The 141,619-nt window shown below is 49.8% G+C and overlaps 3 protein-coding genes across 4 annotated transcripts; 2 read left to right on the top strand and 1 right to left on the bottom strand.

The window, feature by feature from the left end:
* Nucleotides 1-9,960: 9,960 nt before the first annotated feature.
* pde9aa (phosphodiesterase 9aa) lies at nt 9,961-76,552 on the top strand. Its single transcript, XM_060833892.1, has 19 exons — nt 9,961-10,032; nt 11,830-11,900; nt 13,805-13,882; nt 14,431-14,474; nt 16,736-16,790; nt 16,891-16,961; nt 20,169-20,253; nt 21,747-21,801; nt 26,828-26,902; nt 28,628-28,714; nt 29,107-29,211; nt 29,732-29,814; nt 33,416-33,572; nt 36,742-36,855; nt 47,583-47,687; nt 47,874-48,002; nt 48,729-48,824; nt 75,713-75,786; nt 76,482-76,552. Exons 1-18 carry the CDS (start codon nt 9,961-9,963, stop codon nt 75,761-75,763), a joined length of 1,533 nt encoding a protein of 510 aa, XP_060689875.1. The 3' UTR covers nt 75,764-75,786; nt 76,482-76,552.
* Nucleotides 76,553-86,562: 10,010 nt separating this feature from the next.
* On the bottom strand, nt 86,563-107,597 carry wdr4 (WD repeat domain 4). 2 transcript variants are annotated; one of them, XM_060833893.1, is made up of 11 exons: nt 107,514-107,597; nt 107,157-107,195; nt 105,441-105,581; nt 104,934-105,090; nt 102,546-102,658; nt 99,477-99,537; nt 97,759-97,848; nt 92,707-92,774; nt 89,015-89,189; nt 88,621-88,690; nt 86,563-86,850 (listed from the first exon to the last, which is right to left on the bottom strand). In XM_060833893.1, the coding sequence occupies exons 1-11, from the start codon at nt 107,594-107,596 to the stop codon at nt 86,675-86,677; spliced, it is 1,173 nt and encodes a 390-aa protein (XP_060689876.1). In that variant the 5' UTR covers nt 107,597; the 3' UTR covers nt 86,563-86,674. The 2 variants fall into 2 exon arrangements, with proteins under 2 accessions (XP_060689876.1, XP_060689877.1); XM_060833894.1 differs by having other exon boundaries at nt 86,714-86,831.
* Nucleotides 107,598-107,775: 178 nt separating this feature from the next.
* ndufv3 (NADH:ubiquinone oxidoreductase subunit V3) lies at nt 107,776-120,011 on the top strand. The gene is made up of 4 exons (XM_060833895.1): nt 107,776-107,897; nt 110,234-110,315; nt 115,328-116,083; nt 119,740-120,011. The coding sequence occupies exons 1-4, from the start codon at nt 107,856-107,858 to the stop codon at nt 119,910-119,912; spliced, it is 1,053 nt and encodes a 350-aa protein (XP_060689878.1). The 5' UTR covers nt 107,776-107,855; the 3' UTR covers nt 119,913-120,011.
* The last annotated feature ends 21,608 nt before the right edge of the window (nt 120,012-141,619 follow it).

Here is a 141,619-nt window from a genome sequence, read left to right on the forward strand (position 1 = left end):
TGTAGGTGGCAAAAATGTCGGCAGATGATGTGATGCACATGAGGTTGGTGGGGTGGAAGGCGAGGACCCAAAGGGGTTCTGTCCTTGTTGTGGTTGGAGGGGTGGGATTTGAAGGCAGAGGTGCGGGATGTGGATGAGATGTGTTGGAGGGCATCATTAACCACGTGGGAAGGGGCATTGCGGCCTTTGAAGGAGACGGTTATCTGGTATGTTCTGTGGTGGAACTGGTCCTCCTGGGAGCAGATACAGGTATTGTGAATAAGGGATAGCATTTTTACAGGAGGTAGGGTGGGATGAGGTATAATCCAGGTAGCTGTGGGAGTTGGTGGGTTTGAAGAAAATGTCAGTGTTGAGTTGGTCACCATTGATGGAGATGGAGAGGTCCAGGAAGGGGAGGGAGGTGTCTGAGGTGAACTTAAGGTCAGGGTGGAATGTGTTGGTGAAGTTGATGAGCCTTTCAACTTCCGAGTGGGAGCACGAGGTGGCGCTGATGCAGTCATCAATGTAGTGGAGGAAGAGGTGGGGAGTGGTGCCGGTGTAACTACGGAAGATCAACTGTTCTACGTAGCCAACAAAGTGACAGGAATAGCTGGGGCCCATACGAGTGCCCATGGCTACCCTTTGGTCTGGAGGAAGTGGGAGGATTCGAAGGAGAAATTGTTAAGGGTGAGGACCAGTTCGGCCAAACGAATGAGAGTGTCGGTAGAAGGGTACTGTTGGGGGCGTCGGGAGAGGAAGAAATGGAGGGCTTGGAGGCCCTGGTCATGGCAGATGGAGGTATGGAGGGATTGGATGTTCATGTTGAAGATGAGGCTTTGGGGGCTGGGGAAATGGAGGTCTTGATGGAGGTGGAGGGTGTGGGTGGTGTCCTGAACATATGTGGGGAGTTACTGGACTAGGGGATGGGGTAAGTGGAGATGAATTCAGTGGGGCAGGAACAGGCTGAGAATCGACCCTATTCCCCTCCCCACACCTCCTGGAGCAGGTGTTTTGATTCCCCTTTCTCTGTTAGCTGTCAGTCAGCTCCATATCCGAGACTTCACTCCATTAGCCATGACCTATAATAAGTTGACATCTGCTTGTTAGAGGCTAAATAAAGGCTGTTGATCAGATGCCTGTGACATTAAAGTGTTGTCAGTGTTGTTATGATGTTTCAAGTACAGCTTACACAATCTGTTCGAAGTGGAACATTCCCTCGTGTCTGGTTCTAACCAGCTCGTGGTTAAATTTCACCTGCTGTTTCCAAATGCTAGTAGGATACAAAATCACGGTGGCTCAGTGGTTAGCACTGCTGCCTCAGAATGCTTGGGACCCAGGGTTCAATTCCTGCCCTGGGTGACTGTCTGTGGGGAGTTTCCACATTCTCTCTGAGTTTGTGTGGGTTTCCTCCCACAGTCCAAAGATGTGCAGGTTAGGGTGAATTAGCCACGGGATGCTTTTCAGATTTTGGGCTAAATGGCCTTTTTCTGCATTGTAGGGATTTAATGATTCTATGAGCCATTCACCCCACCCTATGACTAAATATGATCATCTATGCATCTGTTTCATCTCTGCTGCTGAAGTGATTATAGGTTGTGATTCAGGATTTTGATATTTGAAGATGTTTAATACAGATTTGTTTTAACGCGGCGTGCTTCATGGCCAGTGGAACACTTCTTGAAAAGTCGTCGCTGTTTTCCACTTTGTGAACAATCAGCAATGGAGTAAGATACAACTTAAAAAACAAATGCAACAGAACTTGCTGGAGAACCTCCGCAGGTCTGGCAGCATCTGCGGGGAGAGAAACAAGAGTTAACATAGAACATAGAACATAGAAAAATACAGCGCAGTACAGGCCCTTCGGCCCTCAATGTTGTACCGACCAAAGCCTACCTAACCTACACTAGCCCAATATCCTCCATATGCTTATCCAATGCCCGCTTGAATGACCATAAAGAGGGAGAGTCCACCACTGCTACTGGCAGGGCATTCCATGAACTCACAACCCGTTGAGTAAAGAATCTACCCCTAACATCTGTCCTATACCTACCACCCCTTAATTTAAAGCTGTGTCCCCTAGTAACAGCTGACTCCATACGCAGAAAAAGGTTCTCACTGTCAACCCTATCTAAACCCCTAATCATCTTGTACACCTCTATCAAATCTCCCCTAAACCTTCTTTCCTCCAATGAGAACAGCCCCAAGTGCCTCAGCCTTTCCTCATACGATCTTCCTACCATGCCAGGCAACGTCCTGGTAAACCTCCTCTGCACCCGTTCCAGTGCCTCCACATTCTTCCTATAGTATGGCGACCAAAACTGCACACAATACTCCAGATGAGGCCGCACCAGAGTCTTATACAACTGCAACATGACCTCAGGACTCCGGAACTCAATTCCTCTACCAATAAAGCCCAGTACACCATATGCCTTCTTCACAGCACTATTTACCTGGGTGGCAACTTTCAGAGATCTGTGTACATGGACACCAAGATCCCTCTGCTCATCCACACTACCAAGTAGCCTACCATTAGCCCAGTAATCCATCTTCTTGTTACTCCTACCAAAGTGAATGACTTCACACTTAGCTACATTGAACTCCATTTGCCACCTTTCTGCCCAGCTCTGCAGCTTATGTATATCTCGCTGTAACCTACCACATCCTTCCTCACTGTCAACAACTCCACCAACTTTCATATCATCCGCAAACTTGCTCACCCAGCCTTCAAGCCCCTCCTCCAGGTCATTTATAAAAATGACAAACAGCAATGGTCCCAAAACAGATCCTTGTGGAACACCGCTAGTAACTGCACTCCAAGATGAACCTTTACCATCAACTACTACCCTCTGTCTCCTTCCAGCCAGCCAATTCCTAATCCAAACCTCTAATGCACCCTCAATGCCATACCTCCGTAATTTGTGCAGTAGCCTACCGTGGGGTACCTTATCGAACGCCTTGCTAAAATCCATATACACCACATCTACTGCTTTACCCTCGTCCACTTCCTTGGTCACCTTCTCAAAGAACTCAATAAGGTTTGTGAGGCACAACCTGCCCTTCACAAAACCATGCTGACTATCCTTGATCACATTATTCCTATCCAGATGTTCATAAATCCTACCCCTTACAATTCTCTCTAAGGCAAACGTTTCAAATCCGATATGACTGCTCTTCAGAACAATGGAGAAATGTTTCTCGTGCTGATACCTGAGGGGTCTGGGGTGGTGCAGTGGCTCAGGGGTTAGCACTGCTACCTCACAGTGTCAGGGACCCAAGTTTGATTCCTGCCTTAGGTGACTGTCTGTGTGGGCTTCCTCTCAAAGTTCAAAGATGTGCAGGTCAGGTGAATTGGCCGTGCTAACTTGCCCGTAGTGTTCAGGGATGTGTAGGTTAGGTGCATTAGTCAGGGGTAAATGTAGGTTTGGGTGGGTTACTCTTTGGAGGGTTGGTGTGGACTTGTTGGGCCACACTGGAGGGATTCTATGAACTAAATATTGATTGCCTCCAATAACTCCCCTGTACTACTTCAGTATAAACTCAGGATCTTTTCCAATCACCTGTGAGACTGGGTCGGGCATGGGTTTAATGTCTGAAAGATGGCACTTCCACAAGGAGTGATTTTAGGGAATTATTCTATGGATCAAGATTATTCTCCTCCTTTGAGCAGAGAAGGATAAGGGGAGATTTTCTGGAGGTGTTTAAAAGCACACAGATGATGCACAGAATAAACACGTGGAATCTGTTTCCAGCAGCTGCCTGTCCAGTTACCAGAGGGGACCGATTTCAGGATAAGCATCTCCTTTGGGAAAGGGACCACAACTGAACACAGTCCTCCCGTTGTGATCTACCAGTCAGTCTCTTGTCAAATGTGTCATTTGAAGTCTTCATTACCAAGGCATTGAGCTATAACATACTATTTGTTTTCCTATTTACTTGTTGTACCTGCAATGGGAAATTTCTGGACCACAGACCAGGACGCCTCCACATTACCGAATCACATTGTTTCAAAGAATGCTCTATTTTCCTATTTGTTTTCTGAGTGGAAATCTTTATACTCCCCCGATGCCCAGCACACACACACACACACACACACACACACACAAACATTAGTACCTTGAAAATGCTGATTCTGATTCTAATAAAGGGCTTGATTAAAAATGAAGCTGCACTCTCTACCTACAATTCCTGAGAATGGAGACAAAAGGTATCTTCCCTCGTGTGAGAAAAGAGCTGATTGGATGAAGTGGCCAAGACCAGTACAATCCTTAATGTTACAAAATGTTTTGACAGCTGCAGCTAAAGCAGTCTACGTCAGTTTATCCAAAAGGCAATCTGCAGTGTCGGATACTCGATGCCCAACAACTAAAATTTAGGGCCAAAACAATAAAACTTAATCAGACACTTAATCAGACATGGAAAATGTCAAGCTGTGGCAGAAATGCAGCAGGACTGGCAGCGTTTGAGCGTTTGCCTAGAGCTCTGATGAAGGGTTACTGAACCCAAAAGATTAACTCTGCTTTCTCACCAAAGATGTTGCCAGACCTGCCGAATTTCTCCTGCAAATTCTGGTTCTGTTTCAGATGTTCTTTGTTATATTTTAATGTTTTGACCTTGACCACTTTCTGCGATAGGGAATTCCACAGACTCACCACTCACTGGGTAAAGAAGTTTCTCCTAATCTCAGTCCAAAATGGTTTACCCTGTATCCTGAGACTGTGACCCCGGTTCTGGACTTCCTAACCATCGGAAATATGCTTCCTGCAACTACCCTGTCTCGTCCTGTTAGAATTTTATAGGTTTTTATGGGATCCCCCCACCCACCCTTTTTAACTCCAGTGAATACAATTCTAATCAACACAATCTCTTTTCAATTAGATTCTTTATAGTGTGGAAACAGGCCCTTCGGCCCAACCAGTCCACACCGACCCTCCGAAGAGTAACCCACCCAGACCCATCTCCCTCTAACTAATGCGCCTAACACTATGGGTAATTTAGCATGGCCAATTCACCTAACCTGCACATCTTTGAACTGTGGGAGGAAACCGGTGCACTTGGAGGGAACCCACACAGACACGGGGAGAATGTGCAAACTCCACATGGACAGTTGCCTGAGGTGGGGATTGAACCTGGGACCCTGGTGCTGTGAGGCAGCAGTGCTAACTGCTGAGCCACCATGCCACCCTAAGACACCAGCCCCACTATCTCAAGAATCAATCTGATAACTCTTCGCAGCACTTCCTCTATGACAACAGCATCTTCCTCAAAGAAGGAGACAAAAATTAAGCACAATATTCCAAGTGTGACCTCACCAAGGCCCTGTATAATTTCAGCAAGATATTCCTGAACTCAAAACCTTTCACTAAGAAGACCAACATATCACTTGCCTTATGCTTCAAATCAAGGAAATAAAGCAATAAAGATCATTAGAGATAGTGGAGCACATCAGTTACTGATGCTGGCTGATGAAACTATTTGTCTTCCAGAGTGGCTAATAAAAGAGAAATGATTGAGTAAAGGTTTACATGGATGTTACACACTCGTCCTGTTATACAGAGTGACTTCCTAAATGGAGACATTGGAGCAGTGAAACAAATTCTTATGGAAGGAATTGCTTTTATCTGAGGGAATGACCAAGCAGGTTCAGGAATATTAGCCTCCCTGAGGGCAATGGCACAATCAGTGGAGGTAAAAGAAACAACTGTTACAGGAGGATTATTTCCTGACTATGTTGTGACTAGATCTTAGGCCCCTAGAATTAGGCAGGGGTAAGAGGAATCTATGAAAGTAGAGATGATCTGGAAAACTCAATAATCAGATACAATTTCTAAGAATTTAAATAAAATGAAAGAAGGTCAGGAGAGTAAGGCTGAGATGTTTAGCTCATCATCTTTAATAGAAATGCAAGAATTGGATCCTGCAGTTAAAGAGTTATATCAAACAACCAACTCAGAGACTGAGTCAGAAATGATGCCTGAATATTTGTACTTGAAAAACAAGGTACTCGTGAAGTCGGGACGATTTTAAATAGCTATCAATAAGGGCAGTGGACCATCAGGTGGTAGATTCACCTGAGTATCATCATGACATGTTATGGGTCTCACAAAACCAAGGTATTAGAAAATCATAAGCAAAACCTCAAACATCAATTAAATGTGCTTTCAATCCAACACTAGCTTCCAGAGAACCATTCAGCAGGATTTTTATACATTGAGTAGAACCCCTACTGAAACCCAGAAATAGGAATTAGTGAGATTAGTGATCATGGATGTTTCATAAAGATTTCCTGAAGCAGTGCCTTTAGGAAGCATTATTGCAAAAATGGTCCAGTTTATAGCCTGTCCCTAGTTGCCCCTTGAGACGGTGGGGATGAGCTGCCTTCTTGAACCACTGCTGTCCGCCTGCTGTAGGTAGACCCACAAGGCCCTGAGAAAGAGAATTCCATGATTCTAACCCAGGGACAGGAACGGCAATATATTTCCAAGTCAGGATGGTGAGTGGCTCAGAGGGGAACTTGCAGAGGGTGGTGCTCCCATGTATCTGCTGCCCTTGTCCTTCTAGATGGAAGTGGTTGTTGGTTTGGAAGGTGCTGCCTGAGGAGCTTTGGTGAATTTCTACAGTGCATCTTGTGAATAGTACACACTGCTGCTACTGAGTGTCTTTAGATTAGATTACTTATAGTGTGGAGACAGGCCCTTTGGCCCAACAAGTCCACACCGACACGCCGAAGCGCAACCCACCCATACCCCTACACCTAACATTACGGGCAATTTAGCATGGCCAATTCACCTAACCTGCACTTCACTGTGGGAGGAAACCAGAGCACCCGGAGGAAACCCACGCAGACACGGGGAGAATGTGCAAACTCCACACAGTCAGTTGCCTGAGTTGGGAATTGAACCCGGGTCTCTGCGCTGTGAGGCAGCAGTGCTAACCACTGTGCCACTGTGCCACCATCAGTGATGGAGGGAGTGGATGTTTGTGGACAAAGTCTGTTTTATCCTGAATGGTATTAAACTTCTCAAGTGTTGTTGGAGCTGATCCCATCCAGGCAAGTGGGGAGTATTCCATCACCCTCCTGACTTGTGCCTTGTAGATGGTGGAAGGGTTTTGGTGAATCAGGAGGGGAGTTACTCACTGCAGTATTCCTGGCCTCTGATCTGTTCATATACGTGTTGCATTAATGTGGTGAGTCAAGTTGAGTTTCTGGTCAGTTGTGACCCCCCCTTTAGGATATGGGGGAATGCACTGATAGTAACACTGCTGAATGTCGAGAGGTGCTGCTTGTCTCTTATTGGAGATGGTCATCTTCTTGTGGGACATGTCTCATCTAACTCGGCCTCACCTGATGCCGGTAACCGGGTGTTGAGTTACCAGAAGCGGTGTAAACGTGTAGGAGTTCATGCCAAGCTAAAAACAAACCCTAGCCGGCCAGCTCTACCTTCCGTTCTGCTCTCCAGTGTCTGCTCCCTGGACGATAAACTGCACTGCATCCAATTGCAGCAGGAGTCTCGGCTTGTGTTCAGAGACTGTTGAGTCCTTGTTTTCATGGAAACATGGATTAGCAACAGAGTTTCAGACACCGCTATCCCGGTGGACAGGCTCACCTTGTTTGGCACTGACAGAAATGCAGCTCTGTGCGGTGGGGCTCGATGTGTCTACATCAACACAGAATAGTGCAAAGACTCTGTGCTAACCTCCAGTTACTGCTCATCACTGGTGGCGTTTATGACTGTTAGATGCAGACCTTTCTATTTGTCACGGCAATTCACCGCTTTCCTTGTAGTCGGTGTGTATACTCCTCCCAGTGCCAGTGCTAAGGAGGCACTCTGTGAACTGTTGGGGCCATTAGCACACTGCAGAATGCACACCCCGATGGACTGTTTATTGTTGCTGGAGATTTCAACTTGCGCTCTCTAAATTCCATCAGTATGCAGACTTTGCGACGAGAGTGGGGCAAACACTGGATCTTGTTGACACAGACATCCCCAACACATACAGGACAGAGGCCCGGCCCCACCTCGGCTCCTCAGACCACATCTGTTGTTCTAATCCCAGCATACAGACCGCTCGTCAGGTGTGTCAGACCGGTTCAGAAGTAGGTGAAAACCTGGCTGGCAGGAGCCATTTCTGCTCTTTAAGCGCACTGACTGCCATGGGTTCATGGAGCCGGCAACTGATGGTGATTCTATCAACTTAAGCGAGTATACGGCGTTGATGATTTGCTATATTAGCAAGTGTGTTGCTGACATCACTATGCCCAAGACCATCATTTCTCACCCCAACCAGAAGCCATGGATTACCACAAAGGTGTGTGCGCTGCTGAGGACCCGTGATTCCACCTTCAGAGCAGATGATAAGGCAGCCCTAACAACAGCGAGTGCCAACCTGACCTAGGCCATCAAAGAGGCAAAGTGTGCACACGCACAGAGAATGCACAGCCACTTTCAGGACAGCAGCAATACACCGAGCATGTGGAAGGGCATCCAGGACTTTCTGACTGGGAGACCACAATTAGTCTGGATTGGGAACTGACTCCAACACCATCATACTGAGCATGCCCCCTCCCCAGGGCTGTGTGCTCAGTCCACTGCTGTTCACCATGCTGACACATAACTGTGCAACAATGCACAGGTTGAACCACATCATCAAGTTCGCTGATAATACGACTGTGGTGTGTCTCATCACTCTGCAGTCCTCACTTTCTCCTGGTTAACATTTTGAGTCTAGTATGACATTGTTAGAATGTGAGGAGAGAGTCATTTGCCTTTGCAGAATTGTAAATTTTTAGTTTAACACTACCTCAAATTTTTTCGAATTAACCAACATTACAGCTTCATGCCTTGAAATGTTTCTTTAGAATGTATCTGTTTTGTGTTTTCTGAAAGATTCTCTTCAATATCTGTCACCGTGTCTCTGTTGACGACTCTTTTAACTGAATTTACCTCTTCACTTCTTTCATGTCCTTAGAATTCCCCTGAATCTGTGGGTCATTGTTTACTGAGGTTGACAATGAGGAGATGTGTTTATAGAAATTACACAGAATCCTTACAATGATGATAGAACCCCTAAAGTATGGAAACAGGCCATTTGGCCCAACAAGTCCATACCCACCCTCCAAAGAGTATCTCCCCCAGACCCATTCCCCTACCCCATTAGTCTACATTTACCCCTGACTAATGCACCTAACCTACACATCCTTGAACACTCTGGGTAATTTAGCATGACCAATTCATCTAGCCTGCACATGTTTAGAATATGGGAGTAAACTAGAGCACCCGGTGGAAACCCACACAGACACGGGGAGAATGTGCAAACTCCACACAGACAGTCGCCCAAGGCTGGAATCAAACCTGGGTCCCTGGCACTGTGAGGCAGCAGTGCTAACCCCTGAGCCACCGTGCCACCCTAAATTTTACTGCTGAAACACTGATCAATTTTTCAAGATGACTCCCCTGTTCATCTCCATCTGTCCAACAGCCTCCATTTAAAGTGCCTCTTGAGATGTAGTCATCAGAGCATTTAATTCTGGAGGCTTCCAATTCTCTAGTATGTTGCTATGGAGATTCTGAGGTACTTAGACACTGGAAAAGAGCAGAATATTGTGTAAAACAAATGGATTGTCAAGGGAGCACGCTCAGTGTTGCAGGCTCTGTTTGTGTCTGTGCCTCTGTGTCTGTTTCTGTCTCTGTGTCTCTGTGTGCCTCTGTGTGTGTCTGTGCCTCTGTGTCTGTTTGTGTCTGTGTGTGTGTGTGTGTGTGTGTGTCTGTGCCTGTGTGTGTGTGTGTGTGTGTTTCTGTGCCTCTGTGTCTGTTTGTGTCTGTGTGTCTGTGTGTGTGTGTGGTGGGGGGGGGGCTCGTTCTCACCCTCTGGACTGTTGTTAAACAGTGAGAGAGCAGGTTGAGTGCTGGGCTGCAGATCATCTCGGTTTGGAATCCCCATCACACCGTGAGCTGTGTCCCTTACAGGCTCAGCAGGAGAGGAATGGGATCAGCATCATCCACACACCGCTCCAAAGCGATTTTCCTGGATATTGGTGACAACCGCACACAGAAGGTACTGTCACTCACTGACCAGACACAGCCCTTTCCACACGGCTTTCCAGACTGCAACATTCCCATCTGGAAATCCCATTCAGTTCATCCAAATACAACAAAGGCGAGGGTTGGAAAAGCTAGTATTACAGATTCCAGGAAAAAAACGGAGCTTCCTGTTCAGCTCAAAATGACCCTGAGTCACCACCTCCCAAACCAGGAGGTTCTGACTTCACTTTGTGATCAACAGATCCAGAAACTCAGGGACTCAATACACCCTGCGTTAGGGGGAGAGAGAGAGAGAGAGAGAGGGGATAACAGCCAGGGTTCCTGTTCCTGATCCCTGTCAAGGGATGCTTGGTTGGAATTTATGGGCATGTTGCCTCTGGATGATGCGGTGTTTTCTGGGCCAGGCTGGGCCAGGCCAGGCTGGGCTGGGCTGGGCTGGGTTGGTCTGGGTTGGTCTGGGCTAGGCTGGGCTGGGCTGGGTTGAGCTAGACTAGTCTGGGCCGGTCTGAGCTAGGCTGGTTTGGGCTGAGCTGGGCTGAACTAGGCCGAGCTTGGCCAGGCTGGGCTGAGCTGGACTGGTCTGAGCTGGGCTGGGTTGGTCTGGTCTGGGCTGGGTTGGGCTGGGCTGAGCTAAGCCTGGCTGGACTGGGCTGGGCTGGGTTGGTCTGGACTGGGCTGGGCTGAGCTAAGCCAGGCTGAGCTGGGCTGGGCTGAGCTGGGCTGGGTTGAACTAGACTAGTCTGGGCCGGGCTGGGCTAGGCTGGTCTGGGCTGAGCTGGGCTGAGCTAGGCTGAGCTAGGCCAGACTGGGCTGGGCTGGGCTGGGCTAGGCTGGGCCGAGCTGGGCTGGGCTGGGCTAGGCTATGCTGGGCTGAGCTGGGCTAGGCTGGGCTGAGTTGGGCTGGGCTGGACCGAGCTGGGCTGGGCCGGGCTGGGCTGGACTGGGCCAGGCTGGGCTAGGCTGGGCCAGGCTGGGCTAGGATGGGCCAGGCTGGGCTAGGCTGGGCTGGGCTGGGCTGGGCTGAGCTGGGCTGGGCCAGGCTGGGCTAGGCTGGGCTGGGCGAGGCTAGGCTGGGCTGGGCTGTTCTGAGCTAGACTGGGCTGGGCCAGGCTGGGCTGGACTGGACTGGACTGGGCTGGGCTGGGCTAGGCTGGGCTGGGCTAGGCTGGGCTGGTCTGGACTGGTCTGGGCTGAGCTGGGCTGGGCTGGGTTGGGCTGGGCTGGGCTGGTCTGGGCTGAGCTGGGCTGGGCTGGGTTGGGCTGGGCTGGGCTGGGCTGGGCTGGGCTGGGCTAGGCTGGGCTGGTCTGGACTGGTCTGGGCTGGTCTGGGCTGGGCTGGGCTGGGCTGGGCTGGGCTGGGCTGGGCTGGGTTGGGCTGGGCTGGGCTGGGCTAGGCTGGGCTGGTCTGGGCTGGCCTGGACTGGTCTGGGCTGAGCTGGGCTGGGCCGGGCTGGGCTGAGTTGTTAATTATCTTGGTGACAGTGACATGAAGCAGGCAGTCTGAGCTGGGAGCTGGTCTTGTCTCGCTCTGAGAGATATGGGATCTCACAGCTCCTGCTCTTATCTGTCACAATTTGTCCAAACTGAGCTGTGTTCCTTTTCATTGGGACCACAGCCTGAGCCTGTGGCTCCCCCCTCTGTGTTTGTGGTTACTGATTCCGCCCCCCACCCCCACCCCATGCTCTCTCTCCCCTGTGTCCCCTCCTCCTGTTCCACTTGGTGCAGTAAAGGTAACGCTGAGGATTTCGGGTTGTGTAACCGTGGTGATCAGCTGAGCAGCTTTTACTGTCTCTGCTTCTCTTTGACACAGGTCATTTTCAGTAAATATTGCAGCCCCAGTGACATCCGGGAGTTACTGTGCAGCACCACAGGACTGGCTCGGTAAGAACCACACTCCCCAGGGTCCGACTCTCACAGGAGAGAGCACACTGACATAGAGAGTAAAAAACATTTCAAATTCACTTTCCATATTGGCACGGGGTTAGAAACAGAGTAAAGCTCCCTCTACACTGTCCCCATCAAACACTCCCAGGACAGTGACAGCACGGGGTTAGATACAGAGTAAGGCTCCCTCTACACTGTCCCCCCATCAAACACTCCCAGGACAGGGACAGCACGGGGTTAGATACAGAGTAAAGCTCTCTCTACACTGTCCCCATCAAACACTCCCAGGACAGAGACAGCACGGGGTTAGATACTGAGTAAAGCTCCCTCTACACTGACCCCATCAAACCTTCCCAGGGTTAGGGACAGCACAGGATTAGATACAGAGTAAAGCTCCCTCTACACTGTCCCCATCAAACACTCCCAGGGACAGGGACAGCACGGGGTTAGATACAGAGTAAAGCTCCTTCTACACTGTCCCCATCAAACCTTCCCAGGGATAGGGACAGCACAAGATTAGATACTGAGTAAAGCTCTCTCTACACTGTCCCCATCAAACACTCCCAGGGATAGGGACAGCACGGGGTTAGATACAGAGTAAAGCTCCCTCTACACTGTCCCCATCAAACACTCCCAGGGACAGGGACAGCACGGGGTTAAATACAGGGTAAAGCTCCCTCTACACTGTCCCCATCAAACACTCCCAGGGACAGGGACAGCACAGGGTTCGATACAGAGTAAAGCTCCCTCTACACTGTCCCCATCAAACACTCCCAGGGACAGGGACAGCACGGGGTTAGATACAGAGTAACACTCCCTCTACACTGTCCCAATCACACACTCCCAGGGACAGGGACAGCATGGGGTTAGATACAGAGTAAAGCTCCCTCTACACTGTCCCCATCAAACACTCCCAGGACAGGGACAGCACGGGGTTAGATACAGAGTAACGCTCCCTCTACACTGTCCCCATCAAACACTCCCAGGGATAGGGACAGCACAGGATTAGATACAGAGTAAAGCTCCCTTTACACTGTCCCCATCAAACACTCCCAGGGACAGGGACAGCACAGGATTAGATACAGAGTAAAGCTCCCTCTACACTGTCCCCAACAAACACTCCCAGGGACAGGGACAGCACAGGGTTAGATACAGAGTAAAGCTCCCTCTACACTGTCCCCATCAAACACTCCCAGGGACAGGGACAGCACGGGGTTAGATACAGAGTAAAGCTCCCTCTACACTGTCCCCCATCAAACACTCCCAGGGACAGGGACAGCACAGGATTAGATACAGAGTAAAGCTCCCTCTACACTGTCCCCATCAAACACTCCCAGGATACAGGGTAAAAGTCTCTCCACGCTGTCAATGAGATCATGGCTGATCTGATAATCTTTAACTCCATTCTCCTGCCTTTTCCCCATAGTCCTTGATTCCTTTCCTGATTACAGATCTGTCTGTCTCAGCCGACTGCAGTAAAGAATGCTGCAGGTACACTCCCCTCAGGCAGAAGAAATTCCTCCCCATCTCTGTCTTCAGAACATAACAGAAGCAGAGCAAAGTGCACAGGATGTTGTAAGAGACAGATCTGCAAATACTGACAGTGTTGCTCTGGGGCTATGTCATATTCCAGTGAAAACTAGACTCTAATGCCATCACAAACTGCTGATGAGTGTTTAAAGATTCTGTAGGTTAGTCGGTGAGGAATGCTTTTATATTGATTGAGTTTGTGGTTTCTGTGGGGGATGGATGTGGGGACAAAGTTAAGGTAATATGTGTAAACTGAAGTTTTAGACTGATGACCAACTTCTTGAGAGTTCCATCAGCTTGTGTTCCAGTTTCTGTCCAATCCCCACTCGTTGCTGAAGCTCAGGGTTCTGAGTCTTATGACTGTATTTCAGGAGCTCTGCGATTTCTCTGCTGGATTCCGACAACGCGATCATCTCCATTGATCCAACGATGCCGACAAATACAGCCAGGCAAGTGTATCCACCTGAGCCCAGGCTCCTGAACGTTCGTAATTCGTCATCACTCTGTAAATCATCTCACTCTGAGATTCTTTACCAATCTGCCTTGGTTCAGGAAGGTCAGTCTAACAGCCTCAACGCATCGAGCAGGATTTGCCCTCAATCTGTCCACAGATACTGAGCTTTTCCAGCAATTTCTGTTTTTGTGTCTGATTTTACAGCATCCACAGTTCTTTCAGCCTAACAGGCTGAGTGTCTGTTTGTAAATCCTCCCAACGGCAGATTGTAAAAACAGGACAGATCCTTGCTCCAGCAGGGGGGTGAGGTGGGGAGGGGGGTGGTGAGGGGGGCGGCGTGAGGGGGGTGAGTGGGGGGATGGGGGGGCAAGAACATGGGAGCATCTACAGCACATGACCATAGCTAGACTCCCTGAGTGATCTGGAACACACCAACACTAACCTACTCTCTGCTCAAGACAACTTCTTGGGAATGTTCCTTGTGACGTGTGAACATGTCTCAATGGTGTCCCATTCTGAACCAGCTCTGTCTCTGTGTTTCAGTTCTCCGTACAGAGTTGTTGCTCTGACTGGGGCTCAGTTATCAGGTAAGATGATGATCACCTTTGTACCAGCAATCCTCTCTGTACAACAGGCCCTTAAACAGGGAAGTTACTTCCTGATTGTCGCTGTGTATTCTGAATTGAGTGAGTATTTGTTACTCTGAGTGAGTGTGTGTTACTCTGAGTGAGTGTGTGTTACTCTAGCTGAGTATTTGTTACGCTGAGTGAGTGTGTGTTACTCTAGCTGTATTTGTTACTCTGAGTGAGTGTGTGTTACTCTAGCTGAGTATTTGTTACTCTGAGTGAGTGTGTGTTACTCTAGCTGAGTATTTGTTAGTCTGGGTGAGTGTGTGTTACTCTAGCTGAGTATTTGTTAGTCTGGGTGAGTGTGTGTTACTCCAGTTGAGTGTTTGTTACTCTGAGTGTGTGTGCACAATTATCGAATCTCAGAATTGTTACTTTGCTCTAGGAGGATATTTGGCCCATCATGTCCACACTGGCTATCGAATGAGTATTTTCCTGCTTTCTCCCCACGTCCCTGAATATTGACTCAATTTAAAATGTCATCCAATACCCTCATGAATACCTCAATTGAACCTGCCTCCACTGTATTTCCATTCCCTAACTGCTCACTGTGTGAGAAAGGTATTTTTCTCATTATCACCTTTGCTTCTTATGCATATCACTGTAAACCTATTCCCTCTTGTTCCTGTTCCTTTACAAACAGGAGCAGCTTCTCCCTATCTTCCCTATCCAGCCCGTTTATGATCTTGGAAACCTCAATCTGGTCTGCTCTCAACCTTCTTCTCTCCACCAAGAAAGTTACAAATCACACGACACCAGGTTATAGTCCAGCAGGTTTATTTGAAAGTGCTACCTTAACAGTCCCATGTTGTTCAATCTATCTTCATCATTGAAGTTTCTCATCCCTTGAACCATCTTGTGAATCACTTCTGCACTCTCTCCAATCCATTCACACCTTTGCTGTAATGTGGCATCCACAGCATACACAACACTCAGCTGAGGCTGAACAAGGCTCTTGTACAATTACAACATCACCTCCCTGCTCTTATACTGTACGACCCTGTGATAAAGCAGAGGTCACTGTGTGCTTTGTTAACTGCTTTCCCCTGTCCTCCCACCTTCAATGATCTCTGCACATGTACGGCCCGCTCCCCCTGCTCCTGCAGCCCCTTTAGAATTGTATCTTCTGTTTTATATTGTCTTTCAATGTCCTTCCTTCTGAGGTACATCACCTCATGTTTCTCTACATTAAAATTCATCTGCCACCTACCCACCTACTCCACCAACCTGTTGTTGTCCTTTTGAGTTCCACACTCAGTTCATAATTCTTACAATTTTTGTGTTATGTACAGACTTTGAGATCTTCCCTTGCACTCCAAGATCCAGATCACTAATATATATCAGGAAAATCAAGGGTCCCAAAAGTGACTCTAAGGAAACTTGGTGGGCGGCACGGTGGCACAGTGGTTAGTACTGCTGCCTCACACCGCCTGGAGACCTGGGTTCAATTCCCGACTCAGGCGACTGACTGTGTGGAGTTTGCACGTTCTCCCCATGTCTGCGTGGGTTTCCTCCGGGTGCTCCGGTTTCCTCCCACAGTCCAAAGATGTGTGAGTCAGGTGAATTGGCCATGCTAAATTGCCCATAGTGTTAGGTAAGGGGTAAATGTAGGGGTATGGGTGGGTTGCGCTTCGGCGGGTCGGTGTGGACTTGTTGGGCCGAAGGGCCTGTTTCCACACTGTAAGTAATCTAATCTAATCCACTACAAATCTTCCAGAAAAATATCCATTGAATCTGACTGTCTGTTCCCTATCACTCGGTCAATGTTGGATCCATGTTGCTACTGTCCCATTACACCATGGCGTATAACTCTCCTCAGTTTTCTCCTGTTACACAGCACTGTATCAAAAGCTTTCTGGAAACCTGGGTACACCACATCCACAGTGTCACCCTCATTGACCTTTTCTGTTACCTCTTCAAAAAGTGCTAACATTAATTAACTTTGAAGGAACTCTGAATGAGTATGTGCTCCTCTTTCACATTGGAAGAGTACCTTCAGGAAATAGTAATCACTGTATTTTGGGGTCACTCTGTCTAGGGGTCACTGTATTTGAGGGCTGTAGTTTTGAGGGAGGGGTAACCATGGAGATGGTTTTAGGTGGGGGTTGGGGGGGGAGGTTTGGGGTGTGGTTTGGGGAGAGTGGGGATGGTGAACATAAGTCAGTCTGGGTTGGTCACTGTCATAGCTATAGACATTCTCCATTTACAACTTCCTGTTGCAGAGAAAGACGAAGTTTTCCAGAACGTTCTAGCTCAAGTTGCAGAGCAGTTTTCCAGGTACAGTGTTTTCCAGTTTTCCAGGTAAATTTCCTGTCTGTGACAGTGTTCATCATCAGGAACAAGAGCCCGTCACAGAATCAATGCCTCTCTCTTTCAGGGCCTTCAAAATCAACGAACTAAAATCCGAAGTTACAAACCGTCTCAGCATTCTGGAGAAACGTGTGGAATGTACGTATTGGGCAGGGAGGCGGGGGAGGGGGAGAGGGAGAGGGAGGGAGAGGGGGAAATGAGAGAGGAAGGGGGCAAGAGAGAGAGGTAGAGCGAGAAAGGGAGAGGGAAGAAGAGAGAGAAAAAGAGGAGGAGGAGAGTGAGAGAGGGAGAGAAAGGATGAAAGTAAAAGAAGAGGAGAGAGAGAGAAAGAGAGAGAGGGAGAGTAAGAGAGAGGGAAGAGAGAGAGTGAAAAAGAGAAGCGGGTAGAGAGAGAGAAAGGAGGAGGAAGGATAACAGGGAGAGTGACAGAGAGTGGGTGCAGAGGGGGGAGAGATAGAGAAAGGAGAGAGAAAGGGCAGAGAGGGAGAGAGTAAGAGCCAAGAGAAGTGGGAGAGTGAGAGAGAGGGAATAGAAAATAAGAGAAAGAATGTGTAAGGGAGTACAGAATTAAAGAAAGAGAGGGGGGAGGGGGAGGAGAGAGGGGGAGAGAGGAGGGAGAGAGGGGGGAGAGGGGGGAGAGAGGGAGGAGAGAGGGGGAGAGGGAGGAGGGGGAGAGAGGGAGGAGAGAGGGGGGGGGGGGGGAGTAGAGAGTGGGAAACAGAAATGCTTGGTAGTAGAGAGAATGAGTGGAAAGAGACACCATGAGAGAGAGAAAGAGTGAGGGAGGAGAGGGTGAGAACGGGAGTAAAGAGCAAGAGAGAGAGTGTGCGAGAGAGCAAATGAGGGAGACAGATCGAGTGAGTAGGGAGAGAATGCAGGGGGAGCAGAGGCAGACGGCCCGGGATTCAGTCTACAGTCGGTGCTGCAGCCATCATTGCTCTTGGCAACCAGCATCCAAGCAGACCTGGGGAATTGTGGATTCAAATCCCCTGCAACAGGTTAGTCAAATTTACACTCAATTACTAACACCTGGAAAGAAAATCTAATCCAAGAGTGACCAGGAATCCATTGCTTATTGTCAGGGTCACTAATGTCCTTTAGGGAAGGAAACTGCCCTCCTTACCTGGTCTGGTGTACATGTGACTCCACACCCAAGGCAATGTGGTTAGACCATAAGACCATAAGACATAGGAGTGGAAGTAAGGCCATTCGGCCCATCGAGTCCACTCCGCCATTCAATCATGGCTGATGGGCATTTCAACTCCACTTACCAGTGTTCTCCCTGTAGCCCTTAATTCCTCGAGACAACAAGAATCTATCAATCTCGGCCTTGAAGACATTTAGCGTCCCGGCCTCCACTGCACTCTGCGGCAATGAATTCCTGTCACCTTGGGGAGCAGTCGCTATGAGGATGATTAAACAAAACCAGAAACTGCTGGAAAAGCTCTGCAGGACTGACAGTGTCTGTGGAGAGAAACTATTGTTAATGTTCCAGGTCGAGTGAACCTTCCTCAGAATCTGCTGAGCTTCTCAGTGCCTTCTGTATTTGTTTCTGATTTACAGCACCTGCAGTCCTTTCCGTTTTTATGAGAGTAATGACACTTGTTGTGAATGAGCCGCTCACATTCTGAATTTCTATATTTCCTATTCTGATCCTCTGAGTCAGGATTTTAAACAGTTGCTCCCTTGCATTAGCAGAAGTTTGTAATTGAAGTCACAGAGCTCCCAGAGGATCCTTATTCCATGACCATTCCTCATGGGAGCATCCTGCAGGAGGGAGTCCTGCTCCAAGGGACTCACATTGGCCTTCCCACACTCCCAGCCAGCTCAGAACGAAGCATTTAACCGGAACACCACATCCCTGCAAACTTTCTGCTCACTGCAAATCTGTTCCCTATCTCTGCAACCCCCTCCTGGCCCTATAACCCCTCCCTATCTCTGTAGTCCCCTCCAGCCCCTACACCCCCTTCCTATCTCAGTAACCCCCTACACCCCCTCCCTATCTCAGTAACCCCTACACCCGCTTCTATCTCAGTAACCCCCTACACCCCCTCCCTATCTCAGTAACCCCCTACACCCCCTCCCTATCTCAGTAACCCCCTACACCCCTCCCTATCTCAGTAATCCTCTACACCCCTCCCTATCTCAGTAACCCCCTACACCCCTCCCTATCTCAGTAACCCCCTACACCACCTACCTATCTCAGTTACCCCCTACACCCCCTCCCTATCTCAGTAACCCTTACACCCCCTCCCTATCTCAGTAACCCCCTACACCCCCTCCCTATCTCAGTAACCCCCTACACCCCTCCCTATCTCAGTAATCCTCTACACCCCTCCCTATCTCAGTAACCCCCTACACCCCTCCCTATCTCAGTAACCCCCTACACCACCTACCTATCTCAGTTACCCCCTAGACCCCCTCCCTATCTCAGTAACCCCCTACACTTCCTCCCTATCTCAGTAACCCCTACACCCCCTCCCTATCTCAGTAACCCCCTACACTTCCTCCCTATCTCAGTATCCCCAACACCACCTCCCTATCTCTGCAACCCCCTACAGCCCCTACACCTACTCCCTATCTCTGTAACCCCCTACAGCCACTATACCCCTCTCCCTATCTCAGTAACCCACTACACTTCCTCTCTATCTCAGTATCCCCTACACCCCCTCCCTATCTCTGTAAACCCTCCAGCCCCTACACCCCCTCCCTATCTCTGTAATCCCCCCCAGCCCCTACACCCCCTCCCTATCTCTGTAACCCCTTATAGCTCCTACAACCCCTCCCTATCTCTGTAACCCCCTCCAGCTCGTACAGCCCCTCCCTTTCTCTGTAGCCCCTGCTATACCCCCTCCCTATCTCTGTAACCCCCTCCAGCCCTAACCCCCCTCCCTATCTCTGTAACCCCCTCCAGCCCTACCCCATCCCTGTCTCTGCAACCCCCTACAGCCCCTCCCAATCTCTGTAACCCCCTGCAGCCCCTACCCCCCCTCCCTTTCTCTGTCAGGTTGCGATGTGAACAGAGTGGTGAGGCGACTGACTGTGTGGAGTTTGCACGTTCTCCCTGTGTCTGCGTGGGTTTCCTCCGGGTGCTCCGGTTTCCTCCCACAGTCCAAAGATGTGCGGGTCAGGTGAATTGGCCATGCTAAATTGCCCGTAGTGTTAGGTAAGGGGTAAATGTAGGGGTATGGGTGGGTTGCGCTTCGGCGGGTCGGTGTGGACTTGTTGGGCCGAAGGGCCTGTTTCCACACTGTAAGTAATCTAATCTAGTGTGTGGATTGGAACATCGGCAGTTGGAGAGAGAGGTTTAATATGCGGTGTGTGTGTGTGTGTGTGTTTTGGCAGTGGAGGGGCTGAAGGTGGTCGAAATCGAGAAGTGTCGGAATGACATCCAAAAGCTGCGCGATATAATCGAGGAACGGAGCAGCAGGTGGGAGTAGGCCAGAGGCTGCCTCACTCAGAGTGTGGGAGCCTGACTAACCCCAGAAATCATAACCCTGCTACCTACCCCCTCCCCGATAAACCTCCGAGTGCACCTGCCCCCTCCCCCTCCCCCACACCCTGACCCCCCTCACTGAGTAAACCTGCCCCCCCACACCCCACACCCTAACCCCCCTCACTGATTGAACCTGCCTCCTCCTCCACATCCTGACCCCCCCATCACTGAATGAACTTGGATCTGTGGTGGGGCGGTGGTTGGTGTGTGAATGTGGGAGGGGGTGTGGGGTTGATGAGGTGTGTGTGGGGGTGGGGCAGTGATGGCGGGGCTTGGGTGGGGAAGGCATGGGTGTGTGGGGAGGGGGGGTTGATGGGGCTGTGGTGGGGGTACAGGGGTGTGTGGGGGTGGGGGTTGATGGGGCTGTGGTGGGGGTACAGGGGTGTGTGGGGGTGGGGGTTGATGGGGCTGTGGTGGGGGTGCAGGGGCGTGTGGGGGTGGGGAGGTGATGGTGCTGGGTGGGGTATCGGGGTATGTGGGGTTGGGTTGGTAATGGAGGGGCTGGGGTGGGGGGTGGCAGGGGTGTGTGGGGGTGGGGTGGTGATGGAGAGGCTGGGGTGGGGTCAGGGGTGTGTGGGGGTGGGCGGTGATGGAGGGGATGGGGTGGGGGCAGGGGTGTGTGGGGGCGGTGATGGAGTGGCTGGGGTGGGGTCAGGGGTGTGTGGGGGTGGGGCAGTGATGGAGAGGTTGGGGTTGGGGTGCAGGGGTGTGTGGGGGTGGGGCAGTGATGGAGGGGCTGGGGTGGGGGCAGGGGTGTGTGGGGGTGGGGTGGTGTTGGAGGGGGTGGGGGGCAGGGGTGTGTGGGGGCGGTGATGGAGAGGCTGGGGTGGTGGCGCAGGGGTGTGTGGGGGTGGGCGGTGATGGAGGGGCTGGGATGTGTGGGGTGCTGGGGTGTGTGGGGGTGGGGTGGTGTTGGAGGGGCTGGTGTGGGGGTGCAGGGGTGTGTGGATGTGGGGGTGGTGACGGAGGGGCTGGTGTGGGGGTGCAGGGGTGTGTGGGGGTGGGGCAGTGATGGAGGGGATGGGGTGGGGGCAGGGGTGTGTGGGGGTGGGGTGGTGTTGGAGGGGGTGGGGGGCAGGGGTGTGTGGGGGCGGTGATGGAGAGGCTGGGGTGGTGGCACAGGGGTGTGTGGGGGTGGGCGGTGATGGAGGGGCTGGGGTGTGTGGGGTGCAGGGGTGTGTGGGGGTGGGGTGGTGATGGAGGGGCTGGGGTGGGGGCAGGGTTGTGTGGGGGTGGGGGCGGTGATGGAGGGGCTGGTGTGGGGGTGCAGGGGTGTGTGGGGGTGGGGTGGTGTTGGAGGGGCTGGTGTGGGGGTGTGTGGATGTGGGGGTGATGATGGAGGGGCTGGATTGGGTTGGGTGGGGGCAGGAATCTGTCCTCCTGTAGCCGTGCTCTGAGCGACTCCCCCCCGTTCTGTTGGTTTGTAGTTTCCTCGATGAGAAGATGCTGATTCCTCACCGGGACGTCCCATCACACCCCAAGGTAATGGCATTACTCACTCCCCTCCTGGTTAGCGCACAGTAACCAGGTAACTAGCTGTGTTCACTGTAACTAGTTGTGTTTGTTCACTATAACCTGCTCTCTGGGAAGGCGATGGATAGTCATATTATCACAAGATCACGAAATTCCTGAGTCCCAGTTAAATTCCTGAGGATCTGGGTTTGATTCCTGCCGTGGCAGATGGTGGAATTTGAATTCAATAAACATCTGGAATTAAGAGTCGAACGATAACCATGAAACCAATGCTGACTGTTTGACAAACCCCTCGGGTTCATTAATGTCCCTGGGGGAAGGAAACTGCCATCTTTCCCCGGTCCGGCCTACACGTAACTCCAGACCCACAGCCCTGGGCAATAAATGCTGACCCAGCCAGTGACACCCACATGTTGTGAATGAAGTTTTTTTTATAGATATTTTTATTGAAAATTTAACATATTTTTACAAGTTTATAAATAAAAAACATCGTATAAACATTGATATACAATTAAATCTTAAATAAATAATAACCAAAATTTATCAAACAAAAAAAAATACCGAGAGAAAAAAAACTCAACTAACTACTAATCTAACCTACAACTAACCAGAGTGTATAATTAAGTCTCTTACATTATTCAAAGAAGAGAAAAAAAAACGATGGATAGCACAGAAATTGGGTAGTGAGATACATGCTCGGAATGTATTAACATCAAATCGTAACAAAACCCGTATTCGTGCGGGATTCCTCTCCCAAGGGCCCCCAGACCAGCCAGGGTCGCCATCTCAATTAAATAAAAGCCCTTGTTAGGATAGCCGAACTATCTGTATTTAAGTAATTCAAAAAGGGCTGCCATATTTTAGGAATAATGTGGTCTTTCAGTGCACCATGTTTGTAAGGACGTTCAGGGGAATACATTCCATAATTAATCTGTGACAATTCGAAAGTCCAGGGGGGCCCTCAGCCACCCAGTTCACCAAAATATTTTTCCTTGCACAGGAACAGAGAATAGAAAATAATCTCTTCTCGTGCATATCCAGGGAGGGAAAGTTCGAAAAGCCCAAAAGGAGAGATACAGGGTCCACTCTAATTTCCGTTCCTAAAATTTCTGTCAGAGCACTTGCTACTTTAGTCCAATATCTACGGATCTTATGACAGGTCCATAAGCAATGTACAAGAGTGCTCCTGCCTTAAATTTTGCCAATCGGTCCGGTGCTATATGGGCCCTATGAAATATCTTCAGCTGGATAGCCTGAGTTCTGTTGCAGATGATGATTCTTCTGGCATTTTCCCAAATGTCATTCCACGTTTCTATAGAGATTTCCAGTCTCAAATCCTGATCCCATGTTTAAGCAGATTGTCCATATCTCCCGACACTTCATCATGTAGTAAATGATAAATAGTACTGACTACATTCTCTGTCTGATTTATAAAGACTATCTAACAACGTAGTCTTCTTCTGTTTGTAATATCAAATTTGGAAATATCGAATGAGGTCTCCATTAGGTATTTCGAATATCTGACGCAGTTGTTCAAAAGACATCAGGACCCCATCTTTAAACAGATCCCCCAGACATGAGATACCCCTGGATCTCCAGAGTTTAAAAGTGGTATCTGTAAGCCCCGGTTGAAATCCCCATGCTCCCACTATTGGAGCATAGGGGGATGTTTTATGTGAGTTACCCTCATTTTGCCGCATTATATTCCAAGCTTTAATTGTGTTTAGTATTATAGGGTTTTTACAGTGATCCGTAATGATTTTCCTCTTGTCTGAAAATAAAAGGTTAATGAGTGGGCATTTTACTTGAGAGACCTCGATGTCCAGCCAGATTGATTGTGGATCAGACAAGACCCAATCAGCTATGTAACTTAATAGGGAACTTAACTGATATTTCCTGAAATCTGGGAAATCTAATCCTCCCCTTGCCTGTGGAAGCTGTAGCTTCTTCAGCCTAATGAGGGCCATCTATGATTCCAGATAAAGGAACCTAACCAGCCATATAATTTACGTATAGCCACGCTCGGCAGCATCACTGGGAGCATTCTCATAGGGTATAAGAGACGGGGCAGGACATTCATTTTAATTAGTGCTATTCTACCTAGCCAGGAAATTGGAAGGTCTCCCCATCGCTGGAGGTCCTGCCTTATCCTTTCCAGTAAATGCACAAAGTTAGCCTTGTATAACTGACCAAATACTGGGGTGATAAAAATGCCTAAATATAAGAAACCCTCCAGGGACCACCGAAAGGGAAAGTGGGATCCGTCCAATAAGTGGGATATACTAGCAAGGCCACCCATTGGCCTGGCCTTCGATTTTGAGAAATTAATTTTATAGCCTGAGAATGCACTAAATGTATTAATAACTTGGATTAAGCGAGGCACGGACATCAAAGGATTACTGAGGAATAGGAGAACATCATCTGCATACAGGGTAATTTTATGTTTACCTGTACCAATCCTCGGGGCCGTTATATTAGGATCAGTCCGTATAGCTTCTGCTAGTGGCTCAATTATTAGCGTAAATAACATCCCTGACGGCAACCCCTACCCACACTGAAGCTATCCGAGCCTAATCCATTGGTAATCACAACTGCCTTGGGATTACTAATATAATGTTGAGACCCATTTAGTAAACACCTTTCCAATGCCAAACCTTTCCAATGTGTAAAACAAATATGACCATTCAACCCTATCGAATGCCTTTTCTGCATCTAATGAAACTACTCCTCCTGGTATGGTTCCCTGATGGCAGGCTTGAATCATATTCAAAACCCTTCTAATATTATTGGATGATCTATGGCCGTTAATAAACCCCATCTGATCCTCCTTTATGATATGTGGCAGTACCCTTTCTAGTCTCAATGCTAACGTGTTTGAGAGTCCGGACCTGACCCACGGCCGATTCTGCTATGGTCTTGGAGGTCACGGCCTTTAGCTCCGCCCCTCCGACTCAGCGCTCAATTTCCTCGATGTCTCGTCCGTGCTTTTGTAGCGCGGCCGAGAGTGAGTCCCATCGGCTCCAGGACTCTTCGATGAAGGCATCGATCTTCACATTGAGTTTGGAGATGATTTCCACGAGGCGCACCACCGTAGGTAAGTCCCCCCTGGGCGGCTGTGGACGTCTCTGCTGCAGCAGGGAGGGTGAGGGAAGGGATCCTGCCTCCTGAGAACGGCAGGCTCCCTTCCCTTTAGTCATTTTTACTGGAGATTAAATTGTTTAAATGCTGTACTAAGCAACTAATTACATTAAGTAAAAACTGTTTTGAATGACTTGGTGAGTGTGGTGAGGGTGGGTGACCCACTTTGCCCAAGTCTTGGGAGGAGCACGACAGACTCAGATTGGTCGGGTCACCGCCATCTTGGATCCTGTGAATGAATGCTTTTAAAAACAATAACTAGCATAATTTGCTGTCAGTAACCAGCTGAGTTCCTCACTGTAACAAGGTAACGAGCACAGTTTTCTCTCAGCATTTCTATGTGCTCTTTGTAACGTGGTAACTAACACTGTTTGATTACAATTACCAGATAACAAACTGAGTTTGCTCACAGTAAAGAGGTAACTAGCTCCAGGGATTGTCAGTGCAGGGAGTGAGGGGGGAGAGTGGGATTAGACTGGGTGGGATATTAAAGGGAATGGGGAGTGAGGGGGGAGAGTGGGATTAGACTGGGTGGGATATTAAAGGGAGTGGGGAGTGAGGGGGGAGAGTGGGATTAGACTGGGTGGGATATTAAAGGGAATGGGGAGTGAGGGGGGAGAGTGGGATTAGACTGGGTGGGATATTAAAGGGAATGGGGAGTGAGGGGGGAGAGTGGGATTAGACTGGGTGGGATATTAAAGGGAGCGGGGAGTGAGGGGGGAGAGTGGGATTAGACTGGGTGGGATATTAAAGGGAGCGGGGAGTGAGGGGGAGAGTGGGATTAGACTGGGTGGGATATTAAAGGGAGCGGGGAGTGAGGGGGAGAGTGGGATTAGACTGGGTGGGATATTAAAGGGAGTGGGGAGTGAGGGGGAGAGTGGGATTAGACTGGGTGGGATATTAAAGGGAGCGGGGAGTGAGGGGGGAGAGTGGGATTAGACTGGGTGGGATATTAAAGGGAGTGGGGAGTGAGGGGGAGAGTGGGATTAGACTGGGTGGGATATTAAAGGGAGTGAGGAGTGAGGGGGAGAGTGGGATTAGACTGGGTGGGATATTACCGGAAGCAGGGAGTGAGGGGGAGAGTGGGATTAGACTGGGTGGGATATTAAAGGGAGCGGGGAGTGAGGGGGGAGAGTGGGATTAGACTGGGTGGGATATTAAAGGGAGTGGGGAGTGAGGGGGAGAGTGGGATTAGACTGGGTGGGATATTACCGGAAGCAGGGAGTGAGGGGGGAGAGTGGGATTAGACTGGGTGGGATATTAAAGGGAGTGGGGAGTGAGGGGGAGAGTGGGATTAGACTGGGTGGGATATTATAAGGAATGGGGAGTGAGGGGGGAGAGTGGGATTAGACTGGGTGGGATATTAAAGGGAGCGGGGAGTGAGGGGGGAGAGTGGGATCAGACTGGGTGGGATATTAAAGGGAGCGGGGAGTGAGGGGGGAGAGTGGGATTAGACTGGGTGGGGTATTAAAGGGAGCGGGGAGTGAGGGGGGAGAGTGGGATTAGACTGGGTGGGATATTAAAAGGAACGCGAATGAGGGGGGAGAGTGGGATTAGACTGGGTGGGATATTAAAGGGAGCGGGGAGTGAGGGGGGAGAGTGGGATTAGACTGGGTGGGATATTAAAGGGAGCGGGGAGTGAGGGGGGAGAGTGGGATTAGACTGGGTGGGATATTAAAGGGAGCGGGGAGTGAGGGGGAGAGTGGGATTAGACTGGGTGGGATATTAAAGGGAGCGGGGAGTGAGGGGGGAGAGTGGGATTAGACTGGGTGGGATATTACAGGGAGTGGGTGAAGTGAGGTATTTCACTTCTGGTGTTGTTCACGGTGGTTGTGATGTATAAGGGGCTGCTACTGTGATTGGGAGTTGAGTGAAGATGGTGCTGTTTGATTTTCAGTATACACTTTCTGAGGAGACCATTACATCTCTGAAACAACCAACATTCGATGTCTGGCTTTGGGAAGCCAATGAGGTCAGTGTGGCCCTTTACATCCTAAACCCTCCACCTCCAAATGTCCATTCTCACCCACCCCTCTGTGCCTCCCTTCAGCCCCACCTCCCTCCGTCCTGCCCCGTTATACTCTGTCCTGCTGACTGCCCCGTCTCCTCACCAGCCCCCCCCTGCAATCCCTCTCCAAACCCCCACTTGAGGTTTAACATGTGGCAATTCTGCTGGATGGCAGCGAGGAGGCACTCACAGCTCTTGCTCCAGCCCTGGTTTAAGGGGTAGAGGGGGTAGATGGAGTGGGGAGTTGGGTCGGAGGGAGGTGGGTGGGTAGAGTGGGTGGGATGCAAGTTTGTGAATATCTGGCCAACCCAGTCCTGCTCGTGATGTCATTCCCCATTCTGATTCTCCACCTGACCCTGGTGCCAATTCTAACCTTGATCCTAGTCCCAGTCCCTGCCCTGACCCTGTTCCTATTTCTGATCCTGATTTTGAACCTGATCCTACTCCTGGTCCTGGATATCAGAGTCAGGCTCAGTAGGTCACTCTGCCCGGTGAGCTCACTCTGCCATTCTGTAAGGTCAAAACTGATCTGAGTGTAACCACAAATTGACATTCCTGTCTATCCCTGATAACCTTTCACCCCTTTGCTTTGACAAGAAGCTACCCACCTCGGCCTTGGAAATATTCCGGACTTTGCTTCCTTCACCTTTTGCAGGAAGAGAGCTCCAAGGACACTCGATCCTCAGAGAAAGACCACATCCCTCATCTCTGTTTGAAATGGGTGACTCCTTTATTTTTAAACAGTGACCTCTCCTTCCAGATTCTTCCACAAGAGGAAACATTTTCTCAACAGCCTCTTGGTCACGTCCCCTCAGAACTCCAGGATCTGATCCAATTCATTCACCTCTGACTGTTCAATCCTCCCGGGTACCAGCTGATCCAGCCTGGTATTCCCTCAGGAGACCATTTATCAATTCCAGGGAGTCTCTGAACTGCCTTTCAACATTTACAAATGGCTTCCATTTCTGTTTAATTTCAATTTCAAATATCCTCCCTTCCCATCACCCAATTCCCTACCAGCCCCTCACCTCTCTTCCATTCCTCTCATCAACCAACCAGGTTGTATCCACCCCCACCCAGATATGAAGCATTACTGGGTTATAGTTCCTGGGTTTTTCTTTGCATCCCTTCTGGAATAAGGGCACACTATTCACTCCCTCCAGTCTTCCAGGACCTCACCCGTGGCTAATGATGATGCAAAAATAACTGCTAGGGCCCACATAACTTCTTCTCTAACCTCTCGCAGTGTTCTTGGATCTATCCGGTCAGAGCCTGGAAATTTATCAATCTTCATACATTCTAATACATCCAACATCTCCTCTGCTGTGGTATGGACTGTCCCCAAGATATCACCACCAATCTCCCCAAATTCCAAGGGGTAAACACAGAGGAGAACACACACACACACACACACACACACACACACACACACACACACACACACACACACACACACACACACACACACACACACATTCAACGTACCACACACACACTCTAACACACACACTTGCACTCTGAAACACACACTCTCTCTCTCTCACTCCCTTCCTCACACACACACTCACTGTCGCACTCACACACACATACACTCTCTCTCTCACTCCCTTCCTCACACACACCCCTCCATTCTGTCTCTGAGTGTCTCTGCAACAAAATGAACCCGATGATGTTCTCTTTGCTCTGCAGATGCTCAGTTGTTTGGAACACATGTACCACAGCCTGGGCTTGGTCAAAGATTTCAACATCAACCCTGTCACTCTGAAGAGGTGGCTGGTAAGAATGGATTGAGGGTCAGTCCTGACAGAGGGCCACACGGTCGGACGGTCAGTTTCTGGTCAATGGTAACCAGCAGGAGGTTGAAGCCTGGGGATTCAGTGATGGTTAACGCCACAGAATGGGAAGGGGCAATGGTTCGATTCTCTGTTCTCTCTCTCTGCCATCAGAACGTTAGCTGGAGGCTGTGAATTAGACCAGTGATATTACCCAACACTGCAACACTTCCCAATAAATACAGCGGGGTGGGGGTACAGAGGGGTCAATGTCAGGTAAAGGGAGGTATAGTGGAGGGGTGGGGGTGGGGGGGAGGATACAGGGGGGTGTTTGGGGGAGGGTACATGGGTCTGCGATGTGTCTCTGACTGGGTTGTAACTTTTTTTTCCCTAAAGCTCCATGTGGAGGGGAATTACCGAAACAATCCGTTCCACAACTTCCGGCACTGTTTCTGTGTCACTCAGATGATGTACAGTGTCATCTCCATCTGTAACCTGCAGGTTGGGAATTATACCCCCATCCAGGTGGGGGAGGGGGAGAGGGGGAGTCCTGTGGGGATGTGGGGGTGGGGTAAGGGGGGTCCTGTGGAGATGTGGGGGGAGGGGGGCAGGGGGGTCCTTAGGAGATGTGGGGGGAGGGGAAAGGAGGGTCCTATAGGGATGTGGGAGGTAAGGGAAGAGGGGTTCTGTGGGGTGTGGGGGGAAGGGGGGGTCCTGTGGGGATGTGGGAGGTGGGGGAAGGGGGTTCTGTGGGGATGTGAGGTTGGGAAGGGGGGTCCAGTGGGGTGTGGGGGGGAAGGGGGGCTCCTGTGGGGATGTAGAGTGGGGAAGGGTGGGTTCTGTGGGGAAGTGGGGACAAGGGGGTGGCGGTGCCTCGCAGGGTGGCAGTGCTGTGTTCCTTGGGGGCAGGGGTAGTGTCCCCAGGGGCGTTGGTGGGGAGTGTTGGGAAGGGGACGTAATCCCAGGGGGGTGAGGGGGTGGGGTGGGGGTCAGTCACTGAGCGACTCTGTCTCTGTTTCAGGAGAAGTTCTCACAGCTCGACATCCTGACCCTGATCAGTGCCGCTGTCTGTCATGACCTCGACCACCCGGGGTACAACAACAGGTGAGGCAGCCTGACCCCCAACACCCCGACACACACCCGCAACACCCTCCAACACCCTGACACACACCCCAACACCAGCAACACCCTCCAACACCCTGACACACACACCCCAACACCAGCAACACCCTCCAACACCCCGACACACACCCGCAACACCCTCCAACACCCTGACACACACACCCCAACACCAGCAACACCCTCCAACACCCTGACACACACACCCCAACACCAGCAACACCCTCCAACACCCTGACACACACACCCCAACACCAGCAACACCCTCCAACACCCTGACACACACACCCCAACACCCGCAACACCCTCCAACACCCCGACACACACCCGCAACACCCCCCGACACACACCCCCCAACACCCTGACACACACACCCCAACACCAGCAACACCCTCCAACACCCCGACACACACCCGCAACACCCTCCAACACCCTGACACACACCCCAACACCAGCAACACCCTCCAACACCCTGACACACACACCCCAACACCAGCAACACCCTCCAACACCCTGACACACACACCCCAACACCAGCAACACCCTCCAACACCCTGACACACACACCCCAACACCCGCAACACCCTCCAACACCCCGACACACACCCGCAACACCCCCCGACACACACCCCCCAACACCCTGACACACACACCCCAACACCAGCAACACCCTCCAACACCCTGACACACACACCCCAACACCAGCAACACCCTCCAACACCCTGACACACACACCCCAACACCCTCCAACACCCTGACACACACTCCAACACCCTCCAACACCCTGACACAAACACCCCAACACCCTGACACACACCCCAACACCCTGACACACACACACCCCAACACCCTCCAACACCCTGACACACACACCCCAACACCCTGATACACACCCCAACACCCTCCAACACCTCCCAACACCCTGACACACACCCCAACACCCTCCAACACCCTGACACACACACCCCAACACCCTGACACACACCCCAACACCCTCCAACACCCTGACAGACACCCCAACACCCTGACACACACCCCAAAACCAACAACACCCACCAACACCCTAAAACACTCCCCAACACTCCAACACGCCTACACACACCCCAACACCCGCAACACCCTCCAACACCCTGACACAGAGCCCAACACCCGCAACACCCTCCAACACCCTGACACACACCCCAACACCCTGACACACCCAACACCTAGACACACACCCCAACACCAGCAACACCCTCCAACACCCTGACACATCCCCCAAAACTCGCAACGCCCCCCAACACCCTGACACACACCCCAACACCCGCAACACCCTCCAACACCCTGACACACACCCCAACAACCTGACACACACCCCAAGACCCGCAAAACACACCCGAACACCCGCAACACACACCCCAACATCCACAACACCCACAACACCCTGACTCACACCCCAACACCCGCAACACAGACCCCAACACCCGCAACACACACCCCATCACCCCAACACCCGCAACACCCTGACACACACCCCAACACCCACAACACCCCGACACACCCCAATACCTGCAACACCCCCCAAAACCCCGACACACACCACAACACCCTGACACACACCCGCAACACCCTCCAACACCCCGACACACACCCGCAACACCATCCAATACCCTGACACACACCCCAACACCCTGACACACACTCCAACACCCGCAACACCCTCCAACATCCTGACACACACCCGCAACACCCTCCAACACCCCGACACACACCCGCAACACCATCCAATACCCTGACACACACCCCAACAGCCTGACACACACACCCCAACACCCCGACACACACCCCAACACCCGCAACACCCTCCAACACCCTGACACACACCCCAACACCCCGACACACACCCCAACACCTGCAACACCCTCCAAAACCCTGACACACACCCCAACACCCTGACACAGAGCCCAACACCCAGATACACATTCCAACACCCCAACACACACCCCAACACCCCGACTCATTCCCCAACACCCGCAACACCCCCCAACAACCTGACCCACTCCCCAATACCCCAATCCCTGACATCCCAACACCCCCCAATTCCCTCAACTCCCTGACCCACCTACAACACCCCAATCCCCAACACCCCAATCCCTGATACCTCAACACCCGCAACTCCCTGACCCACCCACAACACCCCAGTCCCTGACACCCCAACACCCACCGACACCCTGACCCCCCAACACCCCCAATCCCTAACCACTCCAGCACCCTGACCCACTCCCCACCACCCCCATCCCTAACTCTCCCAACACCCTGATCCACCCCCAACACCCCCAATCCCTGATCAAACCCACAATCTCTGACCCCCCCCACCACTCTCCCACACATCCCACCTGATCCCCCAATATCCTGCATCCCCGGAAACTCAGTGGACGATGGTCAGTGAGTGGACAATGGTCAGTGAGTGGATGGACAGTGAGTGGACGTTGGTCAGTGAGTGGACAATGGAGAGTGAGTGGACAATAGAGTGAGTGAACACAAGAGTCAGTGAGTGGACGATAGTGAGTGGATGAAGGACTGTGAGTGGACGATGGAGAGTGAATGGACATTGGTCAGTGAGTGGATGATGGTCAGTGAGTGAACGATGGTCAGTGAGTGGATGATGGTCAATGATTGGACAATGGACAGTGCGTGGACGATGGACAGTGAGTGGACGATGGACAGTGAGTGGTCATTGGTCAGTGAGTGGACGATGGTCAGTGAGTGGACGATGGACAGTGAGTGGACGATGATCAGTGAGTGGTCATTGGTCAGTGAGTGGACGATAGTCAGTGAGTGGACGATGGACAGTGAGTGGACGATGATCAGTGAGTGGACGATGGTCAGTGAGTGGACGATGGTCAGTGAGTGGACGATGGACAGTGAGTGAATGATGTTGGTTATCTCTCTCCAGTTTCTGGTAAGGGGTCAGACCCAACACAAAACATACCTCTGTTTCTTACAGCCTTTCTGCAGCACATTCTGAGTTTATTCTGGGTCTGTTGTTGATGGCATTTAGAAGTATGAGGGGGTATCTGATTGAAACATACAGAATACTGCGAGGCCTGGATAGACATGGAAAAGATGTTCCCATCAGGAGGAGAGACTAGGACCCGAGGGCACAGCCTCAGGGTGAGGGGACCATCCTTTGGAATGGAGATGAGCAGGATTTTCTTCAGCCAGAGGGTGGGGTGTCTATGGAACATTGCCACAGGGGATTGTGGAGGCCAGGTCATAGTTTCTTGATTAGTAACAGGATCAAAGGTTACGGTGGGAAGGCAGGAGTCAGGTTCAGAAAAAGATCAGTGATTGATTGGCAGAACAGGCTAATTCTGTTCCTATATCTTATGGTAATATTATTGATGGATGTTTGATTAAGGAGGATGTTGAGGAGGTTTTGGAATAGAGGAAGGATACAAACCTGTCATGACCTGATGGATTGTGGAACAGGTTGGAGAGGAAGGATGGCCTGTCAGTGATGAGCTGAAGTGGTTAGTAATGAGGGGCTGGGTACTCAGTCACTGGGATCAGCGATACTGCCTGACCTGTTTCTGTTTGTATCCAGTTACCAGATAAACGCTCGCACTGAACTCGCGGTCCGTTACAATGACATCTCACCCCTTGAGAACCATCACTGTGCTGTAGCATTCCAAATCTCCTCCCAGCCCGAGTGTAACATTTTCAGCAACATGGACCCTGAGATCTTCAAGCAGGTCCGTCAGGTGAGCAACGAGGGTGAACACAGACAGGCTCCTACTCCTGTGCAGTCAGCTGTACAATGACAGGAGACCATTCAGCCCCTAGTTGCTAGCTCACCATTGCACTGATCACATCCTTTATTAACAAAGCCACCTCATCATCGTTGCCTTCTGTCCTGTCTGTTCCAAATGTCGAATATCTTTAAAATTACACTCCCGGCTGTGGTCATTTTGTGAACGTGTCTTTGGAATGGTCAGATTGTACTTTGTTTCTATTTGTTTCTCTCAATTTATCTGTCATGTTTGGAACACTATGAATATCTGGATGAACAGACTATTTTCCCTGCTATTTTTCCAATGGCAAATGTACCCTTATGTTTGTACACTCGTTCCCTATCACATGCTGCTCAGCACTACCTCTGGGGTAGTGTTTTTGAGGTCTGTAATCCCTGATCTTAATTCCTGCAGCTGATTTTCTTATGGTCCAAGGAGTAATACAGAGATTATCATCATTTTCCCTCAACAGAACCTCCATCTTACTCTTGTACATCACTGGTACCATTGCAGTCCACACATCCCCTCCCAGATTTCTGTGTAGTCCCTGGCATGAAGAGGCACAGCCCCTTTCGGATTCTCCCCCTCAGCTGTAAACAGGAGGTGCCTGCCTCACTAACTCCCGTGTCCCGTGTCCCATACCTCACACTGAATAAACCTCCACACCACTTTGCTGGGGTCAGTTTGTGAACTCTCTCTGCAGCTTCTGCTCTTGACAGGATAGGTTGTAAAAACCTTGAATCTTTCGGGCAATTGGGGAGGCTAGAGGTCCTGCATTGCTGTAGCAGCCTCTTACATCAAAGGCCCCTGGCCTATGGAGAGCCAATCTGAAAAGGAAGGACATGTGCCTTTCTCCCATTTCGATGTTTTACAGTGTGCAAAGGTTATACTCTGTAACAGTAACTCCTGATCTAAAGCTCCTCAATTAATCACTTTATTAAGATTAATATCTTATTTTTTTACAATGAGAGTGATGGTGTTTTTATGGGATGGGAGTGCGGGGTGGTGATGGTATTGACAGGACTGGTGTTTCCACTGGGCTGTCTCCAGAAAGGAATGGGCTCAGGGACAGACAGGAAGAAGACGACATTTCAGGGATGTGTCTACTATTTCTGATGGTCAGCGGTCTCTCTGTGTCCGTATATGACTCTCTCTCTGCTTATCTCTGTGTGTATGTGTCTGCCTGTCTGTATTTGTCTGTCTGTATGTGTGCATGCCTGTGTGTATGCCTGTGTGTGCACGTTTTTACCTGTCTGTGTCTGTGTGCACATCTGTACCTGTGCGTGTCTGTCTGGCTGTGTGTGCCTGTGCGTGTCCATGTGCCTGTGTGTGTCTGTCTGTCTGTGTGCCTGTGTGAGTCTGCATGTCTGTCTGTGTGCCTGTGTGTGTGTCTGAGTGCCTATGTGTGTGTCTCTGTCTTGTGCCTGTGTGTGTGTCTCTGTCTTGTGCCTATGTGTATGCCTGTCTATCTGTGTGCCTGTCTGTCTTTGTGCCTGTGTGTGTCTCTCTGTCTGTCTGTGAACCTGTCTGTTTGTGTACCTGTGTGGGTGTCTCTGTCTGTCTGTGTGCCTGTGTGTGTGTGTCTGTCTGTCTGTGTGCCTGTCTGTCTGTGTGCCTCTGTGTGTGTCTGTCTGTCTGTGTGCCTGGGTGTGTGTCTCTGTCTGTGTGCCTGTCTGTGTGTGTGTGTGCATGTGTGTCTGTCTACATGCCTGTATGTATGTGTGTCTGTATGCCCCTGTCTGTGTGTCTGTCTGTGTGTCTGTCTATGTGCCTGTGTGTATGTGTGTCTCTGTGTGCCCCTGTGTGTGTGCCTGTGTGTGTCTGTCTATGTGTCTGTCTGTGTGCCTGTGTGTGTGTCTGCCTGTGTCAATGTGTGTCTGTGTGTCTGTCTATGTGCCTGTGTGTATGTGTGTCTCTGTGTGCCCCTGTGTGTGTGCCTGTGTGTGTCTGTCTATGTGTCTGTCTGTGTGACTGTGTGTGTGTGTCTGTCTGTGTGCCTGTGTGTGTGTGTCTACCTGTGCCAATGTGTGTGTGTGCCTGTGTGTGTCTGTCTATGTGTCTGTCTGTGTGCCTGTGTGTGTGTCTGTCTGACTGTGTGTGTGTCTACCTGTGTCAATGTGTGTGTGTGTGCGCCTGTGTGTGTGTCTGTCTGTGTGCTTGTGTGTGTGTGTCTGCCTGTGTGTGTGTGTGTGCATGTGTGTCTGTCTACATGCCTGTATGTATGTGTGTCTGTATGCCCCTGTCTGTGTGTCTGTCTGTGTGTCTGTCTATGTGCCTGTGTGTATGTGTGTCTCTGTGTGCCCCTGTGTGTGTGCCTGTGTGTGTCTGTCTATGTGTCTGTCTGTGTGCCTGTGTGTGTGTCTGCCTGTGTCAATGTGTGTGTGTGCGCCTGTCTGTGTACCTGTGTGTGTGTCTGTCTGTGTGCCTGTGTGTGTCTACCTGTGTCAATGTGTGTGTGTGCCTGTCTGTGTACCTGTGTGTGTGTCTGTCTGTGTGCCTGTGTGTGTGTGTCTACCTGTGTCAATGTGTGTGTGTGTCTGTCTGTGTGCTTGTGTGTGTGCCTGTGTGTGTCTGTCTATGTGTCTGTCTGTGTGACTGTGTGTGTGTGTCTGTCTGTGTGCCTGTGTGTGTGTGTCTACCTGTGTCAATGTGTGTGTGTGCCTGTGTGTGTCTGTCTATGTGTCTGTCTGTGTGCCTGTGTGTGTGTCTGTCTGTGTGACTGTGTGTGTGTGTCTACCTGTGTCAATGTGTGTGTGTGTGTGTGTGTGTGTGCCTGTGTGTCTGTCTGTCTGTGTGCTTGTGTGTGTGTGTCTGCCTGTGTGTGTGTGTGCCTGTGTGTGTGTCTGTCTGTGTGACTGTGTGTGTGTCTACCTGTGTCAATGTGTGTGTGTGTGTGTCTGTCTGTCTGTGTGCTTGTGTGTGTGTGTCTGCCTGTGTGTGTGTGTGTCTGCCTGTGTCAATGTGTGTGTGTGTCTGTCTGACTGTGTGCCTGTGTGTGTGCGTGTGTGCGCCTGTGTGTGTGTGTCTGTCTGTCTGTGTGCCTCTGTGTGTGTGTGTGTGTGTGTGTGTGTGTGTGTGTCTGTCTCTCTGTGTGTCTGTGTGTGTGTATGTGTGTGTGTGCGCCTGACGCTGGTTCCAGGGCATCATCAATCTGATTCTAGCGACTGACATGGCCCGTCACGGCGAGATCCTTGACAACTTCAAGCAGAAAATCGAAAACTTTGACTTCTCGAATGAGGAAGATGTGACATGTGTAAGTAACAAACTGAACCAATGGTGTAACAGAAAGCAGGTCTAAGATTCTGGGCTGTATTTAAACTTGAATTAAAGGTTTAAGCCGATGACAATGAGAGGTGGAGTTCAGGTACTCTGAGTAAACCCCCAGCGTTGTGACATTGGTCTGTTTTGGGACAGAAGTTCCTCTTCAATCTTGGCTCATTGTTCCTGTGTATTGAAGCCACACAAGCCCCAGACCAGGTTCACTCTCACCAGCCTCTGAGTAGATTCTGATTGGTTTATTACAAAGTTATGGTCAGTTTCGGATTGGCTGAATGATATATGCCTGATTGCTGATTGGTTTGTTTAAGAATAAGTGGCCGGTCAGTGATGCTGCCTGAGGCCATTCACCTGACTCCAAGATGGTTTGTCATTGCTCTGGTGTCAGGGTCACAGATACGTTACAGGACACGGGACAGGGTGGGGGTGAGGGACGTGGGGTGAGATTGTGGTTATCATGTCTCAGTGGCAGGTACAAAGAGGGATAAGATCCATCAAATAGAGTCAGGACTGAAACTGAAAACAGGATCTCAAGATAGCTCCCGAACCATGAGCTGGGGAGAATCCAAACAGGAAGGCTGAGTCAGTGACGATGGATAAACTATGCAGGAGGGAGAGCGTTAGGTTTCGGGGGCAGCTGGAGTTCTGACCCAGTTGAGAAAGTGCCTGATTCTCATGCTGCACCACTCCCAGACTCAACACAAAACTTAATGGTTTTATTGAATCAAAAAGTCCCCAATTTAACTGTCTGATTACATCAAGCAACAGAAAACACTGACATGTTTCCTGGACTTGACAAGAACTACTGTTTATTAAAATGAATAAGTTGTAGCCACAATGTCTACATGTCGACTTGAAAACAGTGACATGCCTGGGCAGAGTTAACATGAATTCATAAAAAGGGAAATCATGTTTGACAAATCGACTGGAATTCTTTGAGGATGTAACCAGTAGCGTTGATAAGGGGAACCCAATGGTTGGGATTTCAGTAAGATTAGCATGTAAAATGAAAGTGTATGGGTTTGGGGTTAGTGTATCGACATGGAGAGAGATGGCAGACAGGATTCAATGGGTCTTTTTCTGAGTGGCAGCCAGTGACTGACGGGGTACCGCAGGGATCAGTGCCTGGAGCCCATGATCCACAACACTGTCTATATTAATAACTCCAAATTTGCTGATGCTCACTGATATTCTTCAGGGGTGGAAATCTGCCATCCTCACCTGGTCTGGTCTACATCTGACTCCAGACCCACAGCATGTGGTTGACCATCAATTGCCCTCTGAAATGACCTAGCAAGTCAGGCTAGTATTGACCTTGGCACCAGAAAGGACAACATCAGAACAGCCCTGTTGATCCTGTGGGGGCAAGTCCCAACATTGGGAGAGATGTCTCACAGACTAGTTAAACAACAACCTGACATCATCATACTCACAGAATCATATCTCACAGATAATGTCTCAGACACCATCATCACCATCCCGGGATATGTCCTGTCACACTGGCAGGCAGACCCAGAGAGGTGGAGGCACAATGGTATACAGATAGAAGAGAATTGCCGCCAGAGTCCTTAACATTGACTCTGGACCCCAGGTAGTCTTGTGGATTCAGGTTAAACATGGACATTGAAACCTCCTGCTGACGACTATGTCCCGTCCTCACTCGGCTAATGAATCAGGTCTCCTTCAGGCTGAACAACACTTGCAGGTAGCTAAGGATGACAAGGGCCAAAATGTACTTTGTAGGGTTGAGGGGTTTCAACGCCCACCACTCAGAGTGGCTCAACAGCAGCATGACTGATCGAGCTGGTCAGGTCCTAAAGGACACAGCTGTTAGCAGCAGGAAGTGAGGGAACCAACAAGAGGGAACAACATACTTCACCTCATCCTTACCAACCTACTGGCTGCAGAGGTATCTGTCCATGACAGTATGGGTAAGAGTGACCGCCACACTGTCCGTATGGAGACAAAGCCACGTCTTCATATTGAGGACCAATGTGGTCGTTAAAGCCTCTACTCTTTCCTTAGTTATTCTTTTATCCTTGTCATAGATGGAAATAACTGAAGGTTTTCCTTTCACTTTCTCGATTATTTTTCATGCCCCTTTTGCTCTCCTAATTTTCTTTTTAAAGTTTTCCTCTTGCACTCTCTCTCCTCCTATACAGCCTTTGTTGTTTAGAGCCCCCAGTATCTGCTATAAGCCTCCCGTTCCTCTTTATCCGATCCTGTCAGTGCCTTGATATCCAGAGATCACAGGATCTTCATTGAAACCTGTTAGCCCCATACTCTCCCTATTATCACCCTGAACGTGTCGCCCCAATTATTCCACTGTCCTGACACAGATTTGCCTCAAAGTATCTCCTCCTAGTCTACTCCAGCCAAATCATACCTGATCTTGTTAAAATCAGCTCTCCCTCAGTTTTGAGCCTTGAGTTCGGGACCAACCTGTCCTACATGGAACATCGACCAGAACAGCACGGGAACAGGCCCTTCAGCCCACGATGTTGTGCCGAACATGACGGCAAATTAAATAATCCCTTCTACCTGCCCTTGGTCCATACCCCTCCATTCCGTGGTAAAAACAATGACTGCAGATGCTGGAAACCAGATTCTGGATCAGTGGTGCTGGAAGAGCACAGCAGTTCAGGCAGCATCCAACGAGCAGCGAAATCGACGTTTCGGGCAAAAGCCCTTCATCAGGAATAAAGGCAGGGAGCCTGAAGCGTGGAGAGATAAGCTAGAGGAGGGTGGGGGTGGGGAGAAAGTAGCATAGAGTACAATAGGTGAGTAGGGGATGGGATGAAGGTGATAGGTCGGGGAGGAGAGGGTGGAGTGGATAGGTGGAAAAGGAGCTAGGCAGGTAGGACAAGTCCGGACAAGTCATGGGGACAGTGCTGAGCTGGAAGTTTGGAACTAGGGTGAGGTGGGGGGATGGGAAATGAGGAAGCTGTTGAAGTCCACATTGATGCCCTGGGGTTGAAGTGTTCCGAGGTGGAAGATGAGGCGTTCTTCCTCCAGGCGTCTGGTGGTGAGGGAGCGGTGGTGAAGGAGGCCCAGGACCTCCATGTCCTCAGCAGAGTGGGAGGGGGAGTTGAAATGTTGGGCCACAGGGCGGTGTGGTTGATTGGTGCGGGTGTCTTGGAGACATTCCCTAAAGCGCTCTGCTAGGAGGCGTCTAGTCTCCCCAATGTAGAGGAGACGGCCCCTCCATTCCGTGTATATTCATGTGCTTATCTAAAAGCCCCTTCAATATGGAGAAAGATTATGACCAGCAACACTACCTAGGCATCTCATAATTTTATAAACTTCTACCAAGTCTCCCCTCGGCCCCTGTTGCTCCAGAGAAAACAACCCACTGTTACCTAGCCTCTCCTTTTAGCTCATACCCTCTAATCCAGGCAGCATCCTGGGAAACCTCTTCTGCAATCTCTCCAAAGCCTCCTGTAATGTGGTCACCCAGAACTGAACTCAATACTCTACGTGAGGCCCAACCAAAGTCTTAAAGCTGCAACATGACATTCTGATTCTTGTACTCAATTCCCCAACCAATACAGGCAATATAGGCAATATAGGCAATATAGGGAAGCACGTCGTACCCCTTCATTGTTTTGGAACTTTGGAGAAAAAAAGTCAGAACAGCAGCAGTTTTAAAAGGGAGAAGAACAGACAAAGGAAGCACATGGTGAGGTCAGTGCAGGAGAGAGAGAGAGAGAGAGAGAGAGAGCCTGCACTGCTAACTGACAGAGTTATCAGCTACTGCCTTTGCTGTTCAATTCATGTATCACTGAACACCAGAGTGCGTTTGGGAAAATTAAAAAAAACAGTGAAATTCACAACTGATCTTGGAGGAGCCTGTTTGGGAGAGGTCACAGCACAGGGGCAGGTAAGTGGATTTTAAGCACGGCCTTAAAATAAGTCTGCAGTAGTGAGCAGAGTGGGCTCTCTCTTGATTATATGTTTTGCAAGGTTTGTGAAGGTTTATAACTCAGGTTGAGGTTTAGGGTTTTATTGAGTTATGTCTCTTGATTAAACTTAAAATATAAGCCATAAGTATTAATTTAACCTGGAGCAGTGTTTGTAGAGGAATAAGACTGTGCTATTTTCTGGGTCTGTAGATTGAAAGAAGCAAAAATGGTCCTTCGAGTGATATGCTCTTCTTGTCAGATGTGGGAGTTTAAGGAGAGTTTACATGTTACTGAGGATTATATCTGCAATAAATGCCATTGGTTGCGAATCCTATCAGATTGAATGGATCAGTTGGAGACACAGTTAGAGGCAATGAGGAACTTACAAGAGCAAGGGAATGTGATGGATGGCCATTATAAGAAGAGGGGAAAGTCTCAGATAGAGTCACATAGATGGGCTAACTCCAGATAAGGTAAGAGAGGTAGGCAGGTAGTGCAGGAGACTTCTGTGGCTGTCCCCATTTTAAACAAGTATGCTTTTTGGAAAATGTAGGGGGTGATGGACACTCAGAGATATGTAGCACGAACAGCCAAGTTTCTGGTACGGAGACTGGCTCTAATGCAACGAGGGGTACGTCGGGTTCCAAGAGATCAATTGTGTTAGGGGATTCTGTAGTCCGAGGTACAGACAGATATTTCTGCGGTCAGCAGCGAAAAAGCAGAATGGTGTGTTGCTTCCCTGGTGCGAGGATCAAGGATGTCTCAGAGAGGGTGCAGAATGTTCTCAAGGGGGGAGAGGGGCCAGCAGGAGGACATTGTACACGTTGGAACCAATGACATAGGGAGGGAAAAGGTTGAGATTCTGAAGGGAGGTTAGAGAGTTAGGCAGGAATTTTAAAAGGAGGTCCTTGAGAGTAGTAATATCTGGATTACTCCTGGTGTTGCGAGCTAGTGAGGGCAGGAATAGGAGGATAGAGCAGATGAATGCATGGCTGAGGAGCTGGTGTATGGGAGAAGGATTCACTTTTTTGGATCATTGGATGCTGTTTTGGGGTAAAAGTGACCTGTACAAGAAGGATGGATTGCACCGAAATTGGAAGGGGACTAATATACTGGCAGGGAGATTTGCTAGAGCTGCTCGGGAGGATTTAAACTAATACGGTGGGGGGTGGGATCCAGGGAGATAGTGAGGAAAGATATTGACCTGAGACGGGTGCAGCTGAGAATAAAAGCGAGTCAAACAGTCAGGGCAGGCAGGGACAAAGCAGAGAACAAGGGAGGACTGATAAATTAAACTGCATTTATTTCAATGCAAGGGGCCTAACAGGGAAGGCAGCTGAGCTCAGGGCATGGTTAGGAACATGGGACTGGGATATCATAGCAATTACAGAAACATGGCTCAGGGATGGGCAGGACTGGCAGCTTAATGTTCCAGGATACAAATGCTACAGGAAGGATAAAAGGGAGGCAAGAGAGGAGGTGAATGACGTTTTTGCTAAAGGATAGCATTGCAGCTGTACTTAGGGAGGATATTCCCAGAAATACATCCAGGGAAGTTATTTAGGTGGAACTGAGAAATAAGAAAGGGATGGTCACCTTATTGGGATTGTATTATAGACCCCCTAATAGTCAGAGGGAAATTGAGAAACAAATTTGTAAGGAGACCTTAATTACCTGCAAGAATAATAGGATAGTTATTAGATTACTCACAGTGTGGAAACAGGCCCTTCGGCCCAACAAGTCCACACCAATCCGCCGAAGCGCAACCCACCCATACCCCTACATTTACCCCTTACCTAACACTACGGGCAATTTAGCATGGCCAATTCACCTGACCCGCACATCTTTGGACTGTGGGAGGAAACCGGAGCACCCGGAGGAAACCCACGCAGACACAGGGAGAATGTGCAAACTCCACACAGTCAATCACCTGAGTCGGGAATTGAACCCGGGTCTCAGGTGCTGTGAGGCAGCAGTGCTAACCACTGTGCCACCGTGCCGCCCACTTATGGTTTTGGCAGTTATGGCAGGGGATTTTAATTTTCCAAACATCGACTGGGACTGCCATAATGTTAAAGGTTTAGATGGAGAGGAATTTGTTAAGTGTGTACAAGAAAATTTTCTGATTCAATATGTGGACGTACATAGAGAAGGAGCACTTTGGGGCCAGTGACCAGAAGTCTATTTGTTTTAAAATAGTAATGGAAAAGGATAGACCAGATCTAAAAGTTCTAAATTGGAGAAAGGCCAATTTTGATGGTATTAGGCAAGAACTTTCGAAAGCTGATTGGGAGGCAAATGTTCGCAGGTAAAGGGACAGCTGGAAAATTGGAAGCCTTCAGAAATGAGAAACGAGAATCCAGAGAAAGTATATTCCTGTCAGGGTGAAAGGGAACGCTGGTAGGTATAGGGAATGCTGGATGACTAAAGAAATTGAGGGTTTGGTTAAGAAAAAGAAGGAAAAATATGTCAGGTATAGACAGGATAGATCGAGTGAATCCTTAGAAGAGTATAAAGGCAGTGGGAGTATACTTAAGAGGGAAATCAGGAGGGCAAAAAGGGGACATGGAATAGCTTTGGCAAATAGGGTAAAGGAGAATCCAAAGGGTTTTTACAAATATATTAAGGACAAAAGGGTAACTAGGGAGAGAATAGGGCCCCTCAAAGATCAGCAAGACAGCCTTTGTGTGGAGCTGCATGAGATGGGGGAGATACTAAACGAGTATTTTGCATCAGTATTTACTGTGGAGAAGGACATGGAAGATATAGACTGTAGGGAAATAGATGGTGACATCTTGCAAAATGTCCATATTACAGAGGAGGAAGTGCTGGATGTCTTGAAATGCATAAAAGTGGATAAATCCCCAGGACCTGATCAGGTGTACCCTAGACCTCTATGGGAAGCTAGAAAAGTGATTGCTGGGCCTCTTGCTGAGACATTTGTATCATCGATAGTCACAGGTGAGGTGCCGGAAGACTGGAGGTTGGCTAACGTGGTGCCACTGTTTAAGAAGGGTGGAAGGACAAGCCAGGGAACTATAGACCAGTGAGCCTGACCTCGGTGGTGAGCAAGTTGTTGGCGGGAATCCTGAGGGACAGGATGTACATATATTTGGAAAGGCAAGGACTGATTAGGGATAGTCAGCATGGCTTTGTGCATGGGAAATCATGTCTCACAAACTTTACTGAGTTTTTTGAAGAAGTAACAAAGAAGATTGATGAGGGCAGAACAGTAGATGTGATCTATATGGACTTCAGTAAGGTGTTCGACAAGGTTCCCCATGGGAGACTGGTTAGCAAGTTTAGATCCCACAGAATACAGGAAGAACTAGCCATTTGGATACAGAACTGGCTCAAATGTAGAAGACAGAGGGTGGTGGTGGAGGGTTGTTTTTCAGACTGGAGGCCTGTGACCAGTGGAGTGCCACAAGGATTGGTGCTGGGTCCATGACGCTTCATCATTTATATAAATGATTTGGATGTGAGCATAAGAGGTACAGTTAGGTGACACCAAAAGTTTGTAGGTGACACCAAAATTGAAAGTTTAGTGGACAGCGAAGAGGGTTACCTCAAATTACAACAGGATCTGAACCAGATGAGCCAATGGGCTGAGAAGTGGCGGATGGAGTTTAATTCAGATAAATGTTAGGTGCTGCATTTTGGGAAAGCAAATCTTAGCAGGACTTATACACTTAATGGTAAGATCCTAGGGAGTGTTGCTGAACAAAGAAACCTTGAGTGCAGGTAGATAGGATAGTGAAGAAGACATTTGGTATGCTTTCCTTTATTGGTCAGAGTATTGAGTACAGGAGTTGGGAGGTCATGTTGCGGCTGTACAGGACATTGGTTAGACCACTGTTGGAATATTGCGTACAATTCTGGTCTCCTTCCTATCGGAAAGATGTTGTGAAACTTAAAAGGGTTCAGAAACGATTTACAAGGATGTTGCCAGGGTTGGAGGAATTGAGCTATAGGGAGAGGCTGAACAGGCTGGGGCTGTTTTCCCTGGAGCATCGGAGGCTGAGGGGTGACCTTATAGAGGTTTATAAAATCATGAGGGGCATGGATAGGATAAATAGACAAAGTCTTTTCCCTGGGGTCGGAGAGTTCAGAACTAGAGGGCATAGGTTTAGGGTGAGAGGGGAAAGATATAAAAGAGACCATGAGGCAACTTTGCACACAGAGGGTGGTACGTGTACGGAATACACTCTCCTGGATGCATTTTAAGAACTTTATTCCCTTTAAACATTCACATTCTGACTCCCCTAGTTCATGTTCGGGAAGTTGGAATCCCCCACTATCACTATCCCGTTACTTTTATACATTTCTGCTTTTCCTTTCTCTCGGAATGTCGTGGGGCCTTTAGTACATTCCCAGTGATAGAACATAGAACAATACAGCACAGAACAGGCCCTTCGGCCCACGATGTTGTGCCGAACATTTCTCCTAGCTTAAGCACCTATCCATGTACCTATCCAATTGCCGCTTAAAGGTCACCAATGATTCTGACTCTGCCACTCCCACAGGCAGCGCATTCCATGCCCCCACCACTATCTGGGTAAAGAACCCACCCCTGACATCCCCCTATACCTTCCACCCTTCACCTTAAATTTATGTCCCCTTGTAACACTCTGTTGTACCCGGGGAAAAAGTCTCTGACTGTCTACTCTATCTATTCTCCTGATCATCTTATAACCCTCTATCAAATCACCCCTCATCCTTCGCCATTCCAATGAGAAAAGGCCGAGCACTCTCAACCTGTCCTCTTACGACCTATTCTCCATTCCAGGCAACATCCTGGTAAATCTCCTCTGCACCCTCTCCAAAGCTTCCACATCTTTCCTAAAGTGAGGTGACCAGAACTGCACACAGTACTCCAAATGTGGCCTTACCAAGGTCCTATACAGCTGCAACATCACTTCACGACTCTTGAATTCAATCCATTTGCTAATGAACGCTAATACACCATAGGCCTTCTTACAAGCTCTATCCACCTGAGTGGCAACTTTCAAAGAGCTATGAACATAGACCCCAAGATCCCTCTGCTCCTCCACCTTACTAAGAACCCTACTGTTAACCCTGTATTCCGCATTCTTATTTGTCCTTCCAAAATGGACAACCTCACACTTGACAGGGTTGAACTACATCTGCCACTCCTCAGCCCAGCTCTGCATTATATCTAAGTCCCTTTGCAGCCGACAACAGCCCTCCTCACCATCCACAACTCCGCCAATTTTCCTATCGCCTGCAAATTTACTGACCCACCTTTCGACTCCCTCTTCCAGGTCATTAATATAAATTACAAACAGCAGAGGACCCAGAACTGATCCCTGCGGAACTCCACTTGTAACTGGGCTCCAGGCTGAATATTTACCATCTACCACCACTCTCTGACTTCGACCGGTTAGCCAGTTCTCTATCCAACTGGCCAAATTTCCCTCTATCCCATGCCTCCTGACTTTCCGCATAAGCTTACCATGGGGAACCTTATCAAATGCCTTACTAAAATCCATATACACTACATCCACTGCTCTACCCTCATCCACATGCTTGGTCACCTCCTCAAAGAATTCAATAAGACTTGTAAGGCAAGACCTACCCCTCACAAATCCGTGCTGGCTGTCCCTAATCAAGCAGTGTCTTTCCAGATACTCATAAATCCTATCCCTCAGTACCCTTTCCATTATTTTGCCTACCACAGAAGTAAGACTAACTGGCCTGTAATTCCCGGGGTTATCCCTATTCCCTTTTTTGAACAGGGGCACAACATTCGCCACTCTCCAGTCCCCTGGTACCACCCCCATTAACAGTGAAGACGAAAAGATCATTGCCAACGGTTCTGTAATTTCCTCTCTTGCTTCCCACATAATCCTAGGATATATCCCGTCAGGCCCGGGGGACTTGTCTATCCTCAAGTTTTTCAAAATGCCCAACACATCTTCCTTCCTAACAAGTATCTCCTCTATCTTGCCAGTCCGTTTCATACTTGATGTGATTCCTCCTTTTGGTTTTTAAGTTCTGTCTCAAAGGCTTCATTTGAGGAACCTTCTAAGATGTCATCCCTCCTTCCTGAACTACCTCCAATGACCAATATTGTGACACTCCCTTCCCTGTCTCACCTGAAGGGCCTGTATCCTGGAAGATTGAGCTGTCAACTCTGCCCCTCTCAATGACAGCAATGACATCACACTTCCAACTTAATACATCTGCCCTTTGTCTGTCAGAATCCTTTGGATGGGATTTAATTTAATCACATCAGGTTCCCTTGGTCTGCAATGTCTGTGGGTTCCTGAGTCCTTTGCTGTTTCTTCAAATTCTGGCTGTTCATCTTCTCCTGCTGAACATTCCCTATATCCCAGCTCCTGCCAGGTTTAGTATAAACCCTCCTGTATAGGATGCCGATAAATACTCTGTAGGCCACGATCTTTTATTTAATGCAATAACCTTTGATGTGGTGGCTTGTCAGATACCTCCTGGAAATCTAAGAACAATACATCAACTGGCTCCACTTTATTCACAGCACACATTACTTCCTCAAAGAGACTTGACAGCTGCCAGTCTTTGTCAAGTCGCTGAACACACCTAATTCCCAGTTGTTATTCAGGTGTTCATATATAACAAAGCTTCCACTGGGGGAAGGCTGGTCAGAATTGTATCTGGCACATAGGAAGACGGTCATGGTTGTTGGAGGTCAGTCATTTTAGCTCCAGGACATCTGTTCCCCAGAGTAGTGTCCTCGGGCCTGGCCCTGTAGAGAGGGGCCTTGGCCCTGGAGTAATTTCTGTTTCCGTTCTTTGTGCAGCTGAAGATGGTTCTGATTAAATGCTGTGACATCTCAAACGAAGTCAGGCCAATGGAAGTAGCAGAACCTTGGGTGGAATGTTTACTGCAGGAATACTTCATGCAGGTAATGCAATCCCTTCCACTGTGACCCCAGGAACCCCCACATTTACCCCATTGTGACCCCCCCATAACCCTTCTGTGAGCCCTACAGTGAGCCTATACCCTAACACCCCCGACCCCTGCTCCCTGTGTTCCTGATGGACCCAGTTTGCTTCCTGCCTTCCTTCTCTCCTCTGATTGGTTATTGCAGAGTGACCGGGAGAAATCTGAGGGGCTGCCCACTGCCCCCTTCATGGACCGGGACAAAGTGACAAAGGTCACCGCCCAGATCGGCTTTATCAAGTTTGTTCTCATTCCCATGTTCGAGCTGGTGGCCAAGGTGAGAGATGGGATTTCTCCCCAAAATCTTCCCCCAGACACCCTCCTGCTACAAACTCTTCCCTCCCCAACTCCCTACCCTCCCTAAAGGGCAGTGACAGTGTCCTGGGGGGAGGGGGGAATTGAGGTGGTCACTGGAGAAAGTAAGGGAGTACAGGGTGATGAGCAGCCATTGAGGGGAGCGAAGAGTGTCCCAGGGTGGAGGGGTGTCACTGGGTGAGTATGATGGGGTCATAGGGGAGTGAGGCAGTCATTGAAAAGAGGAGAAGGTCACTTGGAGAATGAGGGAGTAGGGGCTGAAGGGCAGGCCATTGAGGGAAGTGTGTGTCACTTCTGTGGAAGGAGCAGCAAGGGAAATGTCCCAATGATCAGGGAGACCAGACCCAGGGGCCCAGCCTAAGGTTAAAGCAAACAAGTAGAAACGTCTCCATCCAGAGAGTAAGGAGCCCGTGGGACTCACGAGCACAGAAAGCAGTTGAAGCCAAACTATTGAATGTTTTCAAGAAGGAATTAGATACAGTTCCTGGGACTAAAGGGATCAAAGGTTATGGGGAAAGAACAGGAACAAGGGATTGAGTGGATGAACAGCCATGATGTCACTGCACGGTGGAGAAGGTCTGAGGGGTTGAATGGCCTAATGCTGTTCCTCTTCTCTAGAAATTGTAGCAATTTGGTCTTTCAATCTGCTGTTTAATAAATATTGACAATTTGCTGTGTCTCAATTCAGCTTTTCCCTCAGATTGAAGGACCATTGGTTCAGCCGCTGAGAGAATCACGGGACCGTTACGAGGAGCTGAAGCAAATTGATGATGCTACAAATGAGGTGACATGACTCTGCTCTCAGGTCCCTCTCCCTGCCCCATGTACTAAGCCTTCCCCATATCTCACTAATGTCAACAGTTACTAATAATGTGCAAGTGCAAGTGCTGGACTAGGTGGACAAAGTTAAAAACCACACAACCCCAGGGTAATGTCATCAGTTATTAAGGAAGTAATCGCAGAACATTTGGAAATCAAATCAAACAGAGTCAGCATGGCTTCCTGAAAGTGAAATCATGTCTGACTGATTTATAAAGAGTTTTTTGAGGAAATCTCAACAAGAGTGGATAGAGGGGAACCAGAACTGTTAGATAGAACATAGAACAGTACAGCACAGAACAGGCCCTTCAGCCCACGATGTTGTGCCGACCACTGATTCTCATGTATGCACCCTCACATTTCTGTGACCATATGCATGTCCAGGAGTCTCTTAAATGTCCCCAATGACCTTGCCTCCACAGCTGCTGCTGGCAACGCATTCCATGCTCTCACAACTCTCTGTGTAAAGAACCTGTCTCTGACATCCCCTCTATACTTTCCTCCAACCGGCTTAAAACTATGACCCCTCGTGTTAGTCATTTCTGCCCTGGGAAATAGTCTCTGGCTATCGACTCTATCTATGCCTCTCATTATCTTGTATACCTCAATTAGTTCCCCTCTCCTCCTCCTTTTCTCCAATGATAAAAGTCCTAGCTCAGTCAACCTCTCTTCATAAGATAAGCCCTCCAGTCCAGGCAGCATCCTGGTAAACCTCCTCTGAACCCTCTCCAAAGCATCCACATCTTTCCTATAATAGGGCGACCAGAACTGGACACAGTATTCCAAGTGCGGTCGAACTAAACTTTTATAGAGCTGCAACTAGATCTCACGACTCTTAAACTCAATCTCTCTGTTAATGAAAGCCAAAACACCATATGCTTTCTTAACAACCCTGTCCACTTGGGTGGCCATTTTAAGGGATCTATGAATCTGCACCCCAAGATCCCTCTGTTCCTCCACACTGCTAAGAATCCTGTCTTTAATCCTGTACTCAGCTTTCAAATTCGACCTTCCAAAATGCATCACCTCGCATTTATCCAGGTTGAACTCCATCTGCCACCTCTCAGCCCATCTCTGCATCCTGTCAATGTCCCGCTGCAGCCTACAACAGCCCTCTATACTGTCAATGATACCTCCAACCTTTGTGTCATCTGCAAACTTGCTGACCCATCCTTCAATCCCCTCATCCAAGTCATTAATAAAAATTACAAACAGTAGAGGCCCAAGGACAGAGCCCTGTGGAACACCACTCACCACAGACTTCCAGGCAGAATATTTTCCTTCTACTACCACTCGCTGTCTTCTGTTAGCCAGCCAATCCTGTATCCAGACAGCTATGTTCCCCTGAATCCCATTCCTCCTGACCTTCTGAATGAGCCTACCATGGGGAACCTTATCAAATGCCTTGCTGAAGTCCATATACACCACATCCACAGCTCGATCCTCATCAACGTTTCTAGTCACATCCTCAAAGAACTCGATAAGGTCTGTGAGGCATGACCTGCCCCTCACAAAGCCGTGCTGACTGCATTTAATCAAGCCATGCTCTTCCAGATGATCATAAATCCTATCCCTCAGAATCCTTTCTAACATCTTGCAGACGACAGACGTAAGACTTACTGGTCTGCAATTGCCGGGGATTTCCCTATTTCCTTTCTTGAAGAGAGGAATTACATTTGCCTCTCTCCAGTCCTCAGGTACGACTCCAGTGGGGAGCGAGGATGCAAAGATCTTCCCAAGTGGCGAAGCAATTACATTTCTCGTTTCCCAAAGCAGCCGAGGACAAATCTGGTCCGGGCCTGGCGACTTGTCAATCTTAATGTTTGACAAAATTTTCAGCACATCAGCTTCCTCTATCTCTATCCATTCCAGCATGCACACCTGCTCTTCAAAGGTTTCATTCACTACAAAGTTTGTTTTTTTCATAAAGGCAGAAGCAAAAAACTCATTTGTGGCTTCCCCTACCTCCTCAGACTCCACACACAAGTTCCCTATGCTATCCCTGATCGGCCCTACTCTTTCTTTGACCATTCTCTTATTCCTCACATAAGTGTAAAATGCCTTTGTGTTCTCCCTAATCCGTTCTGCCAAGCCTTTCTCGTGCCCCCTCCTGGCTCTCCTCAGACCATTTTTAAGCTCCTTCCTCGCCTGTCTGTAATCCTCTAGAGCTGAGCTTGACCCTAGCTCCCTCCACCTTATGTAAGCTACCTTTTTCCTTTTGACGAGACTCTCCACCGCTCTCATCATCCAAGGTTCCTTTATCTTACCATTTCTTGTCTGTCTCAGAGGGACATATTTATTCATCACTCGCAACAACTGTTCCTTAAACAGTCTCCACATGTCTGTAGTGCCTTTACCATGGAACAATTGCTCCCAGTCCATGCTTCCTAACTCATGTCTAATCGCATCATAGTTTCCTCTTCCCCAATTAAATATCCTCCCATTTTGCCTAATCCTTTCCTTCTCCATAGCTATGTAGAATGTGAGGCAGTTGTGGTCACTATCACCAAAATGCTCTCCCACCACAAGATCTGATACCTGCCCCGGCTCGTTTCTGAGCACCAAGTCTAGAATGGCCTCTCCCCTCGTCGGCCTGTCAACGTACTGAGTTAGGAAACCTTCCTGAACACACCTTACAAAAACAGCTCCATTCAAATCTTCTGCTCGAAGGAGGTTCCAATCAATATTGGGAAAGTTAAAGTCACCCATTACAACAACCCTACTATGCCCACACTTTTCCAAAATCTGCCGACCTATGCTTTCTTCCATCTCCCTGCTGCTATTGGGGGCCCTGTAGTAAACCCCTAACGAGGTGACTGCTCCCTTGCTGTTCCTAATTTCCACCCATACTGACTCGGTAGGCAGATCTTCCTCGACAATGGAAGCTTCGGTAGCTGTGATACTCTCTCTGATTAGTAGTGCTACACCCCCTCCTCTTTTTCCCCCCTCCCTATTCTTTTTAAATGCTCTCAACCCTGGAACATCCAGCAACCATTCCTGCCCCTGAGAAACCCATGTCTCTGTTATGGCCACAACATCATAGCACCAGGTACTGATCCATGCTCTAAGTTCATCACTTTTATTCCTGATACTCCTTGCGTTAAAGCAAACACACTTTAACTGATCCCTTGGTTCCTTCCCAGGAAAATCCTTCCCACTAACTGGTCTACCTCTTGCTATTGCCTCATCTGCATCAACTCTCACCTCCGGTATACAGCTCAGGTTCCCACCCTGAGTGTTGTATTTGAACTTCCAAAAGGTAGTTGACAAAATAACATACAGAAGTTGTAAGTTGTAAAATAAGAGCCATATGGTGTTGGGGGTGGTACATGGGTGTGGACAGAGAATTGGTTCAGGGGCAGGAGACAGTGAGGGAGGATAAAGGGCTCTTTTTCAGGTTGGTAACCAGTAGGGTTCCACAGGGATCAGAGCTGGGGTTTTAACTGTTTACAATATCTGCTAATGACTTGGAGGGAGGAGCTGACAAATGTACACACTACAGAAGATCGGTGGGAAAGCAGATTGTGAGGGGGTTACAAGCAGTTTACAGAGATATCAATAGGTTAAGTCAGTGGGCAAAAAATTGAAAATGGAGTATAACGTGGGAATATATGAAGTGCATTTTGGAAGGGAGAACAACAAAACAGAATATTATTTAAATGGAGAAAAACTGCATAAAGCTACAACACAAAGGGATTGCGGGGGCCATGTGCACAAAACACAGAAATCGAGCACACAGAGACAGCAATAATCAGGAAGGGTCATGAAATGTTGGCCCCTATTTCAAGGGGTTGGAATGTAAGTGTAGAGAAGCCTTACTGCGTCTGGACACGGGGCTGGGGGGTGTGTATCTGGACACGGGGCTGGGGGGAGTGTATCTGGACACGGGGCTGGGGGGGGGGTGTATCTGGACACGGGGCTGGGGTGTGTGTATCTGGACACGGGGCTGGGGAGTGTGTATCTGGACACGGGGCTGGGGGGAGTGTATCTGGACACGGGGCTGGGGGGAGTGTATCTGGACACGGGGCTGGGGAGTGTGTATCTGGACACGGGGCTGGGGAGTGTGTATCTGGACACGGTGCTGGGGGGGGGGTGTATCTGGACACGGGGCTGGGGTGTGTGTATCTGGACACGGGGCTGGGGGGTGTGTATCTGGACACGGGGCTGGGGAGTGTGTATCTGGACACGGGGCTGGGGAGTGTGTATCTGGACACGGTGCTGGGGGGGGGGTGTATCTGGACACGGGGCTGGGGTGTGTGTATCTGGACACGGGGCTGGGGAGTGTGTATCTGGACACGGGGCTGGGGGGTGTGTATCTGGACACGGGGCTGGGGGGAGTGTATCTGGACACGGGGCTGGGGAGTGTGTATCTGGACACGGTGCTGGGGGGAGTGTATCTGGACACGGGGCTGGGGGGAGTGTATCTGGACACGGGGCTGGGGAGAGTGTATCTGGACACGGGGCTGGGGAGTGTGTATCTGGACACGGTGCTGGGGGGAGTGTATCTGGACACGGTGCTGGGGGGAGTGTGTATCTGGACACGGGGCTGGGGAGTGTGTATCTGGACACGGGGCTGGGGAGTGTGTATCTGGACACGGGGCTGGGGAGTGTGTATCTGGACACGGGGCTGGGGGGAGTGTATCTGGACACGGGGCTGGGGAGGGTGTATCTGGACACGGGGCTGGGGGGTGTGTATCTGGACACGGGGCTGGGGGGAGTGTATCTGGACACGGGGCTGGGGGGAGTGTATCTGGACACGGGGCTGGGGGGTGTGTATCTGGACACGGGGCTGGGGAGTGTGTATCTGGACACGGTGCTGGGGGGAGTGTATCTGGACACGGGGCTGGGGGGTGTGTATCTGGACACGGGGCTGGGGGGAGTGTATCTGGACACGGGGCTGGGGGGTGTGTATCTGGACACGGGGCTGGGGAGTGTGTATCTGGACACGGGGCTGGGGAGTGTGTATCTGGACACGGGGCTGGGGGGTGTGTATCTGGACACGGGGCTGGGGAGTGTGTATCTGGACACGGGGCTGGGGAGTGTGTATCTGGACACGGGGCTGGGGGGGGGGTGTATCTGGACACGGGGCTGGGGAGAGTGTATCTGGACACGGGGCTGGGGAGTGTGTATCTGGACACGGGGCTGGGGAGAGTGTATCTGGACACGGGGCTGGGGAGTGTGTATCTGGACACGGGGCTGGGGAGTGTGTATCTGGACACGGGGCTGGGGAGAGTGTATCTGGACACGGGGCTGGGGGGGTGTATCTGGACACGGGGCTGGGGAGAGTGTATCTGGACACGGGGCTGGGGGGGGTGTATCTGGACACGGGGCTGGGGGGGAGAGTGTATCTGGACACGGGGCTGGGGGGGGTGTATCTGGACACGGGGCTGGGGGGGAGTGTGTATCTGGACACGGGGCTGGGGAGAGTGTATCTGGACACGGGGCTGGGGAGTGTGTATCTGGACACGGGGCTGGGGGGAGTGTGTCTGGACACGGGGCTGGGGGGGGTGTATCTGGACACGGGGCTGGGGAGAGTGTATCTGGACACGGGGCTGGGGAGAGTGTGTCTGGACACGGGGCTGGGGAGAGTGTATCTGGACACGGGGCTGGGGAGAGTGTATCTGGACACGGGGCTGGGGAGAGTGTATCTGGACACGGGGCTGGGGGGTGTGTATCTGGACACGGGGCTGGGGAGTGTGTATCTGGACACGGGGCTGGGGGGAGAGTGTATCTGGACACGGGGCTGGGGAGAGTGTATCTGGACACGGGGCTGGGGGGAGTGTATCTGGACACGGGGCTGGGGGGGGTGTATCTGGACACGGGGCTGGGGAGAGTGTATCTGGACACGGTGCTGGGGAGAGTGTGTCTGGACACGGGGCTGGGGAGTGTGTATCTGGACACGGGGCTGGGGAGAGTGTATCTGGACACGGGGCTGGGGAGAGTGTATCTGGACACGGGGCTGGGGGGAGTGTATCTGGACACGGGGCTGGGGGGAGTGTATCTGGACACGGGGCTGGGGGGAGTGTATCTGGACACGGGGCTGGGGAGTGTGTATCTGGACACGGGGCTGGGGGGAGAGTGTATCTGGACACGGGGCTGGGGGGAGTGTATCTGGACACGGGGCTGGGGAGTGTGTATCTGGACACGGGGCTGGGGAGAGTGTATCTGGACACGGGGCTGGGGGGAGTGTATCTGGACACGGGGCTGGGGAGAGTGTATCTGGACACGGGGCTGGGGGGAGTGTGTATCTGGACACGGGGCTGGGGAGAGTGTATCTGGACACGGGGCTGGGGAGTGTGTATCTGGACACGGGGCTGGGGGGGGTGTATCTGGACACGGGGCTGGGGAGAGTGTATCTGGACACGGGGCTGGGGAGAGTGTATCTGGACACGGGGCTGGGGAGAGTGTATCTGGACACGGGGCTGGGGAGAGTGTATCTGGACACGGGGCTGGGGAGAGTGTATCTGGACACGGGGCTGGGGAGTGTGTATCTGGACACGGGGCTGGGGAGAGTGTATCTGGACACGGGGCTGGGGGGAGTGTATCTGGACACGCGGCTGGGGAGTGTGTATCTGGACACGGGGCTGGGGGGGGAGTGTATCTGGACACGGGGCTGGGGAGAGTGTATCTGGACACGGGGCTGGGGAGAGTGTATCTGGACACGGGGCTGGGGGGGGAGTGTATCTGGACACGGGGCTGGGGAGAGTGTATCTGGACACGGGGCTGGGGAGAGTGTATCTGGACACGGGGCTGGGGGGAGTGTATCTGGACACGGGGCTGGGGGGAGTGTATCTGGACACGGGGCTGGGGAGAGTGTATCTGGACACGGGGCTGGGGAGTGTATCTGGACACGGGGCTGGGGAGAGTGTATCTGGACACGGGGCTGGGGAGTGTGTATCTGGACACGGGGCTGGGGAGAGTGTATCTGGACACGGGGCTGGGGAGAGTGTATCTGGACACGGGGCTGGGGAGTGTGTATCTGGACACGGGGCTGGGGAGTGTGTATCTGGACACGGGGCTGGGGAGTGTGTATCTGGACACGGGGCTGGGGGGGGTGTATCTGGACACGGGGCTGGGGGGAGTGTATCTGGACACGGGGCTGGGGGGAGTGTATCTGGACACGGGGCTGGGGGGGGTGTATCTGGACACGGGGCTGGGGAGTGTGTATCTGGACACGGGGCTGGGGAGTGTGTATCTGGACACGGGGCTGGGGAGTGTGTATCTGGACACGGGGCTGGGGAGAGTGTATCTGGACACGGGGCTGGGGAGTGTGTATCTGGACACGGGGCTGGGGAGAGTGTATCTGGACACGGGGCTGGGGGGTGTGTATCTGGACACGGGGCTGGGGAGAGTGTATCTGGACACGGGGCTGGGGGGAGTGTATCTGGACACGGGGCTGGGGAGTGTGTATCTGGACACGGGGCTGGGGAGTGTGTATCTGGACACGGGGCTGGGGAGAGTGTATCTGGACACGGTGCTGGGGAGTGTGTATCTGGACACGGGGCTGGGGGGGGGGTGTATCTGGACACGGGGCTGGGGGGGTGTATCTGGACACGGGGCTGGGGGGAGTGTGTATCTGGACACGGGGCTGGGGAGTGTGTATCTGGACACGGGGCTGGGGAGAGTGTATCTGGACACGGGGCTGGGGAGTGTGTATCTGGACACGGGGCTGGGGAGAGTGTATCTGGACACGGGGCTGGGGGGAGTGTGTATCTGGACACGGGGCTGGGGAGAGTGTATCTGGACACGGGGCTGGGGAGAGTGTATCTGGACACGGGGCTGGGGAGAGTGTATCTGGACACGGTGCTGGGGAGAGTGTATCTGGACACGGTGCTGGGGAGTGTGTATCTGGACACGGGGCTGGGGAGTGTGTATCTGGACACGGGGCTGGGGAGTGTGTATCTGGACACGGGGCTGGGGAGAGTGTATCTGGACACGGTGCTGGGGAGTGTGTATCTGGACACGGGGCTGGGGAGTGTGTATCTGGACACGGGGCTGGGGAGAGTGTATCTGGACACGGGGCTGGGGGGAGTGTATCTGGACACGGGGCTGGGGAGAGTGTATCTGGACACGGGGCTGGGGAGAGTGTATCTGGACACGGGGCTGGGGAGAGTGTATCTGGACACGGGGCTGGGGAGTGTGTATCTGGACACGGGGCTGGGGAGTGTGTATCTGGACACGGGGCTGGGGGGAGTGTATCTGGACACGGTGCTGGGGAGTGTGTATCTGGACACGGGGCTGGGGAGAGTGTATCTGGACACGGGGCTGGGGGGAGTGTATCTGGACACGGGGCTGGGGGGAGTGTATCTGGACACGGGGCTGGGGGGTGTGTATCTGGACACGGGGCTGGGGAGTGTGTATCTGGACACGGGGCTGGGGGGAGTGTATCTGGACACGGGGCTGAGGAGTGTGTATCTGGACACGGGGCTGGGGAGTGTGTATCTGGACACGGGGCTGGGGAGTGTGTATCTGGACACGGGGCTGGGGAGTGTGTATCTGGACACGGGGCTGGGGGGAGTGTATCTGGACACGGGGCTGGGGGGAGTGTATCTGGACACGGGGCTGGGGAGTGTGTATCTGGACACGGGGCTGGGGAGAGTGTATCTGGACACGGGGCTGGGGAGAGTGTATCTGGACACGGGGCTGGGGAGTGTATCTGGACACGGGGCTGGGGAGTGTGTATCTGGACAGGGGCTGGGGGGAGTGTATCTGGACACGGGGCTGGGGAGAGTGTATCTGGACACGGGGCTGGGGAGAGTGTATCTGGACACGGGGCTGGGGAGAGTGTATCTGGACACGGGGCTGGGGAGAGTGTATCTGGACACGGGGCTGGGGGGAGTGTATCTGGACACGGGGCTGGGGGGAGTGTATCTGGACACGGGGCTGGGGAGTGTGTATCTGGACACGGGGCTGGGGAGAGTGTATCTGGACACGGGGCTGGGGGGAGTGTATCTGGACACGGGGCTGGGGGGAGTGTATCTGGACACGGGGCTGGGGGGAGTGTATCTGGACACGGGGCTGGGGAGAGTGTATCTGGACACGGGGCTGGGGGGAGTGTATCTGGACACGGGGCTGGGGGGAGTGTATCTGGACACGGGGCTGGGGGGAGTGTATCTGGACACGGGGCTGGGGAGAGTGTATCTGGACACGGGGCTGGGGAGAGTGTATCTGGACACGGGGCTGGGGAGAGTGTATCTGGACACGGGGCTGGGGAGTGTGTATCTGGACACGGGGCTGGGGAGTGTGTATCTGGACACGGGGCTGGGGGGAGTGTATCTGGACACGGGGCTGGGGAGAGTGTATCTGGACACGGGGCTGGGGAGAGTGTATCTGGACACGGGGCTGGGGAGAGTGTATCTGGACACGGGGCTGGGGAGTGTGTATCTGGACACGGGGCTGGGGAGTGTGTATCTGGACACGGGGCTGGGGGGAGTGTATCTGGTCACGGGGCTGGGGAGAGTGTATCTGGACACGGTGCTGGGGAGTGTGTATCTGGACACGGGGCTGGGGGGGGTGTATCTGGACACGGGGCTGGGGAGAGTGTATCTGGACACGGGGCTGGGGGGAGTGTATCTGGACACGGGGCTGGGGAGAGTGTATCTGGACACGGGGCTGGGGAGAGTGTATCTGGACACGGGGCTGGGGGGAGTGTATCTGGACACGGGGCTGGGGGGAGTGTATCTGGACACGGGGCTGGGGGGAGTGTATCTGGACACGGGGCTGGGGGAGTGTGTATCTGGACACGGGGCTGGGGAGAGTGTATCTGGACACGGGGCTGGGGGGTGTGTATCTGGACACGGGGCTGGGGAGAGTGTATCTGGACACGGGGCTGGGGGGAGTGTATCTGGACACGGGGCTGGGGGGAGTGTATCTGGACACGGGGCTGGGGAGAGTGTATCTGGACACGGGGCTGGGGGGAGTGTATCTGGACACGGGGCTGGGGAGAGTGTATCTGGACACGGGGCTGGGGAGAGTGTATCTGGACACGGGGCTGGGGGGAGTGTATCTGGACACGGGGCTGGGGAGAGTGTATCTGGACACGGTGCTGGGGAGAGTGTATCTGGACACGGGGCTGGGGGGAGTGTATCTGGACACGGGGCTGGGGAGAGTGTATCTGGACACGGGGCTGGGGAGAGTGTATCTGGACACGGGGCTGGGGGGAGTGTATCTGGACACGGGGCTGGGGAGTGTGTATCTGGACACGGGGCTGGGGAGAGTGTATCTGGACACGGGGCTGGGGGGAGTGTATCTGGACACGGGGCTGGGGGGAGTGTATCTGGACACGGGGCTGGGGGGAGTGTATCTGGACACGGGGCTGGGGAGAGTGTATCTGGACACGGGGCTGGGGGGAGTGTATCTGGACACGGGGCTGGGGAGAGTGTATCTGGACACGGGGCTGGGGAGTGTGTATCTGGACACGGGGCTGGGGAGTGTGTATCTGGACACGGGGCTGGGGAGTGTGTATCTGGACACGGGGCTGGGGAGTGTGTATCTGGACACGGGGCTGGGGGGAGTGTATCTGGTCACGGGGCTGGGGAGAGTGTATCTGGACACGGTGCTGGGGAGTGTGTATCTGGACACGGGGCTGGGGGGGGTGTATCTGGACACGGGGCTGGGGAGAGTGTATCTGGACACGGGGCTGGGGGGAGTGTGTATCTGGACACGGGGCTGGGGGGTGTGTATCTGGACACGGGGCTGGGGAGTGTGTATCTGGACACGGGGCTGGGGGGAGTGTGTATCTGGACACGGGGCTGGGGAGTGTGTATCTGGACACGGGGCTGGGGGGGGGTGTATCTGGACACGGGGCTGGGGGGAGTGTATCTGGACACGGGGCTGGGGAGAGTGTATCTGGACACGGGGCTGGGGAGTGTGTATCTGGACACGGGGCTGGGGAGAGTGTATCTGGACACGGGGCTGGGGAGAGTGTATCTGGACACGGGGCGGGGGAGAGTGTATCTGGACACGGGGCTGGGGAGAGTGTATCTGGACACGGGGCTGGGGAGAGTGTATCTGGACACGGGGCTGGGGAGAGTGTATCTGGACACGGGGCTGGGGAGTGTGTATCTGGACACGGGGCTGGGGAGTGTGTATCTGGACACGGGGCTGGGGGGAGTGTATCTGGACACGGGGCTGGGGGGAGTGTGTATCTGGACACGGGGCTGGGGGGAGTGTATCTGGACACGGGGCTGGGGGGAGTGTATCTGGACACGGGGCTGGGGAGAGTGTATCTGGACACGGGGCTGGGGAGGGTGTATCTGGACACGGGGCTGGGGAGTGTGTATCTGGACACGGGGCTGGGGAGAGTGTATCTGGACACGGGGCTGGGGAGTGTGTATCTGGACACGGGGCTGGGGGGTGTGTATCTGGACACGGGGCTGGGGAGTGTGTATCTGGACACGGGGCTGGGGGGGGTGTATCTGGACACGGGGCTGGGGAGGGTGTATCTGGACACGGGGCTGGGGAGGGTGTATCTGGACACGGGGCTGGGGAGTGTGTATCTGGACACGGGGCTGGGGAGGGTGTATCTGGACACGGGGCTGGGGGGAGTGTATCTGGACACGGGGCTGGGGGGAGTGTGTATCTGGACACGGGGCTGGGGGGAGTGTATCTGGACACGGGGCTGGGGGGAGTGTGTATCTGGACACGGGGCTGGGGGGAGTGTATCTGGACACGGGGCTGGGGAGAGTGTATCTGGACACGGGGCTGGGGAGGGTGTATCTGGACACGGGGCTGGGGAGTGTGTATCTGGACACGGGGCTGGGGAGAGTGTATCTGGACACGGTGCTGGGGAGTGTGTATCTGGACACGGGGCTGGGGAGTGTGTATCTGGACACGGGGCTGGGGAGTGTGTATCTGGACACGGGGCTGGGGAGAGTGTATCTGGACACGGGGCTGGGGAGAGTGTATCTGGACACGGGGCTGGGGAGAGTGTATCTGGACACGGGGCTGGGGAGAGTGTATCTGGACACGGGGCTGGGGGGTGTGTATCTGGACACGGGGCTGGGGGGTGTGTATCTGGACACGGGGCTGGGGAGAGTGTATCTGGACACGGGGCTGGGGAGAGTGTATCTGGACACGGGGCTGGGGAGAGTATCTGGACACGGGGCTGGGGAGTGTGTATCTGGACACGGGGCTGGGGAGAGTGTATCTGGACACGGGGCTGGGGAGAGTGTATCTGGACACGGGGCTGGGGAGTGTGTATCTGGACACGGGGCTGGGGGGAGTGTATCTGGACACGGGGCTGGGGAGAGTGTATCTGGACACGGGGCTGGGGAGTGTGTATCTGGACACGGGGCTGGGGAGTGTGTATCTGGACACGGGGCTGGGGAGAGTGTATCTGGACACGGGGCTGGGGGGAGTGTATCTGGACACGGGGCTGGGGAGTGTGTATCTGGACACGGGGCTGGGGAGTGTGTATCTGGACACGGGGCTGGGGGGAGTGTATCTGGACACGGGGCTGGGGGGAGTGTATCTGGACACGGGGCTGGGGGGAGTGTATCTGGACACGGGGCTGGGGAGTGTGTATCTGGACACGGGGCTGGGGAGTGTGTATCTGGACACGGGGCTGGGGAGAGTGTATCTGGACACGGGGCTGGGGGGAGTGTATCTGGACACGGGGCTGGGGGAGTGTATCTGGACACGGGGCTGGGGAGTGTGTATCTGGACCCGGGGCTGGGGGGGGTGTATCTGGACACGGGGCTGGGGGGAGTGTATCTGGACACGGGGCTGGGGGGAGTGTATCTGGACACGGGGCTGGGGAGAGTGTATCTGGACACGGGGCTGGGGAGTGTGTATCTGGACACGGGGCTGGGGAGAGTGTATCTGGACACGGGGCTGGGGAGAGTGTATCTGGACACGGGGCTGGGGAGTGTGTATCTGGACACGGGGCTGGGGAGAGTGTATCTGGACACGGGGCTGGGGGGGGAGTGTATCTGGACACGGGGCTGGGGAGAGTGTATCTGGACACGGGGCTGGGGAGTGTGTATCTGGACACGGGGCTGGGGGGTGTGTATCTGGACACGGGGCTGGGGAGAGTGTATCTGGACACGGGGCTGGGGAGAGTGTGTATCTGGACACGGGGCTGGGGAGTGTGTATCTGGACACGGGGCTGGGGAGTGTGTATCTGGACACGGGGCTGGGGAGAGTGTATCTGGACACGGGGCTGGGGAGAGTGTATCTGGACACGGGGCTGGGGAGTGTGTATCTGGACACGGGGCTGGGGAGTGTGTATCTGGACACGGGGCTGGGGAGTGTGTATCTGGACACGGGGCTGGGGGAGAGTGTATCTGGACACGGGGCTGGGGGAGAGTGTATCTGGACACGGGGCTGGGGAGTGTGTATCTGGACACGGGGCTGGGGGAGAGTGTATCTGGACACGGGGCTGGGGAGAGTGTATCTGGACACGGGGCTGGGGAGAGTGTATCTGGACACGGGGCTGGGGAGAGTGTATCTGGACACGGTGCTGGGGAGAGTGTATCTGGACACGGGGCTGGGGGGAGTGTATCTGGACACGGGGCTGGGGGGAGTGTATCTGGACACGGTGCTGGGGAGTGTGTATCTGGACACGGTGCTGGGGAGTGTGTATCTGGACACGGGGCTGGGGAGTGTGTATCTGGACACGGGGCTGGGGAGAGTGTATCTGGACACGGTGCTGGGGAGAGTGTATCTGGACACGGTGCTGGGGGGAGTGTGTATCTGGACACGGGGCTGGGGGGAGTGTGTATCTGGACACGGGGCTGGGGGGAGTGTATCTGGACACGGTGCTGGGGAGAGTGTATCTGGACACGGGGCTGGGGGGTGTGTATCTGGACACGGGGCTGGGGAGAGTGTATCTGGACACGGGGCTGGGGAGTGTGTATCTGGACACGGGGCTGGGGAGAGTGTATCTGGACACGGGGCTGGGGAGAGTGTATCTGGACACGGGGCTGGGGAGTGTGTATCTGGACACGGGGCTGGGGGGAGTGTATCTGGACACGGGGCTGGGGAGAGTGTATCTGGACACGGGGCTGGGGAGAGTGTATCTGGACACGGGGCTGGGGAGAGTGTATCTGGACACGGGGCTGGGGAGAGTGTATCTGGACACGGGGCTGGGGAGAGTGTATCTGGACACGGGGCTGGGGAGTGTGTATCTGGACACGGGGCTGGGGAGTGTGTATCTGGACACGGGGCTGGGGAGTGTGTATCTGGACACGGGGCTGGGGGAGAGTGTATCTGGACACGGGGCTGGGGGAGAGTGTATCTGGACACGGGGCTGGGGAGTGTGTATCTGGACACGGGGCTGGGGGAGAGTGTATCTGGACACGGGGCTGGGGAGAGTGTATCTGGACACGGGGCTGGGGAGAGTGTATCTGGACACGGGGCTGGGGAGAGTGTATCTGGACACGGTGCTGGGGAGAGTGTATCTGGACACGGGGCTGGGGGGAGTGTATCTGGACACGGGGCTGGGGGGAGTGTATCTGGACACGGTGCTGGGGAGTGTGTATCTGGACACGGTGCTGGGGAGTGTGTATCTGGACACGGGGCTGGGGAGTGTGTATCTGGACACGGTGCTGGGGAGTGTGTATCTGGACACGGGGCTGGGGAGAGTGTATCTGGACACGGTGCTGGGGAGAGTGTATCTGGACACGGTGCTGGGGGGAGTGTGTATCTGGACACGGGGCTGGGGGGAGTGTGTATCTGGACACGGGGCTGGGGGGAGTGTATCTGGACACGGTGCTGGGGAGAGTGTATCTGGACACGGGGCTGGGGGGTGTGTATCTGGACACGGGGCTGGGGAGAGTGTATCTGGACACGGGGCTGGGGAGTGTGTATCTGGACACGGGGCTGGGGAGAGTGTATCTGGACACGGGGCTGGGGAGAGTGTATCTGGACACGGGGCTGGGGAGTGTGTATCTGGACACGGGGCTGGGGGGAGTGTATCTGGACACGGGGCTGGGGAGAGTGTATCTGGACACGGGGCTGGGGAGAGTGTATCTGGACACGGGGCTGGGGAGAGTGTATCTGGACACGGGGCTGGGGAGAGTGTATCTGGACACGGGGCTGGGGAGTGTGTATCTGGACACGGGGCTGGGGAGAGTGTATCTGGACACGGGGCTGGGGAGTGTGTATCTGGACACGGGGCTGGGGAGTGTGTATCTGGACACGGGGCTGGGGAGTGTGTATCTGGACACGGGGCTGGGGGGAGAGTGTATCTGGACACGGGGCTGGGGGAGTGTGTATCTGGACACGGGGCTGGGGGGAGAGTGTATCTGGACACGGGGCTGGGGGAGTGTGTATCTGGACACGGGGCTGGGGAGTGTGTATCTGGACACGGGGCTGGGGGGAGAGTGTATCTGGACACGGGGCTGGGGAGTGTGTATCTGGACACGGGGCTGGGGGGAGAGTGTATCTGGACACGGGGCTGGGGAGAGTGTATCTGGACACGGGGCTGGGGGGTGTGTATCTGGACACGGGGCTGGGGGGAGTGTGTATCTGGACACGGGGCTGGGGGGAGTGTGTATCTGGACACGGGGCTGGGGAGTGTATCTGGACACGGGGCTGGGGAGAGTGTATCTGGACACGGGGCTGGGGAGTGTATCTGGACACGGGGCTGGGGAGTGTGTATCTGGACACGGGGCTGGGGAGAGTGTATCTGGACACGGGGCTGGGGAGTGTGTATCTGGACACGGGGCTGGGGGGAGTGTATCTGGACACGGGGCTGGGGAGTGTGTATCTGGACACGGGGCTGGGGGGAGTGTATCTGGACACGGGGCTGGGGAGTGTGTATCTGGACACGGGGCTGGGGAGTGTGTATCTGGACACGGGGCTGGGGAGTGTGTATCTGGACACGGGGCTGGGGAGTGTGTATCTGGACACGGGGCTGGGGAGTGTGTATCTGGACACGGGGCTGGGGAGAGTGTATCTGGACACGGGGCTGGGGAGAGTGTGTCTGGACACGGGGCTGGGGAGAGTGTATCTGGACACGGGGCTGGGGGGAGTGTATCTGGACACGGGGCTGGGGAGAGTGTATCTGGACACGGGGCTGGGGGGGGTGTATCTGGACACGGGGCTGGGGGGAGTGTATCTGGACACGGGGCTGGGGGGGGGTGTATCTGGACACGGTGCTGGGGGGGGGTGTATCTGGACACGGGGCTGGGGGGGGGTGTATCTGGACACGGGGCTGGGGGGAGGGTGTATCTGGACACGGGGCTGGGGAGTGTGTATCTGGACACGGTGCTGGGGGGGGAGTGTATCTGGACACGGGGCTGGGGGGGGGTGTATCTGGACACGGGGCTGGGGAGTGTATCTGGACACGGGGCTGGGGAGAGTGTATCTGGACACGGGGCTGGGGGGTGTGTATCTGGACACGGGGCTGGGGGGGGTGTATCTGGACACGGGGCTGGGGAGAGTGTATCTGGACACGGGGCTGGGGGGGGTGTATCTGGACACGGGGCTGGGGGGGGTGTATCTGGACACGGGGCTGGGGGGGGAGGGTGTATCTGGACACGGGGCTGGGGAGTGTGTATCTGGACACGGGGCTGGGGGGGGAGGGTGTATCTGGACACGGGGCTGGGGGGTGTGTATCTGGACACGGGGCTGGGGGGGGGGGGTGTATCTGGACACGGGGCTGGGGGGGGGGGTGTATCTGGAGCAGTGAGCAGGTTAATCCCCATATTGATGGTAAGATATAATTTCATTGGGAGGCAGTTCAGTGACAGTTCACTGGGATGGTCCCGGGGATGGAGGGATTGTCTAATGGGTAAATACTGATCAGGTTGGTACCCTACCCCCTGGAGTTCAGAGGAATGATGGGTGACCTCAGTGAAACGTAGAGGATTGTTAAGGGGCTTGACAGGGACAATGCTGAGAAGGTGTTTCCCTGATGGGAGGGTCTGGGACCCGAGGGAGCAGTCTCAGAATAAAGGGGCACTGATGTAAGACTGAGATGGCGAAGTATTTCTTCTAAGAGTTAGAACATAGAACATAGAACATAGAAAAATACAGCGCAGTACAGGCCCTTCGACCCTCGATGTTGCGCTGATCCAAGCCCACCTAACCTTCACTAGCCCACTTTCCTCCATGTGCCTATCCACTGCCTGTTTAAATGCCCATAAAGAGGGAGAGTCCACCACTGTTACTGGCAGGGCATTCCATGAACTCACGACTCGCTGAGTAAAGAATCTACCCCTAACATCTGTCCTATACCTACCACCCCTTAATTTAAAGCTATGCCCCCTCGTAATATCTGACTCCATACGTGAAAAATGGTTCTCATGGTCAACCCTATCTAAACCCTCACTCTCTCGGTGGAGCAGGTAACCGCTGTCTGGTGGTGTTTTTTGAAGTCGTGGGTATAGTCCAGTTAGTGTTTTTTAACAGTTAAAATTTAAAGTTTTTTTAAGCGCTTAGCGGACCCGGAAGCTGGTGTCGCGCTAGGTTACCTGGGAAGGGTTTTTTTTTCTTATATAAGCGCGCAGGCGAGGAACCCGAGGCACTACAGGGGTAGAGCCTCCCACCCGCCCTCCTCCTCTAACCTAATAATAAGACCCGTTGTGGTAAGCAGGTAAGTGCTGCATTTTGCTTGTTTGTTTCTTTAGATCTAGTTTTTAAAGTTTACCTTTTAGAGGGATGGCAGCGAAGGCAGTGCAATGTTCCTCTTGCAACATGTATGAGGTGAGGGAAGCCATTAGCATCCCTGCTGATTACACTTGCAAGAAGTGCACCCATCTCCAGCTCCTCCAAACCCGTGTTAGGGAACTGGAGCTGGAGTTGGATGAACTGCGGATCATTTGGGAGGCAGAGGTGGTCATAGATCAGAGCTTTAGGGAAGTAGTTACTCCGAAAGTTATAGAGAGATGGGTGACAGTGAGGGGGAGTGGGAGGAAGCAGCCAGTGCAGGGACCCCCTGCGGTCATTCCTCTCAAGAACAAGTATACCGTTTTGGATACTTGTGGGGGGGAATGACTTACCACGGGTAAGCAACGGGGTTCAGGCCTCTGGCACGGAGCCTGGCCCCGTTGCTCAGGAGGGAAGGGTGGAGAAAGGTAGAGCGATAGTTTTTGGGGACTCAATAGTGAGGGGCACAGATAGGCGGTTTTGCGGGGGCGACAGAGACTCGCGATTGGTATGTTGCCTCCCAGGTGCAAGGGTACGTGATGTCTCTGATTGTGTTTTCCGGGTCCTTAAGGGGGAGGGGGAGCAGCCCCAGATCGTGGTCCACATTGGCACCAACGACATAGGTAGGAAGAGGGGTGAGGATGTCAGGCAGGCTTTCAGGGAGCTAGGTTGGAAGCTCAGAGCTAGAACGAACAGAGTTGTTGTCTCTGGTTTATTACCCGTGCCACGTGATAGAGAGTCGAGGAATAGGGAGAGAGAGCAGTTAAATGCGTGGCTACAGGGATGGTGCAGGAGGGAGGGATTCCGGTTTCTGGACAACTGGGGTTCTTTCTGGGGAAGGTGGGACCTCTATAAACAGGATGGTCTACACCTGAACCTGAGGGGCACCAGTATCCTTGGGGGGAGGTTTGCTAGTGCTCTTTGGGAGGGTTTAAACTAACTCTGCAGGGGCATGGGAACCTGGACTGTAGCTTTAGGGTACAGGACCTTGAGTGTAGGGAGGTTAGGAACAAGGCATCGATCTCAAAGGAGGGTGCCTGTAAACAGAAAGGTGGCTTGAAGTATGTATACTTCAATGCCAGAAGTATAAGAAATAAGGTAGGTGAACTTGCAGCGTGGGTTGGTACCTGGGACTTCGATGTTGTGGCCATTACAGAGACGTGGGTAGAACAGGGACAGGAATGGCTGTTGCAGGTTCCAGGGTTTAAATGTTTTAGCAGGGTCAGAGATGGGGGTAAAAGAGGGGGAGGTGTGGCATTGCTGGTCAAGGATAGTATTACAGCGGTGGAAAGGACGATGGAGGAAGACTTGCCATCTGAGGTAGTTTGGGCTGAGGTTAGAAATAGGAAAGGTGAGGTCACCCTGTTAGGAGTTTTCTACAGGCCTCCTAATAGTCCGAGAGAAGTAGAGGAAAGTATTGCGAGGATGATTCAGGAGAAGAGTGAAAGTAGCAGGGTGGTTGTTATTGGGGACTTTAACTTCCCAGATATTGACTGGGAAAGCTATAGCTCGAGGTCGTTAGATGGGTCGGTGTTTGTCCAATGTATGCAGGAGGGTTTCCTGACACAATATGTGGACAGGCCAACAAGAGGTGAGGCTATACTGGATTTGGTTCTGGGTAACGAACCAGGCCAGGTGTTAGACTTGGAGGTAGGTGAGCACTTCGGGGACAGTGACCACAAGTCGGTGACTTTTACTTTAGTGATGGAGAGGGATAAGTGTGCACTGCAGGGCAAGAGTTATAGCTGGGGGCAGGGAAATTATGATGCAGTGAGGCATGACTTAGGATGCGTGGATTGGAAAAATAGGCTTCAAGGGAAGGACACAAATGATATGTGGAGATTGTTCAAGGAGCAGCTACTGGGTGTCCTTGATAAGTATGTACCTGTCAGGCAGGGAGGAAAGGGTCTTGTGAGGGAGCCGTGGTTTAATAAGGAATTGGAATCCCTTGTGAAAGGGAAGAGGGCGGCCTATGTAAAGATGAGGCGTGAAGGTTCAGTTGGGGCGATTGAGAGTTATAAGGTAGCCAGGAAGGATCTAAAGAGAGAGCTAAGAGCAGCGAGAAGGGGACATGAAAAGTCCTTAGTTGGTAGGATTAGGGAAAACCCAAAGGCTTTCTATAGGTATGTCAGGAATAAGAGGATGACTAGGGTAGGTATCGGTCCAGTCAAGGATTGTAGTGGGAAGTTGTGCGTGGAGGCGGAGGAGATTGGAGAGACACTAAATCAATACTTTTCGTCAGTATTCACTCAGGAACAGGACACTGTTGCTGATGTGAATATTGAGTCACAAGTGATTAGAATGGATGGCCTTGAGGTATGTAGGGAAGAGGTCTGGGGAATACTGGAAAGGATGAAAATAGATAAGTCCCCAGGGCCTGATGGCATTTATCCTAGGATCCTCTGGGAAGCTAGGGAGGAGATAGCAGAGCCATTGGCCTTGATTTTTATGTCGTCATTGTCTACGGGAATAGTGCCAGAAGACTGGAGGATAGCGAATGTGGTCCCCTTGTTAAAGAAGGGGAGTAGGGATAGCCCGAGTAACTATAGGCCAGTGAGTCTCACTTCTGTTGTGGGCAAAGTCTTAGAGAGAATTGTAAGGGATAGGATTTATGAACATCTGGATAGGAATAATGTGATGAAGGATAGTCAGCATGGTTTTGTGAAGGGCAGGTCGTGCCTCACAAACCTTATTGAGTTCTTTGAGAAGGTGACTAAGGAGGTGGACGAGGGTAAAGCAGTAGATGTGGTGTATATGGATTTTAGCAAGGCGTTCGATAAGGTTCCCCATGGTAGGCTAATGCAAAAACTACGGAGGTATGGCATTGAGGGTGCATTAGAGGTTTGGATTAGGAATTGGCTGGCTGGAAGGAGACAGAGGGTAGTAGTTGATGGAATAGGTTCATCTTGGAGTGCAGTTACTAGCGGCGTTCCACAAGGATCTGTTTTGGGACCATTGCTGTTTGTCATCTTTATAAATGATCTGGAGGAGGGGCTTGAAAGCTGGGTGAGCAAGTTTGCGGATGACACGAAAGTCGGTGGAGTTGTGGACAGCGAAGAAGGATGTGGCAGGTTACAGCGGGATATAGATAAGTTGCACAGCTGATGATTAGGGGTTTAGATAGGGTTGACACTGAGAACCTTTTTCTATTAATGGAGTCAGCTGTTACTAGGGGACACAGCTTTAAATTAAGGGGTGGTAGGTATAGGACAGATGTTAGGGGTAGATTCTTTACTCAGCGGGTTGAGAGTTCATGGAATGCCCTGCCAGTAGCAGTGGTGGACTCTCCCTCTTTATGGTCATTTAAGCGGGCATTGGATAAGCATATGGAGGTTATTGGGCTAGTGTAGGTTAGGTAGACTTTGGTCGGCGCAACATCGAGTGCCGAAGGGCCTGTACTCCACATCCTTCCTATAGTATGGCGACCAAAACTGTACACAATACTCCAGATGTGGCCGCACCAGACTCTTATACAACTGCAACATGACCTCAGGACTCCGGAACTCAATTCCTCTACCAATAAAGCCCAGTACGCCATATGCCTTCTTCACAGCACTATTTACCTGGGTGGCAACTTTCAGAGATCTGTGTACATGGACACCAAGATCCCTCTGCTCATCCACACTACCAAGTATCCGACCATTAGCCCAATAATCCATCTTCTTGTTACTCTTACCAAAGTGAATCACTTCACACTTACCTACATTGAACTCCATTTGCCACCTTTCTGCCCAGCTCTGCAACTTATCTATATCCCGCTGTAACCTGCCACATCCTTCCTCACTGTCAACAACTCCACCGACTTTCGTATCATCCGCAAACTTGCTCACCCAACCTTCTAGCCCCTCCTCCAGGTCATTTATAAAAATGACAAACAGCAAAGGTCCCAAAACAGATCCTTGCGGAACACCGCTGGTAACTGCACTCCAAGATGAACCTTTACCATCAACTACTACCCTCTGTCTCCTTCCAGCCAGCCAATTCCTAATCCAAACCTCCAACTCCCCCTCAATGCCATACCTCCGTATTTTTTGCATTAGCCTATCATGGGGAACCTTATCAAATGCCTTACTAAAATCCATATACACCACATCTACCGCTTTACCCTCATCCACCTCCTTAGTCACCTTCTCAAAGAATTCAAATTGGTTTGTGAGGCACGACCTGCCCTTCACAAAACCATGCTGACTATCCTTGATCACATTATTCCTATCCAGATGTTCATAAATCCTATCCCTTGCAATTCTCTCTAAGACTTTGCCCACAACAGAAGTGAGACTCACCGGCCTATAGCTACTAGGGTTATCCCTACTCCCATTCTTGAACAAGGGAACCACATTTGCTATCCTCCAGTCTTCTGGCACTATTTCTGTAGACAATGAGGACATAAAAATCAAGGCCAATGGCTCTGCAATCTCCTCCCTTGCTTCCCAGAGAATCCTAGGGTAAATGCCATCAGGCCCAGGGGACAAATCTGCATTCACCCTTTCCAGAATTTCCAACACCTCTTCCCTACATATCTCAAAACCATCCATTCTAATTAATTGTGACTCAGTATTCACATCAGCAACAATGTCCTGTTCCTGAGTGAATACTGACGAAAAGTATTCATTCAGTGACTCCCCAATTTCTTCAGCCTCCACACGCAACTTCCCACTACTATTCTTGACGGGACCTATTCCTACCCTAGTCATCCTTTTATTCCTGACATACCCATAGAAAGCCTTTGGGTTTTCCCTAATCCTATCAGCCAAGGACTTTACATGCCCCCTCCTGGCTGTTCTTAGCTCTCTCTTTAGATCCTTCCCGACTACCTTATAACTCTCAATCACCCCAATTGAACCTTCACGCCTCATCTTTACCTAGGCCGCCCTCTTCCCTTTAACAAGGGATTCCAATTCCTTATTAAACCACGGCTCCTTCACACGACCCTTTCCTCCCTGCCTGACAGGTACATACTTATCAAGGACACTCAATAGCTGCTCCTTGAACAATCTCCACTTATCATTTGTGTCCTTCCCTTGAAGCCTACTTTTCCAAGCCACGCATCCTAAGTCATGCCTCACCGCATCATACTTTCCCTGCCCCCAGCTATAACTCCTGCCCTGCAGTGCATACTTATCCCTCTCCATCACTAGAGTAAAAGTCACCGAGTTTTGGTCACTGTCCCCAAAGTGCTCACCTACCTCCAAGTCTAACACCTGGCCTGGATTGTTACCCAGAACCAAATCCAGTATAGCCTCACCTCTTGTTGGCCTGTCTACATATTGTGTCAGGAAACCCTCCTGCACACATTGGACAAACACCGACCCATCTAACGAACTCGAGCTATAGCTTTCCCAGTCAATATCTGGGAACCACCCTATTACTTTCACTCTTCTCCTGAATCATCCTCGCAATCCTTTCTTCTACGTCTCTGGGACTATTAGGAGGCCTGTAGAAAACCCCTAACAGGGTGACCTCACCTTTCCTATTTCTAACCTCAGCCCAAACTACCTCAGATGGCGAGTCTTCATCCATTGTCCTTTCCACTGCTGTAATACTATCCTTGACAAGCAATGCCACACCTCCCCCTCTTTTACCCCCACCTCTGACCCTACTAAAACATTTAAACCCTGGAACCTGCACCAATCCTGTCCCTGTTCTACCCATGTCTCCGTAATAGCCACAACATCGAAGTCCCAGGTACCAACCCACGCTGCAAGTTCACCTACCTTATTTCTTATATTTCTGGCATTGAAGTATACACACTTCAAGCCACCTTCCTGTTTACAGGCACCCTCCTTCGAGATCGATGCCATGTTCCTAACCTCCCTACACTCAAGGTCCTGTACCCTAAAGCTACAGTCCAGGTTCCCATGCCCCTGCAGAGTTAGTTTAAACCCCCCCAAAGAGCACTAGCAAACCTCCCCCCAAGGATGCTGGTGCCCCTGAGGTTCAGGTGTAGACCATCCTGTTTATAGAGGTCCCACCTTCCCCAGAAAGAACCCCAGTTATCCAGAAACCGGAATCCCTCCCTCCTGCACCATCCCTGTAGCCACGCATTTAACTGCTCTCTCTCCCTATTCCTCGAATCTCTATCACGTGGCACGGGTAAGAAACCAGAGACAACAACTCTGTTCGTTCTAGCTCTGAGCTTCCAACCTAGCTCCCTGAAAGCCTGTCCCCTTTAGTCTATCTCGACACGGTTCTGTCCCCTTTAGTCCAAGAACTCCCCACCTACGTTCGGGACACCACCCACCTCCTCCAGGATTTTCGCTTCCCCGGTCCCCAACGCCTTATTTTCACGATGGACATCCAGTCCCTGTACACCTCCATCCCCCATCACGAAGGACTCAAAGCCCTCCGCTTCTTCCTTTCCCGCCGCACCAACCAGTACCCTTCCACTGACACCCTCCTTCGACTGACTGAACTGGTCCTCACCCTGAATAACTTCTCTTTTCAATCCTCCCACTTCCTCCAAACTAAAGGAGTTGCCATGGGCACCCGCATGGGCCCCAGCTATGCCTGCCTCTTCGTAGGATATGTGGAACAGTCCATCTTCCGCAGCTACACTGGCACCATCCCCCACCTTTTCCTCCGCTACATCGATGACTGTATCGGCGCTGCCTCGTGCTCCCACGAGGAGGTTGAACAGTTCATCAACTTTACTAACACCTTCCATCCCAACCTCAAATTCACCTGGACTGTCTCAGACTCCTCCCTCCCCTTCCTAGACCTTTCCATTTCTATCTCGGGCGACCGACTCAACACAGACATCTACTATAAACCGACTGACTCCCACAGCTACCTGGACTACACCTCCTCCCACCCTGCCCCCTGTAAAAACGCCATCCCATATTCCCAATTCCTTCGTCTCCGCCGCATCTGCTCCCAGGAGGATCAGTTCCAACACTGCACAGCCCAGATGGCCTCCTTCTTCAAGGACCGCAGATTCCCCCCAGACGTGATTGACGATGCCCTCCACCGCATCTCCTCCACTTCCCGCTCCTCCGCCCTTGAGCCCCGCTCCTCCAACCACCACCAAGACAGAACCCCACTGGTTCTCACCTACCACCCCACCAACCTCCGTATACAACGTATCATTGGCCGTCATTTCCGCCACCTCCAAACGGACCCCACCACCAGGGATATATTTCCCTCCCCTCCCCTATCAGCGTTCCGCAAAGACCACTCCCTTCGTGACTCCCTCGTCAGGTCCACACCCCCCACCAACCCAACCTCCACTCCCCTTCCCCTGCAACCGCAGGAAATGTAAAACTTGCGCACACACCACCTCCCTCACTTCCCTCCAAGGCCCCAAGGGATCCTTCCATATCCGCCACAAGTTCACCTGTACCACCACACACATCATCTATTGCATCCGCTGCACCCGATGTGGCCTCCTCTATATTGGGGAGACAGGCCGCTTACTTGCAGAACGCTTCAGAGAACACCTCTGGGACGCCCGGACCAACCAACCCGTGGCTCAACACTTTAACTCTCCCTCCCACTCCACCGAGGACATGCAGGTCCTTGGACTCCTTCACCGGCAAAACATAACAACACGACAGCTGGAGGAGGAGCGCCTCATCTTCCGCCTGGGAACCCTCCAGCCACAAGGGATGAACTCAGATTTCTCCAGTTTCCTCATTTCCCCTCCCCCCACCTTGTCTCAGTCGGTTCCCTCAACTCAGCACTGCCCTCCTAACCTGCAATCTTCTTCCTGACCTCTCCGCCCCCACCCAACTCCGGCCTATCACCCTCACCTTGACCTCCTTCCACCTATCACATCTCCATCGCCCCTCCCCCAAGTCCCTCCTCCCTACCTTTTATCTTAGCCTGCCTGGCACCCTCTCCTCATTCCTGAAGAAGGGCTTATGCCCGAAACGTCGAATTTCCTGTTTCTTGGATGCTGCCTAACCTGCTGTGCTTTAACCAGCAACACATTTTCATCCCTGAAAGCCTGCCTAACATCCTCATCCCTCTTCCTACCTATGTCATCGGTGCCAATGTGGACCATGACTTTGGGCTGCTCCCCCTCCCCCTTAAGTACCTGGAAAACACGATCAGAGACTTCACGTACCCTTGCACCTGGGAGGCAACATACCAATCGTGAGTCTCTCTCGCCCCCACAAAACCGCCTATCTGTGCCCTGAACTATCGAGTCCCCAATAACTATCGCTCTACCTTTCTCCACCCTTCCCTTCTGAGCAACGGGGACAGGCTCCGTGCCAGAGGCCTGAACCCCATTGCTTACCCCATTGTCGACCCCCCCACAAGTATCCAAAACGGTATATTGTTCTTGAGGGGAACGGCCGCAAGGGGTCTCTGCACTGGCTGCTTCCTCCCCATCCCCCTCACTGTCACCCATCTGTCTGCAATCTTTGGAGCTACTACTTCCCTAAAGCTCCGATCTATGACCCCCTCTGCCTCCCGAATGATCCTAAGTTCATCCAACTCCAGCTCCAGTTCCCTAACACGGTCTTGGAGGAGCTGGAGATGGGTGCACTTCCTGCAAGTGTAACCAGCAGGGACGACCATGGCATCCCTCAAACATGTTGCAAGAGGAACATTGCACTGCCTTCACTGCCATCCCTCTAAAAGTAACCCTTAAAAAAAACTAGGTCTAAACACGAGAATAAGCAAAATGCAGCACTTCCCTTCTCACCACAACGGGTCTTATTATGAGGTTAGAGGAGGAGGGCAGGTGGGAGGCTCAACCCTGTAGTGCCTCAGGTTCCTCTCCTGCGCACTTTTATAGGGGAAAAAAAAACAACTTACCCAGGTAAGCTTGTGCTACACCAGCTTCCAGGTCCACTCCGTGCTTTTTTTAAAAAAAAATTCAAATTTAAACCATTAAACAAACGTCACTGAGCCTTCAAGCAGCCGCTGCCAAACAGCCCTTACCTGCTTCGCTGGTGAGTGTCTTTTGGGAACTTTGGAATTTCAGAGCGCGATGGGAGCAGAGCCCTTGGGTATGTTTAAGACTGAGATCGATAGATTCTTGATCCGTCAGGGAATGAAGACTCACATGGAAAGGGTGGGAAGTGGAGGACCGTTGGATCAGCCTTAATCCTATTGAATAGAGGAGCAGGCTGAATGAGGGGCTGAAGGGCCTACTCCTGTTTGTATTTTGTACAGTTTAATAACTCACCACTGTGTCTCACTTTCCTGTTTATCTGGTTGGTTTTTGTGATACTGTCAGTTAATGAGAAGCTGCCGCGGGTCAGCTCAGTAACGTGGGACTTTACAATTTCTGAATGTTTTGGTTTTCAGATTCACAAAAACAAAAACGAATCTTTATCCATCGGTGGCAAAAAGAAGTGAAACCGCCCTGTTGTGTGTTTGAGGTGAGCAATTCCTGGAAATCTCTGCAGGTATAGTTTTGATGGAGTGAATGATTACACCTCCTCAGTGACAGGGCAGGGTTCTACTGGGGTCCTGAGGCAGGGCTGGGGTTCAGGCCCAGACACTGCGTGTGTGTGCATGTTTGTGTCTGTGTGTATGCATGTGTGTGCATGCGTGTGCGTGTGTGGAGGTGGTGGGAGGGTATCCAGGGGGACCTCGATTATTCGAATTTTGGAATATCCAGACAAAATCGCATGGTCCTGATACTTGGTTAAACTGCATTATCCAGCATTTGATTGTCTGAACATTTGATTAGCCGAACAAAATACTCCCCACCCGCATCATTCAGATAATCAAGGTTGCTCTGTAGTGGCTGGGTCCCAGGGGATGGGGGCTCCGGAGGAGTCGAGCCAGATTGCGGGAGAGTAACTCGTATCAGATCCACCATCCTCAGCACTGAGTCGGCAGGAAATTGAGTTGGGAGTTTGACTGTGGGAGCCTTGGGGATGACGTTGGTCAGTCTCTCGGAGATTCTGAGTCTCTGGAGCATCGTGATGTCTGAATTGAGCCGGGGGGAGGCTTCTCAGTCTCAGAGTGTGCTCCATGCAGCTGTGTTTCTTTATGTTTTGTGGAGTTGTGTGTTTTTGGATGGATGGATGGATGTTTGTTATGTTCAGGACTTGTCATAAATTCATAGACTATAATCCTCCTGAAGGATTCCATGGAGAATGGGCTGCTGTTGCTGAGTCTGGGATGTTGTTGCTGTGAACGAATCACATGGTCCAGGCCAGGAAGTTGGGAACTCCCCAGCATTGAGAGCTGAGGCTGTGAAGAACTCCCCTGACCCGCTGTCAGTGACTGCCACAGCCTTTTGGGAAATGTTGTTACCGTTTGATGTTTAACACTGGATAATTCCAGACTCTGGAAGCTTTTCTGGTCGTTTTTGGTGTGAAGCCTGGAAGGAGGCCGATTCACATTTGTTTTTGGAATTGGGGGTTTCTCATGTTCGTTCCATTGGAAATTTCCACTTTTGAAATTCCATTGTGTGTTTCACGTTCTGCTTTTTTAACTTGTTTTTAAAAATTGGCTTCTCATGAGGAGGTAGTGACTGAGTTTTCACAGGGCCCCAGGCCTGGTTCTGGGCCTTGACTCTCTGTGTCAAAGAGCTGGTTGTAAGATCAAACAGTTTCAGCTAGTGGTTTTTTTTATTATTTGATTGAAATTCTTTAAAATTTATCTGATGATGAAAGGAGGAGTTTTGCTAACAGCTGAATTTGATTAGTTGGGTTTTCTACATTTCTCATTGTTTGTCCCATTTATTTTCATGGTTACATAGTCTCCCCTGGACTGTCATCAAAGTAAACATCTGATTTTCAAAATCCAAGTTTTTTTTGGGAGAGATAAAAAACTTAATTTAAAATCAGCAAAGACATTCTCTCTCTGCTGATAGCTACGAATATGTTTATACTGATTTTCCATTATAATTACATTATACATAATCTTACATTACATTAGTTTTACATTCCAACTGATTAAAAAGTGATGTTAATCAAGTGAGAATGAGATTTTACATTTCAAAACTGAACAATTTGATATCTTAATACATTAACAATGCTCTTTTGATGATATATTTTTCTTAAGACAAGGAATCCAGGAAGAGGTCAAAGGTAGGTTTACCTGTAGACAGGCCACACCTGGGCCATGATCTCACTGAATGATGGGAACAAGCTTGAAGGGCTGATTGGCCTACTCCTATTTCCAGGACAACGCACTGCTTCAGTGACCAGGTCCCAAAAAAAGGTACAAGCAAAGATCTGCTCAGTCCCTTTGCAGAATGATTAGTGAAAATAATTTATTTCCTCCTGGTGGATGGGCAGGGGGTAAAGGAATGGGGTTCAGCAGCTGGTGGAGAGGGTGCTGGGGGTCAGTCAGCTGGTGGAGAGGGTGCTGGGGGTCAGTCAGCTGGCGGTAACTGAGGATTGGTTTCCCATTCTACTGTTTAATGGCCTAGTGCCTGAGAAATTCCACCCAGCAGCTCCTTAAAGCAGCATCTGCCTCAGCCCACCTCCGAGGATGGAGCTTAAAGCAGATTCAGAAACAGCTTCAGGCTTAAATGAAGTTTTTATTGATTATATTTAAAAAAAACAGTTGGTGAATTCTATTGTTGTCATGAAATTTGTACTTTTTGCATTTTTAAACAAGTTTGTTTTGTACATTATTTTGCACATTAAAATATTTAATTACTGAAAATCAATATTTGATTGAAGATCTGAGTGATTTATCAGAACAAGAAACAATTTCCGTGGAGTTTGGGTTCCCCCAGCGTCACTCAGCTCCTGACGTCATTCCAGCCTTGGGTCAAACATGGACAATAAGAGCGGAATTCCAGAGGGGAGGGGAGAGGGACAGCCCTTCACATCAAGGCAGCATTCAACTAGGAGTGGGATCACTGAAATCAATGGGGATCAGCAGGTAAACCCTCCAGTGGTTAGAGTCACACCTGACACGAGGATGGTTGTGGTTGTTGGAGGTCAGTCACCTCAGCTCCAGGACATCTCTGCAGGCGTTCCTCAGGGGAGTGTCCACGGCCCAACCATCTTCAGCTGCTTCATCAATGACCTTCCCTCCATTTTAAGGTCAGAAATGGGGATGTTTGCTGATGATTGCACAATGTTCAGCACCATTCGCCACTCCTCAGGTACTGAAACAGCCTGTGCTCAAATGCCAGGCTATGCCCATCTCCACCACAAGACAATCTTAACAAATGCCCCCTAACATTCAACGGTATTACCATCACTGAATCCTCGAATATCAACATCCTGGAGATTTTCATTAACCAGAAACTCAACTGGACTCACCACATAGACACAGTGGCTACAAAAGCAGGTTAGGGGCTAGGAATACTGCGGTGAGTGACTCACCTCCTGACTCCGAAAGTCAGTCCATCATTGACAAGGCACAAGTCAGGGGTGTGATGGCCTGGGGACAGGCGCAGTTCCAACAACACTCAAGAAGCTTGACACCATTCATGACAAAGCAACTGCTTGATTGGCACCACATTCACAAACATCCCCTCCCACCCCCACCACCAACACTCAGGAACAGCAGTGTGTACTATTCACAAGATAAGGAGTCGGCCATCTGGCCCTATGAGCCTGAAACAACATTCAATTCGATTATGGCTGATCTTTTCATGGCCTCAGTTGCACCTATCCACCCTCTCACCATAAGACCATAAGACATAAGAGTGGAAGGCCATTCGGCCCATTGAGTCCACTCTGGCAATCATAGCTGATGGGCATTTCAACTCCACTTACCAGCGTTCTCCCTGTAGCCCTTAATTCCTCGAGACAACAAGAATCTATCAATCTCTGCCTTGAAGACATTTAGCGTCCCGGTATCCACTGCACTCCGTGGCAATGAATTCCACAGGCCCACCACTCTCTGGCTGAAGAAATGTCTCCGCATTTCTGTTCTGAATTGACCCCCTCTAATTCTAAGGCTGTGTCCACGGGTCCTAGTCTCCTCGCCTAACGGAAACAATTTCCTAGCGTCCACCCTTTCCAAGCCATGTATTATCTTGTAAGTTTCTATTAAATCTCCCCTTAATCTTCTAAACTCCAATGAATACAATCCCAGGATCCTCAGCCGTTCCTCGTATGTTAGACCTACCATTCCAGGGATCATCCGTGTGAATCTCCGCTGGACACGTTCCAGTGCCAGAATGTCCTTCCTGAGGTGTGGGGACCTAAACTGGACACCGTACTCCAAATGGGGCCTAACCAGAACTTTATAAAGTCTCAGTAGTACAACGGTGCTTTTATATTCCAACCTTCTTGAGATAAATGACAACATTGCATTCGCTTTCTTAATCACGGACTCAACCTGCATGTTTACCTTTAGAGAATCCTCGACTAGCACTCCCAGATCCCTTTGTACTTTGGCTTTACGAATTTTCTCACCGTTTAGAAAGTAGTCTATGCTTTTATTCTTTTTGCCAAAGTGCAAGACCTCGCATTTGCTCACGTTGAATTCCATCAGCCATTTCCTGGACCACTCTCCCAAACTGTCTAGATCCTTCTGCAGCCTCCCCACTTCCTCAGTACTACCTGCCTGTCCACCTAACTTCGTATCATCTGCAAACTTCGCTAGAATGCCCCCAGTCTCTTCATCCAGATCATTAATATATAACGTGAACAGCTGCGGCCCCAACACTGAACCCTACGGGACACCGCTTGTCGCCGGCTGCCATTCCGAAAAAGAACCTTTTATCCCAACTCTCTGCCTTCTGTCAGACAGCCAATCCTCAATCCATACCAGTAGCTCACCTTGAACACCATGGGCCCTCACCTTGCTCAGCAGCCTCCCGTGTGGCACCTTATCAAAGGCCTTATGGAAGTCTAGATAGACCACATCCACTGGGTTTCCCTGGTCTAACCTACTTGTTATCTCTTCAAAGAATTCCAATAGGTTTGTCAGACACGACCTCCCCTTACTAAATCCATGTTGACTTGTTCTAATCAGACTCTGCTCTTCCAAGAATTTAGAAACCTCATCCTTAATGATGGATTCTAGAATTTTACCAACAACCGAGGTTAGGCTAATTGGCCTATAATTTTCCATCTTTTGTCTTGAACCTTTCTTGAACAAGGGGGTTACAACAGCGATCTTCCAATCATCCGGGACTTTCCCTGATTCCAGCGACTTTTGAAAGATCTCAACCAATGCCTCCGCTATTTCCTCAGCCACTTCCCTCAGAACTCTAGGATGTATCCCATCGGGGCCAAGAGATTTGTCAATTTTAAGATCTTTTAGTTTTTCCAGCACTTTCTCTTTCGTAATGGCAACCATACTCAACTCAGCCCCCTGACTCCCTTTAATCGTTGGGATATTACTCATGTCTTCCACTGTGAAGACTGATGCAAAGTACTTGTTAAGTTCTCCTGCTATTCCCTTATCTCCCATCACTAGGCTTCCAGCATCAGTTTGAAGTGGCCCAATGTCTACTTTTGCCTGTCATTTGTTTCTTATGTTTTGAAAGAAACTTTTACTACCATTTCTAATACTACTGGCTCGCCTATCTTCATATTTGATCCTCTCCTTCCTTATTTCTCTCTTTGTTATCCTCTGTTATTGTAGCCTTCCCGATCTTCTGATTTCCCACTGCTCTTGGCCACTTTATAGGATCTCTCTTTTTCTTTAATACATTTCCTGACTTCCTTTGTCAGCCATGGCTGTCTAATCCCTCCCCGGATAATCTTTCTTTTCTTGGGGATGAACCTCTGTACAGTGTCCTCAATTATACCCACAAACTCCTGCCATTTTTGCTCTACTGTCTTCCCCGCTAGGCTCTGCTTTCAGTCTATTTTTGTCAGTTCCTCTCTCATGCCCTCATAATTACCTTTATTTAACTGTAACACCATTACATCCGATTTTGCCTTCTCTCTTTCAAACTGCAGACTGAACTCTACCATATTATGATCGCTGCTTCCTAAAGGTTCCCTTACTTTAAGATCTTTTATAAAGTCTGGTTCATTACATAGCACTAGGTCCAGAATAGCCTGCTCCCTTGTGGGCTCCATGACAAGCTGTTCCAAAAGACCATCCTGTAAGCATTCCATGAATTTCCTTTGTTTGGATCCACTAGCAACATTATTTACCCAGTCCACCTGCATATTGAAGTCTCCCATGATCACTGTGACCTTGCCTTTCTGACATGCCTTCTCTATTTCCCGGTACATGTTGCGCCTCGGGTCCTGACCACTGTTAGGAGGTCTGTACACAACTCCAATTATGGTTTTTTTGCCTTTGTGGTTCCTCAATTCCACCCACACAGACTCCACATCATCTGACACTATGTCATTCAGTGCCATAGATTTAATTTTGTTCTTAACTAACAAGGCCACCCCACTCCCTCTGCCCACCTCCCTTTTCGTTAAGTTGAAAATCCTTGGAGGTTTAACTGCCAGTCCTGACCCCCCTGTAACCAAGTCTCTGTGATACCTACCACATCATAATCATTCACTATGATCTGTGCCATTAGTTCATCGGCTTTGTTACGAATGCTATGAGCATTCAGGTAAAGTGCCTTAATGCTAACTTTATCATTAGAGATATTGGAAGTCATAAGATGTCCGAAGTTATCCTTCCTTTTTGCTGCATTCCCAGTCTGCCTCGAGTTTAGATCCGCCTGCACACCTGCTGCTTATCGTTCCATTTAACACCATACTCCCTGTCGCTTTCACTTTCCCTTCCCCCCAACTCAGAAGTTTAAAGTCCTACTAATCACCCTATTTATCCTCTTCTCTAGAACACTGGTACCTGATTGGTTCAGGTGGAGACCGTCCCAACGGTACAGATCCCCCCAGTTCCAAAACTGATGCCAATGCCCCATGAAGTGGAATCCCTCTTTCCCACACCAATCCCTTAGCCACGTGTTTACTTCCCTAATTTTCCTATCCCTATGCCAGTTGGCACGTGGCTTGGGCAGTAATCCGGAGATTATGACCCTTGAGGACCTGTTCCTTCAATTTCCTGCCTAGTGCTTCGTAATCCCCAAACAGGTCCTCCACCCTAGTCTTGCCAATGTTGTTAGTACCAACGTGAACCACAACAGCTGGATCCTCCCCCTCCCGCTCCAATATCCTTTCAAGCCGGATATTGTAACCCTTAGTTCCTTTACTGTTCAAAAATCCATCCATCATTTCCTTAAAACCATTCAACAAGTTCGACTGGGACAACACTACTATTATAGGACAAGCCAAACAGAGAACAGCCAGGGAATTCCTAGAGGCATGGCACTCATCCACAGATTCTATCAACAAACACATCGACCTGGACCCACTATACCGGCCACTGCAGCGACAGCTGGAACTGACAACCGGAAGCGGCAGATACAAATCACTATAAATGCCGGAGGAAACATCACAGAAGTGCTTCACAGGAGGCTCCCAAGCACTGAGAATGTCACCTAGACAGGGGACGAAACATCTGCAACACAAATTCCCAGCTCGGCGAACAGAACCACAACATTCAACAAGAAAGCATCAACTACCTCACAGGGAACAGAATTCCACAGATTCCCAACCTTGTGGGTGAAGACATTCCTTCTAAATCCAGTCCTAAATCTGCTCAGTCTAATTTTGAAGCTTTACCTCCTAGTTCTAGTTTCACCCGCCAGTGGAAACAACATCCCTACATCTACCTTATCGATTCCCTTTATAATTTGACATGTTTCGTCAAGGTCCCCCCTCATTCTTCTGAAGTCTACTCCGTTTCTCCTCATAAGCCAACCCCCTCAACTCCAGAATCAACTCAGTGAACCTCCTCTGCACCCCCTCCAGGGCCAGTACAGCCTTTCTCAAGGAAGGAGACCAAACCTGCACACAGTTCTCCCGATACAGCTGTCGAGACATACAGATGTACAGCACAGAAACAGACCCTTTGGTCCAACTTGTCCAAGCCGACAAGATACTCTATATTAATCTAGTCCCATTTGCCTTCCTATTCAAATACGGTTCCAAATGCCTTTTCAATGCTAGAATTGTACCAGCCTCCACAATGCCCTCTGGCAGCTCATTCCATACACGCACCACCCTCTGCGTGAAAAAGTTGCCCCGTTGGTCCCCTTTAAATCTTTCCCTTTTCACATTAAACCTATACCCTCCTGTTTTGGACTCTGCTACGCTGGGGAAAAGAAAGACTGTGGCTATTTATCCTACCCATGCCCCTCATGATTTTATAAACCTCTATAAGGTCACCCCTCAGCCTCCGACACTCCAGGGAAAACAGCCCCAGCCTGTTCAGCATCTCCCTATAGCTCAAATCCTCCAACCCTGGCAACATCCCTGTAAATCTTTTCTGAACCCTTTCAGGTTTCACAACATCCTTCCAATAGGGAGACCAGAATTGCACGCAATATTCCAACAGTAGCCTAATCAATGTCCTGTACAGCCACAACATACCAAACACCTTCTTCACTATCCTATCTACCAGAGACTCCACTTTCAAGGAGCTATGAACCTGCACTCCAAGGTCTCTTTGTTCAGCAACACTCCCTAGGACCTTACCATTAAGTGTATAAGGCCTGCTCAGATTTGCTTTCCCAAAATGCAGCACCTCGTATTTATCTGAATTAAACTCCATCTGACACTTCTCAGCCCATTGGCCCATCTGGTCAAGATTCTGTTGTAATCTGAGGTAACCTTCTTCGCTGTCCACTACACCTCCAATTTTGGTGTCATCTGTAAACTTACTAACTATACCTCTTATGTTCACATCCAAATCATTTCTATAAATGACAAAAAGCAGTGGATCCAGCATCAATCCTGGGTCACAGGCCTCCAGTCTGAAAAGCAACCCTCTACCACCACCCTCCGTCTTCTACCTTTGAGCCAGTTCTGTATCCAAATGGCTAGCTCTCCCTGTATTCCAGGAGATCTAACCTTGCCAGCCAATCTCCCATGGGGAATCTTGTCAAATGCCTTACTGAAGTCCATATCAATCCTCTCTGTTACTTCTTTTAAAAACTCATTCAAGTTTATGGGACATGATTTCCTACACATAAAGCCATGCTGACTATCCCTAAGCAGTCTTTGGATTTCCAAATACATGTAAATCCTGTCCCTCAGGATTCCCTCCAACAACGTGTCCATCACTGACATCAGGCTCACTGGTCTATAGTTCTCTGGCTTGTCCTTACCACCCTTCTTAAATAGTGGCACCACGTTAGCCAACCTCCAGTCTTCCGGCACCTCACCTGTGACTATCGATGATACAAATGTCTCAGCAAGGGACCCAGCAGTCACTTCCCTAGCTTCCCACAGGTACACCTGACCAGGTCCCAGGGATTTATCTACCAGTATGCATTTTAGTATAACCTCCTTATTTTTAAACTCCATCCCTCTTGCAATGAAGGACAATATTTTATCTGTCTTCTTAATTACCTGCAAACTCATGCACAAGGATTCCCAAGATGCATTGCAGTAATTTAGCAAAGATCCTCAGGCAGCACCTTCCAAACTCTGGACCATATCCATCGATAAGGTCAAAGGGCAGCAGATACATGGGAACACCACCACCTTCAAACTCCTCTCCAAGTCACTCACCAACTGGACTTGGAAACATATAGCCATTCCTTCACTGTTGCTGGGTCAAAATCCGAGAATTCCCTTTCCAATGGGTATTGTGGGTCTACCAACAGCACATGGACTGCAACGGTTCAAGAAGGCAGCTCACCCCCACCTCCCCGATGGAACTAGGAATGTGCTATAAATGCTGGCAAGCCAGCGACACCCACACCCTATGGCTGAACAAAAAACCTAGTGACTAGAATTAAATGCTTGTGATGCCCACTTCCTGTGAATGAATGACAAACAATTACAGTACTAGTGCAGTGATACTACTGCTTCAGCCTGGTCTCCCTAGTGTCTTTTAAAAAAATCCAAGCAGTTATTTGTGATATTTAATTCTGACTGATGGCCTGGCTTCCTCCCTATGCTAATCAATCTCTGTACTCTTCCAATCCTGGTCTTAGTTTAATTCCTCCATCTTTATCTTCAGTTTCTAAAACTCCAGGTAACTGGCCTTCCCTTCCGAGTCTTCTTAAAATCCACATGCTTTGGTCACCTGCCCTAATCTGTCACAAAGTGGGTCTCTGTCCATGCCTGCTTCGTAATGCCTCCATCTGTGGACAGGTTCGGGAGAATGGTTACATCACAGCTGACAGCACTCTGGGCCTGGGGGCGACAGGACAGAACTGTACTCGATGTGGGAATGGCACGGTGGTAATCAGGAGGCCGAGCCCAATGACGCAGAGTCATCAGTACAAATCCCAACCAGGGCAGCTAGTGCAAATTGACTGCATACATGTGGAGTAAAAAATGTAGCCATGGTAATAAGAATCATGAAAAAACCCACCTAGTTCATTACTGCCTCTCTCATCTGTGAAACTGTGACTTTATGAGCAACTGCTGCAAACAGGACATCACCCGTGAAACGCTCACTTGTGATATCTGGGGTACACGTCATAAGAAATCTTGCAGAAACCCTCAAGACACCATTTCACCACTGATTTATTTTCAAAACCATTCAGTGCTGTTCTACACCAGAAATGATCAAATGTTGCTATAGTGGGACTGAGGTTGGCTGGAAGTGATGGAATTAACCAGGCTGCAATCATTAGCAAATCCCTATTATGAGAGACTGACCTAACATTGCTGAAACCATCCCACTGGCTGAAAGTTGCCCCACATGCTTAATGAAGAAGTTGAAACCTGAGATTTTTACTGGCCAAGGATATGAATGGCTGTGGAGGAAACACATCAGATACACAATAAACCATCATCTCACTGAGCAGGGCAACCAGCTGAGGGCTCAATGCCATGTGCTGTTTTCACATTCGGGAGTAATGATGATTGTACGTGGCTGGTAAAGAACAGGAAGCGTATCAAGATCTGCTGAGTATCAATGGATTCTCAACAGACCGCTCAGCCTTTCACTTTTCTCAGCTCCTCTGACATCGGCTGGATCCCCTTTGATGGATTGCTGCAGCATCCCACCCTCACTCCCCCACACAGCTCCCCCACACAGCTCGCCCACCCTCACTCCCCCACACAGCTCCCCCACCCTCACTCCCCCACACAGCTCCCCCACCCTCACTCCCCCACACAGCTCCCCCACCCTCACTCCCCCACACAGCTCCCCCACCCTCACTCCCCCACACAGCTCCCCCACTCTCACTCACCCACACAGCTCCCCCACCCTCACTCACCCACACAGCTCCCCCACCAGCGGCTCCCCCACCAGCGGTTCTGTGCATTCCTATTCCACTGATGAATGGCTGACGTTCACCAAACCAAACGATGCAGCGCAGAGTCACAATATGCAGCATCACATCGTAACTGCTCCCATTCTGGGTCTTTTGCTGTCTCGGCTCTCAGCCGCAAACTCTGATGTCCTTTTTTTCTGTCTCTGATCAATTCTCTGCTCTTTCTTCATCCGATATTCAGCCATGTTATCGATGTTCATTTTGTACAAATTCCTGCAGCTAATTACAGACGGCAAGCCTGTCAGAAGGAAGACAGAGAACAGAAACAGGCTGGAATCTAACCGAGGGATTTGATAGAATGGTGTAGAATAACATACCTGAGAGTGAGTTGCAGACTGGAGTCTCATGGAGGGGTTCAGGGTGATTTATATAAAGATTAGCTTTTAAAGAATTAATACATGGTTCATTAAATTTACATTTCCATAAGCCACAAAACCCAGCAGGAAAAGTGATCAACACTGTAGCTAACAAAGAAAGTTAAAGATTACATTATATCAAAAGAGGAAGCTTATAAAGCTGCCAGAAAGAAAACCGGCTTCAGGATCAGGAGCATATCAGAATCTGACAAAAAAGAACCAAGAAACTGACTAAAGAAATAGAGAAATAACTCTCAACCGGCAAGGAACATAAATATACATCATAAAAACTTCTACAAGGATGTAAAAAGGAAAATAAAAGGGCCAATATAGGCAGAGACAGCAGAATTTATAATAATGAGTAAGGAAATGCTAGAAAAACTGAACAAATACTTGTGTCTTCAGGGAATAAGGTACAAAGAACTCATTTACATGTCATTTACAAGTTTACTGATGACACCACCATAGTCGGTCAAATCTCAGATGGCGACGAAACAGACTACAGGCGGGAGGTGGGAGACCTGGAAAAATGGTGCACTGAGAACAACCGAGCTCTCAATGCCGGCAAAACCAAGGAACTCATTATTGACTTTCGGTGGGATGTTACTCATGCCCCCCTAACATTAACAGCACAGAGGGGGAACGAGTGGACAGGCTCCTGGGAGTGGTCATCAACAACAAGCTGTCTTGGACTCTTCATGTGGATACACTGGTTACAAAGGCCCAACAACGTCTCTTCTTCCTCAGGCAGCTGAGGAAATTTGCCATGACGGTGAATACCCTTACCAACTTTTATAGGTACATCATCGAGAGCATTCTGTCTGGATGTATCACTCCCTGGTATGGCAACTGTACCATTCAAGATCGGAGACGGTTACAGAGAGTGGGGAACTCGGCCCGGACAATCACAAAGGCCAACCTCCCATCTATAGAATCCATCTCCCAGGCCCCGCTGTCAAGGAAGGCCGCCAGCATTCTCAAAGATCCATCCCACCCTGGCAATGTTTTTCTACAATCTCTACCATCGGGGAGCAGGTACAGAAGCCTGAACACATGCACCAGCCGGTTTCACAACAGTTTCTACCGGTCTGTTGTTAGAATACTGAATGGACTCTCAAACTCTTCACATTCGCCTGTACCTGTGTTCTTGTTTTTTTCTGCTGTTTACCTATTATTTACTATCTATGCTACTTAACTCTGGGATCTGCCTGTGTTGCTCGCAAGACAAAGCGTTTCACTGCGTCACGGTACACGGGACAATAAATTCAATTCAATTCAATTCAATCCCCCAGAAATAATCGAGAACCAAGAGGAAATGAGAAATGGAAAGAAATCAGTATGGCTAAAATACAAATACTGGAGAAATTAACATTATTGCAAACTGATAAACTCCCCATCCCGATTATCGCCAGTCCAGAGTTGAAAGAGACAGCGGATGTAGAAATTTAATAATACAACGTTCAACAGATTCTAGAACAGTGTGAGGAGATTATAAGATAGTAAACACAAACCCCATTTCTTAAGAAAGGAGGGAGTGATACAACAGGAGCTACAGCTCTGTAACCCTGGCACCCCTCATAAAGGAAGTACACAAATTAATATTAAGGACATGACATTCACACACTGACTCTCACACAGCGAGAATTGCCTACCCTCGAATACTGGCCAGTTGGAATGAATAACCTCGTTGATCTTTGTTTGGCCTGGATGATCTGGAATTTCCTGTCAAAGAGATGAACAGAGATTTGTTTCACACAGACTTCAAGGTTTCAGTTTGAGATTAGCGATCGCAGGAGACTCAAGTTAAGGAGGTTTCACAAACTCCGCAGTATCAGCAGCTACTGGATACAATCGGGGAGACGTGCCTTCAGCTCTAAACCCTACTTTCAGATAGGAACGTGCAAACATCTGGGACATGTTATTAAGGTCATATTTCCCATGAATATGGCGAGAACCTATACTGTCCCAATGTCACTGAGCTCACCAGTCATTACCCACCTATGGTTGGCCATTACTGACTAACAGTCCCAGACCCCAAACACTCACCTGCCACAGCCCTTCATGTTGTTGGTATAGGACAGCTCTGTCACCATCCAGAAGCCAGAGTCCACCACAGTCATCGAAGGTCACATCCCAGGCTCGCTGTTTCACTGTGATGGTCTGCTGGTGAAGGAGTCTCTCAGCTTCCACATCCAACTCCAGAACATACACTGAGGACGGACTGATCAACCGAGCAATTCAATACAGGAAACAACACAAAGTACTGAGTCATACAGGACCCTCTACACAGTCCCCATCACACACTCCCAGGGACAGGGACAGCACGGGGTTAGATACAGAGTAAAGCTCCCTCTACAGTGTCCCCATCACATACTCCCAGGGACAGGGACAGCACGGGGTTAGATACAGAGTAAAGCTCCCTCTACACTGTCCCCATCACACACTCCCAGGGACAGGGACAGCACGGGGTTAGATACAGAGTAAAGCTCCCTCTACACTGTCCCCATCACACACTCCCAGGACAGGGACAGCACAGGGTTAGATACAGAGTAAAGCTCCCTCTACACTGTCCCCATCACACACTGCAAATGTGTTGCTGGTCAAAGCACAGCAGGTTAGGCAGCATCTCAGGAATAGAGAATTCGACGTTTCGAGCATAAGCCCTTCATCAGGAATAAGAGAGAGAGAGCCAAGCAGGCTGAGATAAAAGGTAGGGAGGAGGGACTAGGGGGAGGGGCGATGGAGGTGGGATAGGTGGAAGGAGGTCAAGGTGAGGGTGATAGGCCGGAGTGGGGTGGGGGCGGAGAGGTCAGGAAGAAGATTGCAGGTTAGGAGGGCGGTGCTGAGTTGAGGGAACCGACTGAGACAAGGTGGGGGGAGGGGAAATGAGGAAGCTGGAGAAATCTGAATTCATCCCTTGTGGTTGGAGGGTTCCCAGGCGGAAGATGAGGCGCTCCTCCTCCAGCCGTCGTGTAGTTGTGTTCTGCCGGTGGAGGAGTCCAAGGACCTGCATGTCCTCGGTGGAGTGGGAGGGGGAGTTAAAGTGTTGAGCCACGGGGTGATTGGGTTGGTTGGTTCGGGCGGCCCAGAGGTGTTCTCTGAAGCGTTCCGCAAGTAAGTGGCCTGTCTCACCAATATAGAGGAGGCCACATCGGGTGCAGCGGATGCAATAGATGATGTGTGTGGAGGTACAGGTGAACTTGTGGCGGATATGGAAGGATCCCTTGGGGCCTTGGAGGGAAGTGAGTGTGGAGGTGTGGGCGCAAGTTTTACATTTCCTGCGGTTGCAGGGGAAGGTGCCGGGGGTGGAGGTTGGGTTGGTGGGGGGTGTGGATCTGACAAGGGAGTCACGAAGGGAGTGGTCCTTGCGGAACGCTGATAGGGGAGGGGAGGGAAATATATCCTTGGTGGTGGGGTCCGTTTGGAGGTGGCGGAAATGGCGGTGGATAATACGTTGTATGCGCAGGTTGGTGGGGTGGTAGGCGAGAACCAGTGGGGTTCTGTCTTGGTGGCGGTTGGAGGAGCGGGGCTCAAGGGCGGAGGAGCGGGAAGTGGAGGAGATGCGGTGGAGGGCATCGTCGATCACGTCTGGGGGGAATCTGCGGTCCTTGAAGGAGGCCATCTGGGCTGTGCGGTGTTGGAATTGGTCCTCCTGGGAGCAGATGCGGCGGAGACGAAGGAATTGGGAATATGGGATGGCGTTTTTACAGGGGGCAGGGTGGGAGGAGGTGCAGTCCAGGTAGCTGTGGGAGTCAGTCGGTTTATAATAGATGTCTGTGTTGAGTCGGTCGCCCGAGATCAACACAGACATCTATTATAAACCGACTGACTCCCACAGCTACCTGGACTACACCTCCTCCCACCCTGCCCCCTGTAAAAACGCCATCCCATATTCCCAATTCCTTCGTCTCCGCCGCATCTGCTCCCAGGAGGACCAATTCCAACACCGCACAGCCCAGATGGCCTCCTTCTTCAAGGACCGCAGATTCCCCCCAGACGTGATCGACGATGCCCTCCACCGCATCTCCTCCACTTCCCGCTCCTCCGCCCTTGAGCCCCGCTCCTCCAACCGCCACCAAGACAGAACCCCACTGGTTCTCACCTACCACCCCACCAACCTGCGCATACAACGTATTATCCGCCGCCATTTCCGCCACCTCCAAACGGACCCCACCACCAAGGATATATTTCCCTCCCCTCCCCTATCAGCGTTCCGCAAGGACCACTCCCTTCGTGACTCCCTTGTCAGATCCACACCCCCCACCAACCCAACCTCCACCCCCGGCACCTTCCCCTGCAACCGCAGGAAATGTAAAACTTGCGCCCACACCTCCACACTCATTTCCCTCCAAGGCCCCAAGGGATCCTTCCATATCCGCCACAAGTTCACCTGTACCTCCACACACATCATCTATTGCATCCGCTGCACCCGATGTGGCCTCCTCTATATTGGTGAGACAGGCCGCTTACTTGCGGAACGCTTCAGAGAACACCTCTGGGCCGCCCGAACCAACCAACCCAATCACCCCGTGGCTCAACACTTTAACTCTCCCTCCCACTCCACCGAGGACATGCAGGTCCTTGGACTCCTCCACCGGCAGAACACAACTACACGACGGCTGGAGGAGGAGCGCCTCATCTTCCGCCTGGGAACCCTCCAACCACAAGGGATGAACTCAGATTTCTCCAGCTTCCTCATTTCCCCTCCCCCCACCTTGTCTCAGTCGGTTCCCTCAACTCAGCACCGCCCTCCTAACCTGCAATCCTCTTCCTGACCTCTCCGCCCCCACCCCACTCCGGCCTATCACCCTCACCTTGACCTCCTTCCACCTATCCCACCTCCATCGCCCCTCCCCCTAGTCCCTCCTCCCTACCTTTTATCTCAGCCTGCTTGGCTCTCTCTCTCTTATTCCTGATGAAGGGCTTATGCTCGAAACGTCGAATTCTCTATTCCTGAGATGCTGCCTAACCTGCTGTGCTTTGACCAGCAACACATTTGCAGCTGTGATCTCCAGCATCTGCAGACCTCATTTTTTACTCGAAGATCCCATCACACACTCCCAGGGACAGGGACAGCACGGGGTTAGATACAGAGTAAAGCTCCCTCTACACTGTCCCCATCACACACTCCCAGGACAGGGACAGCACGGGGTTAGATACAGAGTAAAGCTCCCTCTACACTGTCCCCATCAAACACTCCCAGGACAGGGACAGCACGGGGTTCGATACAGAGTAAAGCTCCCTCTACACTGTCCCCATCAAACACTTCCAGGACAGGGACAGTACAGGGTTAGATACAGAGTAAAGCTCCCTCTACACTGTCATCATCACACACTCCCAGGACAGCACGGGGTTAGATACAGAGTAAAGCTCCCTTTACACTGTCCCAATCAAACACTCCCAGGGCAGGAACAGCAGAGGGTTGGATACAGAATATATTAGACTGATGACACTATCATGCACTGAAGTCTCCAATCTCCACACGAAGTGATACCATTTCCTAAGTGAAAAGGCAGACCCTGTGCCTGCTGGTGCCAATTTAAAGACTGTCAGATTGCTGACAGATTATCTCCTGAGGAAGTGTGTAACTGCTGAAACAGCAGCACAGGGACCAGGCTGGAGCTGTTTCCAGCCCTGGGCACCTTCGTTCCACCAAACATAGCGACTGGCAGGTCTGGGCAGCTGGGGATGGGCTATCAACAGAGGATTCCACGCAGTGACTGCGGGGCTACTCTCACCTGTCACACACAACTGCAAACAAATCCTTCCCTCTGCAGTAGGCGAGTCGCACCACAGCACATCTGTTCTGAAAGAAAAGGGGTTGTGCCGGGTTACAACAATTCACTAACACCATCAGCAGCATCCACTGTGTCTAAACCACAGCAGTTACCTTACTTGAGTCACAGCTGTAACTTGCATTTATATAGCACCTTGAACACAAACCAACCAACATACTTCACAAGAGTGTTCCAAATCAATGTGAGACTCCAAACACTGTAAGAGATCTATAGTCAAGTAACCAAAGACTTGGTCAAAGAAGCAGGTATGAGAGAGTGGCATTAAGGAAAACAGTCTGGTCAAGTGATGGAGACATTTTGGGAGCTGAAGGCACGGCTGCCACTGTTGTTGCAAGTAAAACCAGGGTCACTGACAGAGGCCGGAAGTGGAGGACTGCAGAATTGTGGAGTTGGAGGAGATAAGATACAGGGAAGGATGAGGCCAATGGTATATTTAAAACCAGCGTAACATCAACTTGCAGCCGATGTCGGGTGAGCGTTTAGCCAGAGGGCAGCAGAATTTCAAATGATGCCAAATTTACACAGAGTTAACTGAGGGCAAATAATGGGATCGAGTTGAAATGTCACACCACAAGTTAAGAGAAGCATGAATGAAGTCTCCAGCCAATGAGCTGAGTCAGTCAGGGAGCATTAGAGCTGAAACATACCCTCTTAGTGATACTGTGAATCCAATAGGACAGGAAGAAAGTGAGTAGTGCAGATGCAGGAGATCAGAGTCAAGAGTGTGGTGCTGGAAACGCACAGCAGGTCAGGCAGCAACTGAGGAGCAGGAGAGTTGATGTTTTGGACATAAGCCCTTCATCAGGAATAATGATGAAGTGCGTTTGCCCGAAACGTCAATTCTCCTGCTCCTCAGATGCTGCCTGACCTGCTGTGCATTTCCAGCACCACTCTCTCAAATCAAATGGGACACCAAGTTAAGACCAGACTGACTTAATTCAGCCAGTTTACAAGGAACCACAATTATTGATAATATTTATTAATGATTTGGATGAGGGAAGTGAATGTGCCTTATCCAAGTTTGGGGATAATACAAACTCAGCTGGGAAGGCAACTGATGAGAATGACACAGAGTCTGCAGAGGGATAGTGTGTGGGCAAGAACTTTGTAAATGGAATATAATGTGGGAAAATGTGAGGTTATGGAATTTGGCAGAGGAAATACAGGAGCTAAATATTATTTAAACTGAGAAAAATTACAGAAAGCTGACAAAGGGATTCGGTAATGCTTGTGAATGAATCACAAAAAGCTAGCATCCAAGTTCAGGGGGTAAAAGGGAAGACAAAGGGAACGTTGGCTTTTATTTCAAAAGGAAGGGAGTGCAAATGTGGTCAGACCACAGCCAAGATACAGGGAACAGTTTTGGGCACTTACCTTGGGAAGGATAGACTGTCATTGGCTGCAGTCTTGGGAAGGCTCATTTGGCTGATGCCAGGCATTTTGTGTGTGTGTGTGTGTGTGTGTGTGTGTGTGTGTGTGTGTGTGTGCGTGCGCGCGCGCGCGGTGTGTGTGTGTGGGGGGAGTGTGCGGTGTGTGGGGAGTGTGCGGTGTGTGTGCAGTGTGTGCGTGTGCGCGCGTGTGTGGGCGCACGCGGGGTGTGTGCGTGGTGTGTGTGTGCGGTGTGGGGTGTGCGCGTGTGGTGTGTGCGCGTGGTGTGTGGTGTGTGCGCATGCGTGTGTGTGGGCGTGTGCGCGGGGTGTGCGCGTGTCGTGTGCATGTGGGGTGTGCGTGGTGTGCGCGCGCGCGGTGTGTGTGCGTGCGTGCGCGTGGGGTGCGCGCGCGACTGCAGTGTGCACGAGAGTGTGGTGTGCACGTGCGTGTGGTGTGTGTGTGCGCGTGCGCGAGTGCGGTGTGCGCGCGTGGGGTGTGCGCGGGTGCGGTGTGCGCGTGTGCGATGTGCGCGAGTGCGGTGTGTGTGGTGTGTGTGTGGTGTGTGTGTGCGTGCGGTGTGTGACAGTGCGGTGCGTGAGAGTGCAGTGTGTGCGGTGTGCGTGTTGTGTGTATGTGTGTGTGGTGCGCGCGTGGGGGGCGTGCGTGTGGGGTGTGCGCGTGTGGCGCGTGTGCGTGGTGTGCGCGCACGGTGTGTGTGGTGCGCGCGTGTGGCGTGTGCGTGTGTGTGGGGTGTGTGTGTTTGTATGTGGGGTGTGTGTGGGGGGTGTGTGGGGGGTGGGTGGGGGGTGGGTGGGGGGTGGGTGTGGGGTGTGTGGGGTGTGTGGTGTGTGTGGTGTGTGGTGTGTGGTGTGTGGTGTGTGGTGTGTGGTGTGTGTGGTGTGTGGTGTGTGTGGTGTGTGGTGTGTGTGGTGTGTGGTGTGTGGTGTGTGGTGTGTGTGGTGTGTGGTGTGTGGTGTGTGTGCGCGCGGGGTGGGTGCGCGCGGGGTGGGTGCGCGCGGGGTGGGTGCGCGCGGGGTGGGTGCGCGCGGGGTGGGTGCGCGCGGGGTGGGTGCGCGCGGGGTGGGTGCGCGCGGGGTGGGTGCGCGCGGGGTGGGTGCGCGCGGGGTGGGTGCGCGCGGGGTGGGTGCGCGCGGGGTGGGTGCGCGCGGGGTGGGTGCGCGCGGGGTGGGTGCGCGCGGGGTGGGTGCGCGCGGGGTGGGTGCGCGCGGGGTGGGTGCGCGCGGGGTGGGTGCGCGCGGGGTGGGTGCGCGCGGGGTGGGTGCGCGCGGGGTGGGTGCGCGCGGGGTGGGTGCGCGCGGGGTGGGTGCGCGCGGGGTGGGTGCGCGCGGGGTGGGTGCGCGCGGGGTGGGTGCGCGCGGGGTGGGTGCGCGCGGGGTGGGTGCGCGCGGGGTGGGTGCGCGCGGGGTGGGTGCGCGCGGGGTGGGTGCGCGCGGGGTGGGTGCGCGCGGGGTGGGTGCGCGCGGGGTGGGTGCGCGCGGGGTGGGTGCGCGCGGGGTGTGTGTGCGTGTGTGTGTGTGGGGTGTGCGCGGGGTGTGTGTGTGTGGGTGGGGTGTGTGTGCGGGGTGTGTGTGTGTGGTGTGTGTGGGTGGGGTGTGTGTGCGGGGTGTGTGTGTGGGTGGGGTGTGTGTGCGGGGTGTGTGTGTGTGGGTAGGGTGTGTGTGCGGGGTGTGTGTGTGTGGGTGGGGTGTGTGTGCGGGGTGTGTGTGTGTGGGTGGGGTGTGTGTGCGGGGTGTGTGTGTGTGGGTGGGGTGTGTGTGCGGGGTGTGTGTGTGGGTGGGGTGTGTGTGTGGGGTGTGTGTGTGTGGGTGGGGTGTGTGTGTGGGGTGTGTGTGTGTGGGTGGGGTGTGTGTGTGTGGGTGGGGTGTGTGTGTGGGGTGTGTGTGTGGGGGTGTGTGTGTGGTGTGTTTTATGAGCAGACATTTATTCGTTGAGTTGGATTGATTGGAGTTTAGTAAAACGAGAGGTGATCTTACAGATGCCCTTTGTGGGAGAGTATAGGAGCAGAGGGACTAATTTGCTGAATAAAGGATCGTGGAGAGAGACATGAGGAGGATCTTCTTCTCTCAGAGGATTGTAAATCTGTGGAATCCTTTACCCCAGAGGCTTGGGTATGAAGTATAACCGAGTTGGAGACAGATTGGACTTTCATCAAACAGGGAATCCGGATTATAGGGGAACGACGGGAGAGTAGAGGGAGGGTTACCAGATCTCGCAGAACAGCACGGCAGACTCAATGGGCAGAAAGGGCTACTTTTTCCCCTTTATGGAGAAGTCTAGACTCACTGGTAGTGGTAAAACATCGCTATTTATGGACTAGGTGAACAACTGGAAGATATCGAATAGTTTGGATTCTTGCTGGATTAAACAAAGTTTCTTATCCAAGGAAGGAGCTCACAGTTTAACGTGGCCCATGAACCACCTACTGAATGCAGACTCTTTACAGTTAAGCAAAGCTTTTTGGGAGCTTAAGGGTTGGGTTGAAAGGCCTTAAATGCTGGAAATTTGGAAGTGATTTGGGGCCCTGGGCTGATGGTTCCATAGTAATCAAGGTTATGGAGGATAAAGCAAGGAAATGCTGTTCAGGATGATCAGGTCAGTGATGACAGAATTGAAGACTCAATGGGCTGAATGTTTTATGGTCTAATCCTATTTGGTTCCTTTCTGGGTTTCAGTTTTAAAATGTAGGTGATAGCAGTAGGAAGGAAAACTCCAAAGCTGCAGGTCTCTCTTTTCTCTTGATTAAAGTAATTGGAACCCTGAAAGGTTTCATATTGCAGTATTTCAGTGATCTTGTAAACCCTGAGAAACTAAACCATGTCCAGTCTTGGAACGTGCCTGATAGGAAATGGGACTGATCAAAGGGTCACTGGACTCAGTTAAGTCAGTCTCACGAACTCAGTTCCTCTCTGCTCAGATGCTGAGTTTGACCAGCAATTTCTCTCTTTGTTGGAAGAATTTCTGTTGAACTACAGCTTCAGCAATTCAATTTCATCGATAAGAAACTTGGTAGCCTGTAAACATTCATCAAATGCTAGCCTTTACTTTTTAAAAACAGACCATTGGCTAGTAAGTGCATGGCATTTTGTTCCTTTCAAATATCATCTGTCCAGGGTCAGAGTTGTGTTTTTGGGGCGACATGAATATTTGTTTGGGATTTAAAAGAGGATGCAGTTCTAATTCTGGATTACAGCTCAGTTGTGCACTAAATTTGCTTTTAGAAATGAGAATTGTTTTAGAGTAACCGGATGATTTTGATTTCATTAAAGAATTCCGGTCTCTTCTAATCTGGATAGGAATATGAAAGGGAAAGAACTGGACATTTTCATAATTGAAACAAAACACTTGGACAAATGGTGAGGTGAGGTTTCATTCCCAGCACCCTGCCCTGGCCCAGTCAGCACAAGAGCAAGGGAACGGGGTTTAAAGCAGGGACCAAAAAGAATGGCTCTCGGCAGGAAATGTCTGCTCAATCTGTGTCCCCTGTTACAGATTCACTAACCAGTGATTATACTCAGGGGTAATCTTCAGGTGAGATAGGCAGCTGTGGGGTGGACTAGCTCAGGTGACCTGGGGAGAGTAGGTGAGGCAGACTGGACTTACCTCCTCACATCTAGACGACTGTAGCTCACTCAAATTGAGGCAGTGCAGCTCACTTCCTTTTTCATACTGCCACAGTCGAATAGTCCCATCCTGGGGATCAGAGGTCAGAGAAATTTTAACACAGCGTCCACATCAATCTCTATATCCACAGCTCCCACCACATTTTGGGTTGAATCGGTGGGTTTTTTTTGTATTAATGAGTTGTGCACATTGCTGCCCAGATCGGTATTTCTTACAAACCTCCGAGTGCCCAGAGGGCAGTTAAGAGTAAGCCAGCTGGCCGAGAGTCTGGAGTCACACGCAGACCAGAGCAGATTTCCTTCCCGACAGGACACTGGTCAGCCAGACGGGTCTTTCTGACAAACAACAATGGTTTCACGGTCACCATTCCACAATTCATCCCAAGTTTTATCTGCCACGGCAGGAATTGAACCAGTATTTCCCAGAACATTACCTGACTCTCCAAATAAAGATGCCGGTGGTAATACCAATAGGCCATGACCAAACCCCTATAAAAAACATACAGGACCAGGAGCTGCCGTAAGCCTGCCCCCACACCAGACCCTCTGGAAATGAAGTGGGTTGTCTAATACATTCATTCTCCATGAAAACATTTCATCAAATTCTCATCGCTTGCTCTTCCAATCATATTCCTGAACATGTCCCTAGTTCTTGACTAACCAGTGAGAACCCTCAATCTGTGTACTAGTTATTGACTCACTAACCAGTCAGTATCCTCAATCTGTGTACTAGTTATTGACTCACTAACCAGTGAGAACCCTCAATCTGTGTACTAGTTATTGACTCACTAACCAGTCAGTATCCTCAATCCATATTCACTAATCGACTAAATAATGACTGAGACAGCTCTCCCAATGTTGGGCCTAGTCCCCTGGTGTTAGTTGGGGGGGCTTTGCGTTGCCATTGTTATTTCTGATGCCAAGGTTCGTGCCGTGTAGTCATCCAGTTTCAGTCCTTTCTGGAGATTTCTTCGTGGTGAGTTATGACTGAGGGATTTGCTTGGCCATTTCAGAGGGCAGTTAAGTCGCCCCCATTTGCTGGAGTCTGCAAACATGGGGCCCAGACCAGGTAAGGGCATCAGATTTCCATTCCTAAAGCACATACATTAACCAGATTTTGTTTTATGACAATGATTTTAACATCAAACGTTTGGTTCAATTTTTGTACAACTCAAGTTCCACCGGCTGCTTTGGTGGGTTTCAGCCCTGGGACATGATCTCCGTCCCTCCAGGGTAACTCAGCGAGGTACCAGCTGCTGGCCCACTTTTGTTAAACTTGCTCTCACTAATATCTTATTCCCATTCCCCCACACCGTTCTACACCATACACTGCCATCTCCTCAGACCACCCCCTCATCTGTGATCAAATGCTTCAATACAAATTTCTTTTGACTTCAATTTGTAGTCATTAGAAAGAATGGAGGACAAACAGATCTAGGGACAGATTAACCTGCACGTTCACTTCAGATTCACCTGCCATCTATCAATCCATACAATAACATTCCCTCTAAGTCAAGGAAGAAATCTGTCACAATATCAATGGAGGTGATATCCTCAACTCAAGGCTAATGCATAGTGGCCTCTATCAGAGGTTTCGGAGTTCAGATCCCATCCCAGAGATCACAGCCACTGCAGCATGGGGGAACAGTGATGTTATGTGTGAGGGCAATGCTCTAGAGAAATGTAAATATTACCTACCCCTGAGCCAGACACCAGAAGCTGTGGATGGTTTGGAGGAATGGAAAGCTGACTAACAAACCTGTGGGGAGGGAGAGAGGGGGAGAGAGAGAAACAATTGCTGCATTAATTACATTGCTAAGTTATTCATGAACATGTTAGTGCAAATGAAACCAACATCAATAATCCATGGTAATATGCCCTTAAAATATCTGACTGTAATTTCACCGAAACCTTCCGCGGGCAGCAATCACTGTTAGATCCTCTCGCTTATCTCTCCACACTTCAGGCTCACTGCCTTTATTCCTGATGAAGGGCTTTTGCCCGAAACATTGATTTCGCTGCTCCTTGGATGCTGCCTGAACTGCTGTGCTCTTCCAGCACCACTGATCCAGAATCACTGTTAGATGACAACTCTCACACCCTCCATCCAGCCCACACATCTCTGTGCTCAGCTTCCAATACTAGAGGTCTCACATATTCACTGCACTTTCAGTTCAGTGGAATCCTCACTGTGGAGGCCAGTCAGGGAAATCCAGGTCACAACATTGTTTCTTTAAAACTGAGCTGGACTCACCACATAACTATCGTGGGCACAAGACCAGGCCAGAGGCTGGGAATACTGCGGTGAGTAACTCCCCACAGCCTGTCCCACCATCCACAAGGCACAAGTCAGGAGTGTGATGGAATACTCCCCACTTGCCTGGATGGGGCAACTCCACTTAGAGCTGCCCTCATCATTCCTTCAGTCTCTGGGTAGAAAGTCTCCTGAAAAGCATTGAGACTTTACAAACGGGTGAGGAGCAGGACTGACCGTTTAGCACCCCACTATTCACATCCTGCCAACCAGGAAAGACCCACACACCCTGATGCTGCGCTTTCGCCTCTTTGGCCAATTGGCTATCCAACCAATAAATGACACCTAACCCCATGTGACCTTCACCAATAAATGACACCTAACCCCATGTGACCTTAACCAATAAATGACACCTAACCCCATGTGACCTTTACCAATAAATGACACCTAACCCCATGTGACCTTAACCATTAAATGACACCTAACCCCATGTGACCTTAACCAATAAATGACACCTAACCCCATGTGACCTTAACCATTAAATGACACCTAACCCCATGTGACCTTAACCAATAAATGACACCTAACCCCATGTGACCTTCACCAATAAATGACACCTAACCCCATGTGACCTTACACTGGGTATCAACCAAATACACAACACCTTATCAAATGCTTTCTGGAAATCCAGATATACAACATCAACAGGATTCCAATTACTTGTGTTACTTGTTACACCTTTGTAGAACTCCAGCAAATTAGTGAAACATGATTTACCTTCATAAAACCACGCTGATTCTGACGGACTGTATTTTGACTTTCCACATGTCCTGTTATTATCCCCTTCATAATGGATTCTGACAATTTCCCAATGACACACGTTAAGCTGACTGGTCTACAGTCTGTGCCTGCCTCCTGTTTTGAATAAAGCTGCTATATTAGCGTAGTCCTGACCCACTGGAACAGTCCCAGCATCCAGTGTTGTAATATAAGGAGCAGTGTATCCACTATGTCTGCTGCCACTTCCTTGAAGACCCTCAGAATTAGGCCACCTGACCCTGAGCAACACCTTACTCAGGACCTTCTCCCCAGTGGAAATGACTGCTGCAAGTTTCTCCCTTTCTATAACCTCTGCATTATCTGTTACCAAGGGGATGGCAGTGAAAAGGGAGGGAAAATAATAATTTACTGACTCTGACAATTCTGTGTTCCCATCACTTTACAGCACATGGACCACAGCTTTCAAGGAGGCAACTCAGCAGGTTCATGGTGAGATGGGCTGGGCTGGGCTGGGCTGGTAAACAGTGAGGTGGGATTGCCTTCTAACACAGGAGCATATGGACGGGCTGGGCAGCTGGGTTGGTTCATGGCAAATGGAGTTCAATCCAGATAAATGTGAGGTGATGCACTTGGACAGGACAAACAAGGCAAAGGAATACCCGATGAATGGCATCTGCATGACAGGAGGGATGTGTTTACACTGGAGAGGGTGCAAAGGAAATTCCCCAGGACTGTGCATGGGCTGGAGTGTTTCAGTTAGGAAGAAAAATTGGACAGACAGAAGAGACTGAGAGGACTGAGACGTATATAATTATGAGGGGCATAGACAGGGGATTGAGAAAGACACTATTCCCCACGATGGAGGAATAACTGATTTAAAATTTAAGCCAAAGGGCAGAAGGTTTAGAGCAGATGTGAGAAAAAATGTTTTCACTCAGGAGCTCTGGAACTCTCTGTATCGCATCGATTTTAAGAAATGTACACTTGCAAAGCCAAGGCATACAAGACAATGTGCTAAATGATGGAAAGTGGGATACGAGAGTTTGGTGATGCTTGTGACTGATGCAGACTTGATAGGCAAAAGGGCCTTGGACTGTGCTGCAGACCCCTCTAACTGTGATTCATCACCATCCTCTCCATTACAACAAGGGACAAGCAATACATGAACCTTTGTCACATGGGTGAATGGGGAGGGCAGAGGGACAGGTGATAGCGCACACCCTCACCACACCCTGGTGACAACATACACCCTCACCACGCCCCGGTGACGGTGCACACCCTCGCCACGCCCCGGTGACGGTGCACACCCTCGCCACGCCCTGGCGATGGAGCACGCCCTCATGACGGTGCACACCCTCGCCACGCCCCGGTGACGGCGCACACCCTCGCCACGCCCTGGCGATGGAGCACACCCTCGCCACGCCCTGGCGACGGTGCACACCCTCGCCACGCCCCGGTGACGGAGCACACCCTCGCCACGCCCCGGTGACGGAGCACACCCTCGCCACGCCCCGGTGACGGCGCACACCCTCGCCACGCCCTGGCGATGGAGCACACCCTCGCCACACCCTGGTGACGGAGCACACCCTCGCCACACCCCGGTGACGGTGCACACCCTCGCCACGCCCCGGTGACGGTGCACACCCTCGCCACGCCCCGGTGACGGCGAACACCCTCGCCATGCTCCGGTGACGGAGCACACCCTCACCACGCCCCGGTGATGGCGAACATACTCGTGATGTCCCAGACAGTATGCTTCAACGATGTACGGCTGCTTCAGGGAACTAACTCGAATCTTCTCATCACGATCAGCTGTAATTATATATCGATCATCTGGACTGACTGCCTGGTGAAGGAAACACAACAATCGGTGAAAGCAGTCTGCCTTCCCATGACCCTGTTTAGATTCCCGGCTCCTTCTTTTGCTGCGTTTGATGTTGTACAAACACCATTTACAGAAACCCATCATTCCCGTGTATATTCACTCCACAAGCTGGAAGTGGGTTATATTCAGGTCTGTGCCAAAAAGATAACGATGCTCAACCCTTCACCTTTGGATCGAGGTTTATACGATCCTGCCAAAGTAGCCGTGCTCTGCCCGCGGGCAGGTACCAGGCTCACTGTCGGGCCTTCTTAGGCTGTGAATTATTCTTAAAAATCTCCCCCTGAAGGTTGGCCATCTTGCTGAGGAGCTGCATTCTGGGTGTTAATGACAGGGGAATGTGATGGCCTGGTGGTATTGTCACTGAACCAGTATCCCAGAGACTCCCGTAACACACTGGGTTCAAATCCTACTACAGTGAAATTTGAATTCAATAAAAATCTGGAATTAAAAGTTTAATCGTGACGATGAATCCATTTTTAATTTTTGTAAAAACCCACTTGGTTCCCTAGTGTTGTCTAGGGAAGGAAGCTGCCATTCTTACCTGGTCTGGCCTACATGTGACTCCAGACCCACAGCCATTTGGGAGACTCTTCACTGCCATCTCAAACGGTCTAGCATGTTATTCAGTTGTATCAAACAGCTAAAGAAAAATGAAACTAAATGAAAGACCTGCTATTGGTTTACAACTCTACAAAAGTTATCCTCACTAATATCTGGGGGCTAGTCCCAACATTGGGAGAGTGGTCTCACAGACTAGTCAAAAAACAGCCTGACATCGTCATACACACACAATCATATCTTACAGAATGTCCCAGAGACCACTATCACCTTCCTGTCCCACCAGCAGGACAGACCCAGCACAGGTGGTAGCACAGTGGGATACAGTCAGGAGACAGTCGCCCTGTGAGTCCTCAACATTGACTCCAGGCCTCATTACATCCTGTGGCTTCAGATTAAACATGGACCATCCTCCCTCAGATAATTACTGCACTCATCCATGTTGAACAACACATTAACAACACAGAGATGGAACGGGTGGAGAGTGTCAAACTCCTGGGAGTGGTCATCAACAACAAGCTGTCTTGGACTCTTTGTGTGGATGCACTGGTTACAAAGGCCCAACAACGTCTCTCCTTCCTCAGGCAGCTGACAAAATTTGCCATGATGGTGAATACCCTTACCAACTTTTATAGATGCCCCATTGAGAGCATTCTGTCTGGATGTATCACTACCTGGGATGGCTACTGTACCATTCAAGATCGGAGACGGTTACAGAAAATGGTGAAGTCAGCCCAGACAATCACAAAGGCCAACCTCCCATCTATAGAATCCATCTCCCAGGCCCACTGCCAGCATTCTCAAAGATCCATCCCACCCTGGCAATGCTTTTCTACAACCTCTACCATCGGGGAGAAGGTACAGAGCCTGAAACAGTTTCCACCCGACTGCTGTTAGAATATTGAATGGACTCACAAACTCTTAACATTCGCCTGTCCCTGTGTTTTTGTTTTTGTCGCTGTTTTCCTATTATTTACTTATCCATGCTGCTTAACTCTGGGATCTGCCTGCATTGCTCACAAGACAAAGCTTTTCACTGGGCCTCAGTACACGTGACATAAATTCAATTCAATTCAACACTTTGAGGAAACACTGAGGGTGGCATGGGCACAGAGTGTACCCAGGGTGAGGGATTTCAGTGTCCATCACTGAGAGGGGCTCAGCAGCAACATTACTGGTCGAGCTGGTCGGGTCCTATAACATGGTGCTGCTAGACCCTTTGTCGGAGGGCTTCTGGAAGAGAGAGTCTGGATTTACTAATCCAGCGACAATACCACCGTGTCTCTGGACTACTAATCCAGTAACTTACCGCCAGCCAATGAGGAGTCAGGGCAGGAAAGACAGGGATAAAATGTCCCATTCACAAAAGGTTCAGCAATAAGGGGGCACAGATTGAAAGTAATCAGTAAGAGCAGCAAAATGCTAAGAGGAATGATTTCTTCATGTGGTGAGTGGTCTGGGGGCAGGTACAACTGAGGCTTTCAAAAAGGATTCTGATGATTATTTGAAAAGGAAGAACGTGCAGGATTACAGAAAGACTAGGTGATGACGGGCTGAACAGTCACCGGGTGCACAGTAACAATTCTGTAACACATTGCCATCAGCTGATAATGTCTGGTCAGATTCTGAAACAGCAACATCAGTGGGAATGCACCCTTCTCCCCCTCCCCGTCCTTACCACAGCCAGCAGCATGGAAAGGTGTCCGAGCTGGAGTTGCCCTGGACTATCGGGATGGTTGATGGAGAAACTGTACACATCGCCTGATTTATCAGCAAGTAGGATGCGGTCCTCTGCTCCTGTGATGGCCAGTGATGTGGATCGACGTAGTGCTGTGCTGTAGCAACAAGACAGCCGTAGAATCAGAGAGATTTACAGACAACAGCCCTTCAGTCCATCAAGTCTGTGCCAGCCAGAAAATAAGCACCGAACTAATCCCAGTCTAATTCCATTCTCCAGCACTTGGTTTTGGCCGTGTTTGCCTTGGTACTGCATGTGCATACCTAAACCCACGTTCTCAATACAAGCTTATCTTGGGAAAAAATTCAAGAACATGTGAAAGAGAGACGGGTGAGAGTGTGTGGGGTGGGGGTGCAGGGGAAGACATACAAACATGGGAGCGTGCAATGGCCAGTGGACAGACAGACAGCAGGAGGCCTCCCTGCTGGGGGGGGAGCAGTCACTTACCGGACACTGAGACACTCCCACGGTCTGGCACGAAACAGCAGCAACTGTTTACTATCCATAGATACAGCAACGTAGGTCCCAGAGGGAGAAAAGGCAAAAGCCACAACTCCATTTCTCTCCTCATCAGGTGGCCCAGCCTGACTGAGACAAAAAGGTTCTTATCAGCTTATGCTGCAAGACTTTGAACAACCAGCAGAGCAGTAGGTCCATCCAAACATTTCCCATCCACCCGATTCCTGCACTATCACCACATCATCTGTTTATCATCACCTGACCATCCCACCAGCAACCACTTCCAGAGGACAATTAGCTCTATTTCCACAGCCTCACACATCTCCCCTCTGCTCCCTTTTCAGCGTTCTGCAAGGACCATTCCCTCCAGGCAAACATGGTTCACTCACAACACACCGCCACAGCACCTCCTTTTCCGCTCGGGAACTCTACTACATTCTGGATTCAATATTGAGTTAATAATTTTAGGGCTGGAGGGACTTTCTCCATGTCCTTACCCCAGCCCCTATACCAGGCCTCGTTATCACACAGTCTGCTGCTACATTCAACCCACTGTTAGCCACCAATGATCTCCATTAGCAGCTACTCATTCCTTTAGACTGACCACTGTCCATTCCTTTGCCTGTCCAAGTGTGCTTCTCTCTGGCCTTAGGAAGGGTCATTTGACCTGAAACATTATCTCTGATTTCTCTCCAGATTCTACCAGACCCACTGACCTTTTCCAGCAATTTCTGTTTTTGCTTCTGATTTACAGCATCTGTAGCTCTTTTGCTTTTTATTTCTCCTTCTCTCTCTTTGGACTCCCATCCCCACCTATCGGTTACTCCTTCTGCCCTTCGCCCACACTGGCTTCTACATTAAAACCACCATTTTCCTGCACCTGGAGCATTAACTTGGATTTCTCTTCACAGTTATTGCCAGACCTGCTGAATCTTTCCAGCAATTTATGTTTCTGTTGTTACTCATGGGATCTTGCAGTGTATAGACCTGACAGTTATGTTTCCTAAATTATAATGAATACACTTCAAAAGCATTGTATTAAACTCCAACAGGAGGCCCATTTCAGGCATACGCAGAAGTGACAGCAGAGTAGCTCAGTGGTGAGCACAGCTGCTCCACAGCGCCAGGCACCCCGGGGTGGATACCAGCCTCAGTGTGGAGTTTGCATGCTGCAGACCAAAGATGTGCAGGTTAGGCTGGATTGGCCATGCTATATTGCTCATAGTGTTGAAGGTTGTGTAGGCTGGGTGGATGAGCCATGGGAAATGCCGGGTTACAGAGACAGGCAGTGGGTCTGGGTGAAATGCTCTTTGGAGGGTCAGTGCGGACTGGATGGGCCAAATAGGCTGCTTCCACACTGTCGGAATTCTATACTGTTCCTCAGATGCTGCCTGAACTGCTGTGCTCTTCCAGCACCACTTGTCAGTGTCTGCTCTGGAGACTGGGTCAACTCCCTAATTTAAACAAGGAGATGAAAATGAGTCCAGCTGCCCCTTCCCTGACAGAGTGTCCAGAGGGTCTGTGCTATGGTCAGACTCCGGTTAACTGGCTTTTGGAGAAGCTGCAGCTACAGAAACAACAAACTGTGACAGTTTGGAACATCAGCTTCTGGAGAGCAGATACTCCCCAGGGGCTCATTCCAAATAAAACTACTCTCTACATTAGTGACCCCTGCCATGTTACTGAGGTCAGTCAGACCCTTACCTTCGGGTTTCTTTGGGACAGTCAAATATAAAGGGCTCCCTGAGAAAAAAACACAGAAAATAAACAAACAACAATGGCCCAGGACTCTCACCCCGAGGAACTTCAACACCCTCCCCCCCATCACCCCCGGGACCCTCACCCCGAGGAACTTCAACACCCCCCCCCCCAATCACCCCCCCCTCCCCCATCACCCCCGGGACCCTCACCCCCTCCCCCCCCCTCTCCCTCCCCCATCACCCCCGGGACCCTCACCCCCCCCCCCCCATCACCCCCGGGACCCCCCCATCACCCCCGGGACCCTCACCACCCCCCCCCCCATCACCCCCGGGACCCCCCCATCACCCCCGGGTCCCTCACCCGCTCTCCCCGAGACTGAAGCCCGCGATGCGGGAGCCGCCGTTGCCCAGAAACACGAGGGAACCACAACGACCCAGCGCCATCTTCACCGCTCAACTTCCGGGTCAGAACACCAGCATCCGGTGTTGGGGGATTCCGGTCCGGGCAGGTTCCGGTGTCCGGGGGTTCCGGTGTCCGGGGGATTCCGGTCCGGGCAGGTTCCGGTGTCCGGGGGTTCCGGTGTCCGGGGGATTCCGGTCCGGGCAGGTTCCGGTGTCCGGGGGGTTCCGGTCCGGGCAGGTTCCGGTGTCCGGGGGGTTCCGGTCAGGGCAGGTTCCGGTGGGGTCAGTGTTGAATGTGAAGATGGCGGCGGCGCTGGGACTCGGGGTCCGCGGTTTGCGGCAGGTACAGAGCCCGAGGCCCGGCCTCCCCTCCCCCTGGGCGAGGCCCGAGGCCCGGGGCCCGGGTTTGCGGCCTCAGGGTGATGTTAAAGTCTGGGTTTATTCTCGTTGTTGGGAAACTAAGAATGTTCTTGTTCATCCGGGGATCCGCCACAAACATCACTCCCTCCCCTCCCTCCCCTCCCTCACACTCTCCCTCCCCTCCCCTCCCTCACACCCCCTCCCTCACACTCTCACTCCCACACTCCCTCCCACACTCCCTCCCTCACCCCCTCCCTCAGCGGGTGGTTGTGGAGAATAAGATCATAGGACACAGAATTCAGAGCAAAGACTCACAGTGTGATGTAACTGAAATTACATATTGGAAAGACCTGGGCTGTTTGTTAAGTCTCTCATCTGTTAGAATGAGAATGTTGGTTTCAGGTCTTTCACATGTAAATCACAAAACTTTTTTAAAAACGTACATTTTCAAGGCCACTTTGACAATTGGTGTCATGTCGGCCCAGATAAGGGATCGAAGGTGTTAGCTCCCTGTGTGAGGCTGTCTGTGTCCCAATGGTCAGACTGATACTAATCTAAAAAAGGGATTTACAGAATCTTACGTGGATTCATACAGTTTTTGAGTCAAGTAAAATGTAATTCTGCAAGTACAAATTCATCCCACAAACTTATATATATGTGTGTGTGTGTGTGTGTGTGTTTGGGGCGGGAGGCTGATAACCAAGTTCGGTGCCCAGGAGGCTGGCCTCAACCAGGACCTTGGGTTCATGTCACACGATGGACACACACACACAGACAGACACACACACAGACAGACACACACACAGACAGACACACACACAGACAGACACACACAGACAGACACACACACAGACAGACACACACACACACACACACACAGACAGACACACACACACACACACACAGACCCTCTCTCATACATTCACACAAAGTATTCTCACAGACTTATACCCCTTTACACTCACATACACTCAACATCCCCTGCCCTAAATACACCCACCCACTTGCACACATACATATATAGGTTTGTGGAGTGAACTTGTACTTGCTGAATTACATTTTACTTTTTTGCTCAAAAACTGCATGAATCCATGTACGATTCTGTAAATCCATCTATTAGATTAGAATCAGTCTGACCATTGTGGCCTGGGGAACTCACACCTTCAATACCTTCTCTGGGCCGACATGACACCCACTGTTAAAGTTCACTTGAGAATGTTACTTTAAAAAAAGTTTGTGATTTACATATGGAAAAACTGAAACCAACATTCTCATTCTAACACATGAGAGACTTAACAAAAATCCAGGTCTTTCCAATATGTAATTTCAGTTACATCACACTGCAAACTTTTGCTATAAATTCTGTGTCCTATGATCTTATTCTCCACAATCACCTGATGAAGGAGCAACGCTCCGAAAGCTAGTGCTTCCAAATAAACCTGTTGGACTATAACCTGGTGTTGTGTGAGTTTTAACTTTGCACAGCCTGGTCCAACACCGGCACCTCCACATCATCACAAACAATTCCTATCCTGGTAATCACCAGCAAGCCCCCCCCGCCCCCAGCTCAGACAGCAGTAATAAATGCTGGTGTTGCCAATTACAATCACATCCCACAAAATCCAGCCTTGTCAGGGTTGGTCACCCTGATACTCCCACATTACAACAGTGACAGCAATTCAGAAAGTACTTAATTGGTTGTAAGACACTTTGAAAGTCTACTTGCCCTGAAAAGCACTATATAAATGCAGATCTTAGAGTTTTAAAACATTCACTCTGTAGTACAGAACCTGAATTAAACAGAGGGTCGTGATGCCACAACTCTTCATCTTGGACTCATCAGGATTCAATGCAAGAATAGCAAATTTCACAATTGCAGCAACTTGCACTACAGGAGAAAAATGATAATTTGTCATCAAATTAATTCTGATAGCCTTCTTCATTGCAACACCTCAGTCAATGGGTCACTACAGATTCCCCACACTCCCAGGGAATTTAAATCATTGGTGCAAGGCTTGAACCTTTTTTGTTTTGCTTGCAGAGGACTGGAGCTTATGGAGCTACTGTTCCCCATTCATTTCTATGTGGCAGAATCAACTTATAAACCAGTCAGCACAGTTTTGGTTCCCCCAGTCAGCACAGTTTCGGTTCCCCCAGTCAGCACAGTTTCGGTTCCCCCTGTCATGTACATTTTGTGATTGAAATTTGACATCCTTGCATTTGTCCTGATGTGCGTAAGGTGAATAGCTACAAGAGCTTGTCTCCATTTATTGTATATTTTCTTATTGATGGGATGTTTGGATGATTTTGGAATTTCAGGTGTTGATAGTGAGGTCGGGGTTTCAAGCAGTGTCTCTCACCACCAAGGCTACAGCTCCACAAAAGAAGAAGAAAGTTAAGGGTAAGGAATATGAATAATTGTTCATAACTAGGGATTGTAGCCTCGTACTGGGCACTTGAGACACCCAACAAGAGAATGTTTAGAATTATAAATAAAGAGCCAAATTAAACATCCCTCCCCTTCCCTGCCAACACCATACAGGATATTAACAGCATTGCATACTTTGAGGACTGAAAATCAGAGAAATGGGTGTATGGGATTTTTCTTGTACAGGCACTAATGTGAAATCCAGTCTGTTTACCTGATTACTGGCCTAGGGGGTTAGTGACATGTTACTATAGACCCAGGTTAGTGATTACTGGTTAGGGGCCTGGAGATACAGATTATATTCTGAGTATTGATATACTTTTGAGTTTAGAAATGGAGATTATTTTCTGGGATGTGGGGTATCGCTGGCAAGGTTAGCACATATTATTCTTAAGAGATGAACTGCCTTCTTGAAGTATAAGTCAGGGAGGTACACACCAGTGCTCTCAGCAAAGGAGTTCCAGGACTCTAACCCAGCTTTATTCGTAACAAAGAGCAGTACAGCACAGGAACATAGCCTTTGGCCCACCAGGTGACACCTTCCGAAACTATGGGTCTGTATCCCTCTATTAGCTGCCTATTCAGATATCTGTCAAGATGCTTCTTAAACGTCGCTGTTATATCTGCTTCTGCCACCTCCTCTGGCAGTGCATTCCAGGCTCTCCACAGACTGCTTGGCTTCTCACATCTCCGCTAAACTTTCTTGTTCAATTTTTCTGCACTTTTGTACAGCTAAATGGCTTGCTGAGCCATTTCAGGGACACTTGAGAATCAAACACATTGCTGTGTGTTTGGAGTCACATATAGGCCAGACCAGGTAAGAGCAGAAGATTTCTTTCACATAAGATAGACCATGTGTTTTATGATCAGGTGAAGTTTGAGCCTTGGATGAACACTGCAGTAACATCACCACATTGAGTTAGTGGCTCTCTCCTGCTTGTTGTGATGTCAGGCAATGGCTAGTACCATTCTCCATGGACTGGGCCTGGTTTGTTCTTCATACATTGATTTGAATGGTAATGATAATGGTTACATTGGCACAATAATCAGCACAGAATGTGGCCATTCTGCCATCGAGCCTGTGCTGGTTATTTGAAAAAGCTCCTGACCCCTCCCACCTTTCTGTCCCGAGCCATGTTAGTTCCTCACTCTCCGAGAGCTCTCCAGCTGCCTTATGGAATATACGCAAACAGCATCTATCAGCTTAGGCTTATTATACATTGTTTCAAAGAAATCTAAAACAAATTTTCCTGAACATAGTATATGAATGTTTCACCCTCAGTGCCCCTTATATTGTTTGTAACCCAGTTGATATTGAGGATAGTTAAAGTCTCCTGTTATTATTGCCCTCTTACTCCTACAGGCAGCAATGTGTCCATATGTGTGTTCCTCTATCTCCCTCTCATTTGGGAGTCTGTAATCTGACTGCCCCAGTTTCATTTCTGAGCTCGACCTATAAAGCCTGATTTATTAACCATTCCTGATGAAGGGCTTATGCTCGAAACGTCGAATTCTCTATTCCTGAGATGCTGCCTGACCTGCTGTGCTTTAACCAGCAACACATTTGCAGCTGATTTATTAACCTGCTTTGTATATCATCCCCTCTCACAACTGTAATTGATCCTTTAACCAATACAGCTCCCCTCCCCTCCTTTTTTATCGCCCACTTTACCCTGCCTGAGAACTCTCCATCCTGGATGTTGAGCTGCCAGTTTTATCCCTCCCTTAACCAAGCTTCTGTTATAGAGATGACATCAAGCTGCCATGTGTCTGTGTGGCCTTAGTCGATCTGTCTTGTCTGTAATATTCTTTGTCTGGAAGTTTAAACAGCACAACCCCGTTAATTTCTTTTGAACATATATAGGAGCAGGAGGAGGCCATTCGGCCCATCGAACCTGCTCTGCCACTCAATAAAATCATAGCTGATCTTTTCATGATTTACCCTTAATTCCTGTCATGTTCAAATGTCTTTCTGTCTTTGCCTTAAAAATTTTCAGTGAGGGTAACCTCAACTGTTTCCCTGGGCAGGGAGTTCCACAGATCCACAACCCTCTGGGTGAAGAAGTTCCTCCTCAGCTCAGTTCTAACTTTGAGGCTGTGTCCCCGGTCTGGTTTCACCTGCCAGTGCAAGTAACCTCTCTGCTTCTACCTTATCTATTCCCTTTACAATTTTATACGTTTCTATAAGATCCCCCCCAATTCTTCTAAATCCCAATGGGTATGGTCCATATAACATAGAACATTACAGCACGGTACAGGCCCTTCAGCCCTCTGTGCCACCCTGTGGAACCAATCTGAAGCCTGTATAACCTACACCATTCCATGTTCATCCATGTGTCTATCCAATGACCATTTAAATGCCCTGAAAGTTGGCGAGTCTACTACTGTTGCAGGCAGTGTGATCCACGCCCCCTACTACTTATTGAATCCCTTGATCACGTTATTCCTATCCAGATGTTCATAAATCTTATCCCTTACCATTCTCTCTAAGACTTTGCCCACCGCTGAAGTCAGACTCACTGGCCTATAGTTACTAGGGCTATCCCTACTCCCTTTCTTGAACAAGGGGACCACATTCGCTATCCTCCAGTCCTCTGGTACTATTCCCGTTGACAATGATGACATAAAAATCCAGGCCAATGGCTCTGCTATCTCCTCCCTAGCTTCCCATAGGATCCTGGGGTAAATGCCATCAGGCCCAGGAGACTTATCTATTTTCATCCTCTCCAATATTCCCAGAACCTCTTCCCTGCATATTTCCAGGCCATCCATTCTAATCATTTGTGACTCCATATTCACGTCAGCAACAGTGTCCTGTTCCTGAGTGAATACTGATGAAAAGTATTGATTTAGTGTCTCTCCAATCTCCTCCGCCTCCACACACAACTTCCCACTACTATCCTTGACTGGACCGATATCTACCCTGGTCATCCTTTTATTCCTGACATACCTATAGAAAGCCTTTGGGTTTTCCCTAATCCTACCAGCTAAAGACTTTTCATGTCCCCTTCTCGCTTCTCTTAGCTCTCTCTTTAGATTCTTCCTGGCTACCTTATAACTCTCTATCGCCCCAACTGAACCTTCACGCCTCATCTTTACATATGCCGCCTTCTTCCCTTTCACAAGGGACTCCAATTCCTTACTAAACCACGGCTGCCTCACAAGGCCCTTTACACCATGCCTGACTGGTACATACTTATCGAGGACACGTAGTAGCTGCTCCTTGAACAATCCCCACATCTCATTAGTGTTCTTCTCTTGAAGCCTGTTTTTCCAATCCACACATCCTAAGTCATGCCTCACTGCATCATAATTTCCCTGCCCCCAGCTATAACTCTTGCCCTGCGGCGCACACTTATCCCTCTCCATCACTAAAGTAAAAGTCACCGAGTTGTGGTCACTGTCCCCGAAGTGCTCACCTACCTCCAAGTCTAACACCTGGCCTGGTTCATTACCTAGAACCAAATCCAGTATAGCCTCACCTCTTGTTGGCCTGTCGACATATTGTGTCAGGAAACCCTCCTGCACACATTGTACAAACACCGACCCATCTAATGAACTCGAGCTATAGCTCTCCCAGTCAATATCTGGGAAGTTAAAGTCCCCCATAACAACCACCCTGCTACCTTCACTCTTTTCCTGAATCATCCTCGCAATATTATCCTCTACTTCTCTAGCACTATTAGGAGGCCTGTAGAAAACACCCAACAGGGTGACCTCACCTTTCCTATTTCTAACCTCAGCCCAAACTACCTCAGATGGCAAGTCCTCTTCCATCGTCCATTCCACTGCTGTAATACTATCTTTGACAAGTAATGCCACACCTCCCCCTTTTTTACCCCCATGTCTGATCCTACTAAAACATTTAAACCCTTCCCCTTGCTTCCCTTTCTGTACAGCAAGGCTAACTGTGGTGTGATGAACTCGGCTGATACTGCTTTTCCTGAGAGGCCAGGAGGGAGGGGGATGAGCCGCGGGCTCTCCTGCACTCCCTTCCTGAGACATTTGCCTTGTCTGATGGTCACCCATTCCCATTCTGTCTGTGTAATCATCACCGACAGTGGGATGACCTCACTGAATGTGTTCTCCATGACCTTCCCTGCATTGTGGGTGCTCCACAGTGAGACCCACCCCCAGCTCCAGCTCAAAATGCCGTGAGTCACTAGCTGCAGCTGGCAGTCTTCGGGGACATTGGCAGCTCCCCCCGATGTCCCACATTGTTCAAGAGGAACATACCAAGGATCGGAGGTCTGCCCACTCCACACCCCACCTGCTCACATCCTGCTTTCCCCCCCCACCCAATAATCCCACACCCCTGCTCCACACACCCTGCCCCAATCCCTGCTCCCTGAACCGCACCCCCCACTCGCCATCCCGCTTCCCCCCCATCCCACACCCCTGCTCCACACACCCTGCCCCAATCCCTGCCCCCTGACCCGCACCCCCCACTCGCCATCCCGCTTCCCCCCCATCCCACACCCCTGCTCCACACACCCTGCCGCAATCCCTGCTCCCTGACCCACACCCCCCACTCGCCATCCTGCAACACCCCCCCACCCTCTCCAATCCCACACCCCTGCTCCACACACCCTGCCGCAATCCCTGCTCCCTGACCCGCACCCCCCACTCGCCATCCTGCAACCCACCCAACACCCCCCCCCCCACCTCTGATACGAAGCACTCTGGTTTTGCCAAGTGGCACTCAGCTACATTTATTGTGCTTCATATCAGTCATCAGCAAGAATATAACTGAGCACATCATCTCCGATTTCAAACCCATGAGCCATTTTCCTGCACTTTTCACCAACTTTTTTCCGTTCCTTTATTGTTCCCGAATGTGGCGTGCAGGTTTAAGGAAACCGAATGCAGTTGTTCTGGTTTGACCGTTTCTTTGATGGCAGATTGCCGGATCGACGATGGTGGCAATAGTTTGAGCTGGTCTGCTTCAGTGTGCTGACCCATGCCCTTCACTCTCTGTCACACAGGAGCTGAGGCTGCTGAGGTCTTGAGCAGAGATTCCCACATTCAGTCGGCCGAGATAACTAGCACAGAGCGAGCAAACCTCTTAGCCAAGAAAACAGTGCTGCTCTTTCCCAAGAAAACTCCTGACTCCTTATTGGGAGAGGCACTCAACTCCACAACCAGCGCTGCAGGAGGTGATGTGTGGTCGCCAGCAGCCAGTGCAGAACCTGTGGCTGAGAAATCAGCTGCTGAGGAAGTGTCCAGCCCTAGCTCTGACTCCAGCTCTGACTCCAGCTCCGACTCCAGCTCTGACTCTGATGAAGAAACCATGACTGAAGAAGCTATAAAGACACCAGCTGAATTTTCGAAGCCAGATTCTGTACTGAGTGGTGCTGACTGGACAAGGGAAAGGGCAGACGGGGACCGAGGAAGACTGGTTACAGAGCCAAAGGAATTATCTGGAGCTGCCAAAGTCCCAGTCTCCAAAGATTCGACTTGCACGGAGCTGAGTAAAGGGAAAGGGAGAGAGACACGAGCTGCACAGGGAAGCCAGGACTTACCAAGCAGTGCTGTCTGTGATAGGGCTGAAGCTACAGTAACAGCACCAGAAGCAAGCGTCCCACCAAGAAACACTTTAACAACTCAAGAAACAACAGCAAGTAGCCCACCAAGAGAACTGGCCCTCTCAGCACAGGGGGAGAGTCAATCACCACAATATAATTCAGCTGCAGAGACAACTCCAGAATCTATTGAGTCAGCTTCAGCTGAGACACTGCACGGTATTCCAGTTTAATTCTACCTCGAGAATGGGCTCCATTAACTGATGCTCACTGTCTGTAGTCAGGGGAGAGAGAGAGAGGCAGTATCCATAACTGGACAGAGTTAGACAGCATCTCATATGTGATTTTAAAATACTGAGAGGACAGGCAATGTTTAAAGTGACAGTGAGCACAGCTAGAAAATGACAATAGAATCAAACAGACAAGAGCATTTTAAAACCAGCAAGATTTGTTTTGGAGCCTCTTGAGTTAATGCTGTGCACATCAGCAGCCTCACAACATGAAAGGTGACAGCTTTCTGAACAGCAACAGGACTGAGCATGATAGGGTCAAAGGTCAGTAAGTGATGTAGTGTACCTGGACTTTCAGAAAGCTTTTGATAAAGTCCCACATAGGAGGTTAGTGAGCAAAATTAGGGCACATGGTATTGGGGGCAAAGTACTAACTTGGACTGAAAGTTGGTTGGCTGATAGGAAACAAAGAGTAGTGATAAACGGCTCCATTTCGGAATGACAGGCAGTGACCAGTGGGGTACTGCTGGGATCCGTGCTGGGACTGCAGCTTTTTACAATATACGTTAATGATATAGAAGATGGTTTTAGTAATAATATTAGCAAATTTGCTGTTGATACTAAGCTGGGTGGCAGGGTGAAATGTGAGGAGGATGTTAGGAGATTACAGGGTGACCTGGACAGGTTAGGTGAGTGGGCAGATGCATGACAGATGCAGTTTAATGTGGATAAATGTATGGTTATCCACTTTGGTGGCAAGAACAGGAAGGCAGATTACTACCTCAATGGAATCAATTTAGGTAAAGGGGCAGTACAGAGAGATCTGGGTGTTCTTGTACACCAGTCAATGAAGGTAAGCATGCAGGTACAGCAGGTAGTGAAGAAGGCTAACAGCATGCTGGCCTTCATAACAAGAGGGATTGAGTGTAGAAGCAAAGAGATTATTCTGCAGCTGTACAGGGCCCTGGTGAGACCACACCTGGAGTATTGTGTGCAGTTCTGGTCTCCAAATTTGAGGAAAGACATTCTGGCTATTGAGGGAGTGCAGTGTAGGTTCACAAGGTCAATTCCTGGAATGGCAGGACTACCTTATACTGGAGCGACTGGGCTTGTATACCCTTGAGTTTAGAAGACTGAGAGGGGATCTGATTGAAACATATAAGATTATTAAAGGATTGGACACTCTGGAGGCAGGAAACATGTTTACGCTGATGGGTGAGTGCCGAACCAGAGGACACAGCTTAAACATATCAGGTAGACCATTTAGGACAGAGATGAGGAGAAACTTCTTCACCCAGAGAGTGGTGGCTGTGTGGAATGCTCTGCCCCAGAGGGCAGTGGAGACCCAGTTTCTGGATTCATTTAAGAAAGAGTTGGATAGAGCTCTCAAGGATAGTGGGGTCAAGGGTTATGGAGATAAGGCAGGAACAGGATACTGATTAAGGATGATCAGCCATGATCATATTGAATGGTGGTGCAGCCTTGAAGGGCAGAATGGCCTACTCCTGCACCTATTGTCTATTGAAAACAAAATTCAAGAGAAACCTAATAGGTCAGGCTGTCTCTGTGGAGAAAGAAAGAGTGAACATTTCTGTGCTGATCTTTCCCTGCCAACATCACTCTGGACGTATACAGTCAGGTCAGCTGATCGATGCTAGTGTTTGTATTTGCTGATTGGAGTAAACTTTCATTTGGAAGTGGAATTGCTTTCAATGTAGATTTGATTTATTGTAATCTCATGTACCCACATACAGTGAAAAATTTTGTTTTGAGAGCCGTATGGGCAGATCATAGCAAACAAGGACACACAGATCATAGGGTGCTTAGACAGGGTTAGGGACACACCAAGGTGGGACCATTAAAAACAGCTGGGGAAAGGGGGTAAGTGATGAACAGTCAGAATAAGAAGCTGTTGTGTTAAACGTGCACAAAGCACTGGGTTGTGCTCAGTTACAATGCTGTGTTCCAGATCTGACACTGTACATCAGGAAGAATATAAACATGTTCTAGAAAGTGAAGGAAATCTTCACCAGAGTGGTTCCAGGGCTGAGGGGGATTTCAGCTTTGCACTTCGACTGGCTACGCTGGGGCTGTTCTCCTTGGAGTAGAGAAGGTTAATGGGAACTTTGATCAAAGTGTTCAAAATCACAAGAGGTCGGGACAGAGGAAATAGGGAGAAACTGTCCCCATTGGTGGAAGGATTGAAAACTAGAAGTCCCAGTCTAAAGTCCTGAGTGAAAGAAAGCAAACCTGCCATGAGAAAAATGTTTCTCCAGCTATGGGACCAGGATCTGGAACATGCTGAGAGTGTGGGGGGAGGGGGAGGTTCACTCGCACGGTTAGGGTCTGGGATGTACTGTCCGACAGTGTGGGGGGAGGCAGAGATTCACTCGAGGGGTTAGGGTCTGGGATATACTATCTGAGTGTGGGGGGAGGGGGAGTTTCACTCGAGGGGTTAGGGTCTGGGATGTACTGCCTGAGGGTGTGGGGGGACGGGGAAGTTCACTCGAGGGGTTAGGGTCTGGGATGTACTGTCTTGAGAGTGTGGGGGAGGGGAGGTTCACTCCAGGGGTTAGGGTCTGGAATGTACTGTCTGGGTGTGTGGAGGGAGGGGGAAGTTCACTCGAGGGTTTAGGGTCTGGGATGTACTGTCTGAGTGTGTGTGAGGGGAGGGGGTGCGGGTGGGGGGGCAGGTGTACCTTCTTTCATATTGTGACGACACGGCGTAAACCTCTTAATTTAAACCAGCAACACAGAAAAGAAATATGCCTTGCAGTAATCTACGAAAATCTGAGTGGCCAATTTCTGTTTAAAATAAAAATTAACAGCTTTCTTTCGTAAGGTATAACAGTGAATAATTAACTAACAACTATTTACAACTCCTTCCTTGAACCTATCTTTTACCTTCCCTTCTACAGTACTAGTCCGATAAAACCCTCCTGATTATGATTCACCAAAAATTCAAGTTTTCAAAAACCAGCCAGATGTCGAATCTTCCCTTCCTCACTCTCGAAGGCATTCTAACTGGACTTACCGAATGTTCATGCACCGATGGGTATACGAATAGGAAGGCTTTGGAGGGATATGGGCCGGGCGCTGGCAGGTGGGACTAGATTGGGTTGGGATATTTGGTCAGCACGGACGGGTTGGACCGAAGGGTCTGTTTCTGTGTTGTACATCGCTGTGACTCTATGACTCTATAACATTGCCATCAGAGCTCAGTGTGCAGGGATTGGTCTCTGCATTGCGTGCTCAGTCTGAGACAGTTAGTGACAAAAAGACCTTCCTTCATGTCCATGACTCATTTGGATATCAACCCACCATCCAGGAGCTTGGAGACCCTGGGATAAACTTGGACCTTGAGGTACTCTGGGAGGTTGGGATATACTGGGTGACAGATACTCAGAGTTGGGGAGACACCAGGATATTGTGATATTCTGGAACAGTGGGACACACCACGAGACTGGGATACATAGAGGTGAGGAGACTGTGGGAGACTGGATAACCCCGGAAGACTGGGATGCGCAGAGGTGGGGAGAGGAGACACTGGGATATACAAGTAGAAAGGCTGTGATAGACCCCAGGAGACTGGGAATACTCAATGACTATAATGAGCATTCACTCAATGATTTTTGTTTTGTGCAGAGTCAGTGGGAAAGCCTGTGGAGGAGCCTGACAAGGAAGTATTGGACACTTCCACTTACAAGAACACCCAGCACCATGATTACAACCCACTAACCTTCATAGACATGGATGTGGACATGGCAAAGTACAGATTACCTCAGCCCTCCTCAGGAAGAATAACCCCTCGTCACTAAGTCTTTGCATACTGTGTTCTTCTGAAGCCTCAGTACCCTACAGCATGTCCAGAACCTGAGATGGAGCTAACCATAAATAAAAAACAAATCTCATCTTCACAGATCATTTAATACCACCAGCCCTTCCCCTGGTTTGTTACTCTGCTCTGTGTCACTGAGTAAGCAACTCCTCCTCTGCCTGTACCATTGCTCACTCGCAAACATGAAACTCTTTCCTAAGAAAGCAAATTTTTTGGCCTTTATTCCTCAGGGGTTTCACAACTGAACATGGTGTTGATGAGGCCACACTGGAAGTACTGGTTTAGATCCCTATATTTAAGGAGGAGAAAGTGAGGACTGCAGATGCTGGAGATCAGAGCTGAAAATGTGGTGCTGATGCAGGTCAGGCAGCATCCAAGGAGCAGGAGAATCGACGTTTCGGGCTGAGCCCTTCTTCAGGAATGAGGAAGGTGTGCCCAGCAGGCTAAGATAAAAGGTAGGGGGGAGGGACTTGGGAGAGGGGCGTTGGAAATGCGATAGGTGGAAGGAGGTTAAGGTGAGGGTGATAGGCCGGAGTGGGGTGGGGGCGGAGAGGTCAGGAAGAAGATTGCAGGTTAGGAGGGCGGTGCTGAGTTCGAGGGTTGGGACTAAGATAAGGTGGGGCAAGAGGAAATGAGGAAGCTGGAGAAATCTGAGTTCATCCCGTGTGGTTGGAGGGTTTCTAGGCAGAAGATGAGGCGCTCTTCCTCCAGCCGTCGTGTTGCTATGGTCTGGCAATGGAGGAGTCCAAGGACCTGCATGTCCTTGGTGGAGTGGGAGGGGGAGTTGGGTTGGTTGGTACAGGTGTCCCAGAGGTGTTCTCTGAAACGTTCCGCAAGTAGGCGGCCTGTGTCCCCAATGTTAGAGGAGTTAGGACAGGACATACAGGCTTTGGAGGCTGTTCAAAACAGACTGGCGAGCAACCTTACTGAATATACAGGTTCTGAGGGTGTTTAACAAGGAAGATGTTGAGAAAATGTTTCCACTAGTGGGAGAATCTTGAACTAGGGGACATTGTTACTGAATAATGGGATGTTAATTTAAAATTGAGATGGAAGGAATTTCTTCTTGAGGGTAGCGAATGTCTGGAATTCTTGAAATGGAATTATTGCAATATCAGGAGTCGAGGTCTGTGAGGAGCTAATGTAAAAGAAGAGTTGAGACTTGGGGCAGATCTTACAGACTGGTGCAGCAGGTTTGAGGGGCTGAATAGCAAACTTTGCTCCTTCTCTTGTATTTTGCCTGTGCTATATTGAGGGTCAGTGACAAAGCCTGAGATCAGGTGACAGCCTCAGATCCAGATTGGGACTCACCAACCAACCACCACCTTTATTCCCAACACGCACACGTGCGTACGCACACACCTCGTTCCCATATCGAGTTCAGGCAATGTATGAATCCTGTGGCTGTGCCTTTTCACTGGGAGGCTTGAACCCTGATTGTGGTTACATTTGGAAATCGTGAACAAAATGGGAATTAACTGAAAGCTCAGTTCATCAATGAAGTGAGCATTAAACCCTTCCTGACATCGATCTTGAGTCAGACTGGGTCCTGCAGCCAGACTATGTTAAAATGACAAGGATGGATAAGCAATGGGATGGAGATGGGGCTGACTTGGGATAGCATTGTCCTGTTCTTCATTTTGCCTGGTGATTTATTCCTTTGGGGAGGAGATTCTCTTGTTGGGGATGGTCATTATCGGGCCTTGTTGGGGACCTCTGGAGGACACTAAGACAGATCATCCACTCGCCACCTCATTACTAGCCTTCATTTCAGTGATAAGTTATCTATCACTGCAATATCCAGCACAAATCTAACACAGGGGTTGTAACATAAGTCAGTAAAGCATTAATTTACAGGCAATAACGTTAGAGACTCCAGCATTAAGTTAACAGAGAGACTATAGTTTTGGATGTTACAAAACTTGACAGAATAGTAAACTTGCAATTTTTGCGAAGATTTGTAGCTCAGCTTGATGATAAGTCTGTAAGTTAGCTCGCTGAGCTGGAAGGTTTGTCTTCAGACGTTTCGGCACCATGACTAGTTTACATCATCAGTGAGAGTCTGTGGTGACGCCCTGGTGGGATGTCCTGCCTCTCTATCTACAGGCCTTGGTTTCTTAAGGTGGGCAATGTCATTTCCGGTTCTTTTGTTTTCCCAGGGAAGGTAGATAGGATCTAAATCGATGTGTTTATTGATGGAGTTCTGGTCAGAATGCTATGCCTATAAGAATTCTCATGCATGTCTTTGTCTCGCCTGTCCGAGGGTGTGTGTGTTGTCCCAGTTACAGTGGTGCCCTTCTTTGTCTGTGTGTATAGAAACTAGTGAGAGTGGGTCATGTCTTTTGGTGGCCTGTATCCTGGTGTTCGTGTATCCTGGTGGGGAGTTTCCTGCTAGTTTGTCCAATGTAGTTTTTTTTTTACAGTTCTTGCATGGTATCTTGTAAATTATGTTAGTTTTGTTGGTGGTATCTAATGGATCCTTTAGTTTCATTAGTCACTATTTAAGTGTGTTGGTGGGTTGTGGGCTACCATGGTGCCAAGGGGTCTGAGTGGTCTGGAAATCATTTCTGAAATGTCGTTGACATAAGATAATGTGGCTATAATTTTTGGTTGCGTTGTGCCTGCTTGTTTGGGGTTGTTTCTGAGGAATCGATGGATTGTGTTTATTGGGTACCCGTTTTTCTTGAAAACGTATTAATCTTTTGCTGCTTTTTGTAGTTTTTGGGTGCTACAGTGTGATGTAGCTCATTAAATAATGAAATCAACTGTTTGGGCAGTCAAATAATAGGTACCACTTGTGCTGGATGATTGGGCAAGAGACAGAATAGAACTACTGCCCAATGGCATTCAGTGGCATACCATCATTGAATCCCTGACTGTCAACATCCCACACGTTATCACTGAGCAGAAACAGAACTGAACTTACCATACTCTGACTAAAAGGGTATGCCAGACGCTGGGAATCCCCAATGCAAAGATGATGGCAGAATGATATTGTTGTTTGACCACTAACCCTGAGCTTTAATGCTATAGGGACTAGGATTCAAATCCTCCCATGGTAAATGGTGGAATTTCAATAGAAAAATGTCACTATTGTCAATCATCATAAGATACATGAGTTCACTAATATCTTGTCTGGCCTAGTATACATTTGACTCTGGACCCATAGCCTCTGAAATGGACAAAAACGCTACTCTCATGTACTGAGCTGTATAAAGCTTCAAATAAACCCCACATCCATTTGGCTGATAAATCACTGGGCTCACTCAGTACCTGCCTCACTGCAGCCACAGTCCAAACATGGATCAAAGAGCTGAAGCTGCAGGGCTGAGGTATTTGAGTGTGGCATCAAGGACCCCTTGCAAAACTATAATCAATGGGAAGTGGTCAGTAATCCCAGCTTAAAGATATCTCTACAATAGTTGATCAGGCTAATGCCCTTGGCTCAAATATCTTCAACTGCTTCACGTATGACCTTCCCTCCATCACAAAGTGGGACTATTTGCCGATGATTGCGCAATGTTCAGCACCATTCACAACTCCTCAGGTCCTGACCAAATGTAGTAAGACTATGTGACATGGAATGAAGAGCACAACTGAGTCATTCAACAAGATCATGGCTGACCAGATTGTGACCTCAAACTCACATTTCTCCCCTTAAACAGAATCTACCCACCTTGGCCTTATAAATGTTTAAGGACCCTGCCTTCACATCCTCTTCAGGAAGACAGTTCCAAAGACATATTAGCTTCTGAAATAATTTCTCCCAGTCTGTTTTAAATGTGCAAGTGCTGGTTTTTAAACAATGATCCCTAGTTCTAGATTCTGTCAGTAAAGGAAATATCCTGTCCACATTCACCCTGTCTCAACCCCTTATCATTTTATCTGTTTCACTAAAGTCTTCCAAACTCCAGTGAATACAAGCCTACCCTCTCCAAACTTCCTTCAGAAGATAATACACTCTTTCCAGGTATCAATCTCGCAAACCTCAGAAGTGCCTCCAATGCATTTACATCCTTCTGTACGTAAAATAACAATAGTGAACACAATACCGTACTTCAGATGTAGTGTCACCGTGCCCTGTATAACTAAAGCCTGACCTTCATTTTGTATCCAAACACCTGAACAATATCTCAGGCAGTCATGAGGCAAGTAACGTACATGTGACTCAAGTACCAGACAATGACCATCACACACTCATTCAATGGTATTATAATCACTGAATCCCCCACGAACAACATTCTGGGGTTACCATTGACTAGTATATGGGACTGAGGTAGTGCACTGACATGGATAGGGAACTGTATGGGAGACCAAACAAAGAGTAGGAATAATTGGGTCTTTTTCTGACTGGCAGCCAGTGACTAGTAGGATACCCTAGGCATTACTGTTCGAACCCCAGCTATTCCAGTGAATTTACATTAATGATTTGGATGAGGAACGAAGTGCAATATCTCCAAGCTTGCAGATGATGCAACGCTGGGTGGGAGGAGAATGCAGAGCTGTTTCCGTGGTTATTTGGAGAAGTCAGGTGAGTAGGGCAGTACATGGTGGATGAAATATGAGGTTGTCCACTTCTGAATGGCATTAGATTTGGAAAGAGGGAGATACAATGAGACCTGACTGACTTTGTACACCAGTCACTGAAGCATGCAGGTACAGCAGGTGCTCAGGAAGGCAAATGCTTTGTTGGCCTTCAGAACAAGAGGATTCAACGACAGGAGCAGGATATTGCAATTGTACAGGACCTTGGTGAGACCACACCTGGAGCAGTGTGTGCAGTTTTGGTCTCCTTATCTAAGGAAGCTGTTCAAGCTGTGGAAAGAGTGTCACAAAGATTTACCAGGATGATTCCTGCAATGGCAAGACTGATGTATGAAGTGAGAGTGGATTAGTTAGAACTATATTCACTGGAGTTTAACAGAATGAGGATGGTATCTCATACAAATCTATAAAATTTTATCAAGACCAGACAGGATAAAACAGGAAGGATGTTCCTGGTGACAGGAATCAAGAACAGGGGGTCATGGTTTAAGGATTTAGGATAGGCTGTTTCGGACTGAGATGAGGAGAAATTTCACTTAAGAGTGAGGAGCCTGTGAGATTGTCTGCTGCACAAAGTGGTTGAGGCCAAAACATTGAACATTTTCAAGAAGGAGTTGGGTATAGTTTTTGGGGCTAAAGTGATCAGTGGGTCTGGGCAAAAGGAGGGACAGAGATGGATGATCAGCCATGATCATGTTGAATGGTGGAACGGGCTGAAAGGGCAGCATTAGTCACTTTTGCTCCTATTTTCTGTGTTTCGTAAACAGGGATTTATCAGATGGCTGTTTTATTTCACAGCAGGGAATCTGATATTGTGAATGCAAGTTTTGTGGCAATGGCTTCCTGCAATGTGCAGATGAACAGAAGTGGAAGAATTGTTTACAAGGGAAGGTTGGAACTGGAGGCAAGTGACAGACACATACACACAGAGAAAAGGCACAGAAGTGTGCGATTGTTCTTCTGAACAGAAGCTGCCAAGTCTTCAGGGCGGCACGGTTGCTCAGTAGTTAGCACTGCTGCCTCACAGCACCAGGGACCCAGGTTCAATTCCACCCTTGAGCAACTGTGTGGAGTTTGCACATTCTCCCCGTGTCTGCGTGGGTTTCTTTTGGGTGCTCCTGTTTCCTTCCACAGTCCAAAGATGTGCAGGTTAGGTGAATTGGCCACGCTAAATTGCCTGTAGTGTTAGGTGCATGGCTCTGGGTGGGTTACTGTTTGGAGGGTTGGTGTGGACTTGTTGGGCTGAAGGGCCTGTTTGCACACTGTAGGAAATCTAATCTTTGCATGCAAAACAAATTCAAACTTTAGTTTAAACAAAATAAAAGTTGAAAATGTGTTGCTGGAAAAGCGCAGCAGGTCAGGCAGCATCCAAGGAGCAGGAGATTCGACGTTTTGGGCATAAGCCCTTCATCAGGTTCCTGAAACATCGATTCTCCTGTTCCTTGGATGCTGCCTGACCTGCTGCGCTTTTCCAGCAACACATTTTCAGCTCTGATCTCCAGCATCTGCAGACCTCACTTTCTCCACAAAATAAAAGTTGCCTTTCCTGTAGTGGCAGATGTAACTTTTGAATTGATGAATCAGAGACATTTGCCATGTGAATCCCGCATTCTGGAGATCATGGCCGGTCAGACAATAGAAGCTTGCTCTCTCTCCACGGTCGCTGCCTGACCCGCTGTGATCTCCAGCATTTGTTGTTTTCAGCACAGATTCCAGCATCTGCAGGAATTTGCTTGTTCCATGTGAACCAGTCGCTCTATACTCCTTGTAAACCAAGGGAAGGTTTAGGCAAAAGGTTTACTGAACAACTAGGGTCCGGCCAGCTGAAGAAGGAAAATCTGAACATCAGAATCAAAACATAAGAGTTACCAGTTGGTTTTCGTTCTCCCAATCATCGATTTTCCCTGTTTGTTTGCCTGTGTATAAGGGATGCTTATCAGGGGATTTGAGGTTTAGTAAATAGTGTTATATGGCAATAGTTTCTATCTGTTTACTTCTTCCTATAGCCTAATTACTTATAACAAATAATTCTTGTTTTTCATCAAACTTAGTCTGAATGTCAGGTATATTGGGATACCATGCATACCTTAATCAAAACTCAAACATTTAATTTGACTCTGGGAATAGTGGGGGCTTGATTAATGGAGTGCCAATCCAGTGGGTCATAACACAACCTTTGCCTGTTTTCACAATAAATATGTTAATTACTAGGTTTAATAAAGTGACTTTCTTGCAAGTATTGACTCTTCATTTCCACCCTAGCTTATTTTTCTAGACTTAAACAATAAGGATGTTGTTTAATTGGTGCAGATTCTGGGAGGAGGTGATGGCTTAATGGTATTATTTATCATTGAGACTCAAGGTTTGTGTAAAGATTTGTAGCTTGGATGTTGGTTGCCGTGGTTATGGGTATGTTAACCGAGCTGGGTCGTTGATTTGCCAACGTTTCGTCCCCTGTCTGGGTGACATCCTCAGTGTTTTGAAGCCTCCTGGGAAGCACTGTGGTACTGTGTTACTGGAATTTATTTAGTTCCGTTCCTGCTGCTGGTCAACCAGAATGGAACCAAATAAATTCCAGTAACAAAGTACCACAGCGCTTCCCAGGAGGCTTCAAAACACTGAGGATATCACCCAGACAGGGGACGAAATATCTGCAAATCAACTCCCCAGCTTGGCTAACATACCCATAACCACGGCAACCGACAAGACTATTAATCCAGAAACTCTGCAAATGTTATGGAGATCCAGGTTCAAATCCCATCATGGCAGGTGGTGGAATTTGAATTCAATTTTTAAAAATCTGGAATTAAGAACCTGCTGATCACTAGGAAACCATTACCATTTATCATAAAACCCATCTGGTCCACTAACGTCCTTTAGGGAAGGAAATCTGCCATTCTGACCTGGTCTGGCTTACATATGACTGCAGACCCACAGCTATGTGGCTAATTCTCAATTGCTAACTGAAATGGGCTAAGTAGACAGGCAGAAGGCTGGAGGAACACAGCAAGGCAGGCAGCAGCAGGAGGTGGAGAAGGCAATGTTTCAGGTGTAACCCTTCTTCAGGATGTTAAACCCAAAACGTCGATTTCTCCACCTCCTGATGCTGCCTGCCTTGCTGTGTTCTCCCAGCCTCCTGCCTGTCCCTCCTGATCCTGCCTGGTTTGCTGTGTTCCCCCAGCCTCCTGCCTGTCCCTCCTGATCCTGCCTGGTTTGCTGTGTTCCCCCAGCCTCCTGCCTGTTCCTCCTGATCCTGCCTGGTTTGCTGTGTTCCCCCAGCCTCCTGCCTGTCCCTCCTGATCCTGCCTGGTTTGCTGTGTTCCCCCAGCCTCCTGCCTGTCCCTCCTGATCCTGCCTGGCTTGCTGTGTTCCCCCAGCCTCCTGCCTGTCCCTCCTGATTCTGCCTGGTTTGCTGTGTTCTCCCAGCCTCCTGCCTGTTCCTCCTGATCCTGCCTGGTTTGCTGTGTTCCCCCAGCCTCCAGCCTGTCCCTCCTGATCCTGCCTGGTTTGCTGTGTTCCCCCAGCCTCCTGCCTGTTCCTCCTGATCCTGCCTGGTTTGCTGTGTTCCCCCAGCCTCCTGCCTGTTCCTCCTGATCCTGCCTGGTTTGCTGTGTTCCCCCAGCCTCCTGCCTGTCCCTCCTGATCCTGCCTGGTTTGCTGTGTTCCCCCAGCCTCCTGCCTGTTCCTCCTGATCCTGCCTGGCTTGCTGTGTTCCCCCAGCCTCCTGCCTGTTCCTCCTGATCCTGCCTGGTTTGCTGTGTTCTCCCAGCCTCCTGCCTGTTCCTCCTGATCCTGCCTGGTTTGCTGTGTTCCCCCAGCCTCCTGCCTGTTCCTCCTGATCCTGCCTGGTTTGCTGTGTTCCCCCAGCCTCCTGCCTGTCCCTCCTGATCCTGCCTGGTTTGCTGTGTTCCCCCAGCCTCCTGCCTGTCCCTCCTGATCCTGCCTGGCTTGCTGTGTTCCCCCAGCCTCCTGCCTGTCCCTCCTGATCCTGCCTGGCTTGCTGTGTTCCCCCAGCCTCCTGCCTGTCCCTCCTGATCCTGCCTGGTTTGCTGTGTTCCCCCAGCCTCCTGCCTGTCCCTCCTGATCCTGCCTGGCTTGCTGTGTTCCCCCAGCCTCCTGCCTGTCCCTCCTGATGCTGCCTGGTTTGCTGTGTTCCCCCAGCCTCCTGCCTGTCCCTCCTGATCCTGCCTGGCTTGCTGTGTTCCCCCAGCCTCCTGCCTGTCCCTCCTGATCCTGCCTGGTTTGCTGTGTTCCCCCAGCCTCCTGCCTGTCCCTCCTGATGCTGCCTGGTTTGCTGTGTTCCCCCAGCCTCCAGCCTGTCCCTCCTGATCCTGCCTGGTTTGCTGTGTTCCCCCAGCCTCCAGCCTGTCCCTCCTGATCCTGCCTGGTTTGCTGTGTTCCCCCAGCCTCCTGCCTGTTCCTCCTGATGCTGCCTGGTTTGCTGTGTTCCCCCAGCCTCCTGCCTGTCCCTCCTGATCCTGCCTGGTTTGCTGTGTTCCCCCAGCCTCCAGCCTGTTCCTCCTGATCCTGCCTGGTTTGCTGTGTTCCCCCAGCCTCCTGCCTGTCCCTCCTGATGCTGCCTGGTTTGCTGTGTTCCCCCAGCCTCCTGCCTGTCCCTCCTGATGCTGACTGAAACTTGAAAGGGTTCAGAAAAGATTTACAAGCATGTTGCCAGGGTTGGAGGGTTTGACCTAAAGGGAGAGGCTGAACAGGCTGGGGCTGTTTTCCCTGGAGCGTCGGAGGCTGAGGGATGATCTTATAGAGGTTTATAACGTCATGAGGGGCATAGATAGGATAGATAGACAAAGTCTCTTTCCTGGGATAGGGGAGTCCAGAACTAGAGGGCATAGGTTTAGAGGGAGAGAGGAAAAATCTAACATGGATCAAAGGAACAACTTTTTCACGCAGTGTGGTGCATGTATGGAATGAGCTGCCAGAGGAAGTGGTGGAGGCTGGTACAATTGCAACATTTAATAGGCTTCTAGATGGGTATATGAACAGGAAGGGTTTAGTGGGATATGGGCCAAGTGCAGGCAAATGGGAATAGATTAGGCTAGGATATCTGGTCAGCATGGACCAGTTGGACCGAAGGGTCTGTTTCTGTGCCGTACATCTCTGTGACTCTACGACTAACTCACTGGAGGAGGAAGCTCGACAAATAGCCCCCTCCTCAATGGTGGAGGAGCCCAGAACATCAGTGCAAAAGGTCATAGAACATAGAAAAGTACAGCACAGGACAGGCCCTTCGGCCCACGACGTTGTGCCGAGGATTGTTCCTAATCCAAAATAAAATAACCTAACCTACGCACCCCTCAATTCACTACTATCCATGTGCATGTCCAGCAGTCACTTAAATGTCCCCAATGACTCTGCTTCCACCACCACCACCGGCAACACATTCCATACATTCACAACGCTCTGTGTAAAGAAGCTACCTCTGACATCTCCTTTATACCTTCCTCCTAATATCTTAAGACTATGACCCCTTGTCCCAATCAATCCTGCCCTGTGGAAAAGTCTCTGGCTATTGACTCTATCCATTCCTCTCATTACTTTGTACACCTCGATCTGGTCTCTCTCTCCCTCCTTCTTGTCTCCAGAGAGAAAAGTCCGAGCTTATTCAACCTCTCTTCATAAGACAAGCCCTCCAGTCCAGGCAGTATCCTGGTAAACCTTCTTTGCACCCTGTCCAAAGCCTCTGTCTCTTTCCAATAATTGGGTGACCAGAACTGGACACAATATTCCAAGTGTGATCTCACCAGGGACTTGTAGAGCTGCAGCAAAACCTCGTGGTTCAGAAACTCGATCCCCCTGTTAATGAAAGCCAAAACACCATGTCCTTTCTTAACAACCCTATCCACTTGGGTGGCAACTTTGAGGGATCTATGCACCAAGATCTCTCTGTTCCTCCACACTGCCAAGAATCCTGTCTTTAATCCTAGAGCAGAGGCCCAAGAACAGAGCGCTGTGGGACCCCACTCAACACTCACCTCCAGGCAGAATACTTTCCATCTACAACCACTCTCTGCCTTCTGTCAGCCAGCCAACTCTGAATCCAGATAGCCAAATCTCCCTGTATCCAAACTTCCTGACTTTATGAATGAGCCTACCATGGAGAACCTTATCAAATGCCTTGCTGAAGTCTGTATGCACCACATCCACTGCTCGACCCTCATCAACCTGTTTCATCACCTCCTCAAAGAACTCAATAAGATTTGGGAGGCATGACCTGCCCCTCACAAAGCCATACTGACTGCCTGTAATCATGCTATGCTTTTCCAAATAGTCATAAATCCTATCCCTCAGAATTCTTTCCAAAACCTTGCTGACCACAGATGTTAGACTGACTGGTCTATACTTGCCAGGGATTTCCCTATTACCTTCTTAGTATTCACCTTCTTCCGGTACGACTCCCGTGGAGAGTGAGGAGGCAAAGATCTTCACCAGTGGCTTAGCAACCTCCTTTCTCACTTCCCGGAGCAGCCTGGGATAAATCTGGTCTGCCCTGGGGAATTATCAATCTTAATGTTTGCCAAAAGTTCCAGCACATCAACTTTATCAATCTTGTCTGTTCAAGCCTGTGTCCCAGCTCCTCAAAGTTCTCATTCACAACAAGGTCCATTTCCTTAATGAAAACTGAGCCAAAAGCTCATTTAGGGCTTGCCCCGATCTGCTCAGACTCCATGTATAAGGTTGAAGCTTTCACAACAATCTTCAGCCAAGTGGATGATCCATCTCAGCCTTCTTCAGTGGTCCCCAGCATCACAGATACAGGCTCCAGTCAATTCAATTCACTTCATGTAGGATCAAGAAACAGTTGGAGATGCTGGATACTGCAAAAGCTACAGATCCTGACAACATCCTGGCAATCGTACTGAATACGTGTGCTCCAGAACCTGGCTTCCCTAGCTAAGCTGTTCTGGTACAGTTACAACACTGGCATCTACCTGACTATGTGGAAAATTGCCCAGGTATCTTTTGTACACAAGAAGTAGAACAAATCCAACGTGGCCAATTCCCGCCCCATCAGTCCACTCTCGACCATCAGTAAGATGATGGAAGGGGTCAGTAACAGGGCTATCAAGCAGCACCTGCTCAGCATTAACCTGCTCAGTGACCCTCCTGTTTGGGTTCCCCCAGGGTCACTCAGCTCCTGACCTCATTACAGCCTTGGGTCAAACATGGATAAATGAGCTGAATCCCAGAGGGGAGGGGAGAGGGACAGCCCTCAACATCAAGGCTGCATTCAACCAAGTGTGGCATCACAGACCCCTAGCAAAACTGGAATCAATGGGTACTGGGGGTAAACTCTCTGGTGGTTAGAGTCATACCTGACACATAGGAAGATGATTGTGGTCAGTCAACTCAGCTCCAGGACATCTCTGCAGGAGTTCCTCAGAATAGTGTCCACGGCCCAACCATCTTCAGCTGCTTCATCAATGACCTTCCCTCCATCATAACGTCAGAAATGGGGATGTTTGCTGATGATTGCACAATGTTCAGCACCATTCACCACTCCTCAGGTACTGAAGCTGTCCATGTTCAAATGTAACAAGATCTGGACAATATCCAGGCTTGCGCTGGCAGTGGTCAGTAACATACATGTTCCACAAATGTCAGGCTATGACCATCACAAATAAGACATAATCTAACCACTGCCCCTTGACATTCAATGGTGTTATCATCACTGAATCCCCCACTATCAACATTCTGGGAGTTTTCATTGATCAGAAACTCAACTGGACTCACCACATCAACACAGTGTCTGCGAGAGCAGATCAGAGACTTGGAAAGTAACTCACCTTCTGACTCCCCAAAGCCTGTGCAGCATCTACAAGACACAAGTCAGGAGTGATGGAATACTCTCTGCTTGTCTGGATGGGTACAGACCCAACAACGCTCAAGCAGCTTCCAGGACAAAGCAGCCGCGTGACTGGCACTGCATCCACAAGCTTCCACCCCCTCCACCACAGACACTCAGTTGCTGCAGTGTGTATCATCTATAAGATGCACTGCAGAAATTCACCAAAGATCATTAGACAGCATCTTCCAAACCCCGTTCCATCCAGAATGACAAAGGCAGCAGACCCATGGGAACACCACCCCCTGCAAGTTCCCCTCCAAGCCACTCACCATCCTGACTTGGAAATACATTGCTGGTCACTGGGTCAAAATCCTGGAATTCCCTCCCTTAGGGCATTGTAGGTCAGTCTATAGCAGGTGGACTGCAGCAGTGCAAGAAGGCAGCTCACCCCCTTCTCAAAGGCAGCTAGGGACAGGCAATAAATACCGGCCAGCCAGTATTTCCACATACCACAAATAAATAAATAGATCCTCTACAGCTATATCGTGTAAAAAGTGAGGTCTGCAGATGCTGGAGATCAGGAGGAAGGGCTCTGGCCCGAAACGTCAAATTTCCTGTTCCTTGGATGCTGCCTAACCTGCTGTGCTTTAACCAGCAACACATTTTCAGCTACAGCTATATCGTGCCTAGATATCATGAGACACTCTGGTATATCTCTACAGATTACTTTAAGTTTCCTAAATAACATTACCAGATCTTCCCCTTTTCTTTTCTCGAAGTACAAGAATACTGTGTCTAACCATCCTATTATTTCAGTAATGACTAATCGGATAGTTGAAGATTCCCTTGTGAACTATCCATCTCGTCTTTGACCTCATGTTTGCTCTGGACTTGCCGTACGAGTTTTACAACATGGAAGAAACCTGTTGGTCCATCTTTCACATTCACCTCTCGATCACTAATGTACACAACAAACTGCAGGGGGCCCAGCACAAACCCTTCTGGAAACAGGTCACAAAAACACTCTTTGACCATCACTCTGTGCTTTCTTCCACTAAACTAATTTGGATCCAATTTGTCATATTGCCCTAGGTCCCACGGGGGAGTTTAGCTTATTAACCAGCCTTCCATGCAAGACTTAGTCAAAAACTTTACTGAAGTCTATGCAGACTATGTCAACTCATTGCCCTCATTCACACATTGAGTCACCTCCTCGAAAAACTCAAACCTAATTCAAACTCACCTGAGAAAGCCATGGTGATTATTCTTTTTTTTTAAAGATATTTTTATTAGAAATTTAATATTTTGACAGATTTACAAAAATAAACAACTTTCAAGCACAAACATTAATATAAAAATAGATCTTAAATATATAATCATCAAAATTCAAAGGAATGATACTAAAGAAGAAAGAAAAACAATGAAACTCAGTTAACTACTAATCTAATCCACAATTATCCAGAGTGTATAGTTGAGTCACTTACATCCTTCAAACAAGAGAAAATGTTCTCTAATACACTCATAACAGTATAATAAAAAGGAAACTATTTCCAAACAATAAGAACAAAAAAAAAATAAAACATGTTTGAATGGAGATCCTCCCCCTTGTTCTCAGGGGGCCTTACTTCCTTTCTAAAGGTCCACCATATCCTCTCCCAAACAGTGTCCCACCCTTGACCCGGGCGCTCCTTAATAGGATTTAGATATACCGAGCTAGAGTTAACAGTGAGCGCCCCACCCCCACCCATCCCCACCCATACCTGAGTATATCTGATAGCATCAATGCCACGTACAAACACACATAACTATAAAATTACAACTCCAACAAATTACAGTTAAGTATAATAACATAAAATAGCAAGGGAAGACAACCCTGCTCCCAGAAGCAAAAGTAGAGTAAAGTATCCATTTCTCCCCACGGAGTGTGGAAGAGGCAAGCCAACATAAATTGTCTCTTACGATTTATTTAAACGAGTCTAAAAGTTCCTTAGCCTCTTCTGGTGATCTAAAATTATACTCGGATCCTTCGTGGTTAAAGCATAGCGTCGCTGGGTAGCGTAAGGTGTATTGAATATTTAAGTTCCTTAGACATTTTTTCACCTCATCAAACGCCTTCCTCCTTCGGGCCAAAGCCGGGGAGAAGTCCTGAAATAACATAATCTTGGATCCTTCATGGATCATAGCTTTAGGATCCTTTCCAAGCTTTCTGGAGGCATCCAGGAGTATCTGCCTCTCCCTATAACTCTGCAGCCGGAACAGGACCGGGCGTGGGCACTGGTTTGGGCCAGATCCGCGTACTGCGACCCGGTAGGCCCACTCCACCCTTACCCGGTCAGTTTCAGCCCCCAGGTTTAAAAGCTGGGGCAGCCATCGCTCCAGAAATACTGCTAACTGTCCCTTCTCTTCTTGTTCAGGGAGGCCCAGAAGACGGATATTCTTTCTCCGATTTCTATTATCCAGGTCATCCATGTAGATTTCAAAGGCCCGGACTCTCTGCTCCAGAGCTCGCGCCTGTTCTGCAGCTGTTTGTGCTGCAGCCTCGGAGGTCGTGGCCTTTAGCTCCGCCCCCTCCACTCGGCCCTGTAATTCCTCGAGAGCCTGGCTGTACTTTTGTAACTTTTCTTCGAATGAGTTCCATCTCTGTCTGGATTCTGCGATGAAATTGACGAGTGTCGTTTCCAGCCTGGCAATCATCTCTTCAAGGCCTGTTTTTACATCAGCTGCAGCCGGAGGAGGAGAGGAGGGTGGGGGAGGGGTCTTTGTTTTCTGAGAGCTGCGGGATCCCTTTGGTTTATTCATTATCCACTTAATATTAAACTGCTTAAATATAATAGTAAGCAGCTAATTAAGGTTAGAAATTTTTTTGGGTGGTTTGGTAAGTGTGGTGGGAGTGAGTAACTCACTTTACCCAGGTTTTGGGAAGAGCTCTGTAAACTCAGACTTGCTGAGTCCCCGCCATCTTGGATCCCCCCGGTGATTATTCTTGATTTGGTTGTACGTTTGCTCGCTGAGCTGGAAGGTTTGTTCTCAGACGTTTCGTCACCATGCTAGGTAACATCATCTGTGAGCCTTCAATGAAGTGCTGGTGTTCTGTCCCGCTTGCTATTTATGTGTCTTGGTCTGTGATGGTGGGTGATATCACTTCTGGTTCTTTTTATGAGAGGTTTATAAATGGGGTCCAAATCCATATCTTTGTTAATGGAGTCCCAGTTTGAATGACAGGCCTCCAGGAATTCCCGTGTGTGTCTGTTTAGCCTGTCTTTGGATGGATGTGTTGTCCCAATCGAACTAGTGTCTCTCTTCGTCTGTGTGTATGGATACTAGTGATAGTTGGTTATGTCTTTTGGTGGCTAGTTGGTGCTCATATATCCTGGTGGCTAGTTTCCTGCCCATCTGTCCAATGTAATGTTTGTTATGTTTGAAAATGTGGGTGGACTATACCTTTAACAGAGTTAAAAGCTAGCAGTGACAGCACCGAGTGTTCGCAATAAGATACAATTTAACATATGCTTCAGCTACTGGGGTAGCTAGTTGCCTGGAAACAACAAAACAGATTTGAATTAGACCAATCAGTTTCAATTATCCCCCGGAAAATACCAAACTCCAATCCAATTTGAATTGAGTATATTAACAATCTTAAAAGCAAGTGACACAATCCGATGCTTTGGGGGTATAAGAGTGGGGGGAAATTGAACATTTGAGAGGAGAACTGCCAAGCCCAAGCATATAAAAAGATAGCCTGAAAATAGCTCTCTTAAAGGCACCTTTATTGATTAGTAACCTGTGAAGCAGAAATCCCTCAAAAGAAAAGAAGATTGGAATTCAGAGAAAACGAAAGCTGCCTGGTTTTGAGATAAGAAGTTTTGTTTCGTAAATCGTAGTCAGAAGTTATATCGGATCAGTATTATAGAAGGGAAGGTAACAGGTAGGTTAGAGGAAGGAATTGTGAATAGTGTTAGTTAATCATTCTCTGTTATACTTTAAGAAATAAAGTTGTCAATTTTTACTTTAAGTAGTTCTTGGCCACTTGAATTTTCACAGATTACTGCACGGGATAAATCTTTTCTGTGTCGCTGGTTTTAAATTAAGCTGGAGAGTTTATCCTGTGTTGTAACACTTGCAGGATGTTTTGTATATGATGTTTGTCCTGCTGGGATTGTTGGTATAGGGTCCTTTAAATTCATCAGGAGCTGTTTCAGTGTGATAGTGGGTTTGTGAGCTACCTTGATACCAAGGGGCCGGAGTAGTCTGGTTGTCATCTCTAAGATGTCTTTAATGTATGGCAGGGTGGCTAGACTCTCTGGGTGTGTGGTTTCTTCTTGTTTAGGATTGTTGTGTAGGAATCGGCGGTCTGCGCTTATCGGGTACTCGTTGTTTCTGAAAACATTGTACAAGTGTTTTTCGTCAGCTTCTCACAGTTCCTGGGTGCTGCAGTGTGTTGTGGCTCGTTTAAATAATGTCCTGATGCAGCTCAGTTTGTGGGTGTTGGGATGATGACTCCTGTAGTTGAATATCTGGTCAGTGTGTGTGGCTTTGCTGTAAACGCTGGTCTGCAGCTCTCCATTGGCTTTCCATTCTACTGTGACGTCTGGGAAGGGGAGTCTGTTGTTGTCCTCTGAAATGTCTGAGAACAAATCTATCAGCTCAGTGAGCAAACTCACAACCTGATCCACAGCCTGAGCTACAAATTTTCTCCAAAATCATATTCTTGATTTATTCATGCTCCTCAAAATGGTGATTAATTCTGTCCCTCAGATTTTTTTTCCAAAAGATTCACAATCTGTAGCTTCCTGTTTTAACCATATCACCTTTCCTGACTAATGTTACATTAGCTGACCTCCAGTCCTCTGGCACCTCTCCTGTGCCTGGAGGGGATTTGAAAATTAATGTAAGAATCCCTGCAATCTCCTCTCACAGCAGATTTGGATACATCTCATTTGGACCTGGGGGACTTCCACAACAATAAACTTGATAAGACTGTTTAGAGAGACAGATAGAGAGAGAGAGAGAGAGAGAGAGAGAAAGACCGAGAGAGAAAGAAAGAGAGAGAGAGACAGTGGATTTTATTTGTCATTTCTACCATATACAATTGATTCAGTAAAAACGAGAGAGTCTTCCTCCAGGACCGAGGGTGCTACATGGGCAACACAAACTACACAATCGTACACGACATAAAGTGCAAAACACGCAAGTTACAGTGTAATTAAAGAATGATAAATAATAGACATTTTTCTAGCAGCAATTATTAATTTTTACTTTAGCTAGTTCTTGGCCTATCGAATTTTCACAGATTACTGCACAGAATAAATCTTTTCTGTGTTGCTGGTTTTAAATTAAGCAGAATTTCAGATGGGAAAGTGTCCGATCATACTGTGTTAAGGAGCCTGATGGTTTAGGAGGAAGACACTGTTACACAGTCTGGCTGAGAGAGACCGAATGCTCCAGTATCTTCTGCCAGATGGCAGGAGGGAGAAGAGTTTGAGTGAGGGGTGTGTAGGGCCTTCCACAATGGTCTTAGCCTTTCGGATGCAGCGTGTGGTGTAAGTGTCTGTAATAGAGAGGAGAGAGAGACCCCAATGACCCTCTCAGCTGTCCTCACCATCCGTTGTAGGGTCTTACAATCCAAGATGGTGCAATTCCTGAACCAGACAGTGATGCAGCAGCTCAGGGTACTCTCAATGAACTCTCTGTAGAATGGGGTGAGGATGGGAGGGGGGTTTGGGAGGTGGGCTTTCCACAGTCTGCGCAGAAAGTAGAGACGCTGCTGGGGTTTCTTGGCTATGGAGCCGGTGTTGAGGGACCAGGCCTAATGCATCCTGCTTGTCAATTATAACTTATTAAAGTGTACCATAAGTAAACCCATTTCCTTGATATCTCCCTCCCTTCTCTATCATGAATACAGATGCAAAGTACTCATTTGAACACTATCTATGTTTTCCAGCTCCATCCACATTTTGTCACTTAGGTCCCTGATGGTCCTCACTCCTTAAAATAAATGCAAAATACTGCGGATGCTGAAAATCTGAAACAGATATTCTGAAGACTCGAAATGTTAACTCTGTTTGTCTCTCTATAGATGCTGCAAGATCTGCTGAATTTCTCCAGTTTCTTCCCACTATTTCCCAGGGTTATCTCCTTGCCCCAAAGATGCAAATGCCTTTAGACTTTCCTTTACGTTATGCAGTACTTATTTCTCATATACATCACTACCCCCTCCCCGCTCACAGCCCTGACCCCCACATTGTCCTTTCTGCCTCCAGGGTTTCAAGAACGTAGTGTCTACTATAAGCTTTTTGCCTTCATGCAATTTGGTGACTCCAGCACAACAAGGAAAAACAAATAGGCTAGACCTTGTCTTATATTAAAATTGTGGATCAGTGGTGCTAGAAGAGCACCGTAATTCAGGCAGCATTTATTAAAATTGGCCTTGCCCCAATTCAAAACTTTTATTTTTGGTCCAACTTTGGTTTTTTTTCCATTGCTATCTTAAGGTTTTTACAGAATTATAGTTACTACCACTAAATCCTTTATCTCTTACACTTGGGCCACTTGCCTGGCTTCATTCCCTAAATTTAGGTTGAGCATTGTCCCCTCTTGTCGGAGTTTCCACATGCTCTTGTGGACAAAAATTTAAGAATTCCACCCACTCTCAGCCTTTCATATTTTGTCTGTCCTAGTTAATTAGGGAATTGAAATCCCTCATATTATTATCCTATTAATTTTAAAATTCTGTGAAATTTGTCTTGATATCTGCCTTCTGTCTCCCCCTGACCGTTTGGGTGTGGATTGCATGCTGTCAATAATGTGATTGCTCTTTTTTGTTTTTAAGTTCTACCAAAGGCCCTCAATTGAGGAGCCTTCTAACATATCATTCCTCCTATGACAGACATTGACTCTTTGATCAATATTGCAAAGCATCTCTTTAACACCTGACCCCATACACTCGATCTCACTTGAAGAATCTATACCTTGGAAATTTGAGCTGCCATATCTGTCCCTACCTCAACCATGTCTCTGTAATAACAATGCCATCATATCTCCATGTCAGTCAACACCCTCGACTCCTCTGCCTTACTTGTAAGATTTAGAGTCATAGAAATGTACAACAGGGAAACAGACCCTTTGGTCCAACTCAGACATGCCAACCAGGTATCCTAACCTATTCTAGTCCCATTTGCCAGCACTTGGCCCATATCCTTCTAAACCCTTCCTATTCATATACCCATCCAGATACCTTTTAAATGTTGTAATTATACGAACCTCCACCACTTCCTCGGAGTATCCTGAAGTAATAAAATGCCACTAACCTTTGCGCCTTCACTCTGCATGTCCTGCTTTTCAGACTAACTTGGCTTTTATTTCTTATTTGACTGTGCACTCGCACCATTATATGTCCATGCTGTGTCCCACCCCATTGCCAAATTAGTTCAAACCCCTAACAACCACACTCATAAACCACCACCACTATTCCCCCAATCCCTGCGAGCATATTGGTACTGTTGTAATTCAGATGCAATGAGTCATACTAGTACAGGTCCCACTTCCAACAGAAATGGACCCAATGATCTAGAAATCTAAAGCCCTTCTTCCTGCACCAACTCCTCTTCAGCCACACATTCACAGAAATATAGGAGCAGGAGTAGGCCATTCAGCCCCTTTTCCACCATTCACTAAGATCAAGGCTGACTTCATATACCTGCCTTTGCCCCATATTCCTTGATACCTTGGATGAACAAAAATGTATTTATCTCAGATTTAAAACTAAAGCACCAACTGCCCTTTGTGGAACAGAGTTCCAGATCTCTCCCACCTTTTTGTGTGTAGAAGTGCTTCCTAACACCTCTCCTAAACAGTCCAGCTCCAAACCTGCATATACAGAAAACCGACAAACACTGACTAAATACTCAACTACACCGCAACCATCCCAACACACACAAACGAAGCTGTATCAGAACACTATTCCAACGAGCCACCACACACTGCAGCACAGACGAACTTCGAAAAACAGAGGAGAACCACCTATACAATGTATTCAAGAAGAACGGATACTCAAAAAACACAGTGCGCAGATTCCTCAAGAACAAACCACGACAAGCAGACCAAATACAGCCAGAAACCCTAACCACCTTACCGTACATCAAAGAAGTTTCAGAAATGACACCAGACTACTGAGACCCCTCGGAATCCTAGTAGCACACAAATCCACCAACACTCTCAAACAAAACTAACAAAACTAAAAGACCCAGTACAACCCATGGACAAAACCAATGTCATCTACAAAATTCCATGCAAGGACTGCCACAAACACTACGTAGGACAAACAGGCAGAAAGTTAGCCACCAGGATACACGAACACCAGCTAACCACAAAAAGACACGACCCTCTCTCCCTCATAGCCCTACACACGGATGAAAAAAAACACAATTTCGACTGGGACAACACATCTATCCTGGGACAGGCTAAGCAAAGACATGCCAGAGAATTCGTAGAGGCCTGGCACTCCAACCACAACGCCATAAACAAACTCATAGATCTAGATGCCATCTATCAACCCCTCAGAAAACGAACAGGAAATGACATCACCACAAACCCCAGGAACCCCATCCAGGACAAACATATAAATAGAAAGCAGGAGACAACAGCTTCGCTTCACTTGGAGGTCACCACTGATGATGTTACCTAGCCAGGTAATGGAACGTCTGGATATCAAACCTACAGCTCAGCGAGCAAACCTACACCCTAAACCTCAACCTGAGCTACAAACCTACACCCTAAATTTATTAGAGAAAGTAAGGCAGGCCCTCCAACGCTGGGAAGATCTCCTGATATCCTGGCTAGGAAGAATAGCTTCAGTCAAGATGAATATTCTCCCTCGCCTATTATACCCCATGAGAATGCTTCCTTTGATGTTGCCGAGACAGGTGCTGCGTAAGATTTATGGTCGGCTTGGCTCTTTTATTTGGAGTCATAGACGGACCCTTATTAAATTAGAAAAGCTGTAGCTCCCCCAAGTAAGGGAAGGTCTAGATTTTCCAGACTTCAAGAAGTACTAACTGAGCTCTCTGTTATCTTATGTGGATGATTAGGTCTCTTGTGCTTCACTATCAATTTGGCTGGATATTGAGGCTTCCCAAGCAAAGTGTCCCCTCATCAATCTATTATTTATGGATAAGAGGAGAGTTATTGTGGATCATTGTAAAAACCCGATAGTACTAAACATAATCAAAGCTTGGAGAATGATGCGACAGGGTGAGGGTAATTTACAAAAAACCTCCCCCTTTACCCCCATAGTGGGAATGTTGGGATTTCAGGATCAGTGGTGCTGGAAGGGCACAGCA

This window comes from Hemiscyllium ocellatum, chromosome 12 (assembly GCF_020745735.1).
Source record: "Hemiscyllium ocellatum isolate sHemOce1 chromosome 12, sHemOce1.pat.X.cur, whole genome shotgun sequence".
In the NCBI taxonomy this organism is placed as follows: Eukaryota; Metazoa; Chordata; class Chondrichthyes; order Orectolobiformes; family Hemiscylliidae; genus Hemiscyllium; species Hemiscyllium ocellatum.

What these genes read in the sequence shown, in the direction of transcription:
- wdr4 (XM_060833893.1), bottom strand. Translation starts at nt 107,596, where the DNA reads ATGGCGCTGGGTCGTTGTGGTTCCCTCGTGTTTCTGGGCAACGGCGGC. An exon ending in TACTGTCTGGGACATCACGA is followed by an intron (nt 99,538 to 102,545) that starts GTATGTTCGCCA and finishes CCCTCCCCACAG; the next exon opens with GTTTGTTAGTCAGCTTTCCA. An exon ending in AACATGAAGGGCTGTGGCAG is followed by an intron (nt 88,691 to 89,014) that starts GTGAGTGTTTGG and finishes TCTCTTTGACAG; the next exon opens with GAAATTCCAGATCATCCAGG.
- pde9aa (XM_060833892.1), top strand. Translation starts at nt 9,961, where the DNA reads ATGGGATCAGCATCATCCACACACCGCTCCAAAGCGATTTTCCTGGAT. An exon ending in TCTCCATCTGTAACCTGCAG is followed by an intron (nt 29,212 to 29,731) that starts GTTGGGAATTAT and finishes TCTCTGTTTCAG; the next exon opens with GAGAAGTTCTCACAGCTCGA. An exon ending in TGCAGGAATACTTCATGCAG is followed by an intron (nt 47,688 to 47,873) that starts GTAATGCAATCC and finishes TGGTTATTGCAG; the next exon opens with AGTGACCGGGAGAAATCTGA.
- ndufv3 (XM_060833895.1), top strand. Translation starts at nt 107,856, where the DNA reads ATGGCGGCGGCGCTGGGACTCGGGGTCCGCGGTTTGCGGCAG. An exon ending in GGGTCCGCGGTTTGCGGCAG is followed by an intron (nt 107,898 to 110,233) that starts GTACAGAGCCCG and finishes TTGGAATTTCAG; the next exon opens with GTGTTGATAGTGAGGTCGGG. An exon ending in TTCAGCTGAGACACTGCACG is followed by an intron (nt 116,084 to 119,739) that starts GTATTCCAGTTT and finishes TGTTTTGTGCAG; the next exon opens with AGTCAGTGGGAAAGCCTGTG.